Genomic DNA, 144,179 nt, shown 5'->3' with positions numbered 1-144,179 from the left:
TCGTAATAAACGGTATGTGGCGGATTTACGTACATAATAATATTAAATGCTCTGAAACCAGGTTGGAAAGCATGGTCTGACTGTAGTCTTTTTTTTCCTCACAAAAATCTTAATACATTCTCCAGAATATGTTACATCTTCATCCCATAAGTATTGAAGGCAGTACGATGTTACAGTTATCTTAAGACATATAGCCAGTATGCAGAACTGAGGTATATAGACAAATTAACTCACCCAAACTAGGCCTATCTGAAATATGATAATTATCAATGAAATCGCCAGGTAGCCTATTGTTCTGGCAAAGATGTGTCCGTAGCAGATTGCTAAACTGTATTTTATATGGATAATATAAACATAGGCTACTCTGTTTTTGTCAGGCAAAACCGGAGAAAATGAAACCGGTGCTTTCTGGTCACTAATCTGGATATGTGCGCCGCCATTGCGCAAATGCTGATGACTGGTAATTGGTCAACAATCAGGACGTTGAACTTTTCAGTTCTGAAGCACAAATAATATGTTTTTGAGAGAAGAATTTGGTGTAATGCCGTAGGCCTATGTTAGTAACCAGATCGAATAGGCAAAGTATACCTATTTAGCCTATTAAAATATGTATGAAAATTATGTATTTTTCCCATTCAGTTTCACACTCGTGACCCCCCCCCCCCCAAAGCCTTCTCGCGACCGACTCCCACTTTGAGAACCACTAGCTCACCCGACCTGTGTTGACTCCAATCAGAGGACCGAGTACGTTTCACTAGCCAATCTGTTGCATGCTTTTTTGCAAGCTACTGTCTCTGGCTGCGTGGAGAGTAATCCTTGGAGATTGTGCCACAAAATAACTGGCCAGATAATTTCAAGTCATCAGTCTCAAGTCTAGTCTCAAGTCATCAAATGTGTGAAAAGTCATACATCCACACCTCTGTCAACTAGATATATATAAAAAGTATTTGTTATTTTAATTTGTTCCAACTCTAATATGAATCTACCTACGGGACTTGGCAGGTGGACGCAATGGCAGGCAATAGAATCCCATAGAGAATGTGCGTTGTAATTAAAAGTGCGCAAGAATCACAAGCCGTGATACACTTTTGAGGTTTAGAATATAAAATATCATCATGGAGTTGTACAATTAATGTATTTCCTCAGCTTCAACTCTGCCTTGGTCAGCATCCCGGAGTCGCCTCTTCACTGTTGACGTTGAGACTGGTGTTTTGCGGGTACTATTTAATGAAGCTGCCAGTTGAGGACCTGTGAGGCGTCTGTTTCTCAAACTAGACACTCTAATGTATTTGTCCTCTTACTCAGTTGTGCACCGGAGCCTCCCACTCCTCTTTCTATTCTGGTTAGAGCCAGTTTGCGCTGTTCTGTGAAGGGAGTAGTACACAGCGTTGTACGAGATCATCAGTTTCTTGGCAATTTCTCGCATGGAATAGCCTTCATTTCTCAGAACAAGAATAGACTGACGAGTTTCAGAAGAAAGTTCTTTGTTTCTGGCAATTTTGATCCTGTAATCAAGCCCACAATTGCTGATGCTCCAGATACTCAACTAGTCTCAAGAAGGCCAGTTTTATTGCTTCTTTAATCAGCACAACAGTTTTCAGCTGTGCTAACATAATTGCAAAAGGGTTTTCTAATGATCAATTAGCCTTTTAAAATGATAAACTTTGATTAGCAAACACAACGTGCCATTGGAAGACTGGACTGGTGGTTGCACTTATCAAGAGAACATCCCTGGTCATCACTTTTGCCTCTGATCTGGTGGACTCACTGTGCGCCTATGTAGATATTCCATTAAAAATCAGCTCTTTCCAGCTACAATAGCCATTTACAACATTAACAATGTCTGCACTGTATTTCTGATCAATTTGATGTTCTTTTAATGGACAAATTTTTTTTTTTTCTTTAAAACACAAGGACATTTCTAAGTGACCCCAAACTTTTGAACGGTAGTATAAATAGTAAAGTACAGATACCCCCCAAAACGACATAAGTAGTACTTTACAGTATTTTTACTTAAGTACTTTACACCACTGCCACACGGTTGGGTGCATTGTCGTGAGTGTGACCAGGGCCAGCTGGGACTGCCTCGTGGGGGAATTCAGGCATATGTGAAGGCTACCTGTCTCCTGCATAACTTCATTAGGATGGACAGGAGGGGACCTGTAGCTCACTGCCGTGTGCCAGAGGAGAGGTATGCTGCTCTGCAGGATGTTGCCAGGATAGGGGCCAGCACTGCAGCACGGGAGGCAATCCGTGTGCGGGAGACCTTCCCCTCCTACTTCTTTAAAGAGGGTGCTGTTCCCTGGCAACACCTTGTGCCATAGACTACACTATGCACCCACATTGCAATAAGAGTATTCTTCCATTTACTTAGCTATGTCAACTGCAGTTATTCAATTCCCAGTTTCTCTCCCGTTGATTTCTACTTCTCAGTTGAGGGTGCCGTTCAGGTAAGGGTGATATCTGCACAAAAACAAAACAGACTTTAAGTGTCAGTCACCCATACTGGAAACAAATTAGGACACTTAAGACACCCTACAACCCACACCTACACACTTGTGTATCAATCTGATTGATGTATTGTGTTGTGCAGTAAGCAGGCTCAGGAGTCCAACTGTCTCCTTCCACCTTCAAAGAATAGGCAAGAGGACCAACCATGGAGAATAGTAAGACACTCCATAATTTATGTAACTACACTATATTGTTTGTCCTCGTGTGTCTGTGCATGTTTTTCAGTATAAAGTACTCTGCAGCCACTCAGTGTGGACAATGTGGACACCAGGTGAGGCCACACACATAGATAGATTCCTGTTGAACACTCTTAACTACCTTATTTTCTCAATAACAATCTCCCTCCATCACTTCATCCCTCTCCCCCCTTCTCACTAAATCCTCTAGGTCAGTGGTATTCAATTCTTACCTTCTTATCCTTTGAGGTCTAGAGCCTGCTGCTTTTCTGTTCTACCTGACAATGAATTGCACCCACCTGATGTCCCAGGTCTAAATCAGTCCCTGATTAGAGGGGAACAATGAAAAAAACGCAGTGGAACTGACTTTGAGTTGTGTTTTAGGGCTCTAGGTTATATCAGCTGTGTCGGTGAACCCCCACTCCCGCTTCTGAACTGCCTGACATATAGAGGGCACAGCATGATCAGAGGTGAGAGGTCACTTGGTCAGGTCAACAGGAAGTATTATTGAAGAGATGCTTTACATTGAAATACAGATAGAGATGTAGTAGTAGCAGAGTTAATGATCCAAGGTCAGTTTTGCATTTCCCCTTCTGATGATTATGATGTCTGACATAGTGTTAGAATTAAGAAGACACAAGGCTTAATCATGTCATCTGTCTCTTGTTTGCAGGAAGGTTGTTATTTTTATGTATTTTTTACCCTCTTTTCGTGATATCCAATTGGTAGTTCCAGTCTTGCGTGCATGCGCCCAGCCCGCCACAAGGAGTCGCTAGAGCGCGATGGGACAAGGACATCCCAGCCGGCCAAACCCTCCCCTAACCCGGACGACGCTGGGCCAATTGTGCGTCGCCATTATGGGTCTCCCGGTCGCGGCTGGCTGCGACACAGCCTGGGATCGAACCCAGGTCTGTAGTGACACCTCTAGCACTGCGATGCGTCACTACAGACCCCGTCTGCAGGTATGTTTTGATGCGAGAGAATTTGCCAACCCCCAGTCTGGTCATCGCCACCTCCCCCGCTCTAAGATAACCCTGGGGGACCAAGGCTGGTTAGGAGACACCGCTAAAGACTCTATTATGTAATTGTGATGACCTGAGAGAATATGTAGCACTGTAATTCATGAATCATAATATGCCATTTAGCAGACGCTTTTATCCAAAGCGACTTACAGTCATGTGTGCATACATTTTTACGTATGGGTGGTCCCGGGGATCGAACCCACTACCCTGGCGTTACAAGCGCCATGCTCTACCAGCTGAACTACAGAGGACCACATATGCTGTCTTCCCTGCTCCTCTGTTCTTTCTGTCTTTGACACTCTCACACCTCTCCCTACCTTCTCTTTCTTCTTTTCTGTTTTTATAATGCACACCAGATGGCATTGAAGTACAGATTGAACTTGTATTTATAATATAATATTACAATTGTAATATTTGTAATGCTTGTATTATGTATTAATAACACTTGAACTTCTTTCAATAAAGCTTTTCACATTCTCTACTGGAATTGGTTCACATTCACATTGAAATTAAGTCTCTCATTCGATGAAATGCTACACCTATCCCCCCGCTACTTTATTGGAGAAACGTGTACTTACTATGCCTGTGATATGTGGTTGTCCCACCTAGCTATCTTAAGATGAATGCACTAACTATAAGTAACTCTGGATAAGAGCGTCTGCTAAATGACTAAAATGTAAATCATGTGTTCTAGTCTACTGCAGAGTTACAATGTGTAACCATTGATGTCCCAGGACCATGGATCGGTAAACACTGTTGAAGTGCGTAATTGTAATAAACACATGCAGATGCAGCATCATTCAAAGACTGGAGTTTGATACTCCTGGTATTGGATATGACTGAAAAAGAAGACATTCGTACCTGAACCGCACCTTTATTCGCCGAGGTAAAGTACATGATCAGTGAATATATTGAATGTACAGGCTACAATGTGGGGAACTCTTGCTTGGTAATAACTACATTAATATACGACTTGCATACTTGGCACAATAAAGTTATGTTATATTTTACTCAATCCATAGGCTTCATTAAAGCCATTCAGAGTGTCTTGATGTCAATACAACCGGCTGTGATAGCTGAGGTTCACAGCTAGCCAGGGGTGGAAAAAGTACCCAATTTGTCATACGTGAGTAAAAGTAAAGATGAGTCACCTAGTAAAATACTACTTGAGTAAAAGTCTAAAAGTATTTTTATACTTAAGTATCAAAAGTAAATGTAATTGCTTAAATATACTTATGTTTTAAAAGTAAAAGTATAAATCATTTCAAATTCCCAATATTAAGCAAACCAGACGGCACCATTTTTTTTTTTTTTCAGATAGCCAGGGGCACACTCAGACATAATTTACAAACAAAGCATTTGTGTATAGTGAGTCCACCAGATCAGAGGCAAAAGTGATGACCAGGGATGTTCTCTTGATAAGTGCATGAATTTGACCATTTTCCTGTCCTGCTAGCAATTCAAAATACTTTTGGGTGTCAGGGAAAATGTATGGAGTAAAAAGTACATTATTTTCTTTAGGAATGTAGTGAAATAAAAGTAAAAGTTGTCAAAAATATAAATAGTAAAGTAAAGTACAGATACCCCAAAAAACTACTTAAGTAGTACTTTAAAGTATTTTTACTTAAGTACTTTACACCACTGTAGCTAGCTAGCTAATATTTACATTATAATATTGACATGTAACAGTGTAACAGTCATTTTCTGCAATTTCTTGGGGATTAATGATTAACTGGTGGAAGCAATTAAAACCACTGTTCTGAACTAATATTTATACAAAACATTTTAGGGTTCATACACAGATCGGCTACATAGCTAGCTACACATCCATAGGCATACAGGTATTTTTATCCCCCATTACACAATAAGCAAGAAAATAGTTAGCTAGCTATGTTACTTCAGCTGCATCGCATGGCAAATATCAGCAAGGCAAGTTTACAAAATTGTACATAAAATTTGCAGTAAATGCTTTAGCTAGCTAGCTAGATTATTTACATCAACTGGTTCACAAGATGACAGCCTGGTTTGCTGGTTTTCTCAGGAGACCCTAAAACATGAAATAACACGAATTACATTTTCCTACTGATGTCAAAGCGCCCATAAAGCTAAATAGCTAGCTAGCTGTTTAATTTTAGCCAGTCAGCTAGCTTGCTAAATAGATAATTTCTTAAATTAACTTCATGACAAAAGAATATGCATAATCGTTTGTCTCTACGTTAACTAACATAGTCCTCTCAACTGTACATTTTTTTTGCATGATTCGTTATGATATTATAATTAACCAATAAGGCCCAAGGGGGTGCGGTATATGGCCAATATACCACGGCTAAGGGCTGTTATGCACAACGCAACGCAGAGTTCCTGAATACTGCCCTTAGCCGTGGTATATTGGCAATATACCACAAACCCCTGAGGTACCTTATTGCTATTATAAACTGGTTACCAATGTAATTAGAGCAGTAAAAATAAATGTTTTGTCATACCCGTGGTATACGGTCTGATATACCACAGCTGTCAGCCAATCAGAATTCAGGGCTCGAACCACCCGGTTTATAATTACTTACATTTGCTTCCATCGTAGTATTTTGTCAGCCATCTGCTGAAGAAAGTCTCCAGTGTTGGGTCGCAGAGCGTCAAATTCGTCAGGGGAACCACGCGATATGATTGGTCATCGCCCACCTTTCCCCGCTGGTGATTTGTATAAAGTTGGGAAATGCAGAACTTTTTCATCACCTCCCACACCACGTTCGCACCGCCCAACGGTCCCCCGCCCACTCTGCTTCTTACCGCTTTTCTTTCATTGAAAATGAATGGCGGTGCTGCCCCTAGTGTATGCCGGTAGATGTTTTTTTATTTAATGATATTGTCCTCCCAAGAGTTGCTGAATCTCCTATTTCCTCAGCTAAAATACCTTTCAAATAGAAAATGTCATTTTCTAGAATATGAATCTCTTTTCAAAATCACTGATGTTTGGTCTGCTACCAAATGTTTTGTCACACTAGGCTACTTCCATTAGTTGTGCACATAGTATAATTAAGCAATAAGGCCAGAGGGGGTGTGGTATATGGACAATATACAGTGGGGAGAACAAGTATTTGATACACTGCCGATTTTGCAGGTTTTCCTACTTACAAAGCATGTAGAGGTCTGTAATTTTTATCATAGGTACACTTCAACTGTGAGAGACGGAATCTAAAACAAAAATCCAGAAAATCACATTGTATGATTTTTAAGTAATTAATTTGCTTTTTATTGCATGACATAAGTATTTGATACATCAGAAAAGCAGAACTTAATATTTGGTACAGAAACCTTTGTTTGCAATTACAGAGATCATACGTTTCCTGTAGGTCTTGACCAGGTTTGCACACACTGCAGCAGGGATTTTGGCCCACTCCTCCATACAGACCTTCTCCAGATCCTTCAGGTTTCGGGGCTGTCGCTGGGCAATACGGACTTTCAGCTCCCTCCAAAGATTTTCTATTGGGTTCAGGTCTGGAGACTGGCTAGGCAACTCCAGGACCTTGAGATGCTTCTTACGGAGCCACTCCTTAGTTGCCCTGGCTGTGTGTTTCGGGTCGTTGTCATGCTGGAAGACCCAGCCACAACACATCTTCAATGCTCTTACTGAGAGAAGGAGGTTGTTGGCCAAGATCTCGCGATACATGGCCCCATCCATCCTCCCCTCAATACGGTGCAGTCGTCCTGTCCCCTTTGCAGAAAAGCATCCCCAAAGAATGATGTTTCCACCTCCATCCTTCACGGTTGGGATGGTGTTCTTGGGGTTGTACTCATCCTTCTTCTTCCTCCAAACACGGCGAGTGGAGTTTAGACCAAAAAGCTATATTTTTGTCTCATCAGACCACATGACCTTCTCCCATTCCTCCTCTGGATCATCCAGATGGTCATTGGCAAACTTCAGACGGGCCTGGACATGCGCTGGCTTGAGCAGGGGGGACCTTGCGTGCGCTGCAGGATTTTAATCCATGACGGCGTAGTGTGTTACTAATGGTTTTCTTTGAGACTGTGGTCCCAGCTCTCTTCAGGTCATTGACCAGGTCCTGCCGTGTAGTTCTGGGCTGATCCCTCACCTTCCTCATGATCATTGATGCCCCACGAGGTGAGATCTTGCATGGAGCCCCAGACCGAGGGTGATTGACCGTCATCTTGAACTTCTTCCATTTTCTAATAATTGCGCCAACAGTTGTTGCCTTCTCACCAAGCTGCTTGCCTATTGTCCTGTAGCCCACCCCAGCATTGTGCAGGTCTACCATTTTATCCCTGATGTCCTTACACAGCTCTCTGGTCTTGGCCATTGTGGAGAGGTTGGAGTCTGTTTGATTGAGTGTGTGGACAGGTGTCTTTTATACAGGTAACGAGTTCAAACAGGTGCAGTTAATACAGGTAATGAGTGGAGAACAGGAGGGCTTCTTAAAGAAAAACTAACAGGTCTGTGAGAGCCGGAATTCTTACTGGTTGGTAGGTGATCAAATACTTATGTCATGCAATAAAATGCAAATTAATTACTTAAAAATCATACAATGTGATTTTCTGCATTTTTGTTTTAGATTCCATCTATCACAGTTGAAGTGTACCTATGATAAAAATTACAGACCTCTACATGCTTTGTAAGTAGGAAAACCTGCAAAATCGGCAGTGTATCAAATACTTGTTCTCACCACTGTACCACCGCTAAGGGCTGTTCATAAGCACAAGTTATAGGCCTACTCAGGCTGGTTATAGGCAGACTATCACGGTCCTATTTAAAAAGGACTGAAGACAGAAACAGATCATTTTGTTTCCATTTCAACATAATTATTAGAGAAACCAAAGTGCTGTAACATATATAAATTAAATCAAATAGCCTAGTATACACACCAAAACTTTTTCAAATGTTCAAATCAAAAGGCTATTGCACAGAAAAACGTGGACAGTCGGGTGCATGGCAAATTCAGAACCGCTGGACAGCAACATAATAAACTAAAGCACTGATCATTGGGAATGAGATCAGAATGATGCTAAGGCTTGATCCATTAATTAAATAATTAAATAGGTAGCCTAGCCTATAAAACTAAAACAATCAATTTTCTTAAATCAAAAGGCCTGATTAACATGACATTTATAACGCAGCCACATCCCAAACTCCGGTGTCGATGTGGTGAGATATATAGATTTGTTGGATACCAATAAGGGGATACCAGAGGCTCAGTAAGCCACACCCCTGTGGGCAGAGGCATGTTGCACTGGGACACGTTTTAATACAGAGAAAAGCCTCTCATTTTACTATGGGTCCGCCGTGGTTTTGTGTAGCCTAGTTATGCTACTATATTTGAGACCAGTGTATTGCAGTTCATTTAATCTTTGACTTAATAAGTTAAATATCTTTGAGTAGTAAACTGGGAAACAACAAGGAGTCCCGGACAGTTCACAATAGAACATACCGGAGGGGGGCATCGTTAACTAGGCTACCAAAATTATTGGGATCATCTGGTTACCACCAGTGTTTGGAATACATTGAGCTAGTTGATAAAACAGACCATGGGACGCTTTTTCACAGATGTATTAAAAATTGTTTTCAAAGATGTAGCCTACGATGCAATACTCGTGATTATTTTAAGGAGAACTTAGCCTACATTTGAACACCAACCGGAGAAGCTTCGCTATTCGACATCTTCCCATTCAAGTAGCCTAGTTTTGTTGTTTGGCTACTTGAAGAGAACTAGGGTCTGTCACTCGCAGCCCACCTCTTCCAATGCATTGTGGAAAAGTGTTCATCGAATTCTACTAGATGAATAGCCGAAATGAGTATAACACCCTGTTATTTAAACCATACAATTTTTTAGGAAAATTAATATACTATAAAACATATTTTTGCATACTGAGAATGCGTCATGCGTGATTGCGTTGTTTCCCACTATTCGTTGATTTCGGTAGCACATCCCACATCTAATTGATCAGCTGTTCTCAAAGCCAAAATGAGTATGACATCCGGGCACTTAGAGTATACTCGATTTTCTAAATGTTGCATTATGGTGTTTTCTAATAGAGTTGATCAGGCTGTTGATTGTGGCCTGTGGAACGTTGTCCCACTCCTCTTCAATGGCTGTGCGAAGTTGCTGGATATTGGCAGGAACTGGAACACACTGTCATACACGTCGATCCAGAGCATCCCAAACATGCTCAATGGGTGACATGTCTGGTTAGTTTGCAGGCCATGGAAGAACTGGGACATTTTCAGCTTCCAGGAATTGTGTACAGATCCTTGTAACATGGGGCAGAGCATTATCATGCTGAAACATGAGGTGATGGCCGCAGATGAATGGCACGACAATGTGCCTCAGGATTTCGTCACGGTATCTCTGTGCATTCAAAATGCCATCGATAAAATGCACTTGAGTTCGTTTTCCATAGCTTATGCCTGCCAATACCATAACCCCACCGCCACCATGGGGCACTCTGTTTACAACGTTGACATTAGCAAACCGCTCGCCCACACGACGTCTGTGGTGAGTGATTTTGAAGGAGTCAGGCGCAGGAGGATAAATCACAGAATAAATGGTTTATTCCGTAACACAGTGGTACACAGCAATGCGTAAAACACTCCAGTGCGGAAATACGGCACACTGGAAAACAACAAGGCACACGGGAGAATATCCCGGCGATACACAATACAAAAGAGCTCCACCGAGCTATATTAACCTCCACAATAAACAATCACACACAAAGACAAGGGGGCAGAGGGAACACTTATACAGGTACTGATGATGGGATATGAACCAGGTGTGTGAAATAAACAAGACAAAATAAATGGAATGATGAGATGAGGAGCGGCAGTGGCTAGAAGGCCGGTGACGACGAATGCCGAAGCCTGCCCGAACAAGGAGAGGAGGCAGCGTTGGAGGAAGTCGTGATAACGTCGTACGTGGTCTGCAGTTGTGAGGCTGGTTGGACGTACTGCAAAAATGCTTGAAAACGACGCTGGAGGCAGCTTATGCTAGAGAAATTAACATTACATTATCTGGCAACAGCTCTGGTGGACATTCCTCCAGTCAGCATGCCAATTGCTCGCTCCCTCAAAACTTGAGACATCTGTGGCATTGTGTTGTGTGACAAAACTACACATTTTAGAGTGGCCTTTTATTGTCCCCAGCACAAGGTGCACCTGTGTAAGGATCATGCTGTTTAATCAGATTCTTGATATGCCACACCTGTCAGGTGGATGGATTATCTTGGCAAATGAGAAATGCTCACTAACAGGGATGTAAACAAATTTGTGTACAAAATTTGCGAGAAAGATGCTTTTTGTGTTTATGGAACATTTCTGGGATCTTTTATTTCAGCTCATGAAACATGGGACCAACACTTTACATGTTGCATTTAGATTTTTGTTCAGTATATTAAACTTTATTTTTCGCATACTCAAGCAGCCTACTATTTAGGACGCAAGTAGCCTATGGGTATTCGGACACTGCCAGTATTTCCCATGACTGTTGGAATGGAGTTAAATCATAGCATTTTAGTGATCTTATAAACGTTGTCTACCTTACAGCTACGCATTCACTGCGTTATGTGTACACTGCGACCTCCGGAATACCAGACTTCCCAGAGTTTGTGACTGTTGGGTTGGTGAATGGAGAGCCCGTGTCATATTATGACAGCGTCAGCCGCAGAGAAACTCCCAGACAGGAGTGGATAAAAGAAGCAGTTGGCCCTGATTACTGGAATAGAAACACTCAGTCCTCCATTGGTGCCGAGCAGACCTTCAAAGCCAACATTGATATTGCCAAGCATCGCTTCAATCATACTGGAGGTGAGTGATGCACTATCCTTAATAAGTTATATTTCAAATATGCAAAGAGTAAACATCTTTTGTAAATGGCCAATTCAGCCAGTCATTCCAGGGTAATTTTCTTCATGATGATGATGGTGATGTTGATGATGATGGATGATGTGTGTTTGGTCTTCTCTGCTCTAATTGTGTGTGGATCTGGCGCCAACGAAAATGGCGGCCTCGCGACTAGCTCTTAGGAAACTTTGCAGTATTTTGTTTTTTTATGTATTATTTTTTACATTATTTGCTCAGAAAGTGTTTTGTATCATTACATACAGCCGGAGAAAACTATTGGATATCAGAGCGCCGGTAACACACCAGCATTACGACCAGGATTACGACTTTCCCGAAGCAGATCCTTTGTTTGCCCTCCCCAGGGCAATTGAACTGATTCCAGCGGCTGACCCAAAACATTGCAGGCGGAGGAGAGGCACTCGGAGCGGCCTGCTGGTTCGACTTAGGAGGCGCGCACACCACCCACCGCTTCCAAGTATACTACTCGCTAATGTTCAATCTCTGGTTAACAAGGTCGAAGAACTTAGAGCAAGGATTTCTTTCCAGAGAGACATCAAGGCCTGTAACATACTTTGTTTCCACAGAAACATGGCTCTCTTGGATATTCTGTCGGAATCGGTCCAGCCAGAGGTGTTCTCAGTTCATCACGCAGACAGGAATAAATATCTCTCCGGGAAGCAGAAGGACGGAGGTGTGTGTTTCATGATTAACGACTCATGGTGTAATTGTAGTAACATACAGGAACTCGAGTCCTTTTGGTCACCCGACCTAGGATATCTCACAATAAAATATCAACATATCGACTGTTGTACTCGCGCTGCCAAAATCCTCGAAGATTGCTATTCGAACTTCCGGGATGGTTATAAGGCCCTCCCCCGCCCTCCTTTCGGCAAATCTGACCACGACTCCATTTTGCTTCTCCCTTCCTATAGGCAGAAACTCAAACAGGAAATACCCGTGCTAAGGACTATTCAACGCTGGTCTGACCAATCCGAATCCACGCTTCAAGATTGTTTTGATCACGCGACTGGGATATGTTCTGGGTAGCTTCCGAAAATAATTTAGATGTATACACTGAAACGGTGACTGAGTTTATCAGGAAGTGTATAGGTGATGTTGTGCCCACTGTGACTATTAAAACCTACCCTAACCAGAAACCGTGGATAGATGGCAGCATTCGCGCCAAATCTGAAAGCGCGAACCACCCCATTCAACCATGGCAAGGTGACTGGGAATATGGCAGAATACAAACAGTGTCGCTACTCACTCCGCAAGGCAATTAAACTGGCTAAACATCAGTATAGCGACAAAGTGGAGTTGCAATTCAACGGCTCAGACACGAGACGTATGTGGCAGGGTCTACAGACAATCACGGACTACAAAAGGAAAACCAGCCACGTCGCCGACACCGACGTCTCGCTTCCAGACAAGCTAAACACCTTCTTTGCCCGCTTTGAGGGTAACACAGTGCCACTGACGAGGCCCACTACTAAGGACTGTGGCCTCTCCTTCTCTGTGGCCGACGTGATTAAGACATTTAAGCATGTTAACCCCCGCATGGCTGCCGGCCCAGACGGCATCCCTAGCCGCGTTCTCAGAGCATGCACAGACCAGCTGGCTGGTGTGTTTATGGACATATTCAATCTCTCCCTTTCCCAGTCTGCTGTTCCCACATGCTTCAAGATGGCCACCATTGTTCCTGTACCCAAGAAGGCAAAGGTAACTGAACTAAATGACTATCGCCCTGTAGCACTCACCTCTGTCATCATGAAGTGCTTTGAGAGACTAGTCAAGGATCATATCACCTCTACTTTACCTGTCACCCTAGTCCCACTTCAATTTGCTTACCGCCCCAATAGATCCACAGACGATGCAATCGCCATCACACTGCACACTGCCCTATCCCATCTGGACAAGAGGAATACCTATGTAAGAATGATGTTCATTGACTATAGCTCAGCATTCAACACCATAGAACCCTCCAAGCTCATCATTAAGCTCGAGGCCCTGGGTCTGAACCCCTGCCTTGTGCAACTGAGTCCTGGACTTCCTGACGGGCCGCCCCAGGTGGTGAAGGTAGGAAACAACATCTCCACTTCACTGATCCTCAACACTGGGGCCCCACAAGGGTGCGTGCTCAGCCCCCTCCTGTACTCCCTGTTCACTCATGACTGCGTAGCCAAGCACGCCTCAACTTAATCATCAAGTTTGCAGACGACACAACAGTAGTAGGCTTGATTACCAACATTTACGAGACCGCCTACAGGGAGGAGAGGTGAGGGGCTCTGGGAGTGTGGTGCCAGGAAAATAACCTCTCACTCAACGTCAACAAAACAAAGGAGATGATCGTGGACTTCAAGAAACAGCAGAGGGTGCACCCCCTATCCACATTGATGGGACTGCAGTGGAGAAGGTGGAAAGCTTCAAGTTCCTTGGCGTACACATCACAGATAAACTGAAATGGTCCACCCACGCAGACAGTGGGGTGAAGAAGGCGCAACAGAGCCTCTTCAACCTCAGGAGGCTGAAGAAATTCGGCTTGGCACCTAAAACCCTCACAAACTTTTACAGATGAACAATTGAGAGCATCCTCTCGGGGCTGTATCACCACCTGATACGGCAACTGCACCACCCGCAACCGCAGGGCTCTCCAGAGGGTGGTGCGGTCTGCCGAATGCATTACCGGGGGCAAACTACCCGACCTCCAAGACACATACAGCACCCGATGTCACAGGAAGGCCAAAAAGATCATCAAGGACATCAACCACCCGAGCCACTGCCTGTTCACCCCTACCTGGTTAAATAAAGGTGAAATAAAATAAAAAATAAAATATCATCCAGAAGGCGAGGTCAGTACAGGTGCATCAAAGCTGGGACCGAGAGAATGAAAAACAGCTTCTATCTCAAGGCCATCAGACTGTTAAATAGCCATCACTAGCACATTAGAGGCTGCTGCTGCCTATTGAAATCACTGGCCACTTTAAGAAATGGAACACTAGTCACTTTAATAATGTTTACATATCTTGCACAACTCATCTCACATGTATGTACTGCATTCTATTCTATAATATTCTACTGTATCTTAGTCCATGCCACTCTGTCATTGCTTATCCATATATACATTTACATTTACATTTACGTCATTTAGCAGACGCTCTTATCCAGAGCGACTTACAAATTGGTGCATTCACCTTATAGCCAGTGGGATAACCACTTTACAATGTTTATTTTTTATTTTTATTTTTATTTATTTATTATTTTTTTTTTTTGGGGGGGGGGTTGGGGTAAGGGGGGGTAGAAGGATTACTTTATCCTATCCCAGGTATTCCTTAAAGAGGTGGGGTTTCAAATGTCTCCGGAAGGTGGTGAGTGACTCCGCTGTCCTGGCGTCGTGAGGGAGCTTGTTCCACCATTGGGGTGCCAGAGCAGCGAACAGTTTTGACTGGGCTGAGCGGGAACTATGCTTCCGCAGAGGTAGGGGAGCCAGCAGGCCAGAGGTGGATGAATGCAATGCCCTCGTTTGGATGTAGGGACTGCTCAGAGCCTGAAGGTACGGAGGTGCCGTTCCCCTCACAGCTCTGTAGGCAAGCACCATGGTCTTGTAGCAGATGCGAGCTTCAACTGGAAGCCAGTGGAGTGTGCGGAGGAGCGGAGTGACGTGAGAGAACTTGGGAAGGTTGAACACCAGACGGGCTGCAGCATTCTGGATGAGTTGTAGGGGTTTAATGGCACAGGCAGGGAGCCCAGCCAACAGCGAGTTGCAGTAATCCAGACGGGAGATGACAAGTGCCTGGATTAGGACCTGTGCCGCTTCCTGTGTAAGGCAGGGTCGTACTCTCCGAATGTTGTAGAGCATGAACCTACAGGATCGGGTCACCGCCTTGATGTTAGCGGAGAACGACAGGGTGTTGCCAAGGCTCTTCGCACTCTGGGAGGAGGACACAACGGAGTTGTCAACCGTGATGGCGAGATCATGGAACAGGCAGTCCCTTCCCGGGAGGAAGAGCAGCTCCGTCTTGCCAAGGTTCAGCTTGAGGTGGTGATCCGTCATCCATACTGATATGTTTGCCAGACATGCAGAGATGCGATTCGCCACCTGGTTATCAGAAGGGGGAAAGGAGAAGATTAGTTGTGTGTCGTCAGCGTAGCAATGATAGGAGAGGCCATGTGAGGATATGACAGAGCCAAGTGACTTGGTGTATAGCGAGAATAGGAGAGGGCCTAGAACTGAGCCCTGGGGGACACCAGTGGTGAGAGCACGTGGTGCGGAGACAGCTTCTCGCCACGCCACTTGGTAGGAGCGACCGGTCAGGTAGGACGATATCCAAGAGTGAGCCGCGCCGGAGATGCCCAGCTCGGAGAGGGTGGAGAGGAGGATCTGATGGTTCACAGTATCAAAGGCAGCAGACAGGTCTAGAAGGACAAGAGCAGAGGAGAGAGAGTTAGCTTTAGCAGTGCGGAGAGCCTCCGTGACACAGAGAAGAGCAGTCTCAGTTGAATGACCAGTCTTGAAACCTGACTGGTTTGGATCAAGAAGGTCATTCTGAGAAAGATAGCAAGAGAGTTGGCTAAAGACGGCACGCTCAATAGTTTTGGAGAGAAAAGAAAGAAGGGATACTGGTCTGTAGTTGTTGACATCAGAGGGATCGAGTGTTGGTTTTTTTGAGAAGGGGTGCAACTCTCGCTCTCTTGAAGACGGAAGGGACATAGCCAGCGGTCAAGGATGAGTTGATCAGCGAGGTGAGGTAAGGGAGAAGGTCACCGGAGATGGTCTGGAGAAGAGAGGAGGGGATAGGGTCAAGCGGGCAGGTTGTTGGGTGGCCTGCCATCACAAGTCGCAAGATTTTATCTGGAGAGAGAGGGAGAAAGAAGTCAAAGCATAGGGTAGGGCAGTGTGAGCAGGACCAGCAGTGTCATTTGACTTTACAAACGAGGATCGGATGTCGTCAACCTTCTTTTCAAAATGGTTGGCGAAGTCATCCACAGAGAGGGAGGAGGGGGGATTCAGCAGGGAGGAGAATGTGGCAAAGAGCTTCCTAGGGTTTGAGGCAGATGCTTGGAATTTAGAGTGGTAGAAAGTGGCCTTAGCAGCAGAAACAGATGAAGAAAATGTAGAGAGGAGGGAGTGAAAAGATGCCAGGTCCGCAGGGAGTCTAGTTTTCTTCCATTTCCGCTCAGCTGCCTGGAGCTCTGTTCTGTGAGCTCGCAATGAGTCATCAAGCCACGGAGCTGGAGGGGAGGACCGAGCCGGCCGGGAGGATAGGGGACATAGAGAGTCAAAGGATGCAGAAAGTGAGGAGAGGAGGGTTGAGGAGGCAGAATCAGGAGATTGGAGGGAGAAGGTTTGAGCAGAGGGAAGAGATGATAGGATGGAAGAGGAGAGAGTAGCGGGAGAGAGAGAGCGAAGGTTGCGACGGCGCATTACCATCTGTGTAGGGGCAGAGTGAGTAGTGTTGGAGGAGAGCGAGAGAGAAAAGGATACAAAGTAGTGGTCAGAGACATGGAGGGAGTTGCAGTGAGATTAGTAGAACAACAGCATCTAGTAAAGATGAGGTCAAGCATATTGCCTGCCTTGTGAGTAGGGGGGGACGGTGAGAGGGTGAGGTCAAAAGAGGAGAGGAGTGGAAAGAAGGAGTCAGAGAGAAATGAGTCAAATGTAGACGTAGCGAGGTTGAAATCCCCCAGAACTGTGAGGGGTGAGCCATCCTCAGGAAAGGAACTTATCAAGGCGTCAAGCTCATTGATGAACTCTCCAAGGGAACCTGGAGGGCGATAGATGACAAGGATATTAAGCTTAAATGGGCTAGTGACTGTGACAGCATGGAATTCAAATGAGGAGATAGACAGATGGGTCAGGGAAAAAATTGAGAATGTCCACTTGGGAGAGATGAAGATTCCTGTGCCACCACCCCGCTGACCAGATGCTCTCGGGGTATGCGAGAACACATGGTCAGACGATGAGAGAGCAGTAGGAGTAGCAGTGTTTTGAAATATATGTATATTTTCTTAAATTCCATTCCTTACTAGTTTTGTGTGTATTGGGTATATGTTGTGAAATTGTTAGATATTACTTGTTAGATATTACTGCACTGTCGGAGCTAGAATTAGTAAGTCGCTCTGGATAAGAGCGTCTGCTAAATGACGTAAACGTAAATGTAGAAGCACAAGCATTTCGCTACACCCGCTATAACATCTGCTAAACACGTGTATGTGACAAATAACATTTGATTTGATTTGATTTGATTTGGTCTCTCCATCTCTCTCTCCTGTTGTTCCTGACTGAACAGAGGATCCTCTCTCACTTCATCTATCTATGACATCATCACTAGTGGACAGTCTTCATTTAGCAACAGTGTTTTATTAATTGACATACCTCACTGAAAACTACAGTATTCTACAACATTCATTTGTTAGAGTAACACTACTGTAATGAACACAATGTGTATCTTCAACACAGTAGATAGAACCAAGCCAACATCAGCTGGTGTAGAATAGATCCACACTCTCTGAGTCTCCTCATCAACTCTCTCTGTCTCTGTGGTGAAGGTGTGACGTCATCATCACACTGTAGAGGTCTGAGCTGATCTCTCTGTTTTATTCCAGTCTGGTTGAACAACTAATACATGATGATGGAGATCCCACTGGCAGATGGAATCTGGAGGACAGATGGAGCGATGCACAGTAGTGATGATCCTCTCTCTCTCTCTTTTTCCCCTCAGGTGTGCACATTGTCCAGAACATGTACGGCTGTGAGTGGGATGATGAGACTGGAGTCACAGAGGGGTTTGATCAGTTTGGATATGATGGAGAGGATTTCATAGCATTTGACCTGAAAACATTGACATGGATCGCTACAATGCCACAGGCACTTGTCACCAAACACAAGTGGGACAGTGACAAGGCTTTCAATGAGCAGAACAAACACTACTTAATGCAGACCTGCATTGAGTGGCTGAAGAAGTATCTGGACTATGGGAAGAGCACTCTGAAGAGGACAGGTACAGAGACACTTGATATGACATAGCTCTACTTACACAGCAATGATGTGATATTTCATTATCAGAAACCATTTCACAATGTGTTGTATTGACCTCACATTAACTTGAGATTCATGTACAATATGATTATAATGAAAAGCATTTGTCATTTAACTCTCATGTTCTCTCTTTTTCTGCCACCCGCTCTGTCATTTTCTCTCACATATCTATCTCTGTGTGTCTGTCTATTCCCTCTATTTATTCTCTCCCTCCAGTTCCTCCTTCAGTGTCTCTGCTCCAGAAGACCCCCTCCTCTCCAGTGACCTGCCACGCTACAGGTTTCTACCCCAGTGGAGTCATGGTGTTCTGGCAGAAAGACGGACACGATGAGCATGAAGATGTGGAGCATGAAGAGACTCTCCCCAACGATGATGGAACATTCCAGAAAAGCACCCACCTTACAGTGACGCCTGAGGAGTGGACGAAGAACAAGTATCAGTGTGTGGTTCAAGTCACGGGTATCATGGAGGACTTCATCAAGGTTCTGACTGAGCCTGAGATCAAGACCAACTGGGGAAAGACCAACATCAGTAAGAGGGAGAAATATACACTATACCCAACCCTCCAACTGAATGTGCCCAATATTCCTAATCTTTGTTCACTTATCTATTCAGTAACACTACCTTTCTGACTGCATGTTCTCATTGACCTCATGAACTTTTATTGACATTGGGGATGCTGCTTGGAGTTCATTTGAGATGAAAACGCACTGTTCTGTTGAGTACAGGTGCAATTGACCCAACCCCCATCATTGGAGGGGTGGTAGCTCTCCTATTGGTCATTGTTGTTGCTGGGGATGTCATTTGGAAGAGTATATTATATAAGAGAATATTCCACCAAACCAAGCTATCAGAGTCAATAATAACATCATGTTTATCTCTGTGTTTCAGGCTTCATTCCGGCCAACAGTAAGTGCCTGCCTTTATTCTGCTTCTGACTTCATCACTGAAACTGAAACACAAACGCTTCATCATTAGCTTCTGACTTTGGATTAATTGTGTTGGAATGAATGTATTTTAGAATGTGGTTGTGTCTGTTTTCCTTGTAGCTTCTGATGTTGGTTCCAACTCCTCCCACAACTCTGCTCCAAAGGAATGAGCTTTCTCTCTCACTAATCAAACAGGTGAATATCTCTCTGGGTGTCTGTCTTTGAAACACCAATGTCAACTTTACCACCAATCCTTAATTGACATGAATGCATGTGATGATGTACACAGGTTTCAGTTATTAGTGGATATCTAAAGTTAGGATTTGGAGTCTTCAGTGGAACATGCTGTATTAGTTTGTCATCTTCACTGACCTCTGTCTGTCTGTCTGTCTGTCTCTGTCTGTCTGTCTCTGTCTTTCTCTGTCTTTCTCTGTCTGTCTGTCTGTCTTTCTCTGTGTGTCTGTCTGTGTGTCTGTCTGTCTGTCTGTCTGTCTGTCTTCACAGGAGAGAAGCACAGAAAAGAGAAGAAAGACAGTGAACTCTTCTATTTTGAGTCAAAGTAATGTGCACCCAGCCACAGACACCTTTCTCTAAAGCACTATCTGGTGATATAACTAATAACTGCACAACTAAACTATACAATGACAAAAATTGTGTTTTTTACACTAAATGGGTCTGATAATGGCGATATTGGTGTTTAAACTATACTGAACAAAAATATAAACAACATGCAACAATTTCAAAGATTTTACTGAGTTACAGTTCATATGAGGAAATCAGTCAATTGAAATAAATAAATTAGGCCCTAATCTATGGATTTCACATGACTGGGAATACAGATATGCATCTGTTGGTCACAGATTCCTTTAAAAAATGGGCCTCACAATGGGCCTCAAGATCTCGTCCACGATATCTCTGTGCATTCAAATTACCGTCGATGAAACCGCTCCCCCACACGACGTCATACACGTGGTCTGCGGTTGTGAGGGTGGTTGGACGTACTGCCAAATTTTCTAAAACGACGTTGGAGGCGGCTTATGGTAGAGAAATTAACATTCAATGCTCTGGCAACAGCTCCGGTGGACATTCCTGCAGTCAGCATGCCAATTGCACGCTCTCTCAAAACTTGAGACTGTGGCATTGTGTTGTGTGACAAAACTGCACATTTTAGAGTGGCCTTTTATTGTCCCCAGCACAAGGGGTACCTGTGTAATGATCATGCTGTTTAATCAGCTTCTTTATATGCCACACCTGTCAGGTGGATGGATTATCTTGGCAAAGAAGAAATGCTCACTAACAGGGATATAAACAAATTTGTGTACACTTTGAGAGAAATACGTTTTTTGTGCGTATGGAACATTTTGGGGATCTTTTATTTCAGCTCATGGAACATGGGACCAACACTTTACATGTTGCGTTTAGATTTTTGTTCAGTATAGTTTGAAAAGCAAAAACAAATCTGTCATTTTATATTCATTAAACCTTCCTGAAACCTTTATTTTAGCAATACATGGCATTGAAAAAAAATATTATAATAACATTTGGTCAGGTGCCCAACGTTACAACAGGTGGTGGTGTGTTGGAAACAGTAGCTCAGATAGAGCCTGTCTGCATTCTCGATTTCTGTAACTGTTAGCTTACCTGTGTTATATTGACGTAAGCTCAGAACCACTTGCGTTTCAAACATGGTCCTGTTTTATCCATTTCTGTGCTGATCAATGGACAGTTCATTACCTCTGTCAAAATAATATGTAGCTTAAAGTTGTTTGTATTTGTATTTATTTTTGTAATAAAGATAGTGACGCAACAATACACATTTATAATAGGCTAATATCTAAAAATACATACAGCCAAATTATATATATATATATACACCAGTATACATAATTTTAATAGCAGGACGCTGTGAAGTCCATTATCCCTCTGAAAAGTATGAATTAAGCTGTTTGAGAAGGTTTGAATCCTAAGCAACCAGCTTATACATAGTTTGAAGTACAATACCAGCATAGCTACTGTAGTAGGGTCAAAGCTGTGTGCTGGAAAACCTTGGCAGAGCATGGGTGGAATAGGCATTGTGGTGCTCATGTGAGTTTCCTTTTTTGTTTTGGCTTCAGACCAATGACTACTTCTCACTTAAAACATAGTTTTCGTTTTTTAATTCCCATGGTTTTTACACCAGAAGGTGATTATGCAACATTATTATACAACATTATAGTACAAAATAACACAGCAATACAAGTTAAGTAAAAGTAAACTATGACCAATGGCAACAGAAATAATATAGTACTGAAGAAATGCCTAGTACAACATTACCTGTAAAATAAAAAAGTGAGTTATCACTAAAAATATAATGTACAAACAAATGTATATTAATCAGATATAGTCAACTTTGTAAATACAATTCAGGTATGGCCACAATTGCTCTTGACAAGCTATAGGTTTATGCTGGCTTTTTTGTTAAAGCCCAGTTCTACCACATCTGATTCTACTATTCATGGTCTCGATGAACAGGTGAGGTCTTGATAAACAGCTTAGTAGAATCAGGTTTGGTAGCACTGGGCTTGAATAAAAAAAAAAACATGCATAGATAACCCTGTGGATCGTCAAGTACAATTTTGGCAACTCCTGATACAAAGACTGCTGAGAAACACCTGTAAAATACAAAGTCATTAGACAAGTACAAAACACTCTTAAGAAAAATGAAATAAATATTTACAAATCTGACATCAGAAATACAATGTAAAAATATGGATACATTTAGCCAGAATTGTCTTGTATGGTGATGATTAATCGTTTATGAGTCGTTGTTGAAGATTAGCCTATTGCAGAGATAAAAGGGAGAGTGAAAGTCTGACAGGAGATCCTCTCAGAGCAGAGATAACGCCTTATGCTCAAGGACATAGAAATACAGCAGGTAGAACAGATTGGAATTGGTACTTCAATATGTATGTTCGCTAGAAAAACGAGAAACATACAGAAAATTGTTTATTGTCCTTGCAAAAGTCTAAATTGTACATTTAAAGCTTCCCTGAAATGGGAGCAAGAAAGGAATCTGGGTATGATATTTTTCAATTGGAATGGAGTTCTATTTATTCCACATCTATACTGCTACTACATTTTGCACCCTTCTTTTTCGCGGGCTTCCAAGCAGATACTCATTCATCAACATGGACGTCGGCATGAAGACTGTGTGAGCGCAGTGGTCTACTGCATCGCAGTGCTAGCTGTGCCACTAGAGATCCTGGTTCGAATCCAGACTCTGTCATAGCCTGCTGCGACCGGGAGACCCATGGGGCGGCGCGCAATTGGCCCAGCGTCGTCCAGGGTAGGGGAGGGAATGGCCGGCAGGGATGTAGCTCAGTTGGTAGAGCATGGCGTTTGCAACGCCAAGGTTGTGGGTTCGATTCCCACGGGGGGCCAGTATGAAAAATAAAAAAATAATGTATGCACTCACTAACTGTAAGTCGCTCTGGATAAGAGCGTCTGCTAAATTACTAAAATGTAATGTAAAAATGTGTGGCTTGTTCGGCATTCGTGGATACACTGGTTGGAGAGGCGTGCCAGGGCAGTCGGGAATCATCACAACCTTGGCCTTGTTGACTGACATAGGTGGCTCGGAAAGCGAGAAATGAAGTGGGACGAACTGCTCAGTGTTCTGCGCCATCATACGGCCTGTGCTACTTCTCCCCCTGACATCGTAGTCATCCATCTAGGTGGAAATGACTTGGGATACATCAAGGGGATGGCACTGGTGCGGCAGATGCACGAGGATTTCGAGGTGATTCATCCGAATGTTCCCGGTACAACGGTTGTCTTCTCAGATATCGCGCGGCGGAGGAGCTGGATGTTTAAAGGTGCATAGAGAGGGCCCGGCGCTCTGTCAATCACCTGGTGTACAGGGACATGCACACAATCCGCCACCCTGCCATTAAGCAGTGTGTCCCTGGGCAGTACTGTAGGGATGGAGTGCATCTGACGGATGAGGGCAACGACGTATTCCTTGAGGGTTTGAGAGTTGGTCTCTTCACTGTTCTCTCCCCTGTTGTAGTAGCAAGACACGTGCAGTAGTACACACACCACACTCCCTGTCCATTTGTCACTCAACGATAATCAACGAACTCAAAGGTTCTTTTAATAACCCCCTCAAATCAAAATCGAATCAAATTTTATTGGTCACATACACATATTTAGCAGATAATGTTGTGTCACGGGACTCGCCTGAAGGTACTGTCACGGGACTCGCCTGAAGGTAACCGTACAGGTAAAACAAATAATGGAAGTATGGAGGTAGTTTTTTGCCTACCCAAAAAAAGGGGTTAAATATGTGTAAATATATATATACACTACCAGTCAAAAGTTTGGACACACCTACTCATTCAAGGGGTTTTCTTTATTTTTACAATTTTTTTACATTTTAGAATAATAGTGAAGACATCAAAACTATAAAATAACACATAATCATATAGTAACCAAAAAAGTGTTAAACAAATACAAATATATTTTATATTTGAGATTCTTCAAATAGCCACCCTTTGCCTTGATGACAGCTTTGCACATGAAACTCTTAACCAATACCCTTCCTCTTAAGGATGGTCAATTTAAGCGACACTTCCGTTTGCTTTCTAATGGCACTGGAGGCGGAGAGATGGCCATAAGTGCTCACTCTACCACAGTAGACTTCTCAGGGTATTTGATGACTTTGGTAAGTAATAAAGCATTTGTTTAATGATATCTTACAGTAAACAAAAACCTTTCTCTACATAAAAACACTGAGTATACAAAACATTAAGAACACCTGCTCTTTCCATGACATAGACTGACCAAAAGGGGGGTGAAACTCAGTATTTGGAAGGTGTTCCTAATGTCTGGTATACTCAGTGTATACCCCTTGATTATGGCTTGTGCCTTTATTGTAGTACCGTCACTGTGTTATGAGATCATAACTAGAACAATAAGAAACTATTACTGGATATAGTCAATGGGATAGTTGTTGTTGTCATGAGATACTTTTAAAACATTATGTGGCTGGCCACCCCTTTACAACTCGGAAGGCATGGTTTTGCAGATATTAAAAGTGAACAAGACAGTTTCGGTAAGCGATTGCCCTCAAACAACTTGTTTCAAGGTGAAATCATTGAAGGAGAAAACCTAAAACCTCGGTTTTGAGTTACAGCAGCTGACAATCTGCAGCGGATGTTGTTTATTTAAAAGCAGAATGCACCCATCAACTCAGTGGCCTTGGGGATAGTGTCGGCCGTGAGATTGGAAGGTTGGGTTCAATCCCCAGTTTAGTCATACCAAAGACTCTAAAAAGCGGGACCCAATGCATCTCTGCTTGGCACTCCGCATTAAGCAGATGGATTTGGGGTAAGACATATCAGGTGGTATACTTGTATATCAAATTGTCTCACGCTACTGAAACAGGAGATAGGCTTCTGCTCCATGTGCTGTTATCCAGAGGTAACGTTATTTCCCATACATTTTTCACCAAACCTAAACTTTACTATGGAAATGCAAAGTTCTCTACGTTGTTGACCCCGAATGATGGTGAAACTGAATTCCCGATTGCGAATTGTGCCTTTACACATCACAGATATGTCAAAGAAAACAATGTATATTTGCATTGGAAAATGTGTAGTTTTTGCTCCATTCTATTAACAGTTTATTTGTTACTTTTTAATGGAACTTTTTATGACTAACTATTTTTCTTCTTTCAGGCTGAGTGCATGATGTGAGAGTAGAGCTCTGCCAGTGTGAGCCGGAAGCAGTGTCATTGGTCAGGTACATGCTCTGGCCTTGCACACCCTGCCAGCCTCAGACTGCAGTGGTCTGCTCACTACTCAAGCGGATAACCAGCCTGCAGCTTGAGAGTGCTGTTTCTCTGAGGGCCATAGCCCTGTCATTCAATTTTCCTCTTAGGACAGTATGTAATCACTTTTATAATCTGATTCTATAATGTGTCTACTTTGTCTGCAAAAGTTCATAACCAAATTCCTGTTTTGGTAAAAGGATCTGTCATAGAAACCAAGTGCTACTTGTATGTGAAGATGCATTTGCTGTGTGTTGATGGCCTACTAGATGGAATGCAGTAATGAATCAGAGTGCCTTTAAGTGACTCTGTTTATTAATTTCAGGGAAGAGACTTGTATACTGCCCTGACAAATGAGTCCTATGAGGAGTTCCGACATACTATGTCAGAACTTGACTTGTTGCGCCGTCTGGTCCCAGAAACTGCCAATGGAATCCAGTGCCTGCTCTCTCCCAAGGTTTGTTGTATCTTATTGGCCTATTAAATGTTTTACCTCTACGGGATCGGTGTCCCTTATACGGGACGGTTGAGCTAACGTGCGCTAATGTGATTAGTAAACCTTCCAGGACATAGACATGTCTTACATAGGCAGAAAGCTTAAATTCTTGTTAATCTAACTGCACTGTCCAATTTACAGTAGCTATTACAGTGAAAGAATACCATGCTATTGTTTGAGGAGAGTGCACAACAACAACAAAAATTATCACGGCAACTGGTTTGATACATTCACCTCTGAAGGTAAATAATGTACTTACATTCAGTAATCTTGCTCTGATTTGTCATCCTAAGGGTCCCAGAGATAAAAATGTAGCATAGTTTTGTTTGATAAAATCAATTTTTTTTATATTCAAATGTCGGAACTGGGTTCTACATTTTGAACCCCTGCTGTCTCTGGCTCTACACCCACCCCGCCCAGGCATCTAGATGTGTGAAAGATAAATGAAAGTTAATGTATAAGCTAATGATCGATCATGTATGACATTCCTGGTAGTGTGTAAACTTACATTTTGTATTACCATATACTTTTTGTATGTTCTCTATAGTTATGTACTTGAAAATGTATCAATTGACCAATTCGGCACATTTGGGCAGACTTGATACAAAATAGTCCAGTATTGCAATGCTTCACTGGATCAATCTGAAACTTTGCACACTGCTGCCATCTAGTGGCCAAAATCTAAATGGCGCCTAAACTGCAATATTATATTGTGGCCTTTCTCTTGCATTTCAAAGATGATGGAACAAAAAGAAAAATAGAAAACATTTTTTGTTTGTATTTTCTTTTACCAGATCTAATGTGTTATATTCTCCTACATTAATTTCACATTTCCACAAACTTCAAAGTGTTTCGTTTCAAATGTTTAGCAAGAATATGCATATCCTTGCTTCAGGTCCTGAGCTACAGGCAGTTAGATTTGGGGATGTCATTTTAGGCGAGAATTTAAAAAAGGGTCCGATCCTTAAGAGGTTAATCACCCCCCAAAACAGTTCAAAGCAAAACAAATGATCTATTAGAAACATCTCTGTTACATTTTGTCAAACAATTGTACAGACTAACAGACTTCTAGTCTTTTATTTTAATTGTTAATTGGGATCCCAGATCCAAGTATATTTGACATCTCTTTACAGGACAATGGAACAGTGGTGGTAGCAGCGGATGGGCTTTTTGGTTTGCCTAGGAAAAAGTAGTATAATATATAATATGCCATTTAGCAGACACTTTTATCCAAAGCGACTTACAATCACGCGTGCATACATTTTTGTGTATGGGTGGTCCCGGGGATCGAACCCACTACCTTGGCGTTACAAGCGCCGTGCTCTACCAGCTGAGCTACAGAGGACCACATTTTTGGATCCTGAGGAAAAGTACTTTGCAAACCAAGCTAATGTGGATTGATTTGTTTATAAGCCCATATCACCAACAGAGGTAAAGTGATAACATTATAACTTCCATTGTTACCTTATGCACAACTAGAAGGGAATGTGAATGAAATCTAGAATTATTTGAACTCATGATATCATGGTGGGGTATGGTGGGATCTTCTGTCACGATCGTTGACGAACGAGAAGGACCAAGGCGCAGCGTGAGATGCATTCATGTTTATTTAATTATAGAAATAAACACCACGACAAATTAACGATACGTGACGTCCTACGGTACACACAACAAACCTCACACGGAACAAGATCCCACAACCCACTAGTGCCAAGAGGCTACCTAAGTATGGTCCCCAATCAGAGACAACAAGCTACAGCTGCCTCTGATTGGGAACCACACCGGCCAACATAGATCTACACATACTAGATCTAAACATAGACAATCAACATAGCACAACACAACACAGAAAATACACACCCTGACTCAACAAATACGAGTCCCTAGAGTCAGGGCGTGACAATGCAACCACATGTGCAAGTAATTCACCTTTTTTATTCAAGATCTCGTTTATTTTAACATTTGAATAGCAGTTTTCACCAAAAATATTATTTGACATTAACATTTTGTCCATGACTTTTTAGAGAAACTTTCCTGAATTGAAGCATGTGATCAAATTTGTTGTGCCAGTTTTCCATGGTAATGGACATGACTTACCCTGTCAGGTACTTGAACATGATCATTAATGTTGTCAGTAGGTATTTATTCATATTTTATACGTTTTAACCAAATAACCCTTTTACCATGGTTTGATATGATTTTATATTTCTAGATGAAATTCAACACAAGATATGTCGAAGGTGCTGTGGGGCTGTGGTCGTATCTGAGGCATTTTGGGAAGGTCACCAAAGGGATGACGCCATCCCATCGTATTGACCTCCTGACTGATGCCCTTCTCCACCATGGGAAAAAGATACCCCAGAGGAAACGTTAGTACACTTGGAATTGTTATTCATTTACTTGATGCTGGTTGACTCTAGTGATATTCCTAACATTTCCTGTTTTTTTGTTTTAGTGGACTCTCTGCCACAGAGGCTTTCCTGAGCAACAGAAGTTGCAACAGAGTCAGAAAGGAAAATGGCAGAAATTGGACAGTCTCTAACAGGTAGACCATTGCATCAGTTCTCTAAGCATAGAATGTCAGTATTGATTAGAATTTGTTGTCACATCTGTCAATATTGTTATGTTTTAGGAACAACAAATCAAATCAAATTTTATTGGTCACATACACATGTTTAGCACATGTTATAGCGGGTGTAGTGAAATGCTTGTGCTTCTAGCTTCAACAGTGCAGTAATATCTAACAAGTAATATCTAACAATTTCCCAACATATACCCATAAGCTGGAAAGCTTGCTGAGCACCAGCATGCAGAAGGACAATGTTAATTATTCAGAAGGGCTTTTATTGAAGGCAGTGGCAGAAACTTTGAAGTGGAGGACATCGAGGAAGTGGATGAGGATGAGGACTATGACGATGACGATGATGGTGATTACGACGACAATGATGGTGATGGTGATATTGATGAAGGAATAGATTTAATGAGTCTGAGTGTGGCGGTGGCGGGGGGTTACCTGATCTATTTGTTGTTGTGTGTTTCTTGTTTATTGAACATGTCCATTCTGTTTTAATGTACAGTACCAGTCAAAAGTTTGGACACACCTACTCATTCCAGGATTTTTCTTAATTTTTACTATTTTCTACATTGTAGAATAATAGTGAAGACATCAAAACTATGAAATAACACATATGGAATCATGTAGTAAGCAAAAAAGTGTTAAACAAATCAATATATATTTTATATTTGAGATTATTCAAATAGCCACCCTTTGCCTTGATTACAGCTTTGCACACTCTTTGGCATTCTCTCAACCAGCTTCATGAGGTAGTCACCTGGAATGCATTTCAATTAACAGGTGTGCCTTCTTAAAAGTTAATTTATGGAATTTCTTTCCTTCTTAATGCGTTTGAGCCAATCAGTTGTGTTGTGACAAGGTAGGGGGGGTTTACAGAAGATAGCCCTATTTGATAAAAGACCAAGTCCATATTATGGCAAGAACAGCTTAAATAAGCAAAGACAAACGACAGTCCATCATTACTTTAAGACATGAAGGTCAGTCAATACGGAAAATTTCAAGTTTCTTCAAGTGCAGTCGCAAAAAACATCAAGTGCTATGATGAAACTGGCTCTCATGAGGACCGCCAAAGGAATGGAAGACCCAGAGTTACCTCTGCTGCAGAGGATAAGTTCATTAGAGTTACCAGCCTCAGAACTTTATTTTTTATAAATAGGCCTATAGGCTTTTAGCTAGGGTTGAATAAACTCATCAATAAACTTTGGAAACAGCTTGATTGTACTACTAGAGACTTTTAATGATAAGAATAAGCACATATTTGATTGATCAGCAGGGTTATGTCCACATGCCAAGCCAACAGGCTCTGGGCGAGAGCTTAAAACGCATCAGTTTCACTATCTGAACGCTTGAATCACTACATGGGCTAGTGTTGAATACTCATCATATAGGCAAGACTACACAAATTCATATACAGCATACATAGGCCTACAAGTTGTAGGTCATACGAGTTTTAAGTTTTAGGTCAGAGCGGTGGTGCCGTGAGGTGTTGCCTCACTTGAAGCTAACTGCTGCGTGCCTGAGTGACCTGAGATAGAAGAGAGTTCTGTATGACCATCTGAACTCTGACTCTCCCATCTGCTGCGGATGAAACAGGTTTAAAGGGCTCTCTATTCAATCCACGTCGCTGAAGTTCAGCTTTACAGCGTGACTCAAATTTAAAGGAAATGTTCCCGCTTTCGCCGAGACTGCATTCATGGTAAATGCTGCATATGTCAGCTCAATCTGAAATGACCTATTCATTTCTATCGTCTATGTTTCAGCTGTGATTCTGTCGGCATTTTCTGATTAATCAATTCTTGTTGCTCCATCGGTCTTTCGTTTGAATCACAACTACGTTTTCGTATACAATGTCGGCAACCTTATGATATGTCAATCTATTCAGGATTTACAAATCATCAACGTTTGGTTAAAATTGACCTTTCGGGGGCACCACTGAGCCCCCCCATGTGCACCAGGGTTATGGGGTTGGAAAATTATCCCAGAGATGTATTTGTGCCAAACCCCAAGTCTGAGCTACAACAGACAACAAAGTCAATTTTTGCATACATGACCAGATCTGGTGTCATGCTCGTGGATTGACGGATCGGACCAAGGTGCAGCGTCGTAGGCGAACATATTTCTTTATTCAATGAACACCGACAAAACAACAAAATACACACGAACGTAAAGTTGTGTAGGCTACAAAGCAGCTATACAAAAACAAGACCCCACAACCTAAGGTGGGGAAAAGGCTGCCTAAGTATGATCCCCAATCAGAGACAACGATAGACAGCTGCCTCTGATTGCGAACCATACCCGGCCAACAAAGAAATAGAAAAACTAGAATGCCCACCCAAATCACACCCTGACCGTCGCCGGAAGCTCCGGACTGCGGACCGTCGCTGGAAGCTCTGGACCGCAGACCGTCGCCGGAGACTCCGGACCGCAGACCGTCGCCGGAGACTCCGGACCGCAGACCGTCGCCGGAGACTCCGGACCGCAGACCGTCGCCGGAGACTCCGGACCGCAGACCGTCGCCGGAGACTCTGGACCGCAGACCGTCGCAGGAGGCTCCGGGCCATGGATCTTCACTGGAGGCTTTGTGCCATGGATCATCACAGGAGGCTTCGTGCCATGGATCATCACTGGAGGCTTCGTGCCATGGATCATCACTGGAGGCTTCGTGCCATGGATCATCACTGGAGGCTTCGTGCCATGGATCATCACTGGAGGCTTCGTGCCATGGATCATCACTGGAGGCTTTGGGCCATGGATCATCACTGGAGCCCGGCAAGTGCGGGGCGCTGGCACAGGACGCACTGGGCTATGAAGGCGCACTTTAGCCTGGCAAGTGCGGGGCGCTGGCACAGGACGCACTGGGCTGTGAAGGCGCACTGGCGACACAGTGCGTAGGACCGGCACAGGATATACTGGGGCGTGTAGGCGCACTGGAGGTCTGGAGCGTAGAGCTGGCACAACACGTCCTGGCTGGATGCTCACTTTCGCACGGCAAGTGCGAAGAGCTGGCCACAAGCACACCGGGCTGTGAATGCGCACTGGAGACAGTGCGTATCACCGCATAACAAGGTGCCTGAACGGTCACACGCTCCTTAACGCGAGTGCGGGGAGTTGGCTCTGGTCTGACACCTGGCTCCGTCGACCACCCTGTGTGCCCCCCCCAAAAAATGATTTGGGGCTGCCTCTCGGGCTTCCGTCGTGGTCGTGAACTACGGAGTCGCCGTTGATCCTCCCTCGCTGCCTCCGTCTGCTCCCATGGAAGGCGATCCCTTCCTGCCTGGGTCTTCTCCGCCAATATCTCCTTCCAGGTCCAAAATGTCTTCCCCACCTGTGTCCATGATGTCTGCTCCTCCTGGCCACGGTGCTTGGTCCGTTTGTGGTGGGATCTTCTGTCACGCTCGTGGATTGACGGATCGGACCAAGGTGCAGCGTGGTAGGCGAACATATTTCTTTATTCAATGAACACCGACAAAACAACAAAATACACACAAACGTAAAGTTCTGTAGGCTACAAAGCAGCTATATAAAAACAAGATCCCACAACCTAAGGTGGGGAAAAGGCTGCCTAAGTATGATCCCCAATCAGAGACAACGATAGACAGCTGCCTCTGATTGAGAACCATACCCGGCCAACAAAGAAATAGAAAAACTAGAATGCCCACCCAAATCACACCCTGACCTAACCAAATAGAGATTCAAAGGGATCTCTAAGGTCAGGGCGTGACATCTGGCTTGATAAACACATAGGGTTTTCGGCCGTCAAAAGCTGAATAATAGGTCAAACAAGTATTTAAATGTATGTATAAAATCATAATTGTATCAACATTAGAGCCTCAACAAACAAAAAAATTAACATTATTTAGGCATTATATTATATGTGTGCCCATACAGCCTATACAGGTGCATTATCATAGGCCCTACGTCTATTTCGGATATTGCTTGACAATGATGCACTGAATTCATTGTCATGCAGATGGAGGTGTCATGATTTGTGTTTTAACTTTTGATGATGTTTGCCAAGGACAAATAGGGCTCAAGCAGATGAACACATGTTCTCCACTCGCATAATATGCCTTGATGCAGCAGCGCCATATGATGCAAGTAGCCTTCCACCATAAATGTTAGAACATACACTTATTTGCATGGCTTTAATATAGGCTATGTTGACATATAGACTCAATGTCAAGTTGTAGCCTATTGAGCCCAAGCAGATAGATGCACCTGTCGCATTCTTGCACCTATAATAAACTCCACTATAAAGATGTGCTTATTATCGCATAGGCCTATAGGCTGTTGCATAGTCTATTTAAAGGTAAGACGGCCATATAATAAGATCAACTGTTGTTCCCTGTTATGAGTCGATTAAATATATTGGCCTTAAGTAGACTGCAATTTCTACAAGTAGGCTAATATAATGGACAGTGGACTACCAGTGGTTCAAACTGTTGTGCAGCTGCATGTTGTCACGAATGTTGGTGGAATGCGGTAGGCCAGAGTCAAGCGCAGGACACAGAATGAGATGAAGAACCACTACTGAGTAGTGAAGAAAATACAAGCAAAACCCTCCAAACAACAAAGGAGGAGCAAAACCCGCTCACAGAATGACACTCGTACAATCCAATAAACACGCACACCAAACAGTGGACGTGAACAGGTTAAATAGGAAGACAAACTAACATAATAGGGAACAGGTGTGCAACAACAGACAACAATCAAGTGAACATAGAAACATATAACATAGAGCGGCAGCAGCTAGTACTCCGGTGACGACGAACGCCGAAGCCTGCCCGAGCCAGAAGGAAGGGCAGTCTCGGCAGAATCCGTGACAGTACCCCCACCCTGACGCGCGGCTCCAGCCGTGCGTCGACACCGGCCTCGGGGACGGCCAGGAGGACGCGGCGTGGGGCGAGTGGGATGATTCTGATGGAATTCTCTCAACAAGGAGGGATCGAGGATATCCCTCCTAGGAACCCAGCACCGTTCCTCCGGACTGTACCCCTCCCACTCCACGAGATACTGCAGGCCCCCCTCGACGCCCGCTCGATGTCCGCGTCAACCTCCCACACCACCGGTGCCACCAGACACGACGCCAGAAGTATGGGAGTGGGCTCCACGGAACTCTCCTCCATGTCATACAGTCGGGACAGAGCATCTGCCTTAGCATTCTGGGAGCCCGGCCTGTAAGAAAGGGTGAAAACAAAACGGGTTAGAAACATGGACCACCTTGCCTGGCGAGGGTTTAACCTCTTCGCCGCTCGGAATTGCTCCAGATTGCGGTGGTCAGTCAAAATGAGAAAAGGGTGTTTAGCCCCCTCAAGCCAATGTCTCCACGCTTTCAGGGCTTTGACCACCGCCAACAAATCCCGGTCCCCCACATCATAGTTGCGCTCCGTCGGGCTGAGCTTCTTCGAAAATAAAGCACAGGGGCGGAGCTTGGGTGGCGTGCCCGAGCGCTGAGAAAGTACAGCGCCTATCCCAGCCTCGGATGCGTCCACCTCAACCGTGAAGGCCAAGGAGGGATCCGGATGAGCCAGCACTGGAGCCGAGGTAAACAGGTCCTTCAGGCGACTAAAAGCCCTGTCCGCCTCAGCTGACCACCGCAGACGCACCGGTGAAGACATATGTCTCCATAGCCGCCCTCTCCTCCTGAGACAAAAGATACACGTGACTCCGGGGAAGTGCAGCTCCTACCTGGAGATTTATCGCGCAATCCCCCGGACGATGAGGTGGTAATTTAGTCGCCCTCTTTTTACTGAAGGCGATAGTCAAATCGGCATACTCGGCAGGAATGTGCATCGTGGAAACCTGGTTTGGACTTTCCACCGTAGTTGCCCCCAAGGAAAATCTGTGACACATGTTTTGGATGTTAGACCGATAAATTGTCTTTATCATCCTTTTTGGACGTTGCTTACTGACTGTATATTTCTCTGACTTCCTGTCTGTCATACCATGCAAATTCATCAGGGGAAAGTAGGCCCACGGGAGGCTCGCACTCCCAGCTGTAGCCTAAATGGTACAACATTCAGCCCCTTCAAAACACCCTAATTCATCACACCCCTCACGCAGGTCCACTGATGTCGGAATCAAATCAAATCAAATCAAATCAAATTTAATTGGTCACATGCGCCGAATACAACAGGTGCAGACATTACAGTGAAATGCTTACTTACAGCCCTTAACCAACAGTGCATTTATTTTAAACAAAAAAGTAAGAATAAAACAACAACAAAAAAAGTGTTGAGAAAAAAAGAGCAGAAGTAAAATAAAGTGACAGTAGGGAGGCTATATATACAGGGGGGTACCGTTGCAGAGTCAATGTGCGGGGGCACCGGCTAGTTGAGGTAGTTGAGGTAATATGTACATGTGGGTAGAGTTAAAGTGACTATGCATAAATACTTAACAGAGTAGCAGCAGCGTAAAAAGGATGGGGTGGGGGGGCAGTGCAAATAGTCCGGGTAGCCATGATTAGCTGTTCAGGAGTCTTATGGCTTGGGGGTAGAAGCTGTTGAGAAGTATTTTGGACCTAGACTTGGCACTCCGGTACCGCTTGCCGTGCGGTAGCAGAGAGAACAGTCTATGACTAGGGTGGCTGGAGTCTTTGACAATTTTGAGGGCCTTCCTCTGACACCGCCTGGTATAGAGGTCCTGGATGGCAGGAAGCTTTGCCCCAGTGATGTACTGGGCCGTACGCACTACCCTCTGTAGTGCCTTGCGGTCAGAGGCCAAGCAGTTGCCATACCAGGCGGTGATGCAACCAGTCAGGATGCTCTCGATGGTGCAGCTGTAGAATTTTTTGAGGATCTGAGGACCCATGCCAAATCTTTTTAGTCTCCTGAGGGGGAATAGGCTTTGTCGTGCCCTCTTCACGACTGTCTTGGTGTGTTTGGACCATGATAGTTCGTTGGTGATGTGGACACCAAGGAACTTGAAGCTCTCAACCTGTTCCACTACAGCCCCGTCGATGAGAATGGGGGCGTGCTCAGTCCTCTTTTTTTTCCTGTAGTCCACAATCATCTCCTTTGTCTTGGTCACGTTGAGGGAGAGGTTGTTGTCCTGGCACCACACGGCCAGATCTCTGACCTCCTCCCTATAGGCTGTCTCATCGTTGTCGGTGATCAGGCCTACCACTGTTGTGTCGTCGGCAAACTTAATGATGGTGTTGGAGTCGTGCCTGGCCATGCAGTCATGGGTGAACAGAGAGTACAGGAGGGGACTGAGCACACACCCCTGAGGGGCCCCCGTGTTGAGGATCAGTGTGGCAGATGTGTTGTTACCTACCCTTACCACCTGGGGGCGGCCCGTCAGGAAGTCCAGGATCCAGTTGCAGAGGGAGGTGTTTAGTCCCAGGATCCTTAGCTTAGTGATGAGCTTAGAGGGCACTATGGTGTTGAATGCTGAGCTGTAGTCAATGAATAGCATTCCCACTATTTTCAATTTGTGTTGCAATGGGCAGAGATGTCTTTTACATACAACATGCTGCACCAACACTTTTTATTGCAACTAAATAATTCACACACACTTGCTTATGTGGATGATGTCTCCATAGTCTAGAACCGGAAGGAAAGTTGACTGAATGATCTGCTTCTACTTCTTAGTTAGAGGCATTTTTCCTGCTGCTCCTATGAGCCGTTCTGGCTCACACAAGCCAAGGCTCCTGCAAGGTTCCTTCTTACTTATCTACATGGAGGCATTGGTACCCTGAAGCACACTCCACCACACCCTTTGCTTTATCTGGTGAGAAGTGAAATATTGTCGATCATCATCTACAGCCCATAAATTAACATCCTAAATCATCATTTGAGAAACATGCAGTTTAAAGTCATTTGCCAATGGATTGGGAAAGGAAGATGCTACGTCCATCGCAATAGATGAACACATGATTCATATCTAGTTTTTACATACCGAAATATATTGTGAAATTTTTATTGTTTTCACAACCCTTTAAGTAATGACAATAAGGACAGTGACCGGAGTAAAGGTAGTATGCATGTGTGCTATGACTACTGCTTCCAGAATTTATTCAGCGAAGATGTTTACAAGAAACGTTAACAGTAAATGTCATTCTATCTGGACCAAGGATGACAGGGCTGACAGTTTTAAGCATGTGGCTCAGTTGGTATGAGCAATACGAATACTTATATGTCAAAAACAAAAGAATGGGCAGATTGTTTAAAAATGGTATCTTTATTAACAATATTCTGAATAGGATTTATACATACATTCAATAAAGTGATTGCAGCATTACTGCAAAAAATGAGAAGGCAAGTGACAAGGGGAGAAAGTAGAGAACTTGTCTGTCTGCCCTATATTAACCACCACAATACAGAAATACAAATAGGAAGATTTCTTTTATTTCAAATGTTCATAAAGTTGGGAGATGTCCCATGTCACCAGGTTGTCTGGATATACAGTGGCTTGCGAAAGTATTCACCCCCCTTTGCGTTTTTCCTATTTTGTTGCATTACAACCTGTAATTTAAATAGATTTTTATTTGGATTACATATAATGCACATACACAAAATAGTCCAAATTGGTGCAGTGAAATGAAAAAAATTACTTGTTTCAAAAAATAAAAAATAACAGAAAAGTGGTGCATGCATATGTATTCACCCCCTTTGCTATGAAGCCCCTAAATAAGATCGGGTGCAACCAATTACCTTCAGAAGTCACATAATTAGTTAATAAAAGTCCACCTGTGTGCAATCTAAGTGTCACATGATCTTAGTATATATACATCTGTTCTGAAAGGCCCCAGAGTCTGCAACACCACTAAGCAAGGGGCAACACCAAGCAAGCGGCACCATGATGACCAAGGAGCTCTCCAAACAGGTCAGGGACAAAGTTGTGGAGAAGTACAGATCAGGGTTGGGTTATAAAAAAATATCTGAAACTTTGAACATCTCACGGAGTACCATTAAATCCATTATTAAAAAATTGAAAGAATATGGGACCACAACAAACCTGCCAAGAGAGGGCCGCCCACCAAAACTCACGGACCAGGCAAGGAGGGCATTAATCAGAGAGGCAACAAAGAGACCAAAGATAACCCTGAAGGAGCTGCAAAGCTCCACAGTGGAGATCGGAGTATCTGTCCATAGAACCACTTTAAACCGTGCACTCCACAGAGCTGGGCTTTACGGAAGAGTGGCCAGAAGAAAAGCCATTGCTTAAAGAAAAAAATAAGCAAACACGTTTGGTGTTCGCCAAAAGGCATGTGGGAGACTCCCCAAACGTATTGAAGAAGGTACTCTGGTCAGATGAGACTAAAATTGAGCTTTTTGGTCATCAAGGAAAACGCTATGTCTGGCGCAAACCCAACACCTCTCATCACCCCGAGAACACCATCCATGTTTTTCATCGGCAGGGACTGGGGAACTGGTCAGAATTGAAGGAATGATGGGATGGCGCTAAATACAGGGACATTTTTGAAGGAAACCTGTTTCAGTCTTCCAGAGATTTGAGACTGGGACGGAGGTTCACCTTCCAGCAGGACAATGACCCTAAGCGTACTGCTAAAGCAACACTCGAGTGGTTTAAGGGGAAACATTGAAATGTCTTAGAATGGCCTAGTCAAAGCCAACACTTCAATCCAATTGAGAATCTGTGTTTGACACAAAGATTGCTGTACACCAGCGGAACCCATCCAACTTGAAGTGGCTAGATGTGCCAAGCTTATAGAGACATATCCCAAGAGACTTGGAGCTGTAATTGCTGCATAAGGTGGCTCTACAAAGTATTGACTTTGGGGGGTGAATAGTTATGCACGCTCAAGTTTTCTGTTTTTAAGTCTTATTTCTTGTTTGTTTCACAATAAAAATATTTTGCATCTTCAAAGTGGTAGGCATGTTGTGTAAATCAAATGATACGAACCCCCAAAATCCATTTTAATTCCAGGTTGTAAGGCAACAAAATAGGAAAAATGCCAAGAGGGGTGAATACTTTCGCAAGCCACTGTATAATAGTCTATTCACAGCTCCAAACTGTAGGATATTACATTGTCAATTATATAATTAAATATTTAATTAAGAGCTCCACACCGTAAGATATCATATTTTCAATCAGTTAATTATAATATACTATTAACAGCTACATAATGTTGGATATTACATTTTCAATCATATAATTATAATATTTAATCAGCAACTCCATACTGTATGATATTACTTTGCCAATCATATAAGTATAATAGTCTATTCACAGCTCCAAACTGCATGGTATTAAATGGTCAATCAAATAATTATAACATTATTTTCACTGCTTCATACTGTATGATATTACATTGTCAATCAGATAATTATACTAGCATATTCACAGCTCCATACTGTATGATATCACACATTCAATCAGACAATTATAATAGTATACTAACAGCTCCATACTGTATGATATTACATGGTCAAGCATATAATTACAATATTTCTTTAACAACTCCATACTGTATGACATTACATGTTCAATCAGATAATTATAATAGTCTATTCACAGCTCAAAACTGTGTGGTATTACATGGTCATTCATATAATTATAATAGTATATTTACAGCTCCAAACTGTATGATATTAAATGTCAATCATATAATTATAATATTATTTTCACTGTTCAATACTGAATGATGTTACATGGTCAGTCATATAATTATAATAGTCTATTCACAGCTCCGAACTGTAGGATATTACATGATCAATCATATAATTATAAAATGTAATTAAGAGCTCCAATATGTTTGATGCTACTTTGTCAATCATACATAGTAAAGTTTATAATTATAATATTTAATTAACAGCTCTGTACTGTATGATATTACATGGTCAATCATATAATTATACAATTCTATTAAAAGCTCCATACGGTATGATATTACATTTTCAATCATATAATTATAATAGCATATTCACAGCTCCATACTGTATGATATTACATGGTCAATCATATAATTATGATAGTCTATTCACGTCTCTATACTGCATGATATTACATGATAAATAATATAATTATAACAGACTATCCATAGATCCATACTGAATACCATTACTTGGTCAATCATATAAATACAATAGTATATTCCCTGCTCCATACTGTATGATATTACATGTTCAATCAGATAATTATAATATTATTTTCACTGCTCTATACCGTATCATATTACATTTTCAATCAGAAAATTAAATAGTATATTAACAGCTCCACACTGTATGATATTACATGGTCAATCATATAATTATAATAGTCTATTCACATGTGTATACTGTATGATATTACATTTCAATCAGATAATTATGATAGCATGTTCACAGCTCAATACTGTATGATATTTCATGGTCAATTATATAATTATAATATTATATTATATGCTTCAAACTGTATGATATTACATTTTCAATCAAATAATTATAATAGTATGCTCAAGCTCAATACTGTATGATATTACATACCAATCATATAATTATAATGTTTTTTTCACTGCTCCATACTGTATGATATTACATTTCAAACAGATAATTATGATAGCATATTCACAGCTCCATAGTGTATGATGTTACATGGTCAATAAGATAATTATAATAATATTTTCACAGCTCAATACTGTATCATGTTACATGTTCAATTATATAATTATAATAGTGTCTTCACACCTCCAAAGCTTGTGATATTACATGGTCAATCATATAATTATAATAGTCTCTTCACAGCTCAAAAAATTATGATATTACATGGTCAATCATATAATTATAATAGTATATTCAAGGCTCAATACTGTATGATATTACATGGTCAGTCATATAATTGTAATAGTCTATTTCCCGCTCCATAATGTACGATATTACATTATCAATCAGATAATTATGATAGCGCGTTCACAGCTCCATAATGTATGATATTACATGGTCAATCATATAATTACAATATTATATTAAAAGCTCCATACTCTATGATTTTACATTTTCAATCAGATAATTTCAGTAGCATATTCACATTTCCATACTGTATGACATTACATGGTCAATCATAAAATTATAATATTATTTTCACTGCTCCATACTGTATGATTATGCATTTTCAATCAGATAATTATAATAGTATATTTAATACTCCAAACTGTATGATATTACATTGTCAATCAGATAATTATAATAGTATATTCACAGCTCCATACTGTATAAAATTAATGGTCAATCATATAATTACAATATTTATTTAACAACTCCATACTGTATGACATTACATGTTCAATCAATTTTTTTAATAATAGTCAATTCATAGCTCCATACTGTATGATATAAAATGTTCAATCAAATAACCATAATAGCATGTTACCATCTCCATACTGTATGATATTAAATGTTCAATCATATAATTGTAATCGTCTATTCCCCACTCCATGATGTATGATGTTACATTCTCAATCAGATAATTATGATAGCATGTTCACAACTCCATACTGTATGATATTACATGGCCAATCATATAATTATAATATTATTTTCATTGCACCATACTGTATGATTATTCATTTTCAATCAGATAATTATAATATTATATTCACAGAGCCATACTGTATGATATGAAATGTTCAATCAAATAACCATAATAGCATGTTACCATCTCCATACTGTATGATATTAAATGTTCAATCATATAATTGTAATAGTCTATTCCCCACTCCATGATGTATGATATTACATTCTCAATCATATAATTATAATAGTCAATTCACAGCTCAATACTGTATGATATTACATGGTCAATCATATAATTATGATGTGGTCCTCTGTAGCTCAGCTGGTAGAGCACGGCGCTTGTAACGCCAAGGTAGTGGGTTCGATCCCCGGGACCACCCATACACAAAAATGTATGCACGCATGACTGTAAGTCGCTTTGGATAAAAGTGTCTGCTAAAATGGCTAATTATAATATTCTATTAACAGCTCCATACTGTATGATATTACATGGCCAATCATATAATTATAATATAATATTCAATACTCCAAACTGTATGATATTACATGGTCAACCAGATTATTATAATAGTATATTCACAGATCCATACTGTATGATATTACCTGGCCAATCGCTTAATTATGATATTATTTTCACTGCTCCATACTGTCTGATATTAAATTATTAATCAGACAATTATGATAGCATATACACAGCTCCATACTGTATGATATTACATATCAATCAGATAATGATAATAGTATAATCACAGCTCCACACTGTATGACATTACATGGTCAATCATATAATTATACAATTATTTTCAGTGCTCCATACTGTATGATATTACATTCTCAATCATATAATTATAATTGTCAATTCACAGCTACATACTGTATGATATTACATATTCAATCATATAATCACAATATTTCTTTAACAACTCCATACTGTTAAACATTACATGTTCAATCATATAATTATAACAGTAAATTCACAGCTCCATACTGTATGATTTTACATGGTAAATTAATATAACTATGATTGTCTATTCACTGCTCCATACTGTATGACATTACATGTTCAATCATATAATTATAATAGTCAATTCACATCTCCATACTGTATGATATTACATGGTAATTCATATAATTGTAATAGTCTATTCCCCACTCCATGATGTATGATATTACATTCTCAATCAGATAATTATAATAGTCAATTCACAGCTCCATACTGGATGATATTATATGGTCAATCATATAATTATAATATTCTATTAACAGCTCCATACCGTATGATATTACATGGCCAATCGTATAATTATAATATTATTTTCACTGCACCATACTGAATGATTATTCATTTTCAATCAGATAATTATAATATAATATTCAATACTCCAAACTGTATGATATTACATGGTCAACCAGATAATTATATTAGTATATTCACAGATCCATACTGTATGATATTACATGGCAAATAGCTTAATTATAACATTATTTTCACTGCTCCATACTGTCTGATATTAAATTATCAATCAGACAATTATGATAGCATATTCACAGCTCCATACTGTATGATATTACATTGTCAATCATATAATTATTATTGTCTATTCACAGTTCCAAACTGTATGATATTACATTGTCAATCATATAATTATAATTTTCTATTCACATCTCCAAACTGTAGGATATTACATGGTCAATCATATAATTATAATATATTATTAACAACTCCATACTGTATGACATTACATGTTCAATCATATTATTATAATAGTCAATTCACAGCTCCAAACTGTATGATATTACATGGTCATTCATATAATTATTATTGTCTATTCACAGTTCCAAACTGTATGATATTACATTGTCAAACATATATTTATAATAGTCAATTCACAGCTCCATACTGTATGACATTACATGTTCAATCATATAATTATAATAGTCAATTCACAGCTCCATACTGTATGATATTACACGGTCAATCAGATAATTATAATGATATATTCACATCTCCACACCGTATGACATTACATGGTCAGTCCTATAATTATAATAGTCTATTCACATCTCCAAACTGTAGGATATTACATGGTCAATCATATAATTACAATATTTCTTTAACAGCTCCATACTGTATGATATTACACGGTCATTCATATAATTATGATAGTCTATTCACAGCTCCAAACTGTAGGATATTACATGGTCAATCATATCATTATCATATTCTATTAAAATCTCAATATTGTAAAATTTTACGTTTCCAATCAGATGATTATAATAGCATATTCACAGCTCCATACTGTATGATATTATATGGCCAATCATGTAATTTTAATATTCTTTTCACTGCTCCATACTGTTTGATATTACATTTTCAATCAGATAATTATGATAGCATGTTCACAGCTCCATACTGTATGATATTACATTTTCAATCAGGTAATTATAATAGCAAATTCACAGCTCCATACTGTATGATTATACATGTTCAATTATATACTTACAATAGTGCGTTCACAGCTCCATACTGTATGCTTTTACATGGTCAATCATATAATTACATTAGTCTATTCACAGTTCCAAACTGTAGGATAGTACATGGTCAGTCATATAATTATAATAGTCTATCCATAGCTCCGAACTGAATGCCATTACATGGTCAATCATATAATTAATATATTTAATTAAGAGATCCATACTGTATGATATTACATGGTCAATCATATAACTATACTTGTCTATTCACATCTGTATACTGTATGATATTACATGTTCAATCAGATAATTATAATAGTATACTCACAGCTTCCTACTGTATGATATTACATGGCCAACCATATAATTATAATATTATTTTCACTGCTCCATACAGTATGATTTTACATTTTTAATCAGATAATTATAATATTCTATTAACAGCTCCATACTGTATGATATTACATAGTGAATCATATACTTATAATAGTCTATCCAGGGCTCCATACTGAATGCCATTACATGATCAATCATTTAGTTATAAATGTCAGAAACCATCTCAGGGAAGCTCATCTGCGTGCTCATCGTTCTCACCAGGGTCTTGACCTGACTGCAGTTCAGCGTCGTAACCATCTTCAGTGGGCAAATGCTCACCTTCGATGGCCACTGGCACGCTGGAGAAGTGTGCTCTTCACGGATGAATCCCAGTTTCAAGTGAACTGGGCAGATGGCAGACAGCGTGTATAAGGTTGTGTAGGTGAGCGGTTTGCTGATGTCAACGTTGTGAACAGAGTGCCCCATGGTGGAAGTGGGGTTATGGTATGGACAGGCATAAGCTATGGACAACGAACACAATTGCATTTTATCGATGGCAATTTCAATGCACAGAGATATGGTGACGAGATCGTGAGCCCCATTGTCGTGCCATTCATCCGCCACCATCACCTCATGTTTCAGCATGATAATGCACGGCCCCATTTCGCAAGGAGATGTACACAATTCCTGGAAACTGAAAATGTCCCAGTTCTTCCATGGACTGCATACTCACCAGTTATGTCACCCCGACAGCATGTTCCAGTTCCCGCCAATATCCAGCAACTTCGCGCACAGCCATTGAAGAGGATGGGACAACATTCCACAGGCCACAATCAGCAGCCTCATCAACTCTATGTGAAGGAGATGTGTCGCGTTGTATGAGGCAAACGGTGGTCACACCAGATACCGGCTAGTTTTCTGATCCATGCCCCTACTTTTTTTTAAGGTATCTGTGACCAACCGATGCATATTTGCAACTCAGTAAAATCTTTGAAATTGTTGCATGTTGAATTCATAGTTTTGCTCAGTGTAGTTAGTAATTTCGAAGCCTTAGTCATAGTACTGACATGTATTATGGTATTACAGTACTGTATTGGCCATTGGAATCTTGTTACAGCAGTGTGAACCCCCACATCAAAAAGACCCCAACAACTTCATTTTGGATACTGTATAGGGGATCCATTTCTTTCTTGTTTTGACCTTTCTGGAATACTTGGTTATTGTATTGTATTGATGTTGTATTACTGCACTGTAGGAGCTAGAAACTCAAGCATTTCGCTGAACCTGCTGTAACATCTGCTAATCTGTGTACCCAACCAATAAATGTTGATTTGATTTGTTATATACAGTACATCTCTGATCTTGTCAATATCAGATTTTTTTTTTTTTTACTGTGAAGTAAAATCATAAGTCATCATCACAGTAAGTACGTTTGAGTATATATCATACTTTTTATGTTTTTACTTTACAGACATACTGTACATTTTCATTATGCAGTTATCACAATCTGTGGTAGACAAACCAGTTTGAATGTCAAATCTATAGGTTTACCAAACATTTAAGTGATCCTCAATTAAGAGCAGTTGGATTAAGTAATATTAAAATGTATTTTTGAAACAACTGCCTTTTTGATGATCTGTTTTGAGTTTTGTACTACAGATGCAGGATCTTAATTTGATCACGCTTTTGCTGCTGAGAATTTTCCTGCACAGCAGGAAATGCACATCTGTAGTGTATTTGAGGTTGAAAAAAAAGATTGTAATTTCCACTTTAAAATTTCAGACTTGATTTGCCCTAACGAAAAATGTATCAACCCATACAAAAATGTACATTAATTATAATCCTCATAATAATGCATATTTCCTGTTGCTGCAGGATTATTTTACTGCTGTAGCAAACTGTCTCACATTAAGATCCCACATAAGAGTTGGGAAAATGTCACCAAAGTTATAAAAAAAAAAACTGTAGTTTGAGCGATCTTCTTCACGGACCTCTGTCTGTCTGTCTGTCTTTACGGGGAGAAGCACAGACAAGAAAAGTAAAATGGTAAACTCTTCTAGAATTTGAGTCAAAGTAATGCAACCAGGCACAAAACACATTTCTCTAAAACAGCACTATCTCGTGATAACGTCTTATAACTAATAACTGCACAACTAAACACTACAATGACAAGAATCTTGCTTTTACAGTAACTGGGTCTGATATTGGGGTTATTGTTATTTAAACTAGTTTGAAATGCAATAAAATATGGGGTTTTACAGAAAAATTATTTGTGTAATTTATTAACTTAAATCTGTTTCTATTGGTTTATTAACATTGTCTTGATGTATTTCTGTTTTTGATTCATTCTGATTTACATACTGTAAATATTATAAATATCAGGATGTGTCTTTTATGTTGCGATGATGTCTCCCACATTTTGAACAGAGATGACCAGTTATGAAAACTATTCTGGAAAATGAGTTTTAACTTTTGCTGAAGTTGTTAGATGTTACAAACTAAGTGCTAAAGCTATGCTGTGCCACACTGTCAACACCCTGGAATAAGGAGTATCACTATTGTCTTAATAATAGACAATATTAATAACTTTGAGCTTTTTTTGAGCTTTAGGATTATATTTCTGCTGTACAGGTATACCAATCAAAAAATGGAAACCTGGAAATTGTTAACATCAATGTAAAACTAGTGATAAAACTATAATGATGCCACCTTTTTAGGCAAAAAATATATTCCTGGGTTTTTGTGACACATACTCCATGGTGTCCAGTAATGCTCTGCTACATCATTGTATAACAGTTTTATTCTTAACAATGCTGTACAAATTATTTTCTCAGATCTTTACATTTTTATAACAGACACATTGGGTTTAGCCTGAGGGCCAGTATATTTGTGCTATCATGCCAAGGAGTTGAAACGAGAGCAGAAACAGACTGGTACCCAGGCAAAATCTTTTGTGCCATTTATTTTTCTATATCATTCTTAGGTAGAGGATTACAATCATACATTTATGTATATGGTTGATTTTCAGAAATAAATGGTTGCTAACTTACTAAATGTGTCTTTGTGCTTCATATTGTTGTCAATGAGCTTTGAGGAGCTTCAATCAGCAGCCAAACAGAACATGCACCCTGGTCACATGATGTAGTGCTGAAGAGACTAAATTCACTAGTGTTTGTTACTGTGTATGGACAGACATTTCAGTCATTTAGCAGACGCTCTTATCCAGAGCGACTTACAGTTAGTGAGGGCATACATTTTCATACTGGCCCCCCGTGGGATACAAACCCAGAACCCTGGCGTTGCAAGCGCCATGCTCTACCAACTAAGCTACAGGGGACATCACACTTAATCAGATACCCTCCCCTTCATTCTCTGGTATGTAGGCTATACTGTAGTCCTCTCTGCTCATCTAGTTTCTTGATCTTTGACCCCTCAGGCCAGTCACCAACAGGGCTGTTAAGACACAGTTACTGTCATCACTAATCAGACGTGTATGAAAAAGAAAACACACAACTACAACCCTCATTATAGTTCAGTCATGGCAACAAACATGGCAGACCAGCCAGACCTAAAGTATGTCATAGACAGGAATTGAATGACCAGTTGCCTACTGGAGAAAGACTAGTGAACTGGTGTAGGCTATGTAAGCATTAGTGAGGCCTATATATCAGTGGTTCTCAAACCTCTTCCCAGGGACCCCAGACATTTCACAATTGTGTTGTAGCCTGAACTAACTCACCTGATTCACCTAGTCAAGGGCTTGATGATTAGTTGGCAATTTGAATTAGGTCTGCTAGCGCTGGAATATTTCAAATACATGGAACGGCTGCCGGCTGGGGGTCCCCGAAGAAAGGTTTGAGAACACCTGCTATATATAACATACAGATATTTGTTATAAATAACTATAAACAAGCTATATTTAAATGTATTCATCAGTATCACCATTAAAACATCTCAAGAATCAATTAAATGTACTTGCACTTTCTATTTCAGCTGATGTTTCTCAGATCTACCTGGTGCCTGATGGCATTGTACTTCTTTCATCTCCTATTGCATCATAATTCCTTCACTGGTGTGTTTTCATTTTACCTGCAGTGTCATTCCCAACAGTTACTCATTATTCCATTATGTTTTCTTTTTTATGTGTGAAATAAACATAACACCATAGCAAACATTTGGTGACTTTATTGGCAAAAAAGAAAGACTTATACAGTATCTATCTAATTAAGTGATCCTATTAAACTTCTGTGATTCAAAATGTAATCTTGCTGAAATATTTTTTATACATCCAATCAACAGATGAAATGAGGCCTTCTCAACCAAAGATGGCCCCTTTTTTCATTCTGCCTGTGTTAGAATGTCATAGACTTTCCCAACTGTTTGCAGAACGCAGAGAAACAAGATGGTAAGAATTATTCCATGACCTGAGACTTTTATCTGATAAATAAGCTATGGCCTGTATGTGTGTGCCAAATGCCAGCTTTCTGTTGACAATAAAGAAGTCTATTTATACCAATCAGATATTTATTTCACCACCCATGGTAATGATAGGATTGGAAGTAGGGTAATCTGATCCTAGATTTGTGTTGAGATTCAACTCCTTCATTGAGCATGACTATGCATAGTCACTTTAACTCTACCCACATGTACATATTACCTCAATTACCTCGACTAACCGGTGCCCCCGCACATAGACTCTGTACCGGTACCCCCTGCATATAGCCTCCCTACCAGTGGCGGCTCCTGAAAAAATTCTCAGGAGGGGCAATTTTTCTGATGATTTAGGTGACCTACACACATTTAAAAAAAGATATGTCCAGCAACAACATGAAGACAGGGGGCAGCATATAAGTCAATACCAGAAGCATTTATTGACTGATCTCAAAAGTGTTGGCTTACCAGGGTTGGTGGAGCCCTCAGTTTCATCTTTGCCTCGCAAAGCTAACTCAAACACTCCGCAAAACTTCACACACTGGATTAGCCGGCTGAGGATGTGGCGGTTCTTGCTAATGTCGTAGTAAATATATTTGTTATAGTGAATATGGAATATGATATGTTGAGTAAAATGTTGTGCTAAGATCTATTTAGGTCAGGAGCTGGTTATAAGTTCTGTTCCTATCCAATAACAATGGACAAAAGGGTCCTATCTTGTCAGCCTTGTCAGCAGGTGGCCAAGGACAACACCCACGCCATAGGCCTCTCAGTTCTTCCAACTCACGAGTTCTTGCTCTGAGGACACACACACACACAAACACACACACACACACACACACATCATCACTGTTAAACACACACACACACACACATCATCACTGTTAAACACACACACACACACACACAAAAATCCCCTCTCTTAGGCTGAACATTTGAAGACAGAGAACCCGACTCAGAGCCAATGCAACAGTGACAGTAGCCTGGAGGTGACCTCGCCCAACTCATCAGGACCAATCAGAAGATCAGAACTACTAGATTGAACCTACTTCATTTATTGCATAAAATGTCTGCACACAATGTTTGGGCTCTCTTCAGATAATAATAATAATAATAATAATAATGCCATTTAGCAGACGCTTTTATCCAAAGCGACTTACAGTCATGCGTGCATACATTTTTGTGTATGGGTGGTCCCGGGATCGAACCCACTACCTTGGCGTTACAAGCACCATGCTCCTACCAGCTGAGCTACAGAAAGTGGATACTCATGGATGCGACATTGCAATTGTAAAATGTCAACACAATTGGAGACACCACGTCATTTTTGGAGACATGTTATTGACAGTAAACTATTGTAGATGCGACTGCTAACTAAATAAAACATTTTAGCTGGCTAGCTAATCATCTTAGCTAAATGTGGGGCAAACAATTCAGTTATTTACCGTTAATTTGAGGGATTGGGGTGAAAGAAATCGAGTTACATAGTGATACTTTACGATATACTGTATTGACAATATCGCAATATTTTAGCGCTAGTTGGCTGTACCTGCACCAAAACACCATTATTGTTCCTTCATAGCTTGTTCTCAATCTTTTCACATTGGGAGCCAATTAGTTTTCAGCACTTTTATTTCCATGACTGATCAAAACTCGTTCTCATGGCTTTCCTGATCCCTCTGCAACAGACATATGGTGCGCAATAAAATCACAGTATCGAATCGCAATACGTATAGAATCATGAGACTCGCAATGCTGATGCATATATCTTATCGTGAGGTTCCTGGCAATTCCCAGCCCAAGTTCATTTGCCACAACAAATCTCTTCGCTAGCAACGCGATGTCTTCTCCAAAACGGCAATGTGTCTCCAGCAATGTTTACTTTTTTGACGTTCTATGGCATCTCCACTTTCCAAGCATATATGACCACATGTAATATTTTGGTAAGTGATGCAAATAGTGAACTATGTAGGGCCAGGATGTAAAATATATGTAGCTGCAGCAATTTCTCTTATCTGATATGGTAAGTAATGGGGCTTAATTTATAGCTCCCTAAGAGTTTGACGAACGGGTCCGTGAACGCGATTCCAGATATATTTACCTCTGAATAAACTGCCTTTATTACACCATATCCACATCCAGTAAACTTGTGATTATCAACACTAACCTCATCGTTGTGGCGTCGGACAGCTAGCCTGTATCCCTCGTCATCCAGTTGAGTGAGTGGCAATGTCTTTTTTCGTTTCAGTACCAATTTTTGGAAAATCCTCGGGTGTAGGACTTTCCGCCTTTAGTAGAAACCTGTTGAATTATTAAATTTGGTCTGGGAGGTCCTAATTGTTTCGTTGCCAATTTATCTTAATTTGTTCGCCGACAAAAAGGAACTTCTTTCAAAGACACAATCGAGTTGGACTGAAGCCTAGCCATTTTGATAGTAGTAGTGAATTGATTGAGGCTGCTACCTGGTCTTTTCTTGATTTACGTTCATTCGTGGTTACGTTATGTATGCGAAAGCGCGTAAGTGCAAGCCCACAGACACCCATAGAGAATGTATTGAAAGCTTTGAAATTTAAAAAAATAGATTTTACATGACAGGCTATGAGAGACTTCTGGGCGATTTTCAACCTGACTGAAATCGCCCAAAAAGCGGCAGGGGCCATTTGAAGCACGACTTTAGCCTGATTTGACATTTAGTGGCTGGCAGATCAGACGTGAACACTGATAACTGCTGTTGCCGTGATATAATTTTTTATAAATTTATTTTAAAAAAATATTTTTTTTATTTTTATTTTTTTTTATAATTGATTAGAAAAAAAATCCCTTCCTTTTCCCGTTTGGCAGTGCGTCGCCCATATCGCCCTATTGAACAAGCCGTCCCTGCTCCCTACTGTTATTTTATTTTACTGCTGCTCTTTAATTGTTTGTAATTTATATTTTTTACTTATCTATTTTTTACTTAACACCTTTTTCTTTTCTTAAAACTGCATTGTTGGTTAAGGGCTTGTAAGTAAGAATTTCACTGTTGTATTCGGCGCATGTGGCAAATACAATTTGATTTGATTTGAGAAGGAGTAGGGGGAAGTTGGCCTAAAACTTGGGTCAGTTTTGCATTTCCCCACTAATGGTTAAGGTTAGGATTGGGGGAGGGGAATCTGATCCTAGCTCTGTACCTAGGGGAAACACACAAAAGTAAAGTGACTCGTCAGGTGATTTATTTGAAACAGTGGTGAGGAGAGTTACAGTCTACCTATAGATGGCACTGTGGCATTGTTCATCCTTCACTGTAGCCGATGTGACGGCTGGTTTCTGACCCTTTTATTATTATTTTCAGGGACTTTCCATTCACAAACGTATTAACTAACTGAACTTGATTTGGTTATTCCCGTAACACACACACCTGAACACACTGCGAGAGTGGGCAAGAATTCCAGAATATGGTTCCATCTGGTAGAGAATGTGTGATTATTGGTGAATAATAAGATGAGACCTGGTTAGTGCTGTAGTTACTTTACAGCATGGTCAAAGAGTTTACATCTATTATCTACTGCCACTGTTTTTCATTTAGCATATACGTATTTACATAGTGAGACAAAAGCCCTTGTTGAATGGCAAGATGGTATGTTCATGACAATAACAAACAAATAAAATGTATCAATGTAAAGCATCAATCTCAGCAGAATTGATATGTAGAACCAAGATGGCTGCATGCTGACGCTCTTACAGGAAAGGGTGTGGGACTTACCTCAACACTGTTTGACTCCTCCCACCTCTGTATGTACAATGTACTTTCCATTCCATTTCTATGCTGTATTATTTTACTGCTGTTTTTCAATGTGAGGATATAAAACTATTTAATATCAAACGGAGCTAGATCCGACACATTGCACCTCCTTCAATGGGTCACATAAGTATGCCAAATAAAGCTCCATAGACCTTAGCCTGAGGCCCTGTCTAGACTTGACAATTCATGCAGCTTTAGTATTCTGATCATAGAGTTCTGATCATGGAATTCCGAACGTGTCATGCTTCTACACCTACATTTAAATGTGTCTACCGTGTCCACAGTGAATCCGGATTCCCTTTTCCCGCACTATATTCAAATGACAGTATGCATTCTACAAATGGTGGAAAAGGCAAAATATGATAATAACACAACAACAACTGATGGTAGTAGCTAACTACTGTAGCTAACTAGCCAGCAAACCTCTGTAGCTAGCCAGCAAGGTAGAAAGCAATGCTAAAGGGATTGCAAATGTGTTAGGATAACTCTAGCCAAACAAAAACGTTTTTTCTTCTTCTAATATTAGCTTGCTGGCCAGCATTTATGAGGCCGGCTAACACGTTCCTTACATGTTAGGAACGTATTTCCTCCAACGTTATAATGAAACAGTGCCTCTCGGTCCCAAAACACACGATTTCTGGAGACTTGTGGGAGGAGTGCTGATCGGTAGACTGACTGCATCCAGACTGAAGAGAAATCTGCACACATTGCATCACTAACCACCTCCTGAGTGGTCAGTCAGATCTGAACACAATCAGACCACAAAGCGACTTTTGTGCATCTAGACCTGTCTTTTCAGTGTGATCTTCGTATTCTGATGGCAGAAGTCGCATGTACATGTCAAGTGTAGACACGACCTAAGATAGCTCTATTGCACCATCCTCCCAAACCACAAGCCCTCTGAGAATACTATAGGAAGAATACATTGTTTCTCCTCTTTCACATCAAAGTAATCCTCCTATTGATTTGAGTCAAGGCCATTGTTACAAACCCCGTGGCTTTAAACGTCTAGGGTGGATGGACATGAGACCCGTAACATAATTCATGCAAATTATAAGCGTGACATGGAACAGTGAGAACAAAAACTACACGACAACCATAAACTACCGTCAAACATAAAAGGTTTATTTTTGAACACACGGTAAAGGTTTGGGAAAAAGGGCTGAGCAGGACCCAAGAAATGAAACAATAGTGTAAAAAAAAACTAAACTGATCTTGCCTGCCTCAAGAACCGCTAAGCTACTGCTAATCATACAAAAATACAGTGGGTGGTCCGCTCAGGTCTAACTAGTGTTTTTAGACAGTTTTCTTCCTACGGGTAATGTACGCCCAAGGGCAACTTGCTTCAATTCCCCTTTTCCCAGAAACACACAAAGTTACCAAACAGAGTAACCAGCAAATGAGTGAGGACACAAAACACAGGACACCACAGTATCCATACTCACATACAGAAATTAGTCTCTCTAAAAACAAACACAACTGACCGGCTTTTAAACAATGGGATGTGTGATTGAAAAACCAGAAACAGGTGGTGCAATGCAGAGGAATGTCCACTGATTGGTCCACCTCAGCAATCAGCAGACACCCCAACGACCACCAATCAGGAACATAAAGGACACCTGTGATTAGGGCAGAAGGAGAGGAAAAACACAGGATACCTGTATCCGTAACAGCCATTGTAAGAACTAAACATTTACATTTTAGTCATTTAGCAGACACTCTTATCCAGAGCGACTTACAGGAGCAATTAGGGTTAAGTGCCTTGCTCAAGGGCACATTGACAGATTTTTCACCTAGTCAGCTCAGGGATTAGAACCAGCGACCTTTCAGTTACTGGCACAACGCTCTTAACCACTAAGCTACCTGCTGCCCTGGCAGACCTCCCTTGCCCTGTATGCAAGACCTCCCTGTATGTAGGCCTACCACAATATGCTTGCAGGTTATCTAGACTGGCTTGTCTTAGATGAGAAAAATATTACTTTATTGTCAATTGTCACAGACTATTTGTATTTTTCCTACATCAGATATGTGCCAAAGAATGACCTGTCAACACTTTGTGGAACATTTCAGAGGTGAGGACCTACAGTATAACTACATGAACCTGGCAAAGATCAAGATATGGCTTCTCATTCACAAGTCTGACCATAATACAGGTCATTCTAAAGAGTGTTAGGACCTCTCAGTGATGTGGTGGCCTCTTACTGAATGTTTTTGCATTAACGCCATATAACTATCATAGACTTGGTATAATTACATTATGACTGTCATCAGACATTTTCTTCTGTTTCAGACCAAATACTGTTCAATGAGTTTGCTTATCTGCTTGTCTCAATCTTCTGTCTGTCTGTATGTCTGTCCTCATTTGCCCCTGCAACATGTGCTGTTTTTTCATGACATATTGATACTGAAACCTACAAACTCATATCCGTGCTGGGGTGATGCTGTTTGGGATGCTGCTCTGTTTAGAACAGAGATAACATAGATATTGACATACATAATAATTAACATGATTGACGTTGGTAATTTATAGGGCTTTAGTTTCTCACTATATTTGAACCTGCATGCACTCTCTGGAGACATTAACTATTTAGAATGGCAACTATGCCCTCAAAGCTAGTGAAAATATCTAGTCCCCCCGCTCCAGGCCCAAGGAGAGCACTGTTTTGGGCCTAATGGTTGATTGACATTGATACAATTTACTTTCAGTTTTGTAAAAAATAAAAAGTCATCCTCTGCTGGTTGGATCCACACGGATTTTAGGCTACTGATATTGAGCTAGCTAAATTCGCATTGGCTCAAAAACGATATACAAGCTAATATACTTTTTTTGGGATCATTTGTGACTGATGCCTCAAGAGGGAAAGATTGGCAGAGAGAACACATTGGGAAATGAAGGGCCAACTTTGAAATGAAATGTTTAATCCTTCTTGTGCTGGGAATAGGCCTTGTAACAACGGTTAATGTTCTAACACCGGTTACACACACACACACACACATACAGAGGAGGGTGGACTCAAACAGTGTTGAGGTAAGCCGAAACCCTTTCCTGTTAGAGCATCAGCATGCAGCCATCTTGTTTCCTTCTATCCTCAATTATAAGATGGCCGACACACTGACGCATCATCTAGTTCAAGTATCACACACACACCCTTTTGTCTCTTTCTGTTTCTTTCTTTCTGTCTCTGTCTCTCTCTTGTTCTGTTCTGCCTCTGTCTCTCTCTCGTTCTGTCTCTGTCTCGCTCTCTTTCTGTCTCTCTCGCTTTCTTTGAACAGGATTCATAATACTCTCAAACATGATGTTCTCTTGTAATATTCCACCAAACCAAGCTATCAGAGTCAATAATAACATCATGTTTATCTCTGTGTTTCAGGCTTCATTCCGGCCAACAGTAAGTGCCTGCCTTTATTCTGCTTCTGACGTGCTTCATCTTGTAGTTGTTCACCATTTATCTTCTGACTTTGGATATATTATGTTGGAAAGAATCCATTTTAGAATGTGGTTGTGTCTGTTTTCCTTGTAGCTTCTGGTTCCAACTCCTCCCACAACTCTGCTCCAAAGGAATGAGTTTTCTCTCTCACTAATCAAACAGGTGAATATCTGTCTGGGTGTCTTTGAAACACCAATGTCAACTTTCTCCCCAATCCCCCATTGATGTGAATGCATGTCATGATGCAAGATATTAGTAGATATCTCAAGTTAGGATTTGGCCCAAGTCTGTTCAGCGGAATATATTGTATTAATTTCAGTCATCTTCTTCACTGACGTCTGTCTGTCTGTCTGTCTGTCTCTCTCGCTCTCTTTCTGTCTGTCTGTCTGTCTTCACAGCAGAGAAGCACATACAAGACAAGAAAGACAGCAAACTCTTTTAGAAGTTTGAGTCAAAGTAATGTGCACCCAGCCACAAAGACACATTTCTCTAAAACAGCACTATCTGGTCATAATTTACTGTAACTAATAACTGGACAACTAAATTCTACAATGACAAAAATATTATCATTTTTTTTACAGTTACTGAGTCTGATATTGGGGTATAGGTATATAAACTAGTTTGAAATGCAAAAACATTTGTTTTTTTACTTAGTTATATGAAAACTATAACGGAAAAATTGTTTTCACTTTTGCTAACCTACAACACTGAAGTTGTTAGATGTTACAAACTAAGTGCTGAAGCTAAGCTGTGCCACACTGTCAACACCCTGGAATAAGGATGTCACGCCCTGGCCCTGGGGACACTTGTATGTTGAGCCAGGGTGTGCGTTTCATTTGTTTATCTAGTAGTTGCATTTCTATGTTGGCCAGATTGGTTCCCAATCAGAGGCAACAGGTGTCAGCTGGTGCTGGTTGTCTCTGATTGGGAACCATATTTATACAGGCTGTTTTCCCACAGTTGTTGTGGGATCTTGTTTCTAGTTGGTTTGTGTTAGACCGTGAACTGTCACGTTGTCGTTTTGTTTATGTTGTCGTAATATCGCTAAATAAAGAGTATGTTTGCCTGCAACGCTGCGCCTTGGTCCTCTGTTCCCGACGAGCGTGACAGAAGATCCCACCAAAACTGGACCAAGCAGCGTGTCCAGGAGCCATCGCCAGGGGAATCGCTAGCAGATCTCCGTGGCAGCCTCGACTGGGTCAAGCCTAGTGAAGAGCAGAGAGGGTGGACTTGGGAACAGTGGAGGAAGAGTGTCACGATCGTCGTACGGAATAGACCAAGGCGCAGCGTGATGAACGAACATGTTTATTTACCTTTAGTGATAAATACTGACAATGAACAAAACAACAAACGACTCGTAACGTCCTAGGTAACATAGACCAACACGGAACAAGAACCCACAAAGGGAAAAACAGACAGTTTAAATATGGCTCCCAATCAGAGACAACCAGCCACAGCTGACACTCGTTGCCTCTGATTGGGAGTCACTCAGGCCAACATAGAAATAAACAAACTAGAACTCCCAACATAGAAATACACCACATAGAAAGAACACACCCTGGCTCAACATATAGAGTCCCAGAGCCAGGGTGTTACAAAGAGTCTCGACTGGGTCAAGCCAAATGAAGAGCAGAATGGCTGGAGTTGGAAGCAGAAGAGCGAGAGTTGGGCGAGAACTATAGAGGCCTGGCCCACGGGGAGGAGAGACCCCCAGAAATGTTTTAGGGGGGGGGCTCACGCCGTGGACGACGGGGCAGCAGGAGGCCGCGATGGAGCGGTCCAGCGGGTGTGCAGAGGAGGCCGCCAGGTTAAGGGGGCCACTGGTCACAGAGGAGAGGGAAAGTGTGGAGGCACGGCGAGAGGTACTGGGGTGTGTTACCAGTCCGGTCCGGCCCGTTCCTGATCCCTGCATAGGGCCAGTGGTGTGTGTCCCCAGTACGGTCCGGCCTGTTCCTGTTCCTGCATCGAGCCTGTGGTGCGCGTCGCCAGCCCGGCCCGGCCTGTTCCTGCTCCCCGCACCGAGCCTATGGTGCGCGTCGCCAGCCCGGCCCGGCCTGTTCCTGCTCCCGTGCCGAGCCTATGGTGCGCGTCGCCAGCCCGGCCCGGCCTGTTCCTGCTTCCGCACCGAGCCTATGGTGCGCGTCGCCAGCCTGGTCCGGCCCGCTCCTGCTCCCCACACCAAGCCAGTGGTGTGCGTCGTCAGTCCGCAGCGCCCGTGCCTGTTCCCCCACACCAAGCCAGTGGTGTGCGTCGCCAGCCTGGTCCGGCCCGCTCCTGCTCCCCACACCAAGCCAGTGGTGTGCGTCGTCAGTCCGGGCACGGCCCGTGCCCTGTTCCCCACACCAAGCCAGTGGTGTGCGTCGCCAGCCCGGTCCGGTCCGCTCCTGCTCCCCACACCAAACCAGTGGTGTGCGTGCGTCAGTCCGGCACGGCCCGTGCCTGTTCCCCACACCAAGCCAGTGGTGTGCGTCGCCAGTCCGGTCCGGCCCGCTCCTGCTCCCCGCACCAAGCCTATGGTACGCGTCGTCAGTCCGGCACGGCCCGTGCCTGTTCCACCGGTGCCTGGTCCGGCACCGGTCAGCTGCTTCACGCCGGAGCTAGAGCAATCCGCTACACCAGTGTGCAGTCCAGCTCCGGTCAGCGGGGCCAGACCGGACCAGGGGTACTTTGGGGGGTTGGAGAGGGAGTGGGGATCAGGCCCGGAGCCGGATCCGCCGCCAAGGCGGAGTGCCCACCTGGTCCCTCCCCTGTGGTATTTAGTTGACGCGGTCGGAGTCCGCGCCTTTAGGGGGGGGTACTGTCACGCCCTGGCCCTGGGGACACTTGTATGTTGAGCCAGGGTGTGCGTTTCATTTGTTTATCTAGTAGTTGCATTTCTATGTTGGCCAGATTGGTTCCCAATCAGAGTCAACGAGTGTCAGCTGGTGCTGGTTGTCTCTGATTGGGAACCATATTTATACAGGCTGTTTTCCCACAGTTGTTGTGGGATCTTGTTTCTAGTTGGTTTGTGTTAGACCGTGAACTGTCACGTTGTCGTTTTGTTTATGTTGTCGTAATATCGCTAAATAAAGAGTATGTTTGCCTGCAACGCTGCGCCTTGGTCCTCTGTTCCCGACGAGCGTGACAAAGGAGTACCACTATTGTCTTAGTAAAGACAATACTAATAACTTCTGAGCTTTAGGATTATGTTTCTGCTACACACGTACACCAATCAAAAAATGGAAACCTGGAAAGTGATTACATCAATGTAAAACTAGTGATAAAACTATAATTATAAACTGGGTGTTTCGAGCCCTGAATGCTGATTGGCTGACAGCCATGGTATATCAGACCATATACCATGGGTATGACAAAACATTTATTTTTACTGCTATAATTAAGTTGGTAACCAGTTTATAATAGCAATAAGGCATCTCGGGGGTTTGTGATGTATGGCCAATATACCACGGCTAAGGTCAGTTCTTAAGCGCGACGTAACGCACAGTGCCTAAGAACAGCCTTTGCCATGGTATATTGGCCATATATCACAAACCATAGGTGTGGCCATCTACCACACCTCCTCGGGCCTTATTGCTTAATGATGCCACACATTTAGCTCAAAAAATATATCCCTGGTTTTTGTGATACATACTCCATGGTGTCCAGTAATGCTCTGCTACATCATATAGTATTGTCACTACAGACCCCCTGGTTCGATTCCAGGCTGTATCACAACCGGCCGTGATTGGGAGTCCCATAGGGCGGTGCACAATTGGCCCAGCGTCGTCCGGGTTTGGCCGGTGTAGGCCGTCATTGTAAATAAGAATTTGTTCTTAACTGACTTGCCTAGTTAAATAAAGGTAAAATAAAAATATAAATAAATAGCCGTTTTATTCTTAACATTGCTGTACAAATTATTTTCTCAGATCTTTACAGTTTTAAAACAGACACATTGGAGGTAGCCTGAGTGCCAGTATGTTTATCTCTCTGATTCAGAGGAGTTGGGTTAAATGCAGAAGACACATTTCGGTTTAAAGCATTCAGTTGTGCAACTGACTAGGTATCCCCCTTTCCCTTTCACTTTCACTTTCTGCTATCATGCCAAGGAGTTGGAAAGAGAGCAGAAACCGACTGGCACTCAGATTATCTTGAAGGAGGTTATTTATTGTATATCTTTTGTGTGATTACATTTCTATATAGAGAATTCTTGGGTGGAGGATTGCAATCATAAATGTGTATATAAGGTTGATTTTTTAAAATAAATTGATATAGTGCTGAAGAGACTAAATTCACTAGTGTTTGCTACTGGGAATGGACAGACGTTATCTGGTACATAGACTATACTGTAGTCCTCTCTCATCTAGTTGCATGACCTTTGACTCCTCAGGCCAGTCACCAGCAGGGCTGTTAAGGCACAGTTACTGGCATCACTAATCAGATGTGTATGAAAAAGAAAACACACAACTACAACCCTCATTATAGTTCAGTCATGGGAAAAAACATGGCAGACCAGCTAGACCTACAGTATGTCATAGACAGGATTTGAATGACCAGTTGCCTACTGGAGAAAGCCTACACCAGTTCACTAGTCTATGTACACATTAGTGAGGCCTCTATATAACATACAGATATTTATTATATATAACTATAAACAAGATAGAATGTTATTTATTCATTAGTATCACCATTAAAACATCTCAATAATCAATGACATTTACTTGCACTTTCTATTTCAACTTATGTTTCTCAGTTCTACCTGGTGCCTGATGACATTGTACTTCTTTCATCTCCTATTGGATCATAATTCCTCCACTGGTGTGTTTTCATGTCATCTATAGCGTCATACCCAGCAGTCCCTTTCTTTTTTATATGTGAAATAACAATCATAACACCATAGCAAAGATTCTAACCCTAAAGGCTCTAATGCCATTCAAATATAGATTAATATGTTTTATATATCCATTCAACAGATAAAATCAGCTACCTTTTCAAAAGGAAATATATTATATTTCATTCTTCCCAAGTCGGAATGTCACAGAATTTACTGACTGTTTGCAGAATGCAGAGAAACAATGTAACAAGAAGGATTTCATGACCTGATACTTTCATCTGATAAACAAGCTATGGCCTCTGCTCTGCCCATCTTACTTCCTGGTGTATGTGCCAAATGCCAGTTCTCTGTTGACAATAACAAGTGACTATGCCAGAGGGAGTTGTAGACGCTTCCTCCAACCACTGATACAGGGTCAGATATTTCTTTCACCACCCATTTTTTATGTTAGGATTGGAGGTAGAGTAATCTGATCCAAGATTTTGTGATGAGAGGCAACTTCTACATTGAGCATGACCGAGACTGAGTAGGGTGAAGTTGCCCTAAGACGCTGATCTTGGGTCAGTTTTGATTTCCCCCACTAATGATTAAGGTTAGGATTGGGGGAGGGGAAGCTGATCCTAGATCTGTTCCTAGGGGAATCTTTACTCCAGAGCGACAAAGACACCCAAAAGTCTAGTGATTTATCAGGTGATTTCTTTGAAACAGTGGTGAGGAGAGTTACAGTCTACCTATAGATGGCACTGTGGCATTGTTCATCCTTCACTGTAGCCTATGTAACTGATGGTTTGTCCATTTTATTGTTCTTTATCAGGGACTTTCCATTCACAAATGTATTAACTAACTGAACTTGATTTGGTTATCCCCTCCACGCACATACCAGAACACACTGTGGGAGTGTTAAACAATTCCAGAACACATTTTCATTGGGGAGAGAAAATGATAAAATATGACCAAAGATGCCTTAGTTGGACCTGTAGTTACTATAGCAATGATCACAGTGTTTTCAACTAGTATCCACTGGCACTGTTTTAGTTATTTCAGTAGCCTAGTCTTTATGAGACAAAAACACTTTTTAAAGGAAAGTAATGTAAGCTAACAAGCAAAGAATGTTTCAACGTAAAGCCTCCCACTCAGCAGTTTGGTTATACAGTGGGGAAAAAAAGTATTTAGTCAGCCACCAATTGTGCAAGTTCTCCCACTTAAAAAGATGAGAGAGGCCTGTAATTTTCATCATAGGTACACGTCAACTATGACAGACAAATTGAGGGAAAAAAATCCAGAAAATCACATTGTAGGATTTTTAATGAATTTATTTGCAAATTATGGTGGAAAATAAGTATTTGGTCACCTAAAAACAAGCAAGATTTCTGGCTCTCACAGACCTGTAACTTCTTCTTTAAGAGGCTCCTCTGTCCTCCACTCGTTACCTGTATTAATGGCACCTGTTTGAACTTGTTATCAGTATAAAAGACACCTGTCCACAACCTCAAACAGTCACACTCCAAACTCCACTATGGCCAAGACCAAAGAGCTGTCAAAGGACACCAGAAACAAAATTGTAGCCCTGCACCAGGCTGGGAAGACTGAATCTGCAATAGGTAAGCAGCTTGGTTTGAAGAAATCAACTGTGGGAGCAATTATTAGGAAATGGAAGACATACAAGACCACTGATAATCTCCCTCGATCTGGGGCTCCACGCAAGATCTCACCCTGTGGGGTCAAAATGATCACAAGAACGGTGAGCAAAAATCCCAGAACCACACGGGGGACCTAGTGAATGACCTGCAGAGAGCTGGGACCAAAGTAACAAAGCCTACCATCAGTAACACACTACACCGCCAGGGACTCAAATCCTGCAGTGCCAGACGTGTCCCCCTGCTTAAGCCAGTACATGTCCAGGCCCATCTGAAGTTTGCTAGAGTGCATTTGGATGATCCAGAAGAGGATTGGGAGAATGTCATATGGTCAGATGAAACCAAAATAGAACTTTTTGGTAAAAACTCAACTCAGTCGTGTTTGGAGGACAAAGAATGCTGAGTTGCATCCAAAGAACACCATACCTACTGTGAAGCATGGGGGTGGAAACATCATGCTTTGGGGCTGTTTTTTCTGCAAAGGGACCAGGACGACTGATCCGTGTAAAGGAAAGAATGAATGGGGCCATGTATCGTGAGATTTTGAGTGAAAACCTCCTTCCATCAGCAAGGGCATTGAAGATGAAACGTGGCTGGGTCTTTCAGCATGACAATGATCCCAAACACACCGCCCGGGCAACGAAGGAGTGGCTTCGTAAGAAGCATTTCCAAGGTCCTGGAGTGGCCTAGCCAGTCTCCAGATCTCAACCCCATAGAAAATCTTTGGAGGGAGTTGAAAGTCTGTGTTGCCCAGCGACAGCCCCAAAACATCACTGCTCTAGAGGAGATCTGCATGGAGGAATGGGCCAAAATACCAGCAACAGTGTGTGAAAACCTTGTGAAGACTTACAGAAAACGTTTGACCTGTGTCATTGCCAACAAAGGGTATATAACAAAGTATTGAGAAACTTTTGTTATTGACCAAATACTTAATTTCCACCATAATTTGCAAATAAATTCATTAAAAATCCTACAATGTGATTTTCTGGAGAAAAAAAATATCATTTTGTCTGTCATAGTTGACGTGTACCTATGATGAAAATTACAGGCCTCTCATCTTTTTAAGTGGGAGAACTTGCACAATTGGTGGCTGACTAAATACTTTTTTTCCCCACTGTATTTAAACCATCCAAGTATACTAGAACTATATAATGCATCAGTGTGTCGGCCATCTCAGGATTGAGGATAGACAGACACAAGATGGCTGCATGCTGACACGCTTACGGGAAAGGGTGTGGGACTTACCTCAACGCTGTTTGACTCCACTTACCACTGTATGTGTGTTTGTGTGTGTGTGTGTGTGTGTGTGTGTGTTTGTGCACGTTTCTTTCCATTGCATTTCTGTGCTGTATTATTTTATTGCTGTGTTTTTCAATGTGATGATATAAAATCATTTCATATCAAATGGAGCTAGAGCCAACACAATGCACCTCCTTCAATGGGTCACATCCAGTATGCCAAATAAAGTTCCATAGACCTTAGCCTGAGTGTCACGGTTTACTATGCCAGAACCCAGAAGCAGACCAGGACAAGGTACGTTGAGAGAAAGGTGAGTGTTTATTTAATAGATTCCGAGTGAGGCTGAATAATCCAGGGAACAGAGCGGGTGGCGTGGATGGGTTGTTGAGGGTGCAGTGGTTGGTCCGGTACTGGCTCGGCAGCCGCCGACCATCAGGCAGAGGTTGGGTGAAGGTTCCGGGTGAGAGACTGCAGACAGAACAAAAACGGAGGTCAGTACACAGCAAGTCACAAAGTGCAAAACAACAAAACTAACACTAATGGCTCAGAGGCTGATACGCTGACAAACATACTGTTCATAGCTAACGATCCGGCAGGAACTGGATGTTCGGCCAGAGCCTAAGAAGGGTGATGATCAGGACCAGGTGTGCAGATTGCTGATGGGATGGTGCGGAAAACAAGAGCGCTCCCCGGAGCGTTCCCGAACCCTCGGGAAACTGGAGATTACGAACAGGAACACTAGTCACCAGACAGGACCCGACTCAGACAGCCGGGATCGTTACAGTACCCCCCTCCGACGAACGCCACCGGGCGGACTCCCCGGAGCGCCAGGATGGAGGCGGTAGAAGTCACTGATGAGGTCCGCATCTAGGACCTGTCGCCGCGGAATCAACTCCTCTCCTCAGGGCCATACCCCCTCCCAGTCCACGAGATACTGGAAACCCCGACCCCGCCGTCTGGAATCCATGATGCGCCGCACCGTGTAGGCAGGACCACCTCCGATCATCCGAGGAGGAGGAGGAGGAGGCGGAGGAGGCAACAGAGGACTGAGGAAGACAGGCTTGAGGCAGGAGACATGAAAGGTGGGATGGACTCTGAGCGTCCTCGGTAGTTTGAGTCGAACTGCCACTGGATTGATCACCTTCTCCACCACAAACGGACCAATGAACTCGGTAACAACTTCCTAGACTCAGTCCGTAACGGAAGATCCCGTGTAGCCAACCAAACCCTATCTCCGATGGTATAGGTGGGAGCGGGGATCCGCGACGATTCGCCTGGAGCTGATACCGGTCCGAAACTCCAAGGAGTGCCTTTCTGGCCCGATGCCAGGTCCGGTGGCAACGAATATGGGCCTGAACCGAAGGCACTGAGAGCTCCTTCTCCTGAGAAGGAAACAGGGGAGGTTGGTAGCCATACAGGCACTGGAAGGGAGACATCCCAGTGGCAGATGTAGGAAGAGTATTGTGGGCATACTCAACCCAAGGCAACTGAGAGACCCAGGAGGTGGGGTTGGAAGAGACCAGACAGCGTAGCGTGGATTCCATCTTCTGGTTGGCTCTCTCCGCCTGACCATTGGATTGGGGTGAAAACCAGATGTGAGACTGACTGTAGCTCCAATGGCCAAACAGAAGGACTTCCAGACAGCAGAGGTAAACTGAGGGCCCACGGTCGGAAAACGATATCACTGGGCAAACCGTGGACCCTGAAAACCTCCCCCTAACCAGGATCTCGGACGTCTCCGAGGCAGAGGGAAGCTTGGCAATTGGCACAAAGTGGGCGAACTTGCTGAATCTGTCCACGATAGTCAGAACGACCGTGTTCCCCTCAGAAGCGGGCAACCCAGTGACGAAGTCCAGGGCCAGATGCGACCATGGTCGCCGGGGAATAGGAAGGGGGTGAAGTAGTCCAGAGCTGGGCCGATTGGTACTCTTATTCTGCGCACACACTGGACAGGCAGCAACAAACCCCGAGTATCCTCGGCCATGGCAGGCCACCAAAAACGTCTGCGAAGAAACGCCATTGTCCGAGCCACGCCAGGGTGACAAGCCATCTTGCTGGCGTGGGACCATTTGAGGACAGCAGGACCGAACCGACTCAGGCACAAACAACCGACCGGGTGGACCGTTACCGGGACCGGGCTGAGTCCGAAGGGCCGCCAGCACCTCCTCCTCAATCTTCCACATAACTGCTCCACGACGCAGTTCCGGGGGAGGATTGTCTCGGTCTTGGACCCACTCTCCTCCGTCTTGGAGAACATCCGGGACAAGGCGTCCGCCTTGCCGTTCTTAGATCCCGGTCGAAGCGTCAGGGCAAACTTGAATCGTCCGAAAAACAACGCCCACCTGGCCTGGCCGGGGAGTTGAGACGTTTAGCCGATTGCACGTAAGCAAGATTCTTGTGGTCAGTCCAGACAATAAACGGTTGCTCCGCCCTCCAACCAGTGGCGCCACTCCTCCAGGGCAAGTTTCACCGCGAGAAGCTCCCGGTTACCCACATCGTAATTCCTCTCCGCAGGCGAAAGGCGACGAGAGTAGTAGGCGCAGGGATGGAGTTTACTGTCCGTGGAGCATCGCTGCGACAGGATGGCGCCAACTCCCACATCAGACGCGTCCACTTCAACGACGAACTGACGGGCCGTGTCCGGTTGAGAGAGAATCGGTGCGTTGGTGAATCGCCTCTTCAAATCCAGAAACGCTCGATCCGCCTCCGGATTCCACTTGAAGGTCCTGATACTGGAAGTCAAGGCAGTTAACGGAGCGGCCACACGGCTGTAATCCCCGGGATGAATCTGCGGTAGAAATTCGCAAACCCCAAAAATCTCTGGAGTTGCAATCTCGTACCGGGCTGGGCCCATTCCAGAACCGCTCTAACCTTCTCCTGGTCCATCCTAATCTCTCCCCTGGAGATGATGTACCCGAGAAAGGATGTCGTGTGGGCGTGAAACTCGCACTTCTCGGCCTTCACGAACAGGCGATTCTCCAACAATCGCTGCAGAACCTGCCGGACATGCTGGACGTGGTCGGGAAGGTTCCGTCGAGAAGATCAGAATGTCATCCAGGTAAACAAACACAAAGAGACCGATCATATCTCTCAGGACGTCGTTCACCATACTCTGGAATACCGCTGGAGCATTGGTCAGTCCAAACGGCATCACCTGATACTCAAGTGACCCATCGGGTGTATTGAAACCCGTCAACCACTCGTCCCCCTCTCTGATCCGGACCAGGTGATACGCATTGCGTAGGTCTAGCTTGGTGAACACCGTAGCACCCTGTAAGGAGTCGAAGGCAGAACTCATCAAGGGCAGGGGATACTTGTTCTTGACCGTGATGTCATTCAACCCCCGATAATCAATACACGGTCGAAGAGAGCCATCCTTCTTACCCACAAAGAAGAATCCTGCCCCCAGGGGTGATGACGAGGGACGAACGAGACCAGCAGCTAAGGACTCCTTGATGTAGGTCTCCAACGCCTCACGTTCAGGTCGGGGAGATACTGTATAACCTTCCCTTGGGGTAGACAGCTCCAGGGACCAGGTTGATGGCACAATCATCATGGTCGGTGGGGAGGGAGTGACAGAGCCTTCTGCTTACTGAAAACTTCCCCAAATCGTGATATGTCTCGGGAACCAGGGACAAATCTGGGGGTTTAGCCTCAATCACCTGACTGGGAACCGAATGGGGGCAGGCAGTCTTGAGACAGTTAGCATGACAATCAAGGCTCCAACTCGTTACCTTGCCCCGTCACCCAATCGAACGTGGGATTGTGTTCCCTTCAGCCAGGGGTATCCAAGGACCAGAGGAACATGGGAAGACGGCAGAATGAAGAATGAAATCATCTCAGAATGATTCCCCGACAACCGCATCTTAACCGGTTCAGTCCTCATCGTGATACGTGCCAGACTACTGCCGTTCAGAGTGGTCGCTTCAATGGCTTCCGGCAATTGCTCCTTGGAAAGCCCCAGCTGTTCCACCAACTCGGCATCAAGAAAGCTTCCATCGGCACCTGAATCGATAAAAGCGTTAAGCGCTAAGCTCTGATTCCTGTTCACAAGGGTAGCCGGGAAACGGGGTCTGACAGAGGTACTGAGAGGTTGGAAACTGGCTCGCTAAAAGTCCTCCCAACTTTAGCGAGCCGGGCAGTTTGAGCGACCGCCGGGAACAAGTGGAGATGTAATGTCCCGAGCTACCACAGTAGAGGCAGCAGTTGGTCTTACGTCTATGTTGACGCTCCTCCTTGGTTAACCCGTGCCGCCCCACTTGCATGGGTTCAGAATCGGAGAGAGAACCTCTCCACTAATCCATTGTGGTGGAGAATGATCGACGTGTTCTGGTCCACCACCCGACCCGACTGGGAACTGAGAAGCTGATCGATTGGACGGACCCCATTGCTTCTCCCTCCTTCGCTCTCGAACTCGATTATCCACCCGAATAGACAAGGCTACCAAGCTGTCCAGGTCACTAGGCTCGGATAGGAGATCAACTCATCCTTGAGCTGCTCCGACAGACCCTGGTAAAAGGCCGCTTGCAGAGACTCCTCGTTCCACCCACTCTCCACAGCCAACGCCTTGAACTCGATCACGAAGTCGGCCACGCTACGAGTTCCTTGGCGAAGCGAAAACAGGCGCCTAGCTGCGTCCCTCCCTCGGACGGAATGGTCGAAGAGCTTCCTCATCTCGGCCGTGAACCCCCTGGTATGAAGCCATGCAGGGATCCTGTCGTTCCCAAACGGCTGACGCCACTCCAGCGCTCGACCACGCAGCAACTCAATCACAAAGGCTATCCTAGCCTTGTCTGTGGCATAAGAGTAGGGCTGTAGATCGAACACTAATCCACACTGCATAAGGAAGGAACGGCATCTTCCCAGCTCCCCCTCATATTTATCCGCGTCGGAACCTTGGGCTCACGGATGGACACAGCTTCAGAAGCGGCAGGCGAGATGGGTGAAACCGGTAGTGGATCCTCCACCGGACACTTACGTTGGTTCTGGACCTCCGTCAGACCGGTAGAAAGGTTCCGAACTGACAACGCGATCTCCTGTAGTACCGTGCTATGATGGCCCAACATCTTCTCCTGCTGGGTAATAGCATGGCGAACAGAGTCCAGGTCCGCTGGGTTCATTACTGGCGGATCGTTCTGTCACGGTTTACTATGCCAGAACCCAGAAGCAGACCAGGACAAGGTACGTTGAGAGAAAGGTGAGTGTTTATTTAATAGATTCCGAGTGAGGCTGAATAATCCAGGGAACAGAGCGGGTGGCGTGGATGGGTTGTTGAGGGTGCAGTGGTTGGTCCGTACTGGCTCGGCAGCCGCCGACCATCAGGCAGAGGTTGGGTGAAGGTTCCGGGTGAGAGACTGCAGACAGAACAAAAACGGAGGTCAGTACACAGCAAGTCACAAAGTGCAAAACAACAAAACTAACACTAATGGCTCAGAGGCTGATACGCTGACAAACATACTGTTCATAGCTAACGATCCGGCAGGAACTGGATGTTCGGCCAGAGCCTAAGAAGGGTGATGATCAGGACCAGGTGTGCAGATTGCTGATGGGATGCAGGTGCGGAAAACAAGAGCGCTCCCCGGAGCGTTCCCGAACCCTCGGGAAACTGGAGATTACGAACAGGAACACTAGTCACCAGACAGGACCCGACTCAGACAGCCGGGATCGTTACACTGAGATAGCTCTATTGAGTCATCCTCCCAAACCACAAGCCCTCTGAGAATACAATAGGAAGACTACATTGTTTCTCCTCTTTCACATCAAAGCATGTTATTGATTTGAATCAAGACCATTGTTAGAACTAAACCTACATCAGCAGATTGTTGCAAGACCTCCCTGTATGTAGGCCTACCACAATATGCTTGTAGTATCTAGACTGGCTTGTCTTAAAATGATTTATTGTCCATTTTTGTAAATTGTCACAGAGACACTGAGATCTTCCTTTTTCCTTTATCCCAATACATCTGACATACTGTTTGCCAAAGAAGGTGTAGTGTCTTAGAGTCTAGGATATGCTGACCGTTGCAGAAAGTGTGTTAGAGGAAACTTGGCTCTAAGATTTTGCTGATGTGGCAAAATGGTGTAACAGATGAACTGTATTCTACTCTGCTGAAAACATCTGGAAATCATTACTAAAGTTCATGGAAAGATGATATGGGGAGAGAGGTAGAAAAGGCCAGGGATTGGTTTTTAGAATCACACCATATTACGTCATAAATGAGATAAAACCATGTCTTGAACAATAGAAGAGGGAAATAGCGAATTACAGAATTTGGCTGTTGCTGTCCCCAGATATCTGCAGGTATCTGTAAAATTCCGATGCTGAATACCCTTTGTTATAATAAACCTTTATAAACAGAGTACAGTGTCGGCGGATTCCTTATCATCACAGCATGGACCAGCAAAGGTGTGTCTTTTAGACACTACAAAGGACCTGTCAAATTTCAGAGGTGGGGAATTACATCTACAAGAACCTGTCAAAGATCAAGCTGTCTTCCCATTTATAAGTCTGGTCATAAATAATATAGGGTCATTTTAACAAAGGGCTAGGACTTCTCACTGAGTCAATTAGGTGGGCTCTTACTGTATGTTTCTGCATTAACACCATGTGCATCTTGGCATAATTTTAACTGTCATCCAATATTTTGTCTTTCAGAATACAGTTTTCAGTTAGTTAGCTTGTCTGACATTCAGGACTTCGTATTGCTTCTCAATCTCATGGGTGTCTGTCTGTCTGTCTGTCTGTCTGTCTGTCTGTCTGTCTTCATTTGCCCTTGCAACAAATAAATGCCATGTTTTCATGACACATTGATACTGAAACCTACAAACTCATACCAGTGTTAGGGTGATGCTGTTTGGGACGCTGCTCTGTTTAGATCTCCCTCACTAACTTTAAGCATCAGTTGTCAGAGCACCTTACCGATCACTGCACCTGTACACAGCCCATCTGAAATTAGCCCACCCAACTACCTCATCCCTATATTGTTATTTATTTTGCTCTTTTGCACCCCAGTATCTCTATTTGCACATAATCTCTCGCACATCTAGCATTCCAGTGTTAATACTAATTGTAATTATTTTGCACTATAGCCTATTTATTGCCTTACCTCCATAACTTGCTACATTTGCACACACTGTATATATATTTTCTGTTGTATTTTTTTGACTTTATGTTTTTTTACCCCATATGTAACTCTGTGTTGTTGTTTTTATCGCACTGCTTTGCTTTATCTTGGCCAGGTCGCAGTTGTAAATGAGAACTTGTTCTCAACTGGCTTACCTGGTTAAATAAAGGTGAAATTATTTTTTTATTTTATTTTTAAATACATGATCTCAGTGTAACAGAGAGATACAGCACTAACAGAACAGAGATGAAGAAGAGCCTCAAGCTCTAGTGCTGATGACTAACTGACCATGAGAACTGATCTGCATCACTCTCTAGAGACTCCATTTCAAGGGGCATGTGAGGTCATGTTAAAAGTTGACATAAATCTTTGATGTCCTATATGCACTGGAATATCGATGATTGCATAATTTAAGTCAAATTATTAATTAAAGTATACTGTGTAATCAAAAAGATCTGCTATGAGAAATGAATGTTTAATATATAGTCAATGAAAAAGAAGAAAGAAAAAATGTGGACGTTTTTCATTCATAGACCTTTAGTTTCTCACTATATTTGAACCTGAACAAACTCTCTGGAGGCATACATTATCTTGAGCTGCAATAAACCATCAAAGTTAGTAGTGAAAATATCTAGACCCCCAGTCCCAAGCCCAATGAGAGCACTATTTTGGTCCTAATGGTTGACTGACAACACACACCTTACTTTCAGTTTCGTAAGTGAACCTTTGCTGCTTAGTTCCAACCGGATTCTAATGATGCTTGAGCTGGCTAAATTATCATTGGCTCAAAAAACGATATACAAGCGCGTTATAAATTGGTGCGAAATAATCGTCACCACAATTGTGTCTTACCGCTGAAGTGAGTGGCGGTGTCAGAGAGAACCTTCATATAAAGATACAGTTATTGGAGACAAAATATACTTCGGAATTGATTAACGTCAACATGAAGGGTTGTATCTTGCTGGCGCTGGGAATTCTTCATACAGCATCTGCTGGTCAGTATACATTTATTTTAGATTTTACAAAAATATATATTTTTCCGTTTATGTAGGTAATGTATTTAAGGCCTAGCGTTATGCTTAAATTCATTATACGGGATTTTGGCAATGAAGTCCTTTATCTACTTCCTCAGAGCCAGATGAACTCGTAGATATCATTTTTATGTCTGCATGCAGTTTGAAGGAAGTTGCTAACTAGCGCGTTAGCCCAATGACTGGAAGTCTATGGCAACAGATAGTCATTGCGCTAACGCTAGTTAGCATTGGCTCGCAAAACTACCTCTAACTTCATTCGTACTGGATGTAGAGACATACTACAGCCTAGGTCTATGTTCTTTATTCCGAGAAAAAAGGATTATTAATGGATTTATGCAATATGGTCATTATAAATTATATATATATACATGTATATTTCTTTAGGAGTTTTGGAATATTCAAAATCGCTGTTGGGTCTGCCACCAAAATACTTTTTGTTTCACTATGTGCATTTTTGTTGAATAGTGTTGAATTTAGTTGTGCATAGCTATATGTTTTTGTAGTCATACTATAATGCACTGGAAAGTAACGTTGCACGCCTGAAGATGTGCTGTCCATTAAGTTACAAGACTCTCCCTGTCCTGTCTAGTAATACCTCGATGTAACAGTTCCACACCTAACTGATCAGATGATAAGTGGGTTGGTAATAGAGAAAGTGTTCACTTGAATGAAATCACGTTTTATATTAAGTCGTAATAAGCATATGAGGGGTACATCATGGCTTGGGAACGTGTACTATAATTCCAATCTTTTTAAGTTACAGTATGTTCCGTTTAAGTTCCAATCTTTTTGTGATGAAGGTGAAGATGCAGGATATTATGAATATACATCAATTTGGCCTGTAAGGAAAAAAAGTTTGGCATGTTATTTTGCAGTATCATCCTCAAGGTGGCAGTATAATACCAAAAACAAAGTTACTCTACTCTGTTATAGAAGTAACCATCCCTTTGCCTATCAATACAAATTGTATTTGTCACATGCGCAGAATACAACAGGTGTAGACTTTACCGTGAAATGCTTACTTACGAGCCCTTTCCCAACGATGCAGAGTTAGATTAAAATTAAAATAAGACAAGTTAGGTAAGAACATATTAAATAATAACACAAGAGGAATAAAATACACAAGAATAAGTCTATATACAGAGAGTACCAGTACCATATCAATGTACAGAGAGGTACGAGGTACTTGAGGAAGATATGTAGATGAAGGCAGGGTAAAGTGACCAGGCATCAGGATAGATAGTAGAGTAAGAAAAAAGAAAAGAGTAGCAGCGGCATATATGATGAGCATGAAAGTTTGTGTTTTAGTTTTATATTGTAGTTTATTTGAAAACTTTTCAAATACTCAAGGTAGTCAAATATAGTTTATTTAGTTTAAACTAAAAGGCAACTATTTTCTTTGATATTCAAATATGGGTCTCAAAAAAACAAATCATATTTGATAGTATTTTGAATACCTCTCAGAAAACCTTTTGAATATATGCAAGTTCTTTGAAAACCAAAACATATATTTATTTGATGGCTGACAAATATTTGATGAAGAACCAAAAAACTACAACAGTTAGTTGAATTAGTCAAAATATATCATCATAAGCACATGGTTTCGAGGGCTCTTGTATATGGATTTTAATATAGCCTATAGCCTATAATTAAATACATGAGGGACATGGAATCACCTCAACATTAGAGTAGGCCACTTTTACAGCTTCAAAATGACTAACTAATATATTTTCATAATGAGTGAGACATAAGGTTATACAGTAACAGTTGACATCAAGTTCTTATACATGTGTAGTAACTTTGATTAATAGCAACATTGTTGTTAGATAGGACTTTGGAAATTGCTTTATAATTGCATAATAATGGAGTTATTACATAAGTGGAATAAGGAACAGTCACTATTCCTCTTGTGTACAGAACTTACAAACACTCTCAGCTCATTGCTATGCAATTAAAATGCAATTACCAAAGTATTATTTAACAACATGCTAATAAAATGTTGCTCCAAATGTAATTTAGTGTTATTGCACAGACATAAGAATGTTCAGCGTTACTGAGAATGCTAACAGTAACAAAATATTGCTATTAGGCTAAGTGTCGAAAGGAAACTAAATATCCAAAAACAGCTTTCTTGAATCAGCTACAGCCAAGGTAGGTGAAAAATCATGTTAGTATGTGTTTTGAGTAACTATCACTTTAAAGATGGTATAGTGTGTGTTTGAACCAAGAACACTTGCCCTCAGATGGACATAGATGTTTGAAGTTGTTTTTGCTAAGTATCCAACTTGCTGTTTGCAATGTTTGCACATGGCTTTGAATTACTCGGCAGTATTTTCAGGTATCATTAAATTAATTGCAGCTTTCAACATTTTCAGTGGCATGTTGAAAGAGTCATACAGTAGTTGAGTGTTACAACTTATTTATACTTATCTGTACAAAATATAATGGGTTAATTGGTTTGACTTGATTATGTACATCTGGGGCAATGGACATTCAAGAGGATGGACATTTACAAAATGTTCAGATAGAAATGTAGATCAATTATGACTGTCAGATAGAGTGGAATAGTATAGGAGATTGTGTGTGGTCTATTCATTATATTTCTATCTTTAACATGCAGTTTCAGATACAGTCATTAGTTGAAGAGATTCCCTAAAAACCTGCCACTTTGAGAACTTAAACAGCAGGTTAGGATAATTAATGTAGCAGGTTAGGAGAATTAGGTAAAGGTTAGGAAAAGGGTTAGGGAAAATGCTCTCCTAACCTGTTACGAAAAGTCACTTGTATCAAAGTGGCGTGTTTTTAGGGAGTCCTATTAGTTGAAGGCAGCCAATCCAATAGTTTCAGAAAATAAGGATCTGTATTCAATCTGTATAGTTGCTTTCTGAGATCTGTATTCAAATACTTTTCAAAAGTAGTCATTTTTGGGGGTCTGTATTCAAATAGTTCCTCCGGATTTGTTTTAGCTTTCCACAAAGCATGGTTAAAACCATAGTGATCCCTGGTCTGGTATGTGTGTGTGGCATCAGTATGTGTCTGTGTGTGTGTTTTGTGTGGGTGTATGTAGTGTATGTGTGTGTGGGTTTGTGTGAGAGTGTAAGTGAGTGGGTGGGTAGAGTCTTGTGAGTGTGCATATAGTCAGTGCAAAATAGGGTCAATGCAGATAGTCCGGGTAAGCATTTTATTAACTATTTAGCAGTCTTATGGCTTGGGGATAGAAGCTCTCTCGACCTGTTGGTCAGAGACTCGATGCTCCAGTTCCGCTTGCCGGACTGTAGCAGAGAGATCAGTCTAAGGCTTCGGTGGCTGAAGTCTTTTCGGGCCTTCCGCTGACATCGCCTGATATAGAGGTCCTGGATGGCAGGGAGCTTGGCCCCAGTGATGTACTGATGACCAGCCTTTCAAAGCACTTCATAATTACAGATGTGAGTGCTACAGGACCATAGTCATTTAGGCAGGTTACCTTGGAGTTCTTGGGAACAGGGACAATGGTGGTCAGCTTGAAACATGTTGGGATTACAGACTGGGACAAGGAGAGGTTGAAAATGATTGTGAAGACAATTGCCAGCTGGTCTGCGCATGCTCTGAGAATGTGCCCTGGTATTCGGTCTGGCCTAGCGGCCTTGCGAGTGTTAACCTGTTTAAAAGTCTTAATCACATTGGCCTATAGCTTGCTCAGTGACAACACTGGGGTGCTACTGACATATTCAGAAAAGAGGCTAAACAGTCCATTCTGGCACCTTCGAGAAACAGAATTGACCGTTTACCTTCCTCTCTGAATATGATGTCAGCATCACCCCACAGTACCGTGAACATTGACAGGTTTTGCCCCTGGACTAGAAAAATCAAGAAAATGTAAATATGTGTTTTTGCAGTTTTCTCCCCTTAATTAAATATAATCCGCATATAGACTGTCATAAAAGTATATTTTGATGGCATATTACATTTAGCTGAGTCTGCTCTAAATCCAATAGTATAAATCACTTTGTAGTTCCTATCAGGGGATGAATACAGTATAAGGTCAAATGTAAAGGTGCTAAAAAGTAGTGTAATCTTATCTATCAGTGATAGTGATCTTGGGCTTGAGTTATTATCAGTGTACTTCTCTGACACATTCATTCCAAACATGAACACACACATTTGGAAGGGATACTATGTTTTCAGTATTCACTTGTATATATCATAGGTTCATTAATCCACAGAAATATCTGCCTGGGAATATTGCTGATGTTTAGCGTCTCCATCTACGTATCCCACTATGATTCCAGATAACGCTCCTGATAGAACATCAGTAATTTTTTTGTTCTCCATGTCTGATACACAAAATGACAAGTACAGTATATGTAATGACTGATCTATTTTTCTCTGCTCTTTTCCACAGCCTCCCACTCTCTGAAATACTTCTACACAGCAGCCTCAGGTGATATTGACTTCCCAGAGTTCACTGCGGTGGGTCTGGTAGACAATGGCCAGTTCATGTACTTTGACAGCAACACCCAGACTGCAGTCCCCAAGACTGAGTGGATGAAGAGAGAGGGAGCAGACTACTGGGACAGACAGACTCAGGGCCTGATTGGCGCCCATCAACTCTTCAAAAACAACATTCAAGTAGCAAAGGATCGCTTCAACCAGTCTAAGTCCACAGGTACATGTGCACACAGACAGTCAGACAAACGGTCAATGCTCTTTTTCACACAATGATTTATTGTGATGTACACACAGTCTATATATTTAAAAGAACCCTTGTTGACAAGATGTTCTGCTCTATAATGATTGAGTTAAACCAAAACGAACGCATAGCTTACACACTTATAATAATAATATGCCATTTAGCAGACGCTTTTACCCAAAGCGACTTACAGTCATGCGTGCATACATTTTTGTGTATGGGTGGTCCCGGGGATCGAACCCACTACCTTGGCGTTACACGCGCCGTGCGCTACCAGCTGAGCTACAGAGGACCACTTAAAAATAAAGTGTGAAGTGTTTTATTTAGGCATTCACACAGTAGCAGATATGTACTATATTACTGTAACATAAAGGTAGTGAGTGAGCTCCGCCAGTCCACCAGTCTATACTCCACCAGGACTGTATGTAGACTGCAGATCAGATAGTTCACAGACATTACTGTGCTTCACAAACACAGAAAACAAGCTGGACTGCCGCCCAACAGGCCAGCTCACACTTCACTCTGCTTGTGTGTGTGCGTGTGTTTATGCATGCGTGCATACGTGTGTGTGTGTATGTTATCCACATGGCCCAGCAGTGTGCTCCCCCTCTGGCCCCCACAGTAGATCTATAGTCTCCTCAGCCTCCCTGAGTGTCTCTCTGATCTGATGGGACAGTAGAGAGAAGCAGAGGAGCAGAACACGATGTTGATGATGGTGATGATGATGATGATGTGGGTTTGGTCTTCTCTGCTCTAATGGACCAAAGCTCCCAGTGACTCCCTGTGGGTTCTGCTGCTGGAGCTGATCAGGCCTCTCAGGGGAACTCTCTACTAGGGCTGACCCCATTTAGTCGACTGGTCGATTATTTGGTCGCTAGACTGTTGGTCGGCCGTGATTTCTTTAGTGAAGCAGTAGCAAATTGTTTGTTTTTTACACGGTGGACACGCCACCTGTCTGATTGGCTCCTGTCTCAGTAGACTAATCCATTGGGGGATGGCACAGTCCATCAAAGACATGCTACTGAAATTGTATATGTTTCTATTATCTAAGAATAATAGTGCAACACTAATAAAAATTATATTATTTTATAACAAATGCGCTTTCTCACGCGTTGGATAGTGGTCGCTGTCCGCGGTTCTGAAACATAATCTACAATGCACTGTTGAATGGCAGCCTTTCCCTATATGTTGCTATGTGCATAATAGCGAAGTTAACCAGCATATTGGTGTTGAGAACAATGCGGCGGAGGCAGCAGAGAAGTAAGGAGATGAGAAAACAGCCCTTGCCTTAATTGTCCAGAACAAAGTGAGTAGCCGGCCGCGACCGGGAGACCCATGGGGCGGCGCACAATTGGCTCAGCGTCGTCCAGGGTAGGGGAGGGAATGACCGGCAGGGATGTAGCTCAATTGGTAGAGCATGGCGTTTGCAATGCCAGGGTTGTGGGTTCGTTTCCCATGGGGGGCCAGTATAAAAAAAATTATGTATGTACTCACTAACTGTAAGTCGCTCTGGATAAGAGCGTCTGCTAAATTACTAAAATGTAAAAATGAGAGAGGAAACCCCAACTTAATTAGGTCTATAATCAACAGCCTAACTGTTAAAGGTTCCTGGCTTTATAATGCATCAATATATCTATAGAAATAAGACAGTTCCTGCTTTTGTTGCCTGTTTGAGTGTTTGTTTAATAGCTTACTGATTCCAAGCCTCGCGCAACTGCAACATGTCGGATAAAGCAATTTCACAAATTCGGCTGTTTTTAATATTTGCTATGCTGTAATAAAGGCTTTACAATTTTTATTGTTAGACCAGACTCTGGTATTACTTATAATGTATTTAGTGTTGTTTACACTGTTCCAAACGGGCAGAAATATGATATTGTAATCTAACAGCACCTGTTTGTCACACAATATGTACGCAGCTCTCGCTCCTATACACTCCTTGTTCTTGATCTCCTTCTTATTGGTATTATTAAAGTTATTATTATGATCATTATTATAATAATAAATAATGTCATTATCATTAGGAGGCGTCGTATAGTAGTAGCCTTGTATAACCAGCATTGAGCTGTAGGCCTAAGAGCACGTCCTGTTTATTCTTAATACCGTAACTTACTTAGGCCTATATTTCAATATCTAGGCTACTGTATCAATCAATCAATCAGTCGTTCATGTCATCACACAGACGAGTCATTCATACTTTGAAATGCAATCAAGCGTTTTAGTTTTCAAACGAAATAACAAAGGGAGCCTTGAATAATTAGCCTAAACAATAAATAAACTGCAATCCATGAATGCATGCAGCTGTTTTTAGTCTTTGCTATTGTAGTGGCGATTCCATATGAACAGCCACTGGCACAGGAGAGCGCTGTCCATAACACGTCCACAAGAATTAGCTTTCCCAAACGTTACTCTTTTTGGGTGAAGTTCCCATTTATTGCGCATATAAAATAGAAATAGCTCCAATACACATAATCCTATAGAAAAGGTGCAGAGAGATGCATTCTATAAGCTGTATCTGTGATACAGTAAGAACTGTATGCCCTCTCCTCTTACCTGTGCTAACCCTTCCTGGTCACCTGTGCTAACCCTTCCTGGTCACCTGTGCTAACCCTTCCTGGTCACCTGTGCTAACCCTTCCTGGTCACCTGTGCTAGCGATATACACACACACTAGGGGTGGGCGATATGAACAAAAATTCATATCACAATATTTTCCACTGTCCAGACGATAACGATATAATATCACGATATACTGTAAAAGAAAAATGTTTTAACATTTTATGAGCCCTTAAGTAATAAATGACTAAATATTGCTTTTAACCTTATAGAAACATAAAGGGGGCATTGCACATTTTTTACATTATTATTTGTTTTACTTCTGTGGTAAACCTGTGCAAACATAAACAAAGGTATATGAGTTAAATAAATATGCAGTAACATTTTATAAAAATATATTTAAAGTAGTCAGGATGAAAACTTTGTCCTGCCAAATATAAGAACTGCAGTCTTTTTTCAGCATAACACTGGTCATTATCAATTCAAGTTGTAAACCTTTTCAAATTAACTTCAAGCATTAACCAGACAGTCTGTATGTTTCTCAGTTCAGCATGTAACAATTCACTGCCTCCCTCTTCACAAGTTCCGTGCCAGGAACACCAGTCTATTGACAGTTTCTGGCTTCAAAGTTGCCCTGTGGCATGTGGCCACATTGCCCCCAGTGCTAAATGCTCTCTCAGAGGGCGAACTTGTGGCAGGGATGCATAAGTATTTCTTTGTCAGACAACTCAATTGTGGGAAGTTGGAGGCTTGAACTCGCCACCACTCCAAAGGATCAGCCTCACTATCTGCTGCCATCATCAGGGTGTAGCTGTCCAGCTCTTGCTCGGTGACCTGTCTCTGGGTTCTTAAGGCAGGTGCACTACTGGTTTTCTTAAAGAAGCTCCCAAGGCTCTTCTTGGACTTCGTTGCTGATTGTGGAGCAGTGGCAGCTTCTTTCTCTCTCTCACTCTGGTCCTCTTCAAAAGAGAAGTCTCCCACGGCTGTGTTCCCTACCAGGAGGGCTTCTGTCTCGGAGGCAGCTCTCACCTTCACATCCACCAGCTTCTCAGTGGTCATGTAGGTGGTCTTGAACCTTGGGTCCAGAAAGGTAGCCATGGTGAGCAGCTCATCTGTTTCAGGGTCGGTGTATTTGTCATTCAGGTAATTGAGGACCCTCATCTTAATCTCTCCGGTCAGTTTGGCTTCGCCCTCATTTGATTTCAGAACCTCCGTCTTGAACAAATGGAGGACCGGCTTCAGATAGGACACACTCACGTATGTCTCTCCTGTCAGGGCATCTGTGAAATCCTGGAGGAGCTTAAGTGCTGCCGTGATAGATTCAAAGACCTCAATGTCTTGCCAGGAGGGTGCAAGGTGACGTGTTTTTTTGTCTGCTGCCAGGACTTGTGTGATGGCCTTTTCCTGCTCCAGGACTCTTTCCATCATCTGCAGTCGAGATCCCCACCTTGTCAGGGATTCCGTGATGAGCTTGTGGAGGGGCAGGCTCAGTTTATCCTGTGCACTTGTCAGGGCCTTCTGCTTCTTCCAACTATAGGAAAATGTGCTGACCACTTTCTTGCACACTCCTGTGGCCCGGGAAACTCGAGGTTCGTTTTGGACACTCCTCTCTGCAAAATAAAAAGGTGAAAAATAATTACATATGAATCACAATTATTCAATAGAAATAACATAGCATCTGCTGTAATTACAACAATTTACAGCATGGACACTGGACATGATTACACATGTAATCCATCTATAGATTTACAAACAACTGTTGTGATTAAGAGAGCTATGTTGCTTTAGAAAACGGGATCATTTATTGGGTAGGCTATTATTGAAAGAGAGAGGATAGATTCATATATTGAAACCATAGGCTAATGTATCAATTATAAATAAAAGCAATGTAATCCATGTAATGTTTGGATATTGCACACATTTACAAATTACAAATATTCTAGATTTGCATAGCTGTATATATCCGGCTTAACGTATAAGAAGGATCAGGCAGTGTAGTCAGCTCTAACTTTAAACAGAGGAGATGAGGAATACAATAGTTATTCTGCATTTTATGTTGTTGTTTTTAAGTGAAGTTATTTTTCTACCTAGCTCTGTGTTTTGGACGTTGAAACTTACCAATAGCAATGTGTAGCCTGTGTCGAAACACCCTTGTCTTGTCCATTTGTTCAGCTCCAATGCTTTGATCATGTTCGATCCGCTGTCGGTAGTCATACATACTTGACGCGACTCTTTCAAGCCCCAGGATGAAAGTGCCTCCCTCAGCCCAGATGCAATTATTTCTCCGGTGTGGTCGTCTGGGAAATAAGAGATCTGAAGGCATTTGCTTTGCAGCTTCCAGTTGTCGTCAATGAAATGAATCGTGAGGCTAATGTCTGGCTCTGTGGTCCGGCTTGACCATAAGTCGGCAGTGGTAGAGAAGAATGCAGCGTTACGGATTTCGTTGGCAACTCTGTCCCGACATTCTGTGTAGAGTTCTGGCAGACATGTTTTGCTGAAGTATTTACGGCTCGGGATCTCGTATCCTGGGTCTAGAGTTCGAATCAACTTTCTGAAACCGTCTTTCTCCACAGTTTGAATTGGTTCCATGTCTTTCGCTATGTGATACGTAATTGCACTCGTTATCTCATTCCACTTCTTGCTCATCTTGTCATAGGGAGTACCACTAACGAATGATGCATTGAGTGACAGCTGAGTGCGGGTCTGGCTTGAAGATGTCTTGGGACTTGCTCTGCTGCTCCGGGAGTTTGTTGCGTTCTGGTAGATTCTTCATATTCGCGCACGTGCAGGGTTTTCAGGTGGTGAAAAAGATGGCTGGTGTTTCCACCTTTGGCACAATGCGTCTCCACAACCTACACAGTACTGTTTTCCTTTGGCTAGCACAATGCGTCTCCACAACCTACACAGTACTGTTTGCCTTTGGCTAGCACAATGCGTCTCCACAACCTACACAGTACTGTTTGCCTTTGGCTAGCACAATGCGTCTCCACAAGCCTACACAGTACTGTTTGCCTTTGGCTAGCACAATGCGTCTCCACAACCTACACAGTACTGTTTGCCTTTGGCTGGCACAATGCGTCTCCACAACCTACACAGTACTGTTTGCCTTTGGCTAGCACAATGCGTCTCCACAACCTACACAGTACTGTTTGCCTTTGGCTAGCACAATGCGTCTCCACAACCTACACAGTACTGTTTGCCTTTGGCTAGCACAATGCGTCTCCACAACCTACACAGTACTGTTTGCCTTTGGCTAGCACAATGCGTCTCCCACAACCTACACAGTACTGTTTGCCTTTGCTAGCACAATGCGTCTCCACAACCTACACAGTACTGTTTGCCTTTGGCTAGCACAATGCGTCTCCACAACCTACACAGTACTGTTTGCCTTTGGCTAGCACAATGCGTCTCCACAACCTACACAGTACTGTTTGCCTTTGGCTAGCACAATGCGTCTCCACAACCTACACAGTACTGTTTGCCTTTGGCTAGCACAATGCGTCTCCACAACCTACACAGTACTGTTTGCCTTTGGCTAGCACAATGCGTCTCCACAACCTACACAGTACTGTTTGCCTTTGGCTAGCACAATGCGTCTCCACAACCTACACAGTACTGTTTGCCTTTGGCTAGCACAATGCGTCTCCACAACCTACACAGTACTGTTTGCCTTTGGCTAGCACAATGCGTCTCCACAACCTACACAGTACTGTTTGCCTTTGGCTAGCACAATGCGTCTCACAACCTACACAGTACTGTTTGCCTTTGGCTAGCACAATGCGTCAACACAACCTACACAGTACTGTTTGCCTTTGGCTAGCACAATGCGTCTCCACAACCTACACAGTACTGTTTGCCTTTGGCTAGCACAATGCGTCTCCACAACCTACACAGTACTGTTTGCCTTTGGCTAGCACAATGCGTCAACACAACCTACACAGTACTGTTTGCCTTTGGCTAGCACAATGCGTCTCCACAACCTACACAGTACTGTTTGCCTTTAGCTAGCACAATGCGTCTCCACAACCTACACAGTACTGTTTGCCTTTGGCTAGCACAATGCGTCTCCACAACCTACACAGTACTGTTTGCCTTTGGCTAGCACAATGCGTCTCCACAACCTACACAGTACTGTTTGCCTTTGGCTAGCACAATGCGTCTCCACAACCTACACAGTACTGTTTGCCTTTGGCTAGCACAATGCGTCAACACAAATTACACAGTACTGTTTGTTGGTCGAGGTTGGATATCTTAAAGCCAAACCAGTTCCAAACGACAGAGGAGGCCCCCTTTTTTTCGAACCAATTCTTCCTCGTCCTATAACGCGTGTAACTTCCATGCTTCTAGTTTTTTTCTTTGCTAAAAAAAGGCTATGTTTCTAGTAAAGTAAACAAATTGAACTAGCCCAATAGGCTGTATCACTCGACAGACATTTTGAACGAAAAAACCCCAGCCTTATTTCATACATTAATTTATAATGATATGCACAATATGGCAAAATCCATATCATGGCACAACGTCATACCGGTATTCACATTCATACCGGTATACCGCCCACCCCTAACACACACACACTTGACCACAGTGACCCATGACCCCAACATATAGTGCCCTCTAGTGTACAAAACAAGTTAAAATGACCCTTGACAGACAACATACACACAACACATAAACAGGCTATAACGGCTCCTACACACCCGCCCCTAATTGTTCTCTGACTTAGGCAAGAAAGAATTATACAAATGCAAAAAAAGGAGCCAACAATGTATGTGTGTATGTGTCTTCTTGGAGGGATGATCTTTAGGGCCAGAGGTTGCTAGCTCTTAGCCCCAGCTCAGCCTATAACAAGGTGAGTTCTGTAGTAGCTTGACGGGTCGTCCAAGGCAGGATCCTGTAGCACCCAGTGTGCCGTTCCTGCCTGTGTCTCGTGTAAATGGGGTGGGCAGTAACAGCAGGGCAGCCAATCTGTCCTGGGTTGTCACCACCTTCTCCTAAGGGACGGCCAGACCCACACCAATCGGGTCCCAGCGGTGTGAGGTCCATCTCCAACACTGTCGTCATCAGCAGGGGCGATGGCCTGTGGAGCATCGCTGCCAATCAGCAACTCCACGCCGGCCCCAATATGACCCTGCTGTACATAGTCAGACAGACCGTGTTTCACACAGTCCACAATTTGAGTCTTTTTTCATTATTTCCATATATATATATACATCTGTCAATTTCTTAAATGTTCTGTGAATATCTTCAGTAAACATTTTATCAGAGCAGTTGTTCTGGGAGAGAACGTTGTTCTCCTCTTCCTTTACAATCCATCTTCATGTCACGCAGCCCATTCACCAGAATGTTTATTCAATAACAGGACGCCACTCTGCCTTTTCTCCAATGCTAAGATAATACAGAGGTCAATACTCTGTTCTAATGTTTAAAATGAAGCATCAACATATTGGATAGCATTTCCCTATGAAACACAGACTCCAATTCCTATTCCACAATGCTACAATTTACAAAACAGTGTTCAACTTGCATCGAACGGCACAAGAGTGAAGGGCACATACAAATGTCCTTTGATGATCAATGGCGCGGGAGATTCTGCTCCTGGATTCTTCTCGTTTCGTGGGGAAATGTTTGCCACAATCTTTGTTCGTTGTCATGGGCATAGCATGAGTGATTCCAATAATCCGACATGCTGCATGCAAAGATCCATTAGTCCAATTTCCAACGAGAGTTAAGTTCTTACTTTTGTAGTGGCGATTCCATATGAACAGCCACTGGCACAGGAGAGCGCTGTCCATAACACGTCCACAAGAATCAGCTTTCCCAAACATTACTCTTTTTGGGTGAAGTTCCCATTCATAGGGCTGACCCCATTTAGTCGACTGGTCGATTGTTTGGTCGATAGGCTGTTGGTCGACCGAGATTTCTTTAGTGGAGCAGTAGCAAATTGTTTGTTTTTTCACGGTGCACACACCACCTGTCTGATTGGCTCCTGTCTCAGTAGACTAATCCATTGGGGGATGGCACAGTCCATCAAAGACATGCTACTGAAATTGTATGTGTTTCTATTATCTAAGAATAATGGTGCAACACTAATAAATATAGTATTGTTTTATATAGTATTGTTTTATAACAAATGCGCTTTCTCCTGCATTGGATAGCGGTCGCTGTCCACAGTTCTGAAACGTAATCTTCAGTGCACCGTTGAATTGGCGCCTTTCCCTATATGTTGCTATGTGCATAATAGTGAAGTTAACCAGCATATTGGTGTTGAGAACAATGTGGTGGAGGCAGCAGAGAAATAAGGAGATCTGGGGATCACACACACGTATAGCTCCAGTAGGCTGACATTATTGAGAGATAATCTTCCTCATGTTAGTCTCTCCATCTCTCTCTCCTGTTGTTCCTGACTGAACAGAGGATCCTCTCTCACTTCCTCTATTTATCTCTGACATCATCACTAGAGGAGAGTCTTCATTTATCAACAGTGTTTAATTAATTGACACACCTCACTGAAAACTACAGTCTTCTACCACATTCATTTGTTAGAATAACACTACTGTACTGAACACAATGTGTATCTTCAACACAGTAGATAGAACCAAGCCAACATCAGCTGGTGTAGAATAGATCCACTCTCTGAGTCTCCTCATCAACTCTCTCTGTCTCTGTGGTGAAGGTGTGACATCATCATCACTCTGTAGAGGTCTGAGCTGATCTCTCTGTTTTATTCCAGTCTGGTTGAACAACTAATACATGATGATAGAGATCCCACTGGCAGACGGAATCTGGAGGACAGATGGAGCCGCTGATTTACTGTGTTGGTGTGTGTGTGTGTGTGTGTGTGTGTGTGTGTGTGTGTGTGTGTGTGTGTGTGTGTGTGTGTGTGTGTGCGTGTGTGTGTGAATGCGTGTGTGTGTGTTATCCACAGGGCCCAGCTGTGTGCTCCCCCTACAGTGGTTCCTCATTTAAAAGATGCATCATACTGCAACACAGCTTGCAGGATGCTGGGGTATGGTACAGCATTTTACAGTGCATGACGTCATAGTATTTTACTGTCGGCCATTGTTGCCGTTAATGCTTGTTGAAACCACCAGCGGGCATCTTTGAGGGCGTCTTTATGATGCTTGCTTACTTTCCCAAATAATCCTACAGAGGTCCATGCAGGCCAGACGTTTTGATTTCTATACCCTATCTGAAAGACCATAACAACATAATGAATTTCCTTGACATGAAGCAACCATAGCCTCAGCTACTATAGCACAGAGAAATACATCTTAAAACATGCTATTCTGTTCTTTTGAAATAAACTGTCTTAGTATCATGTTTTGTCTTTTATGATATTTATCTTAATGTAGGCCTATTGCTAGAGTGTAAAATACACATATTTGGATCAATTCAGGGACAGGTGGGTTCAAGGTTTTTATTGAAATGACATGGAGCTGTAGGACTAAGAGTCCTGTTTACTGCAGCTGTCTTAACCGAACGTACGTATTGGCCTAAAGGCCTACTTCAATATATATCAATCAATCATTCATGCATTTGTGCATGTCATCACCCCAGACAGCACACATACATCTCGCCGACATCTGCCCGATGTATACATGATACATCGGGCCAATGTCGTATAGAGTTTGCACATTGGCAAGATGTCGCAGAGATCGCATTTGCCCTTCAGCCGCTGTTTGGATGATGCATGTCAAAGCTGCTGAATTATACTGGCAATAATAAAAAAACATTATGAAATACATTTTAGTAATTTAACCAACAGTAGTGAGTGCATACATTTTCATACTTGTCCCCCATGGGAATCGAACACACAACCCTGGCGTTGCAAGCACCATGCTCTACCAACTGAGCTACATGGGACTATACCAGACATTTAGTGATTTTGTTTGTTGGTAAAATGAAGAGAGAAGATTCAAGTTAATGTCCAGTTCATTAGGATATTGCCATACCATCAAGTTCTTAAAAGAACTCCAGCACAGAGAAGAGAAATAAATAAACTGCAACATGTCAGCTAAAGCAATTGAATTTAGGAATTAATGGCTGTACTAAAGACTTTAAAACCTTTTTTTGTTAGAACAGACTACATGGGATTGATTACAATTTGTTTGTAAATGATTATTGTATTTGTTGTGTTTACACTGTTCGAAATGGTCAGGAAAAAGATGGATCACATACTGTAGTAAGCAGGCAGAGCTAGCTCCTCCTACCCTCCTTCATCTCCTTCTTCATGTCATTATCATTAGTAGGCAAACATCCATTAAACATCCATTAATACAATTAAAGTCCCTACAAATAAAAAATAAACTTGGCAAGAGTCTATTGTCCTGCTAATAGTCCATCATGGGTGGATGGATTGTTGCCTCTGCCTGTTGGAGGTGGAGTCCCAGAGCCACAGGTGAGCCTGGCATGGATTGTGACTATCTCGTTCCTCGTCCCCTTCAACGCGTCATTCTCCGCCTGACTCTCCACCAATGCCACCTGGCTCTGGACCAATGCATCAGCTGTCGCCCGTACATTATGAATTACAAGTGACTCCTTCACACAAATGCTGCGTACAGAAACACATTTTAAGAATCTAGCAAAACTCAACTCTTTCTTGGGAACCATGCGTTTTTTCGGTGCGGCCCGTTGTCCGGCCCATTGTCAACTGATCTCCACATATGGAGTGCACAGGTATCTGTTTTATTACACAGTATGCCTACACATTGATAGGCTATGTATTTATGTATGTATGGATGTATTTATTTATTTTTTAAGAAAATGCACTGAAACCAAAATACCTTTAGGTTTGGTGATCCTCTCAGCTCCGGCTCATTTTCAAGTCCTCTGGTGGTTACAGTCCTAACCCTGGAACGGGTAGCACCATAGAAAGAAGCTGGCTTGCTGAAAACTATGTCCATTCTGTCTGTTCTCTTTAGTCGCAATGAAACAATTCTGAGATAAACAGATCATTTTTGAATGGAGTACTGGAAAGGTGTGACTCCAGGTTACAATAGGCCATCAGTATACAGCAGACCTCCCACTGTCCCTCACTTTGATTATGCAGTAGAACATACTGCAGCACCATCACCAGGATCTCTATTCAGTTAAGTGAGCGGATTAGGGCTTTCAGGAGGAACGGAAAATCTACTGGAGATATTTCAAAAATACTATTCGACTTGGGGATTACGGTCACGGACAGTGCTATTCGCAAACACTCTGGTCAGATGCCTGTGTTACACAGTCCAGTTACAGCTTCTTCTGACAAAGTAGAAAGGGAAAAATACGTCTTTTTTTGAGTGTCCGCGCGGGACAGAGGAAGAGCAATTCTTACACTATTGTTCTAAATTCAATCACTCTCTTCTTCTTCATCCTCATCATTCAGTTCTTTCAAATTCAATTGTAATACATTTTGTCACTCCCGTTCAACAACTCCAAATCGCTTTTGCATGTGCTCCAAAGGGAGAACTTCAAATAACATGATATACGTTAATTAAATAATCGAAAGGAAAAATGTGATTATTTATTAGCCTAGTGGATATAAGTATTTTAGGCATATCATGTGAATTAGGCCTCATGTAAAATCATTGTCAAAAGCGCAAGAGATACTGTTGCATGACAAACAGGTGCTGTTAGATTACAATATAATGTATCTGCCAGTTTGGAACAGTGTAAACAATACTAAATAAAGTAGAAGTAATACCAGAGAGTCTGTTCTAATGGAAAATAACATCGTAAAGACTTTAATACAGCATAGCAAGGTTTAAAAACAGCCGGATTTGTGGAATTGCTTTATCCGACATGTTGCAGTTGCATGAGTTGTCAGAGCACCTTACCTATCACTGCACCTGTACACAGCCCATCTGAAATTAGCCCACCCAACTACCTCATCCCTATATTGTTATTTATTTTGCTCTTTTGCACCCCAGTATCTCTATTTGCACATCATCTCTTGCATATCTAGCATTCCAGTGTTAATACTATTGTAATTATTCTGCACTATAGCCTATTTATTGCCTTACCTCCATAACTTGCTACATTTGCACACACTGTATATATATTTTCTGTTGTATTTCTGACTTTGTTTTTTTTTACCCCATATGTAACTCTGTGTTGTTTTTATTGCACTACTTTGCTTTATCTTGGCCAGGTCGCAGTTGTAAATGAGAACCTGTTCTCAACTGGCTTACCTGGTTAAATAAAGGTGAAATAAAAAATGAGGCTTAGTGATCACAGAATCAGTAGGATATTAAACAAACACTCAAATAGGCAGCAGAGGCAGGAACAGAAGCATAGGGCTGAGTGACTCACTCATTCCTGGCTTTCGTTCAAAATAAGTTATTTTATAATGCAGAGTTAAAGACACATTCTTTCTGATTGTCTTTAGCATGCAGTCTCTCTCCTCTCGCTACAGCTCATTTCCTTTCAATCATTATGTGGTATACCCTATGAGTACACCAGGGCACAAAGGCACAGATACAGACTCTTACAGAATATAGCAGTAATGACTGTATAGATTGCATACGCCACCTGCAGAGTATTACACCACACAGTAAACTCAGAGGGGCAACATGCAATAGACAATAGTAGTAACTAACTATGAAGAACAATATACACGTCACACAACTCACTTTGGGCACGCACTCCATCCCACAAGTCCAGAGATATGAGTGAGTGGAGTTGTTGATGGGCAGAGACAGAGATGTTGCTCTCAGCCACTGCTTGTGGGAGACTGCAAGTGTTGTGTGACCCGCAGCGTCAAGAGGATAGGCAGATGTCCAGTCCCCGAGTAACCTCCCTAGCAACCTATCAGGGCACAGGTCATTCAGGTCAGAGAGAGTTTGAGAGGCAGGTTTATGGTGCCATCTAGACTGTCAGGCTCTGGTGGTGGGGGATAGGGAGTGGAGTGTGCAGCTCAAGGTTGTGAGGTGCTGATAACCGTCACTGGCGGGAATTTGTAACAGATAATCTTCCCCTCATGTTAGCCTCTCCATCTCTCTCTCCTGTTGTTCCTGACTGAACAGAGGATCCTCTCTCACTTCCTCTATTTATCTCTGACATCATCACTAGAGGACAGTCTTCATTTATCAACAGTGTTTTATTAATTGACACACCTCACTGAAAACTACAGTATTCTACCACATCCATTTGTTAGAGTAACACTACTGTACTGAACACAATGTGTATCTTCAACACAGTAGATAGAACCAAGCCAACATCAGCTGGTGTAGAATAGATCCACACTCTCTGAGTCTCCTCATCAACTCTCTCTGTCTCTGTGGTGAAGGTGTGACGTCATCATCACACTGTAGAGGTCTGAGCTGATCTCTCTGTTTTATTCCAGTCTGGTTGAACAACTAATACATGATGATGGAGATCCCACTGGCAGACTGAAACAGATAGAGTTCATCATTCTCTCTCTTTCTCTTTCTCTCAGGTGTGCACGTTTTTCAGCAGATGTACGGCTGTGAGTGGGATGATGACACTGGAGTCACAGAGGGGTTTCGGCAGTATGGATATGATGGAGAGGATTTCATAGCATTTGACCTGAAGACATTGACATGGATCGCTCCAACATCACAGGCACTTATCACCAAACACAAGTGGGACAGTAACAAGGCTTTAAATGAGCAGAGAAAACACTACCTCACCCAGGAGTGCATTGAGTGGCTGAAGAAGTATCTGGACTATGGGAAGAGCACTCTGAAGAGGACAGGTACATAGACACTCTATATGACGTAGTAGATCCATTAAAACAGCAGTGATGATGTGATATTGCACTAAGGGATATCAAGGAATGTAGCTCAGTTGGTAGAGCATGGCGTTTGCAACGCTAGGGTTGTGGGTTTGATTCCCACGGGGGGTCAGTATGAAAAAAAAAGAATAATAATGTATGCACTCACTAACTGTAAGTCGCTCTGGATAAGAGCGTCTGCTAAATGACTAAAATGTAAATGTAAATTTTACAATGCGTTGTATTGAAGTCACATGACATTGTTATTTTTCTCTCTTCTATCATGCTCTGTCATTTTCTCTCCCAACTCTTTCTCTGTGTCTGTCTATTCCTACAATATGCACTCTCTCTTTCCCTCCCATCCCCTTCTATTTACTTCTCAACCTCCTCTCAACCCCCACCCTCTCTCCCTCCAGTCCCTCCCTCAGTGTCTCTGCTCCAGAAGACCCCCTCCTCTCCAGTGACCTGCCACGCTACAGGTTTCTACCCCAGTGGAGTCATGGTGTTCTGGCAGAAAGACGGACAAGATCACCATGAAGATGTGGAGTACGGAGAGACTCTCCCCAACGATGACGGAACCTTCCAGAAAAGCACCCACCTCACCGTGACGCCTGAGGAGAGGAAGAACAACAAGTATCAGTGTGTGGTTCAAGTCACTGGTATCAAGGACGACGTTATCAAGGTTCTGCCAGGTAAGAGGGAGAGATTAAAATATACCCAACCCTCCTACTGAATGTGCCCAATTTCTAAATTCACTCATCTGCTCAGTAACACTATCTTTCTGGCTGCATATTCCCTTTGACCTCCTGAACTTTTATTGACATTGACAGCGATGATGCTTAGAGTTCATTTTCAATGAAAATGTACCATCTAGCACTATTGCCTGAATGCTCTGTTCTGATGATTACAGATGACCCAACCACCAACTTTGTCCCCATCATTGGAGGGGTGGTAGCTCTCCTCCTGGTCATCGCTGTTGTTGTTGGGGTCGTCATTTGGAAGAAGAAGAGCAAGAAAGGTGAGTGAGGAGAGAAAGACCTCTCTATATTCATATGTAGGCTACACTGTCATCTTAGATATTATCAGCAGTGTTTTAGTTAGTAGTTTAGAAGTAGTAGTCAAGTCATAGTACTGGTTTACAATCATGTGTTGTAGTTAGTGATGGTAGAAGTATGTTTGATTTAATGATTCACATAAATAAAGAGTCATGTTGTCACTTAATGTATATGTGATGTCTGCAGTAGGATATGCAGTAGAAATACAGGATTCAGAATACTCTCAAACTGATGTTCTCTTGTAATATTCCACCAAACCAAGCTTTCAGAGTCAATAACAACATCACTTTCATCTCTGTGTTTCAGGCTTTGTTCAGACCAGCAGTAAGTGCCAACCTTCATGTTGTTCTCCATTCTGAAAAGATGGCAGATTTGTTTTGGTGTTGGACTGTATGATATCCATTTTAGAGTGTGGCGGTGTCTCTTTTCATTGTAGATTCTGGTTCAAACTTAGATGTCAATTGATGTAGCGAGTTAGTTATTATGGAAGGCTGCATTTACTGTGAACCATGCATTAGGAACTTGTGAATTAACCTGAACTCATTGATTATCTTGCAATCAGTCTTTTTTTCTAACATTGGGGTTTCATTTCTGTTTTAGCTTCCGACACTGACTCTGACAACTCTGGGAAAGGTGCCCAGAAGATTTGAGAGACCTCTGCACTTCTGTAACATCAGAGTAAGTCACTTAAGGTGTCCTCATATTAATGAGCAAACTGATACAACCATTACCACACTGGTACACAGTCTTGCTGTCTATACTGTGTTTATGTGCGTGTAACCTCTCTCTCTTCTGTGTTTTAGGAAGGAGCTGAAGAGGACAGCGACGAAATGGAAACAACAAACATTGAACTTCTCAAGAACATAACACACGTATACTTAGACACACATCAGTCTCACACACACCTGTCTCACACACACATACACACACACCACAGGAGGTTGGTGCCACCTTAATTGAGGAGAGCAGGCTTGTGGTAATGGCTTGAGTGGAATGGTACCAAATACATCAAACATATGGTTTCCATGTGTTTAATGCCATTCGATTTTCTCAGTTCCGGCCATTATTATGAGCTGTCCTCCCCTCAGCAGCCTCCTGTGATACACACACTATAAACACAGATCTATATAACAACAACACAATCTGCTGTCAAAAATATTCTTTGGTGATTTTCATTTTAACAGTTTTACTTTAATTTAATCTATGGTTTGGCTTTTTAAAAGTTGTGCTGTAATTTTGTTGAATTATATAATGTAATATTGCCACTGTGTGAGGTTATCTCATTCTTATAGGTATATTAGAATCAATGGAACACCATGAAAGTGTCTTTCTGGAAAGGGTTAGATTGTTGTGAGATGCTAAATTAAGATTTTAACTTAGATTATTCTACAAATAAAACATAAATTAGCTTGATTTTCCCTTAAGTGAAGCCATCAAAATAACCATATTTAAAAGATATTGCTGTAAACTGGAAAAACATAACTATTTTGTTTCAATGTGTAGTGTAGCTGAACATATGTGTAGGTTTTAGTGGTATAACATACAGTAATTGTGTGACATGTTATAACTTTGCTCACACTTTAACTTGTTTAATTATGGCCGTAAACCAGACAAGGCCTATCCACATGTTCCATTTGTAAATTTTTCTCTTTAACCGAAAGTGGCTTTATTGTTCTAGTTTTTTAGCTTTTATGATACGTTTGATTTCTGATATTTTTTGGCTAGTAGTTTCTGTAGAAATAAGTTGGTGATGGGGCAAGTTGAACAATGATTTTATTGGAAGTGTTTGTGCTTTGTACATTATGGATGCTCTGAAAACAGGATAGTAAATGTGATCCATTTAAGAGATACATAATCAACCAGCGAAACGACAAATTAGAGACCAAATTCATGCATTCTGTAATAATGTTCTTACACTTTTCAATAAAGTCCACAAAATTTGAATGAAAGTGTCATACTGGACCTTTTAATAATGTTTGCAGTAAGATATTATGTTCTAAACAGCAAAGGATTTGAAGTGAAACAATATCATTTTGTATATGGACTTATGAAAGGTGATGGGGTGGCAGGTCGGCTAGTGGTGAAGAGTATTGGGCCAGTAGCCGACTAGGTAAAAATCTGTCTGTGCCCTTGAGCAAGGCACTTAACCCTTATTGCTCCTGTAAATTGCTCTGGATTACAGCGTCTGATGACTAAAATGTCAAATGTAAATGTTTGATTAAAATGCTTCTTAAAAAGGGGGATAATCTCTACACTGTTTATTTTGTCATTATCATATGATACAGATTAGGATAAATCACTGCTAGTTTTCATTCTCTTCTAATCAGGGACTGATTCAGACCTGGAAAACCAGGTGAGTGAACTCTGGCCACTGAATCAATGACATTTATTGATCAATAAACAGCCATGCAGAAAAACTGAAGCAGTACATCAGCCTTCTAGGGCTGAAATGAATAGTGCTATAAAAACCTGTTGTACAGAATCCTGCCTGGCAACATGACATCGACGTTGGGTTCATTTTTAAATAGGCTACTGTTGATAATTAAGACTTTTATGGAAGGTGTTATAAGGGATGCAATTATATTTGTATAATAACCAACTGGGACCTATACTATACTCCCTATGTAACTACTGCACACAATATTCATATCCACAGTGACTCATTTATCAAGCTGAGGAAATTAACATAATATGGGAGCACTAGGCTACATCAGTTTGTATGGCAAATTCATTTAAGCGCCTTAGACCATGTCACATTAAAACGTCCTCTGATAGCACAAACATTGTGTTTGTAGAATTTAATTTGTACAATTAACTACAAAACTAGGGTGTAACTTTATTGTATGGTGCCAAAATATACATGGGTCCCGGGTAAACAATTATGCTGTAAACAGTGCTTGACTTGGGCAGGAGCTCACTGGAGCTGAGTACAGGCACCTCAAATGTTCTACTGCTTGAGCTCCTGTTCCTCTTATAGTAAATTATAATTTTATTCAAACATATTTTATTAAAGGGCAACAACATATCTAGAATGTTATTTATTCAAAAGCCTATTATATTGTTACAAAAGTATTGTGGAATTCCTACACCTAAATGTAAACAGTACCTGCACGCAAAATGAGTACTGGCACATATTTCAGTCCAAGTGAAGCACTGGCTGTAAACAACAAAGGGCATAAAGAAATAGCTACTCATTTTGGGTGCTGTACTGTTTACATTTAGATGTAGGAGTTCCACAATATTTTTGTAACAATATAATAGGCTTTGAATAAATAACATTCTATATATTTTGTTGACCTGTATGAAAGATGTTTGAATACAATGCTTATTAAAATAGTGGATAATCTCTGCCCTATTTTGTGCTGGGACCTACAGTATACTCCCCATGTAAGGACTGCACACACTATTCCACTATTCATATCAACAGTGACTCATTTATCAAACAGAGAAACTGAACATTATATGGGAGAAATAGGCTACTTCAGGTTTTATGGCAAATTCATTCCATTGATTTAAAACTTCATTTGATAGCACCAACATTTTGATTGTAACATTTAATTTGTATAATGAACTCCAACACTAAGATGGAAATGTACAAAATGGTGGCAACCAAAAGATACCCGGGCGAACACATCCGACTGGTTTGGGACATGTACTGTATTTGTGTTTCAGGAAACAGTTTGTTAGAGGCAGATACTCTAGATAAAATGATAAGGACTTTACTTCCTCCAACTGTTGGTTATGAGGTTATGTTATTTGACCCTTTTGTATGCAAACATATTTGACTTATCCTCAAGTCACAACGTTGTCATGTCATAATTGATTTAACGTGTATTTTCACAAGTCTCAACAGACTACAGAGAAAATAAAAGTCAAGGTTTGTAGTATTGTATTAAACAATCCTACAAACCTTTTCCAATGACTGGCACTGGGAAATAACTGGTAGATTCTCATATAACAGTGTTCCCCAACTGGCGGCCCATGGGTGATTTTTAAATTTTTGTACATAAAATACTTTAAAAACACCAGCAAATCAGCTCCAAGTGATTTTAATTTGGGAAATCTGTTTCAAAGTATTCCCACGCATAATAGAGAGATATACACTGAGTGTACAAAACATTAGGACCACCTTCCTAATATTGAGTTACACCCCCTTTTGCCATCGGAACAGCCTCAATTCATCATGGATTCTACAAGGAAAGCGTTCCACAGGGATTCTGGCTGATGTTGACTCCAATGCTTCCCACAGTTGTGTCATGTTGGTTGGATGTCCTTTGGGTGGTGGACCATTCTTGATTCACACGGGAAACTGTTGAGTGTGAAAACCCCAGCAGCGCTGCAGTTCTTGACACACTCAAACCAGTGCGCCTGGCACCTACTACCGTACCCCGTTCAAAGGCGTTTAAATCTTTTTCTTGCCCATTCACCCTCTGAATGGCACACACACAATCCATGTTCCAAGGCTTAAAAAGTATTATTTAACCTGTCTCTTCCCATTCAGCTACACTGATTGAAGTGGATTTAACAAGTGATATCAATAAGGGATCATAGCTTTCACCTGGATTCACCTGGTCAGACTAGGTCATGGAAAGAGAAGGTGTTCCTAATGTTTTCTACACTCAGTGTATGTGATCGTATACAAATGTAAGCCAGGTTTGAAATGATTATGTTTTAGTCAAATATATGTTTGTGCTTCTTGCGGTCAATTTGCAGTCTAGAAATTATTTTTTAATTTTGTTTCCGGCCCCCTGACCATCCACTCAAGAAAACATCTAGTTGATAATCCCTGTACATTTGACTTGGACTGGTTACAGTTGCAGCAAATTGTGATTTTTCTTTGGGACATAAACATTGTTTGGCATGTAAGATCTTCAGGTTAAACAATAGAGGCCAGAGTATACAGTTTGAAAACTGTCTTTATTTGGAGCAGTGTTGGGATCAGTTGAGAGAGAACACAGTGTGCCTGTGTGGGTGTGGAAACTGATCTGGGATCAGAACATGCCTTTCCTGTAGCGGTGGATCAGCTCTGAAACATCCTCCTTACACACCTTTATCCAGCCGTCCTCTTGCATGTGGTACACTGGACAAACACACAGATACAGTTACACATACATGCATTTAAAATACATACATTCATTTAAAGGTATTGTTTACATGTTATTTTCCTATGGCTTCAGCATATGACTACTTTCTAATATGGATAAAGCCTTATGAGATAAGATTATAATTTAATATTTAGTTATAACCTCTTACATGGAATTCACACCTGGAATTTACACAACAAACACCTACAGTGTCTTCGGAAAGTATTCAGACCCCTTGACGTTTTCCACATTTTAAAATGAATTCATCTACACACAATACCCCATAATGACAAAGCAAAAACAGGTTTTTAGAAATGCTTGCAAATGTATTAAAAATAAAAAATAGAAATACCTTATTTACATAAGTATTCAGACCCTTTGCTATGAGACTCGAAATTGAGCTCAGGTGCATCCTGTTTTCATTGATCATCCTTGAGATGTTTCTACAACTTGATTGGAGTCCACCTGTAGTTAATTCAATTGATTGGACATATATAAGATCCCAAGGTTGACAGTGCATGCCAGAGCAAAAACCAAGCCATGAGGTCAAAATAAATGTCCGTAGAGCTCCGAGACAGGATTGTGTCGAGGCACAGATCTGGGGAAGGGTACCAAAATATTTCTGCAGCATTGAAGGTCCCCAAGAACACAGTGGCCTCCATCATTCTTAAATGGAAGAAGTTTGGAACCATCAAGACTCTTCCTAGAGTTGGCTGCCCGGCCAAACTGAGCAATCGGGGGAGAATGGCCTTGGTCTGGGAGGTGACCAAGAACCCGATGATCACGCCGACAGAGCTCCAGAGTTCCTCTGTGGAGATGGGAGAACCTTCCAGAAGGACAACCATCTCTGCAGCACTCCACCAATTTTACATTTACATTTTAGTCATTTAGCAGACGCTCTTATCCAGAGCGACTTACAGTTAGTGAATACATATATTATTATTTTTATACTGGCCCCCCGTGGGAATCGAACCCACAACCCTGGCGTTGCAAACGCCATGCTCTATCAACTGAGCTACATCCCTGCCGGCCATTCCCTCCCCTACCCTGGACGACGCTGGGCCAATTGTGCGCCGCCCCATGAGTCTCCCGGTCGCGGCCGGCTGCGACAGAGCCTGGATTCAAACCAGGATCTCTAGTGGCACAGTTAGCACTGCGATGCAGTGCCTTAGACCACTGCGCCACTCAATCAGGCCTTTATGGTAGAGAGGCCAGACAGAAGCCACTCCTCAGTAAAAGGCACATGACAGCCCGCTTGGAGTTTGCCAAAAGGCACCTAAAGACTCTCAGACCATGAGAAACAAGATTCCCTGGTCTGATGAAACCAAGATTGAACTATTTGGCCTGAATGCCAAGCGTCACATCTGGAGGAAACCTGGCACCATCCATACGGTGAAGCATGGTGGTGGCGGCATCATGCTGTCGGATGTTTTTCAGCGGCAGGGACTGGGAGACTAGTCAGGATCGAGGGAAAGATGAACAGAGCAAAGTACAGAGAGATCCTTGATGAAAACCTGCTCCAGAGTGCTCAGGACCTTAGACTGGGGCGAAGGTTCACCTTCCAACAGGACAACGACCCTAAGCACACAGCCAAGACAATGCAGGAGTGGCTTCGGGACAAGTCTCTGAATGTCCTAGAGTGGCCCAGCCAGAGTCCGGACTTGAACCCGATCAAACATCTCTGGAGAGACCTGAAAATAAATAGATGTGCAGCAACACTCCCCATCTAACCTGACAGAGCTTGAGAGGATCTGCAGAGAAGAATGGGAGAAACTCCCCAAATACAGGTGTGTCAAGTTTGTAGTGTCATACCAAAGAAGACTCGAGGCTGTAATCGCTGCCAAAGGTGCTTCAACAAAGTACTGAGTAAAGGGTCTGAATACTTATGTAAATGTCATATTACCGTTTTTTATTTTTAATACATTTGCAAACATTTCTAAAAACCAGTTTCTGCTTTGTCATTATGGGGTATTTTGTGTAGATTGATGAGGGGAAAAAAAAATACATTTTAGAATAAGGCTGTAACCTAACAAAATGTGGAAAAAGTCAAGAGGTCTGAATACTTTCCGAATGCACTCTATCTATGTTTCTTCACATGGTCTCACATGAACTGCCTTAGTGAAATCATAATCGTTATAGAATGAGTATAGGTTTAGAACAAGGTCACTCACGGTTGACCACCCCTCCAGAGTAGGCGTCTCTGTGTGTGGCGTGTGTGATACCGCGGCGACCCAGCTCGTACGCCTCCTCTACCGTCATGTCCTCACGGTAGCCGCTGTCAACCACCCCGTACGCATAGCTGCTACCACAACCAGTAGAGAACATATGACCAGAGAGACGTGTGGCATTGTCATCCACGTAGTACAAACCAGGACCCTGGACAGCAAGACACAAATATATTGAAACTCATCAACAGACGTGACAATTGGAGGCACTCAAATGGTACTCAAAAATGTTGGGTACCATAAGGATGAAAATGTAGGCTTTCAAATAAACACACACACCACACACATATACCACACACATATACCACACACACACACACACCACACACACACCACACACACACACCGCACACATATACCACACACACACACACCACACACACACACACCACACACACACACACGCACATTCCACTCCTTACTCCCACCCACCCTGTACCTTATTGTCCCAGCCAACGATCATGCTGCCCATGGAGAGGCCCATGCCCCTGTAGCCCAGCATCATGTTACACAGCAGCTTAGAGGCAGCAGACACTGAGATCCTCTGCTTGTTCCTCAGTTTGTACAGCCTGAGACACAAAGAGATGGAGGGTCAGTCACTGTATGAGACAAGGCAGTCAGAGTGCTAACACACTGGTTTATTCCAGATACATGTTAACACCCCAGATACATAAAGGTTCAAGGCATTAATGTGGCTTAGAAGCAGACCAAGAAGACTAAGATAGGGAGAGGGCGAGTCAGCATTATGACAAAACATTAAGTAGATGGTAACCACAAAGTCAATGGTTGATACTGATATGGTTGTGAGGTGATTACTTTATGTCCCATGCATGATGTTATGAGTGTAAGGACATTGATTGGCAAACGTTCTCTTAATCCAACCCTTGCCCATAAGCCTGATTTACACAGACAGGCATTGTTGATTGTGATATTAACACCATGTAACTGTATAGCGGGACTCAATCCCACAGAGACAAGCTCCAACAGACCTGCACTCCTTAGCCAGCAGTCTCTCCCAGTACTGGCAGTCAGCAGCACTGCCGGACATGGTCCCCAGCAGGTAAGGGTTCATCTCTATCACCTTGTTAGCCTCCTTCAACGCTACAGGGAAAGATAAATACATGGCAACAGGGTGGTTAGACAAAGTTGTTAGAGAATGATTGCTTTATGTTTGGTTATAGAGCTCTGGGGAACTGAGATCCATTCTGCATCTGGCGGTGTCTGATGTGTCTACAACTGCTGCTGGAACAGAAATCTAATGGGCCAACTCAAGGCTGATCACATCAACCTTCCAAGGTAAATCACATCAAAATGGATGATCTTACAATCACCACTTGTAGATTTGGTTTAGTACTCACAATACAGTAGGCAGTTATAGTAGTAACAGCAGTATGTAATAGATCCTTTATAGCTCAGTTGGTAGAGCATGGTGCTTGTAACGCAAGAGTAGTGGGTTATATTCCCGGGACCACCCATATGTAAAATGCACGCATGACTGTAAGTTGCTTTGGATAAAAGGGTCTGCTAAATGGCATATATACAGTGGGGAGAACAAGTATTTGATACACTGCCGATTTTGCAGGTTTTCCTACTTACAAAGCATGTAGAGGTCTGTAATTTTTATCATAGGTACACTTCAACTGTGAGAGACGGAATCTACAACAAAAATCCAGAAAATCACATTGTATGATTTTTAAGTAATTAATTTGCATTTTATTGCATGACATAAGTATTTGATCACCTACCAACCAGTAAGAATTCCGGCTCTCACAGACCTGTTAGTTTTTCTTTAAGAAGCCCTATAGAAAGCTAATCCCTATAGAATGTGATGTTTACAAATGTAGCTGCCAGCTGAGGCCCTGGAGTCCACAGCCACAATGACACGGAATTTGAAAGCCAGTGTAGCAGTACCATGGTTCAGATCTATGGACACACCACCTTCACAACCGCATGACCTGAGGAACCCTGAGGGCTAGAGAGAAAGAGAGCCATATAGAGGGGAACTGAGAAATAGATTGATCTCATGTTTGTGCGTGCATGCATAAAAGTGTGGTTGAGGTGAATTGTGCATCTCCATTGAACCATGCTTTAGTAATGTATTGATCACTTCACATAGTAAACATTAGATAGATCATTTAGATCATCATATCATTGTCACAGAAGAAACAGAAACTACATGCAGATTGAAAGTGTAAAATAGATTTTGGCACATACCCAAGATCACTGTCCTCCTTTAATAATCTAATATGTGTAAGCAAATTTTTATTGAATATCATTAATCCATTTTTCTCTCTATATACATTTTTTTTTAAACCTTATTGTCCCAGCCAACAATCATGCTGCCCATGGAGAGGCTCATGCCCCTGGCATTGACTTAACGGGTCAATGCATTAATGTGGCTTAGAAGCAGACCAAGATAGGGAGAACGGCTAGTCTAGATCAGCAATATGGACAAAAAGTTGAGTAGATGGTAACCACAAACTAACTCAAAGACAGACCACATAAACAATATACGGCAGTACAATAATGACAAGATGAACATTCAACTCTTATAAGACATCCACTCCAACAGGGACAGAAAATTCCTGATTTCGTCGCTTGATAAGATGCCCTACTCCTGTTCCAAGAATCTGTCCACAAAGTTCAGAGTGGGACTTATTAAACACTTACATCGAAAAGGGCCATAATGATTCAATCAAATATAAGAAGATTGTAGACTCAGTAGCGGTGCGTGGGTAAAATCACTGAGGAAGCCAAGCCAAGCCAGTAAAAAAAAACATATTACAACCTACACTACATGACCAAAAGTATGTGGACACCTGCTCGTCAAACATCTCATTCCAAAATCATGGCCATTAATAAAACATTTGTTAAATTAAATTACATTAATTAATTAATTAATTAATTAAATTAAAATGTATTAAAAGTTAGTCCCCCCTTTGCTGCTATAACAGCCTCCACTCTTCTGGGAAGGCTTTCCACTAGATGTGTCTCGGAATATTGCTGCGGTGACAAGAGCATTAGTGAGGTCGGGCGCTGATGTTGGGCGATTAGGCCTAGCTCGCAGTCGGCATTCCAATTCATCCCAAAGGTGTTCATTGGGATTGAAGTCAGGGCTCTGTGCAGGCCAGTCAAGTTCTTCCACACCGATCTCCATAAACCATTTCTGTATGGACCTCGCTTTGTGCACAGGGGGCATTGTCATGCTGAAACAGGAAAGGGCCTTCCTCGAACTGTTGCCACAAAATTGGAAGCACAGAATCATCTAGAATGTTATTGTATGCTGTAGCATTAACATTTCCCTTCACTGGAACTAAGGGGCCTAGCCAAAACCATGAAAAACAGCCCCAGACCATTATTCCTCCTCCACCAAACTTTACAGTTGGCACTATATATTCGGGCAGGTAGCGTTCTCCTGGCATCTGCCAATCCCAGATTTGTCTGTCGGACTGCCAGATGGTGAAGCGTGATTCATCACTCTAGAGAACGTGTTTCCACTACTCCAGAGTCCAATGGCGGCAAGCTTTACACCATTCCAGCTACGCTTGGCATTGCGCATGGTGATCTTAGGCTTGTGCGCGGCTGCTCAACCATGGCAACACATTACATGAAACTCCTGACATACAGTTATTGTGCTGACTTTGCTTCCAGGGGCAGTTTGGAACTCGGTAGTGAGTTTTGCAACCAAGGACAGACTATTTTTACGTGCTACGTTCTTCAGCACTCAGTGGTCCTGTTCTGTGAGCTTGTTTGGCCTACCACTTACGGCTGAGCGGTTGTTGCTCCTAGATGTTTCCACTTCACAATCACTTACAGTTGACCGGGGCAGCTCCAGCAGGGCAGAAATTTGACGAACTGAATTGTTGGAAAGGTGGCATCCTAGGACGGTGCCATGTTGAAAGTCACTGAGCTCTTCAGTAAGGCCATTCTACTGCCAATGTTTGTCTATGGAGATTGCATGGCTGTGTGCTCGATTTTATACACCTGTCAGCAACTGAAATAGCCAAATCCACTAATTTGAAGTGGTGTCCACATACTTTTGTATATATAATTGCGTTGTTTGCTCTATAACCCATTATTTCATAAGCCACTGCGATATACAATAAGGCCTTGACAACAAAAAGACAACAGTCACACAGGGTGGAGGAATCGGTGTCCTGCTCTGTACCTGTTATACTGAGCTTCTTTAAGAAACTATTGGACTCAGGTCACTCTGCCTCTACCTTGAAGGTGTATGCCTCAGCCATATCAGCTAACCATTTACGCGTAGATGGAAAATCGACAGGGGCCCACTACCTCATCTGCCAATTCTTACAAGGTGTCTGCCGGCTGCATCCCTGCAGGGCCGTCCACACGGCATCCTGGGATCTGTCACTAGTATTGGAGGCTTTGACGAAACCTACTTTCGAGAATACGGAGGAGCCGGACATAAAATGGTTATCTCTGAAAACGGCTTTCCTCTTAGCTATTTCATCAGCGCTCCACACGCTCTCTATGAGCCCTGTCTGCCTACGATGGAAGGCAGACAACATAGGCGTGACCGTATGGCCCAATCCAGTCAATCAAGCCATCGAACTGGAGTTCTACTGCCCCTCTCCTTTCCAGAATGCTGAGGAGGAGCGAGCAAATCTCCTGTGTCCAGTCCGTTCCCTCAAACACTATACGCAAGCCTCTGAGCACTGTCCAAGCAGAGGCTTTCACACTGGGTTGTGGATGTCATCACTCAGGCCTACAAGGGTGTAGGGCTCAATGTCCCAGAAGGTGTGATATGTCACTCGACCAGAAGTGTCGCTGCATCCTGGGCTGCACTGAGAGGCGTCCCCCTGAATGAGATACAGTGCATTCGGAAAGTATTCAGACTCCTTGACCTTTTCCACATTTTGTTACGTTACAGCCTTATTCTAAAATGTATTAAATTGTTTTTCCCCCTCATCAATCTACACATAATACCCCATCATGACAAAGCAAAAACAGGATTTTATAATTTTTTTGATATTTATAAAATATAAAGTATTCAGACCCTTTACCCAGTACTTTGTTGAAGCACCTTTGGCAGCGATTACAGCCTTGAATCTTCTTTGGTATGACGCTACAAGCTTGGCACACCTGTACTTGGGGAGTTTCTCCCATTCTTCTCTGCAGATCCTCTCAATCTCTGTCAGGTTGGATGGGGAGCGTCGCTGCACGGCTATTTTCAGGTCTCTCAAGAGATGTTCGATCGGGTTAAAGTCTGGGCTCTGGCTGGGCCACTCAAGGACATTCAGAGACTTGTCCCGAAGCCACTCCTGCGTTGTCTTGGCTGTGTGCTTATGGTCGTTTTCCTGTTGGAAGGTGAACCTTCACCCCAGTCTGAGGTCCTGAGCACTCTGGAGCAGGTTTTCATCAAGGATCTCTCTGTACTTTGCTCCATTCATCTTTCTCTCGATCCTAACTGGTCTCCCAGTCCCTGCTGCTGAAAAAACATCCCCACAGCATGATGCTGCCACCATCATGCTTCACTGTAGGGATGGTGCCAGGTTTCCTCCAGGCGTGAGGCTTGGCATTCAGGCCAAAGAGTTCAATCTTGGTTTCATCAGACCAGAGAATCTTGTTTATCATGGTCTGAGAGTCCTTTAGGTGCCTGTTGGAAAACTCCAAGTGGGCTGTCATGTGCCTTTTACTGAGGAGTGGCTTCCGTCTGGCCACTCTACCATAAAGGCCTGATTGGTGGAGTGCTGCAGAAATGGTTGTCCTTCTGGAAGGTTCTCTCATCTCCACAGAGGAACTCCAGAGCTCTGTCAGAGTGACCATCGGGATCTTGGTCATCTCCCTGACCAAGGCCCTTCTTCCTCGATTGCTCAATTTGGCCAGGTGGCCAGCTCTAGGAGGAGTCTTGGTGGTTCCAAACTTCTTCCATTTCAGAATAATGGAGGCCATTGTGTTCTTGGGGAAATGCAATGCTGCAGAAATGTTTTGGTACCCTTCCCCAGATCTGTGCCTCGACACAATCCTGTCTCGGAGCTCTACGGGCAATTCCTTCGACCTTATGGCTTGGTTTTTGCTCTGACATGCACTGTCATCCGTGGGACCTTATATAGACAGGTGTGTGCCTTTCCAAATCATGTCCAATCAATTTAATTTACCACAGGTGGACTCCAATCAAGTTGTAGAAACATCTCAAGGATTATCAATGGAAACAGGATGCTCCTGAGCTCAATTTCGAGTCTCATAGCAAAGGATCTGAATACTTACGTAAATAAGTGTATTTATTTATTTTATTTTTTATAAATTTGCAAAAAAATCTACAAATCTGTGTTCACTTAGTCATTATGGGGTATTGTGTGTAAATTTATGAGATTGTTTTATTTTTTAATCAATTTTAGAATAAGGCTGTAACGTAACAAAATGTGGAAAAAGTCAAGGGGTCAGAATACTTTCCAAATGCACTGTATGTGCAGCTGCTACCTGGTTGTTGCCCTGCACATTCTCAAGATTTTACAAGGACAACATCGCATCCTGCCACATCATGGTCTCTGCCATTCTTCCAGTGGTACTGGTGCATTAATCAGAGGTTCGTAGTGTTAGTAGTGCTATTACCTATGACCTTGTTGGTATGAGTCATCCATACTTTCAACCGTACTGACGGTCTGAAAGGTATGAAGTAGAATGGAAGTTATGAATTGAACTGGAAGACTGTCAGTACTTTCCCGTCACTCTGGATCTTTTGGGAAGAAGATTCTCTGAGACAGTGCGTGGTCTGATGTACGGTTTTATATGAATCGCAGGGGCATGTCCTCCCACGCTGTCACGTTACTGGCGTGACTTTGTTGTTATTATTACTCGACCCGCGCGGAGTGCGAGGGATATAATCCATACTTTCAACCGTATTGACGGTCTTCAATATTCGTAGAACCATAGTTACATTAGTAACTTCCGTTATATCACCTGCAGCATGGTCAAGCAAGTTAATTTTTTCGACAGTTTACTAAACAACTACTGATTTAGAACCATAGCGTTACCATAAGTCAGCACAAAGACAACAGACACTGCCTCCGCTATTCCAGCACCATTTCAACTTAAACATTTAAACATAATCAAATCAACAAGGCTATATATGCTTAGTTTAATACACTGAAAACAAAATTAAAGATACCAAAAACAATTTAGTCAAAAAAATGTTGACTCATTCTACTTGTAGACTAGTTGAATGCCAATGCCATCCTCCTCTCTTTCATGTTGGCAAAACGGTCTAAAACTTCCTCGTATGGGCAACAATGAACCACTAAGCTAGTTAGCTAGCTAGCTAGTTAACGTGAGCCTACTAGGCTACATCTAGGCTACATATTGAACTTCAATTGTCTCAAGCCACAGGCACAACATTTTAATTTATGGTTAGATCAGAATTGCCGTCATAATCATTGGCTGGTACAGAGAATTCAGTTAAAACCACAAGTCCAAATCCCCATTTCCATCCATGGCTTAGGAAGGGGCCGATTTAGCAAACTAGCTACTGCAGGACATCAACACAAGCAGATGAGAAACGGACAAGTGCTTTGATTGGTCAGAAGCCAAATCCGAACTGGCCTCCCTTGGAGGGCATTTTGCTACACCAGGACAACCCACAGTTGAGCTCAGCTCAAGGCTGATTGGCTAATTATTTTATAGTTTTTTTTATCAAGGGAGGCCAAATATTTGTTGCCATCAATCAATAAAATGCTACGGCAGTAACATGTTTTACTCTTTTGGTCCAGACAGCATCAGATACATGGGCTACACATGCTGAGATAGAGGGGTGCTGTTTCCCTTGCTTGGATGATTTATCAGGTTAGATTCAGCCAAGTGCGAAGTGACGGAAATTGACGAAAAAATTATGAAAACAGAGAGAGACGAAAGATAATTTTATAATCGTGTTTTTTTAATTCGTCAAATATTTGGGGAAGACTGGGTTCCCTTTGTAACCATGAATACATGCCACTATGTAGACTAACTCTTAATCAAATTTGAAAGCGAAATACAGCTTGACTTTGCTGTGATGCGTCAAGGAAATATCTTTCTTTACAATGCATACGAAACTGAAAGGGTATTTAAGGTAACTTTTCATTCGCGATCAACAAAGAAACCAAGTGTAGCTTATATGCATAACTGTGCATTCTGAGTATTATTTGACAATAGTCTAGCCACACGTCATACGGATAAACAATTGTAATTTTTTTAACATAATTTATCACAACAACATACAGTAAACCGTTTGGCCAATTGCAGAGCATCATTTGTTGTCGTCATCAGTAAATATGAAGATTTACCTGTAGAGGTTTCGCGTGCTTAAGGAGTCCCTCACAAGGAGTCACAGGGAGAGTTCTAAATGAGCTCTATTACATTTGAAATATCTAAATCCCCCTGGAAAGTAATAGCATATTCTTAATTGGTGAACCATGGCAACAACATAAAAACATATAAACAAATGAAGATGATGTGAGCTGAAACTGTGCTAAAAGGAAAAGCTAGAAATATGGAGGGAAAACTCAAACACATGTTCATGAAAAATAATGTAGCCTTTTTATTCAATCAATCACTTTCCAATATTTCACCCACTGCATAGACACAGCATTAGCCTAGGCCTACTATGCCTGTTCAAAATGTATCACTGACTACAGTTCATTCAACTAACATCTTTACGTCACAAGGTTTTATGGCTTTGCATTGTAGTGTCACCTAGTAGTCAAATATTGTAATTATTAGGTGTATTGTATTAATTGCTTTTATGCCTGAATATTGTGATAAGCCTCTGTGTGACTGTATCTTTGTGATTTCTCAGGTTCAGGCAGTATCCATCTGCTGGACTGTCTCCTGCACTACCACCAGCTCCAGAGGGACTATTTTCTCTGTCAAAATAGATGTTGTACCTTGGTGATACTTGTATCTCCTCTGCCTGAGCGAGAGAAGAGAGAGAGAGGGAATGAGAGAGATAGAGAGGGAATGAGAGAGAAATTAACCACTGTTCTGTCAAACAACAATAGTTTTTGCAAATATGCTATCTAAACTAATACTTGAAGCAGAAGTTGAGGATGGTGACACCATTTACCTCTTGTCTTTGTACTCTGACTCCTGGTATGGCCTGATGTAGTCCACCCCCTGTTTAGTGATGACACAGATATCTATGTTGTTGCCTGAGCCCAGGTCACTCATGATGCCAGAATGGATGGCATCCCGGACCAACTCCTTAGCCTCCTCCATCTAGTAGGACACGGGGGGGTGAGTGAAGGGACTGGGATGGGGGAGGTAGGACTACAATACATCCAGCTTAATGTAAACAAATCTAATGCATTCTTTATGGCGAGTCCAATGACTTAACTCTTGACACTTCAACATATGCGAAGGCATATGAACTAAATGTATGACAACTCCTCGCCTGCCTAAGGAAAAGTCACTCACCTCCATATTAGGTTTGAACCTATCCTCCAGAATCCCCAGAGCGGCTAAGTCACCAGATCCTATACAGAGGTCGAAGTCAAACACAAACAGGAATCAATAACACGTAATGATTTATAGATTATTCATGACTAGTTGATTATTCAACTAATAATGGCCCACACAATAACAGTGTATGGGTGTATGCTTATGTTTGCTTGACACAGTAGCAGTCCCTCACCCATTGCAAGGTATGGCACATTGTCTATGCTCCCATAGGGCCCCACTTTGTAGAGATGATTGCCGGTGCAGTCCACCCCTCCTAGGATTAGACTGGCCCCTATCTGGCCCCGGTACCTAAAGATACACATATGAGATACATTATGAACAAACAAGAATTACTATTTTGAGTCAAATTTATCTGGCATGAAAGGTGGTTACATTGGAGCGGCTATAGTGGTGGATGAGGTGAGTTAATTCAACAGAATGTAATGTTTAAATGGGCAATCTGTGATTGCTACATATATTTTTTTTACTATTAATGATACAGTATATACCCATTGATTCTTGAAGAATGTAACTTATAAATGCCTCATGAGCTTAGTTCAACTGTTGTACCCCTATCAGAACCCAAAATATAAAAATGTTTTACTCCAATGTTTGTAATCAATGTAATTGTAAACAAACACTGTATAGCCTCAAAACATGGGCCTAGATTCAATCAGTTCAGCTTTAACCCGCGATAACCGACAACTGCATTGCTTTTGTTTAGGCGATGCATAGCATATCATTTATTTTGTTTAAGCGATGTCAGAGGTGTAACTGCGTTGGAGCTGTAAAATCCAGAAGCGGCTCCCGGCGTTATACTGTATCTAACGCAGACATTGCCATAGGATGCATAGCCGCATTAGTAGAAATACCATGCAGCCGTGTTACAAGTTCTACAGCTGCACCATCGAGAGCATCCTGACTGGTTGCATCACTGCCTGGTATGGCAACTGCTCGGTCTCCGACCGCAAGGCACTACAGAGGGTAGTGCGTACGGCCCAGTACATCACTGGGGCCAAGCTTCCTGCCATCCAGGACCTCTATTCCAGGCGGTGTCAGAGGAAGGCCCTAAAAATTGTCAAAGACTCTAGCCACCCTAGTCATAGACTGTTCTCTCTGCTACCGCACGGCAAGCGGTACCAGAGCGCCAAGTCTAGGTCCAAAAGGCTTCTTAACAGCTTCTACCCCCAAGCCATAAGACTCCTGAACAGCTAATCAAATGGATACTATTTGCATTGTCACACCCACCCACCCCCTCTTTTATGCTGCTGCTACTCTCTGTTTATTATCTATGTATAGTCACTTTAACTCTACCTACATGTACATATTACCTCAATTACCTCGACTAACCTGTGCCCCCGCACATTGACTCTGTACCGGTACCCCCTGTATATAGCCTCCCTACTGTTATTTTTTTTTTACTTCTGCTCTTTAATTATTTTTAATTATTTTAATTTTTTTTACTTATCTATTTTTTACTTAACACTTATTTTTCTTCAAACTGCATTGTTGGTTAAGGGCTTGTAAGTAAGCATTTCACTGTAAGGTCTACACCTGTTGTATTCGGCGCATGTGACAAATACAATTTGATTTGATTTGATGTTTGAATGCTGTAATGTGTGATGTAATCTATTCTACACCTTGATTAGGCTGATAGAAATCATTTTTTTTGTTTAATGATTTTCAATTTGAGTGCCATTATTTCTATTGAGCCTACACGTTCTATTTCTGAACTTCTAACAGGAGTGATAGGGCCTACGGGTGTGGCCACTCAGCGATTTTGACAGCTCCAACGCAGTTACATCTCCAACATCACCTAAATAAAAATAACGATATGCTATTCGATTGTCGGTTATGGCGGGTTAACACTGAACCCATTGAATCTAGGCCCTGGTAAAAAAATAAAAAAAAACTTTTCACCTCACAGATGGTCAGTCCTTGCATCCATAGCTCTGTTGATGAATTTAAGAGTGGTTACGTTTCTCCAGACCCATCCCTCAACTGTTTACCAAAACAGTGGCAGGGTTGCCCACTTTGTTGTTGTTTGAACAGCAGATTGCTCCTTAAATGCTCTAATGAAGTGTAATGTTGAAGGCTCTAATGGAGAGTGGTAAAGACACACACACACACACACACCTGAACACACACATACCTGAATAGCATGTCCTGCAGAATATTCACTGCCATCACGACACGTGGGTTCCTGCCGCTGTTCATAGAAAATATGGTGAGGTTGGAGGACAGCAGGTCGGTAGTCTTCTCTGTATCCGCTGCAGTTCCTGCACCACAGCAGCTGAGAGAGGGAGTAGGCAGGAGAGAGGACAGAAAATGGATGCAGGTATGAATATCTCAAATATAAGTGACAGTTTGTGTTCTGGGAAAAGCCCCCATTTTTGTACTTCTCATTCACTTGTTTCTTACAACCAATTGTGTTCCACAAATAAGCCACACCACACTACCCATTACAGGTGTAGGCCTACTCACTACATATTGGGGGAGATGTAGTGGATCTTAGCACACATCTTATCAGCCACCACTTCACCGGAGGTGGCCCGTGTGTCTGCTCCCAGTACCACTCCATCCTGCACAAATGATCAGCATACACATAAATATATTGAACAAAAATATAAAAGCAACATGCAACCATTTCAAAGATTTTACTGAGTTACAGTTCATATAAGGAAATCAGTCAATTTAAGTAAATTCATTAGGCCCTGATCTTTGGATTTCACATGACTGGGAATACAAATATGCATTTGTTGGTCACAGATACCTTTAAAAAAAAAGGTAGGGGCGTGGATTAGAAAACCAGTCAGTATCTGGTGTGACCACCATTTGCCTCATGCACCGCGACACATCTCCTTCGCATAGAGTTGATCAGGCTGTTGATTGTGGCCAGTGGAATGTTGTCCCACTCCTCTTTAATGGCTGTGCGAAGTTGCTGGATATTGGCGGGAACTGATACACGCTGTCATACATGTCGATCCAGAGCGTCCCAAACATGCTCAATGGGTTACATGTCTGGTGGGAATGCAGGCTATGGAAGAACTGTGACATTTTCAGCTTCCAGGAATTGTGTACAGATCGTTGCGACATGGGACTGTACATTAACCGGATCACGTCACGGTATCTCTGTGCATTCAAATTGCCATAGATAAAATGCAATTTTGTTCATTGTCCTTAGCTTATGCCTGCCCATACCATAACCCCACCGCCACCATGGGGCACTCTGTTCACAACGTTGAAATCAGCAAGTAGTTTGCCCACATGCCGCCATACACGTGGTCTGCGGATGTGAGACCGGTTGGACGTACTGCCAAATTCTCTAAATGACGTTGGAGGCGGCTTACAGTAGAGAAATGAAACTTGAGACATCTGTGGCATTGTGTTGTGTGACAAAACTGCACATTTTAGAGTGGCCTTTTATTGTCCCCAGCACAAGGTGCACCTGTGTAATGATCATGCTGTTTAATCAGCTTCTTGATATGTAACAACTGTCAGGTGTATGGATTATCTTGGCAAAGGAGAAATGCTCACTAACTGGGATGCAAACAAATTTGTGCACAAAATTTGAGAGAAATAAGCTTTTTGCACATATGGACATTTCTTGGATCTTTTATTTCAGTTCATGAAACATGGAACCAACACTTTACATGTGGAATTTATATTTTTGTTCAGTGTAATTAGAATACACTTCGCCCATTATTGCAGTCACAATACAGATATGAATAATACAAATTTTATAAAAATTAAAGCAGAATACATTAAATGAGACCATTATGCAACAGAGTTGGTTAGATGCCTGGCTGCCCATCATCAATGTGAATCATTTTTACCTTACACACAACTCCAGCTATGGTGGTCCCAGTCTTCATCGGCTTAGGTGCGTTGGTATGTCCTCCCTGAAGCAGACCCTCCAAAGCAACATTTCTAAGTGATAAAGCCAAGATAAAGTTGACTGATCATACACTGAAATACAATGTCAATACCAACAGCATCACTACCTAATGAACAGATAAATAAAAAATGCAATCAGCTGAAGAACACATATTACTTTTATTTGAATGAAGGTAGCCTATTTAAAATAATGTAATTTTATTGAAAAAAAAACACATATATTTACACTTTCCGAGAGATAATTACTTTCACTTTCGATATAGGCTTGGTATAAATCATGAATAATTACGAAGTTTCACTCTTTACAATAAATAACAACACTATTATTCTGCTAAAAGATTAAAGGGAAATCATACCTGGAGACGTTGTCAAAATTAAATCCCGATGCAGGTGTTTCGAGAACATTTGATAACGCCATACCTGGGGACGGTTATTTTGGACTCGTGAGATTTTGACTTCCCAGCGATTCTGCATTTCAATTCGCTTGAGGTCGCTATTTTCTTGATCTTATGTATGTGACTGAGGGACGCAGTTTTATCTCTCTTTTTCATCCGTGTTCTGACAATAATGGAAAGACGTTTTATGGACTCTCAAATCAAAGGAGTTAGTACAGGCGTAAGTAATTTGTAATTTGTTATTCATATTTTGTACCCGATAATGTTACAAAAACAATTCTAAATTGAAGCTGCGATAGACAATGCATTTTGCGACCAATTTACCTGTATTTACCCAGAGGATTTTTATTCTAGACTACCTTGATGTTAATTTATCTCAAAAGCCTAGAGCTGAAATTCAGGGAAACGTTTAGGCATTTAACTTGATATTAATACGAACAAAGTGCTGAATTTACTTTCGTTTTCGAGACATTCATATGCAACTCAAGCTCAGGGTACGATACACTTTAGCACTGATCTAAGATCAGTTTAGCCTCCCCAAATCCCAACCATATCCGTAAGGAGGAAAAACGGACCTCAGATAATATATAATAAATATGTAATAAATGCATTATAATACAAACATATTATATCAGCTATATATTATATTGTTTGTTCTATCCCCATCTAAATGATGATACATGTATTGATTGGTTTTGATGCTCTGCATGTTATCTCCTACAGACCACCATCTTGGCGGTGACATTCAATGGAGGGGTTATCATCGGCTCAGATTCCAGGGCGTCCATTGGAGGGTGAGTAGCTTCAACACCTATTAACACCTGGAATCATGTTAATCATATTGCCCCTCCTTCCCTATAGACATGTCTTTATGATAGCTCTACTGTAAAATATAAGTCTATTACACACAGCATATTAAATAAATCAGCCATATAGCAATATATACATTGGAATGTGTCACCAGGAGTCTATCTAATGTGTCTCTGTCTCCACTTCACCCACAGGTACTACGTGTCCTCTAAGACCATCAACAAGCTGATCCAGGTTCATGACAGGATATTCTGCTGCATCGCTGGCTCCCTGGCAGACGCTCAGGCCGTCACCAAGGCTGCCAAGTTCCAGATCTCCTTCCACAGGTATAGACCACCCTATCCCTTTCCCTGTCTCTGTCCCTGGCCCTGGCTGGTTCAACATAGCTCATGATGGTTGATATCAAACTAATGAAGCTTGATTGATGTGTGATTGATTTGTATTATTATTAGCAATAGGGAGACCTCAATTTTAGAGGTGGTCTTAGTAGTAATGTGCAGCCTACTGAACTACAATAGACATAGAAACAAACTGTGGAATAATCCTGAATTATAACAACCATGTCTTCTCTGTGCCTGCGCTGTGTGTTAAGTATCCAGATGGAGTCACCTCCTCTGGTGAAGGCAGCAGCGTCCGTGTTGAGGGAGCTGTGCTACAACAACAAGGAGGAGCTGCAGGCCGGCTTCATCACTGCAGGCTGGGACAGGAAGAAAGGGCCACAGGTGAAGCCCTGGGGCATAACAAACAGTCAAACAGACATATAGAATAGAACACAATAGAGTAGAACACACACACGATTTCTAACTGTTATCTTACCTGTAGGTTTACACAGTGGCCCTGGGTGGTATGTTACTCAGTCAGCCGTTCACCATCGGAGGGTCAGGGAGCACGTACATTTACGGTTACGCCGACGCCAAATACAAACCTGACATGAGCAAAGAGGAGTGCCTGCAGTTTGCTACAAATGGTAAAAGTGGATTTTTCCTGTAGAATCTCATAGGCTTCATTGTTTTATCCGAATGCCACTGTTTATAAGACACAGGATATAAGACGTCAGATATTAAATAATGAATGTACATTTTTTATTGAATACATCTTCCAGTGGAGAGTGATTGTAGGATGGGTTTGCTATGGGATTGTTGGCACTGGAACACAAAAGAGCTGTTTCCCGAAAATATGAACAGATATGGTCTCATGCCCATCTCTGCCTGCCATCTGACCTATTTTCCTCTCTTTCCTCTCTCCCCCTTCTTTTTCTCCTGTTCACCCCACCTAGCTCTTGCCCTAGCTATGGGCAGAGACAATGTCAGCGGGGGTGTGGCACACCTGGTAGTGATCACCGAGGAGGGGGTGGAGCATGTTGTAATCCCTGGAGACAAGCTTCCCAAATTCCACGACGAGTAGTGACACTTCAATCAGCCAATCACTCAGCTGTGACACTGTGAGATGAATTTGGAACCTTCACCCAACCATTTACTGTGGTTCATACTGTACATGTGGAATTTGGTGTTCATAGGCTTAACTATTCACATACGTTTTGGGACTGCGGTTAGAAATGAGCATTCATGATTTCAAAGAGTCCAATGTGAGAATCTTCTCTGCTCCTGCCAATGTGTTTCCTAATCCACACTGTGTTCACTATGTTTCTGTGCGTTATATTTTTTTAACCTAATGACCTCTGTGTATGGAATCAATAAAATCTAAGGAAAAAATATGTTTACACTGCGTGTAAGTGTGTTTGATTATATATACAGTATGTCAATCTGACAGTCCCCACTATAATTGAGTAGGCTATCTCTGAGGGAATATGCCCAATTTACGTTGAGGTATCTTTCTGCGTATCTACACCTATGTTGAAGTCGGAAGTTTATATACACCTTATGCAAATACATTTAAACTCAGTTTTTCACAATTCCTGACATTTAATCCTCGTAAAAATTCCCTGTTTTAGGTCAGTTAGGATCACCACTTTATTTTAAGAATGTGAAATGTCTGAATAATAGTAGAGAGAATTATTTATTTCAGCTTTTATTTATTTCATCACATTCCCAGTGGGTCAGAAGTTTACATACACTCAATTAGTATTTGGTAGCATTGCCTTTAAATTGTTTAACTTGGGTCAAACGTTTCGGGTAGCCTTCCACAAGCTTCCCACAATAAGTTGGGTGAATTTTGGCCCATTCCTCCTGACAGAGCTAGTGTAACTGAGTCAGGTTTGTATGCCTCCTTGCTCGCACACGCTTTTTTCAGTTCTGCCCACAAATGTTCTATAGGATTGAGGTCAGGGCTTTGTGATGGCCACTCCAATACCTTGACTTTGTTGTCCTTAAGCCATTGTGCCACAACTTTGGAAGTATTAATAATAATAATAATATGCCATTTAGCAGACGCTTTAATCCAAAGCGATTTACAGTCATGTGCGCATACATTTTTACGTATGGGTGGTCCCGGGGATCGAACCCACTACCCTGGCGTTACAAGCGCCATGCTCTACCAATTGAGCTACAGAGGTATTCTTGGGGTCATTGTCCATTTGGAAGACCCATTTGTGACCAAGCTTTAACTTCCTGACTGATGTCTTGAGATGTTGCTTGAATATATCCACATAATTTTCCTTCCTCATGATGCCATCTATTTTGTGAAGTGCACCAGTCCCTCCTGCAGCAAAGCACCCCCACAGCATGATGCAGCCACCCCGTGCTTCATGGTTGGGATGGTGTTCTTCGGCTTGCAAGCCACCCCCCTTTTCCTCCAAACATAACGATGGTCATTATGGCCAAACAGTTCTATTTTTGTTTCATCAGACCAGAGGACATTTCTCAAAAAAGTACGATCTTTGTCAGTTGCAAACTGTATTCTGTCTTTTTTTATGGTGGTTTTGGAGCAGTGGCTTCTTCCTTGCTGAGCGGCCTTTCAGGTTATGTCGATATATGACTTGTTTTACTGTGGATATAGATACTTTTGTACCTGTTTCCTCCAGCATCTTCTCAAGGTCCTTTGCTGTTGTTCTGGGATTGATTTGCACTTTTCGCACCAAAGTACGTTAATCTTTAGGAGACAGAACGCGTCTCCTTCCTGAGCAGAATGACGGCTGCGTGGTCCCATGGTGTTTATACTTGCGTACTATTGTTTGTACAGATGAACGTGGTACCTTCAGGCATTTGGAAATTGCTTCCAAGGATTAACCAGACTTGTGGAGGTCTAAATTTTTTTTCTTCTGAGGTCTTGGCTGATTTATTTTGATTTCCCCATGATGTCAAGCAAAGAGGCACTGAGTTTGAAGGTAGGCCTTGAAATACATCCACAGGTATACCTCCGATTGACTCAAATTATGTAAATTAGCCTATCAGAAGCTTCTAAAGCCATGACATCATTTTCTGGAATTTTCCAAGCTGTTTAAAGGCACATTCAACTTAGTGTATGTAAACTTCTGACCCACTGGAATTGTGATACAGTGAATTATAAGTGAAATAATCTGTCTGTAAACAATTGTTGGAAAAATTACTTGTGTCATGCACAAAGTAGATGTCCTAGCCGACTTGCCAAAACTATAGTTTGTTAACAATAAATGTTTAACCTCTCACCATTACCAATAACAGGCGAGGTTAGCATTTTTGGGGGAGGGGGGTATTTATGCCTCTGTAACTTTCTCACTCATCATTATTCAGGATTATCCATAATCATGGTACCATCCACATTGAGGTAGAAGTGTTTAGAAACATATTCTATTTTTATTTACAGTAAAAGTGACTCCAAAATGACACAATACATTATTTACCATTCATTTCTATTGGGCACAAAATAATCAGAAACACATCCAAAACAAATAGCAAATGCATTCAACAAATTTGTAGTCACAAGCTTGATGTAGTTATTGAGTGCTATAAATATGGGACCAAATACTTAACTTTTTACTACTTTAATACACATAAGTTAACTTGCACCAATACTAATGTTCCCCTAAAATGGGGGACTATGTACAAAAACCTCTGTAATTTCTAAACGGTTCATCCGATATGGATGAAAATACCATCAAATTAAAGTTGACAAACTGCACTTTAACCTCGTAGTCGTTTCCAAAGAGTTGCGAGTAGAGAGCCAAAACAACAACACAAATGTCACTGTCCCAATACTTTTGGAGCTCACAGTATGTTTCAGCCTCTCACTGGCCGTTCGGTGACTGACAATGTAACTTTCATTTTCAGTTTATTCCGGGAAATGGTGGACTAGACAGAAAGGTATGACGGCTCTTTTCTGAAATATCTTTTAAGAGTTGATTCTTAAAACAAAATTCTAGTTTAATAGCAAATGTTCGCGTATGTCCTAAATGAGGCATCGTTTGGTGTTAAATTGCATGTTTTATTTGTATCATTTCGCGTTGAATCAATAGTCTTCTCACGTGTGCACTGAACAGGTATCAACGCGACCAGCCACTTCTCTTTCGTGCGCAAAACGAAAGTGCTTCAAGATGTTAGACGAATCACCAGAGCCAGGGTGGCTATCTGAAGAAGTAAAAACTGGGGTGAGTATAATTTGATGACATGTATGGAGGTGGAATTCATATTAGCCTAGAGAAGTATTCTCATTGTAAAATGTTGGGGTGTGCATTGTGTTTTTATTTGTTTTATTTTTTATTAATGTAGAAACAGATTTTATTGCCTTTTCCAAATGGTCAGTCTCAAAGTGAATTTAGCTGTGTAGAGTCATTCAATTGAGTCATTTAATTATGCCCTCAAGCCAGTTTGGAAAGCACTTAATCTAAATTGTGTCTGTGCTTTTCTTTCAGACCACCATCATTGCTATTGAGTTTGATGGAGGGGTTGTGCTGGGCTCTGACTCTCGAGTGTCTGCTGGGTAAGTGGCTGTTCCAAGTCTTTGAGAGCCAATTATTTACTATGAACATTCAAAACGTTATGGTCTTCCCTCAACCCTCCGTTTTTCCTCCATCCATCCTCCCTCTTCTCTCTATCCCTCATAGGGAGACTGTGGTGAACCGGGTGATGAACAAGCTCTCTCTCCTCCATGACAAGATCTACTGCGCCCTATCAGGCTCGGCTGCAGACGCCCAGACCATCGCTGAGATGGTTAACTACCAGCTGGATGTGCACAGGTATTACACGTATTACCCATTGCATGGCTATTTATTGTGGTCGACAATAGCTATAGTGCTATGTACTGTATAATAAATTTGGTTGAATTAAATGTATGGAAAAGGTTTATAGGCGTACAGCGTAGTGTGCATTTTGTCATGTTCTCGTGGGGGTTTGCTTATATAGATATTGTTAATGAGAATTATGCTATTGAGCTTTGGCTTTTGTGACTTGTGACTTCTTTAACTCAGCATTGAGGTTGGAGAGGATCCTCAAGTTCGTTCAGCTGCCACTCTGGTGAAAAACATCTCGTACAAGTACAAAGAAGAGCTGTCAGCACATCTCATTGTTGCTGGGTGGGACAAGAGAGGAGGGGGACAGGTCAGTTATTACATAGAAATGCCACATCTATAAACACTAGTCCAATCTGTATTAATGTATTTATTGTGTCTCTTTCAGAAAATGTTCTTACATCTGGAACATATTAACTGATCCCTGAAGCTCAGAAGACGTCATTTTGAATTCAATTGACAATTTTGTAATAGTTTTGAGTGTATGCACTAATTAACTTTTAGTACAATTAGTACAGAATCAAACTCATAGTTGCATCAAACTCACAGTTGTTCACGCATTCCCCACTCATTGACCCCTCCCAGGTGTATGTGACCCTGAATGGCCTGTTGTCCAGACAACCCTTTGCGGTCGGCGGCTCCGGAAGCTCCTACGTCTATGGGTTTGTTGATGCAGAGTACCGGAAGGCCATGAGCAAAGAGGACTGCCAACAGTTTGTTGTCAACAGTGAGTGACAGTGCACTTTTAAAATACAGATATGTGTTGATATATGACCTAAACAGCATGAATTAGACGCTATTATGATGTTGTGTCATTAGCCAATAATATACTCTCTCTCTCTCGCTCTCTTTCTTAATCTTTCCTCTCTCTCAGCACTTTCATTGGCTATGAGTCGAGATGGTTCCAGCGGAGGTGTGGCCTACCTTGTCACTATCGATAAAAAGGGTGCAGAGGAGAAATGCATTCTGGGCAATGAGTTGCCCACTTTTTATGATCAGTGAAAACTGGGTTGTGAAAACAGTAACACTCAAGTTGTTGTAGTTATGAAACAGTGAGTGGACATATGGCCACCTTACGAATAAACAGTACTATTACATCTACACAGGATATAGCATGTTTGGATAGGGGTATGAATCATGCTGGCACAATGTTCATTATTCTCATCCCCACATCACTACACATACTATTTCAAAACTATTCATAATTGTTATGCCCTCTGTTGAAGACTGATTTTATTTTTGGTAGCCGGGGACCTCATGATGGACTGTGTCTTTGGGTGATTCACAAGTCAATAAACCATCTCTCAATTAAACTTTCCTTGGATATTTCTCTGTATGTTTTTTTCAACCCCAAAACAACTATTCAAGAAGTGTTCTGCCACCATCAAAAGTTATGGTAATGTTTGGTATTAGGATTATTTCTAACCGTATATAAGCCATGCACTGGTGAGGCCATGGGAATATTCGTAGCAAATTGTATTCAGTTTAGGTGATCATGAATCATCAGTTACCAAGTGGATATGAAGCCAGCAGGTTTAATTTATCAACACATTGTTGTCTTTTGTGTTAATTAAAAGTGGACATTTATAGGCTAGCCTATGACAGACCTACATTAGCCTACTTAGGTTATCCTAGTTAGTGGTCAAGGTCAAATAATAGACAATATATCAGCTATATATATATGGGTTTAATGAGGTCACAGACATGGCCACGTATATCTATGGACTGTGGGAACTGTTACCTACCTGCCCTCCAAGACACCTACAGCACCCGATGTCACAGGAAGGCCAAAAAGATAATCAAGGATATCAACAACCCGAGCCACTGCCTGTTCACCCCGCTATCATCCAGAAGGCGAGGTCAGTATAGGTGCATTAAAGCTGGGACCGAGAGAATGAAAACCAGCTTCTATCTCAAGACAATCAGACTGTTAAATAGCCATCACTAGCACATTAGAGGCTGCTGCTGCCTATTGAAATCACTGGCCACTTTATGAAATGGAACACTAGTCACTTTAATAATGTTTACATATCTTGCACTCCTCATCTCATATGTATATACTGTATTCTATTCTATAATATTCTACTGTTTCTTAGTCCATGCCGCTCTGTCATTGCTTGTCCATATATGTATATATTCTTAAATTCCATTCTTTACTAGATTTATGTGTATTGGGTATATGTTGTGAAATTGTTAGATATTACTTGTTAGATATTACTGCACTGTCGGAGCTAGAAGCACAAGCATTTCGCTACACCCGCAATAACATCTGCTAAACACGTGTATGTGACAAATAAAAACTCAAAAAGGCGCCAAAGCGGGGAGCGCGCAAGAGACCACATGTACACTCTTAGAAAAAAGGGTTCCAAATGGGTTCTTCGGTTGTCCCCATAGGATAACCCTTTTTGGTTCCAGGTAGAACCTTTTTTGGTCCCAGGTAGAACTCTTTTGGGTTCCATGTAGAACCCTCTGTGGAAAGGAATCTACATGGAACCCCAAATGGTTTTACCTGGTACCAAAAATTGTTCTTCAAAGGGTTCTCCTATGGGGAAAGCCCTTTTAGGTTCTAGATCACAGTTTTTTTTTAAGAGTGTAGGATAAACATGTCACCATAAACCAATAGGCTAAGTGCGCGAGCATTATTGTCTGGTATTTATTATGTCACAGAATACAAGCTAAATGGAAAGTGCATAATATTGTGGAGAAGAATTCCCCCTCTGGTTAGGGCATATGGGAAATTGAAACTGAAACTAAAACGTAGCCTTTGAAAACAAATGAAAAAAGTCAATTCAGTGGAAAGGATCTACACGAATTCGGGGACTTGCCATCTCTCACCTTTTAATTCATAGGTTATAGATTAAAACGCATTTTAGACGATAAGAAGTATGCTTAGAATGTGCGCGTTCGCTATGGCTTTAGGTATATGCATTGACATAACCACATTTTGCGCACCGGGTTTTGGCGCATCTATTTTCGAAACTGGACCAAGCACTTTTAATTATTTCGGAAATCTGGAGCGTCTATGGGTTGTAGCGGGGATTCGATTAGTTCTGTTACTCGGGTTATCGCTACTCACACTAGGATCGATAAAACCCGTATTCAAGCGCTGGTTAGCGGTGCACTGTTTCCTTGCCCCGGTCTATGAGACTGTGCGACTGATGCTGTATGGAGGTTCACCGGAGAGCGCGTATGGATCGTTGGGGGGTCCAAGTTTGTGGCTATTGTGTACGGCGGCAGTAGCTGCAGCAGCCTTATTTTGGGAGACCACCTTCCCTGACAGCAATGGAGAAAGTAACGGGAAACAGAAGAAGCAGAAGGCACGAGTGCTGTTCATGAGAGTCCTCATCTTCTACAGACCTGACACCCTCCTTTTGATTGGGGCGTTTATATTCCTGTCACTGGCTGTCCTCTGTAAGTATTTAATTGTTGTTTTGACAAAATTACTGAGTATTATGTGATGATGAAGACGATGATTATTGTGAGTATGATGATGATGAAGATTACAATGATAATGATGATGATGATGGTGGTGGTGGTGTGTGTTTTCAGGTGAAATGTTCATCCCATACTACACGGGAAAAGTGATTGACATCTTGGGTACCCAGTACAAGTGGAATAACTTTCTCACAGCTATCATCCTCATGGGGCTTTACTCTTTGGGAAGGTAAGCAGATTCAACAGAGAGCTTCTTATCTGTTTTTCACCACTACGGTCTTCATCAATTTCGCACATTACATATTGTAGTTTGTATAATATATGTATGTAAAGGTTATTGAATACACTGATTTCGCTGCTGCAAGTGAACATTATTTCAACACTGCTGTAGCTTATGGTGTCTGTTTGTTGCAGCTCTTTCAGTGCAGGCTGTCGTGGAGGCCTCTTCATGTGTGCCATCAACAGCTTCACCTCTCGAATGAAAGTAGAGCTGTTTGGGGCCCTGGTGAAGCAGGACATTGGCTTCTTTGAGACCATCAAGACAGGTAGAGACACGTTTATGATTATCCCAAACAAGAACTAATGATCCGTATGCAATCTGTTGTATTTCTGGAATGTATGGGACCCTTGTTTGTTCATGAAATTACTGTAACTTAAATGCACTTTCTATTTAACTTCCTTTGTCGTCCAATGGACTGTACTCTGATGAGTGGCTGAATATCTCTTGAAGACCCCACCAGTTTGTTCTTCTATGCGCCTTAGTTATTCGACAAAGTTGCAACTTTCACCTCTGAACTCTCGTAGGTGACATCACGTCCCGGCTGTCCACAGACACAACTCTGATGGCCCGGGCGGTGGCCCTAAATGTCAACGTCCTACTGAGGACCCTCATTAAGACCGTGGGTATGCTGTCGCTCATGATGAGCCTATCCTGGAAGCTCACTCTGCTCATGCTGATGGAGACGCCCATCACCGGCCTGCTGCAAAGCATCCATGACAACTATTATCTGGTATGGTAGACTCTATCTAGAACCTAAAAGGGTTATTCGGCTGTCCCCATAGGATAACCATTTGAAGAGCCCTTTTTAGTTCCATTTAGAACCCTTTTGATTCCAGGTAGAACCCTTTTGGGTTCCATATAGAACCCTTTCTACTGAGGTTCTACCTGGAACCCAAAAGGGTTCTACCTGGAACTGAAAAGGGTTATTCTATGGGGACAGCAGAAGAACCCTTTAGGAACCCTTTTTTCTAAGAGTTGTTTGTGCCCAGATCAGAAGGTCCTGCAATGATATGTTGGTCCCTGCAATGATTCGCTGAAATGATCTAATGCAGAAGGCCCTGACATTTTTGGTGTGAATATACAGTACATAAGATGGTGAATACTAAATGTACTGGGTAACCTTGTAAAATAGAGTCTAGTAAATGTTATTGTGGATTGACTGTTCCTCAGAGGCTCTCTAAGGAGGTGCAGGACTCCATGGCCAGGGCGAACGAGGCAGCGGGGGAAACAGTTGCGGGAATCCGGACCGTACGAAGCTTCAAAACTGAGCAGCGTGAGGCTGGTCGCTATAACGACAGGTTGATGGACACCCACAATCTCAAGACCAGGCGGGACACCGTCAGGGCAGTCTACCTGCTCCTGAGAAGAGTGAGTATGCAGGGATCACTCACTGTCCCCCTTATGCTCAGAAGATTTAAATGCTTCTTATTTGATTGGGAATAAGGCAAACTGCCGGTCACCAGTTCTTGTGATTGTCAGTGCATGTACTCATCACATTCTGTGTGTTTGTGTGTTACAGCTAACAGCGCTGGTAATGCAGGTGGTCATGCTGTACTATGGCAGACTGTTTATCCAGCGAGGTCAGATGAGCACCGGGAACCTGGTCTCTTTCATTCTCTACCAGTCTGACATGGCAGACAATATCAGGGTACGGTAATGCTACTTTATCATTGTCTCAGCCCCATCATTCACAGCAAGGCAAATGTCTTATCAACAACCTTTAATGTTCCATTGACGATTAAGAGGTGAATAAATATTACAAGTTTAATGGCAATGCATGTATTACTAAGTACATAATGTAAAAGTTGCTATAGTGACGAGAAAGATCAATGTTAGGGAATACAAAATACATATTTTTAATAGTGTAGAAACGGTTAGTCCAAAGACTAACATATATTGAGTTACGATGACACAATTCTGAATAATAAATCTGCCCTCTGCCCTCTCAGACTTTGATTTACATTTTTGGCGACATGCTGAATTCGGTGGGGGCAGCTGGTAAGGTGTTTGAGTACCTGGACAGAGAGCCCCAGGTCAGCACCAAGGGGACCCTCCAACCAGAGACCTTGACTGGACACATCCACTTCAACAACCTCTCCTTCTCCTATCCTACCCGCCAGGAACGTAAAGTACTGCAGGTAAAGCTCACCTGGGAGGAGGGTAAAACATAAGGCAACCTTACCGGGCAGTTTCGTCATCACCACATTTTTGCCTTTCCTTGTGCCATTGCTGAGGTAGTGTGTCATTGGCTTTCTGCTTGTGTTAGGGCTTCTCTCTGGAGCTGAGGCCGGGTCAGCTGACTGCTCTGGTGGGGCCGTCAGGAGGGGGGAAGAGCACCTGTGTCAGTCTGCTGGAGAGGTTCTACCAGCCTCAGCAGGGAGAGATCCTATTGGACGGACTGCCACTGCAGAGCTACCAGCACCACTACCTACACAGGAAGGTAATATAGACAGCAAACAGCACCACTACCAACACACTGTCACGGTCGTTAATGGATGAAGCGGACCAAGGCGCAGCGTGATAAGCGTACATACTTTATTAGTTACACGAACAAAAACAACAAATGAACGATACGTGAAGTCCTAGGTTATACACCACAAACCTTACGGAACAAGATCCCACACACTAACATGCCAACAGGCTGCCTAAGTATGGTCCCCAATCAGAGACAACGAGCTACAGCTGTCTCTGATTGGGAACCACCCTGGCCAACATAGAAACTAAACGATCTAGAACCAAACATAGAAAAACTAAACATAAAACATCCACACCCTGGCTCAACAATAAGAGTCCCCAGAGCCAGGGCGTGACAGTACCCAAAGGCGCGGACTGCGACCGCGCCACACCAACTCACAACCGGGTAGGGGCCGGGTGGGCATTCCGCCTGGGAGGCGGATCCGGCCGGGCGTGACCACCACTCTCTCTACCCCCCCCCGTTCGCCCCTGGTCTGGTCTGCGCCCGCTGGCCGGAGCTGGACTGAACACGGTGGAACAGGCACGGGCCGTGCCGGACTGACGACGCGCACCACTGGCTTGGTGCGGGGAGCAGGTACAGACCGGATCGGGCTGGCGACGCGCACCACTGGCTTGGTGCGGGGAGCAGGAACAGGCCGGACCGTGCTGGCGATGCGCACCACAGGCTTGGTGCGGGGAGCAGGAACAGGCCGGACCCGGCTGGCGACGCGCACCACAGGCTTGGTGCGAGGGACAGGAACAGGCCGGACCGGGCTGGCGACGCGCACCACAGGATTGGTGCGGGGAGTAGGGACAGGCCGGACCGGGCTGGCGACGCGCACCACAGGCTTGGTGCGGGGAGCAGGAACAGGCCGGACCGGGCTGGCGACGCGCACCACAGGCTTGGTGCAGGGAGCAGGAACAGGCCGGACCGGGCTGGCGACGTGCACCACAGGCTTGGTGCGGGAGCAGGAACAGGCCGGACCGGGCTGGCGACAACGCGCACCACAGGCTTGGTGCGAGGGACAGGAACAGGTCGGACCGGGCTGGCGACGCGCACCACAGGCTTGGTGCGGGAGCAGGAACAAGCCGGACCGGGCTGGCGACGCGCACCACAGGCTTGGTACGAGGGACAGGAACAGGCCGGACCGGGCTGGCGACGTGCACCACAGCCTTGGTGGGAGGGAAAGGAACAGGCCGGACCGGGCTGGCGACGCGCATCACAGGCTTGGTGTGGGGAGCAGGAACAGGCCGGACCGGGCTGGCGACGCGCACCACAGGCTTGGTGCGAGGGACAGGAACAGGCCGGACCGTACTGGGAACACACACCACTGGCCTTGTGCGGGGATCAGGAACGGGCCGGACCGGACTGGTGACACACACCACTTGCTTGGTGCGAGGAGCGGGACTGGGTTTCCTTATAAACCTCCGCTCCCTCTGCTGCCTAACCAGTACCTCTCGCCGTGCCTCTACACTCTCCTTCTCCCTCATTCTGTGGTCCTCTGTAGCTCAGCTGGTAGAGCACGGCGCTTGTAACGCTAAGGTAGTGGGTTCGATCCCTGGGACCACCCATACACAAAAAAAAAAAAATGTATGCACGCATGACTGTAAGTCGCTTTGGATAAAAGCGTCTGCTAAATGGCATATTATTATTATTATGACCAATGGCCCCCGTAACCTGGTGGCCTCCTCTCCTAGTCCGCAGATTCGCCCTGTAGCTGCATCCAGCAGCCCCGTCATCCACGCCGTGTGCCCCCCCCAAAAAATATCTTGGGGTTGCCTCTCGCGTGTCCGTCGTCGGCACGGTTGGCGCCGTTTCTCCTCTCCTGCCTGGTCATTTACCTTTGCCCATGGCCCTCTGCCCGCGAATATCTCCTCCCATGACCACCATTCGCCCACCTGAGACATCGCCCTCTTCTCCTCCTGGGCACGCTGCTTGGTCCTCTTGTGGTGGGATCTTCTGTCACGGTCGTTAATGGATGAAGCGGACCAAGGCGCAGCGTGATAAGCGTACATACTTTATTAGTACTTACACGAACAAAAACAACAAATGAACGATACGTGAAGTCCTAGGTTATACACCACAAACCTTACGGAACAAGATCCCACACACTAACATGCCAACAGGCTGCCTAAATATGTTCCCCAATCAGAGACAACGAGCTACAGCTGTCTCTGATTGGGAACCACCCTGGCCAACATAGAAACTAAACGATCTAGAACCAAACATAGAAAAACTAAACATAGAACATCCACACCCTGGCTCAACAATTAAGAGTCCCCAGAGCCAGGGCGTGACACACACCTGCACCACAACGTCAGCTCCGTGCTTCTACATCTGCATTGCTTGCTGTTTGGGGTTCTAGGCTGGGTTTCTGTATAGCACTTTGTGACATCTGCTGATGTAAAAAGGGCTTTATATATAACATTTGATTGCTTGATTGATAAGACTATATCTACACATATATTGCCACTTTTACATCTCTAGAGAAAGTCTTTATGGCTACCAACAGTATAAGAATTTTCGCAGGAGAAAAAACATTGCATTGGTTTTGATTGGCTGATTGGGGATTGGTTTTGCCCTACCAGGTGGCCATGGTGGGCCAGGAACCTGTTCTGTTCTCTGGGTCCATAAAGGACAACATTGCCTATGGTCTGGCAGACTGCTCTCTGGAGAGGGTACAGGAAGCTGCTCGCAGAGCCAATGCCCACAGCTTCATCAGCCAACTGGAGAAAGGTTACGACACAGGTACACTGACCCATCATCAATGACAAATAGGAATATTATATATATCACTGCTGGATGACCACAGGGAGAGACTCGATAAATGTACTGTCTGTCTGTCAATCTATTAGATGTAGGAGAGCGGGGTGGTCAGCTGTCCGGCGGTCAGAAGCAACGTATCGCCATCGCCAGAGCTCTGATCAGAGAGCCACAGGTCCTCATCCTGGACGAGGTCACCAGCGCACTGGACACTGAGAGCGAACACATGGTACGGCCTCCCTCCTCACATTAACCATATAGCTTTAGCCTTCCATCGTTCATACTCTCAATATGGTTAGTGCTAGTGGTCTCACTTATGTACTAAGTAACAATAGTTAGCATTGACATTCTTAATAGGGTTAGAGCTAGCTAGTGGTTTCACTCAGATGTTCCCTCTGTCTCAGGTCCAGGAGGCCCTGGCTAGCTGCCCCTCCCAGACCCTGCTGGTGATTGCTCATAGGCTGAAGACCATTGAGAGGGCGGATCAGATCATTCTGATTGACCAGGGGACCGTCCTGGAGCAGGGCACTCACCAGGAGTTGATGGACAGGAAGGGGAGCTACTACAAACTAAGAGAGAGACTGTTCACGGAAGACAACACACCACATTGACCAAAGCAATGCTACTGTTTGAACTATAAATAGTGATGTCATTTTCTCACTCCCACTCTGACCAATACTCACAACCTCCTAATATACTGTAAATTGCAAATGTATGTAAATATTGAATATCGTTATAGATCGTCTTTTTCATAAGAGATGGACACTTCTGTTGGTGATATTTTGTTATCTTGTATGAGTTGTTTTGATTTGATTGTCTCGTTCTTCCCTTCCCTTTATTTTATTTTGTATAAAAAAGAAAAGGAAACGTTAGATTAAGAAATAGAAGGGTAGTGACCCTCGTTATAAAAACATGATGTTCTGGAGCAAAGGTCTATTATATTGCCTATCCAAGAGAAGAAATCATCTATTAAAGATTTTAATCTCTCACTAAACCACCTGTAATTTAATCTGATGCTTGTTTTACATTTCCTGTACACATCCATATCCATTGTTGTGAATGCTTTTGTCTAAGCGTAGTATCAGTGTGACAGACTTGCCGGCAGCCATTTTGTGGCGAAATGTAACCTAAGCATTGGTTTAGAAATAAAATGTTTGCTGGTATTTTTATTGTGCATGAGCTTTTGTCTTCTTTTTGTGGGTTGTCTGATCCACATAAGTGTGTACATGAGCACATTTTATTGTGGTATGGGATGAATGTTTGTTATTTTACCACACAGAGCACAAAGTCTTGGAAAGTCCCTGGAGGCCCGTCTCTTTTTTTTTTCAGATGTTTTTGGCAGTCTGGCTGCACCACGGCTAAAGCCACAACAAGATGTCAGTACTCCACCTCCCCCTACCGGAGTGTAATAACACATAGACCTTATGCGATACCGGCAACCATTTTATGACCAGATCTGTGATTGAACACATCACCATGAAATGGCAGCAGTCGAGTCTCATACCAATATTGAGCATTTCCTTTTGAGAATCCTTAACACTGATCTGGAAAACATTTTGTGCAACACTGTCTTGCAGGTGTTTTCAAGTATTCTCTTAGTCAGTGTCTTTGCATTGTCAGTTATACATATACAGTATCCTCTCCTCTCCTGCCCCTTTAGGTTGGTGAATTATTAACAATCCATCTACCCACTGCCTACAGATACCAAAAAGGAGGGAGAGCACAAAGGGGAAATACCAGCGGCCATCTCATCCCAAGACCTTCTAGCATCACAAAATGGCAGACAATAACTTGACTGTATCTGACATGTGTCACGATTGTCGTTAATAGAGGAGGACCAAGGCGCAGCGTGTTGAGCGAACATACTTTAATTAGTTAAAGTGCACACACGATACATAACAACAAAACGACTCGTAACGTCCTAGGTAACAATGACCAACTGGAACAAAACCCCACAAACACCAAGGGAAAACAGACAGTATAAATATGGCTCCCAATCAGAGACAACCAGCCACAGCTGACACTCGTTGCCTCTGATTGGGAGTCACTCAGGCCAACAAAGAAACAGAAGAACTAGAACCCCCAACATAGAAATATAACACAAAGAATGAACACACCCTGGCTCAACATCCCAGAGCCAGGGTGTGACAACATGGGTGAAGTGCCAATTGTGTAACCACTCCATACCGAATCAGTTGGCTTGCAATCACACCACGTTGGCAAGTCCCTTCTGCCTTTGCTTTCTCTTTCACATTAGTACACTTCACCAAGCAAAACCAAGCCAAGCCCTGGGTCTTGTGACTGCTATTGAGGCTTTGATACGCAATATCGTTGTTCAATAAGGACACCTTATGTGGTTGTACACAGACTTGCTCTGGTGTAGTTAACCCGCGATGGACCAAACCAAGATATACAAAACTTTTACAATCAGGTCTATTTACAATATAGATATTTAAAAATGTTTGTACACCAAAAAATAACATTAGCTTTGCAGCTGTAATTAAATAAAGAAAACACATTGAATTATTATTATTATTATTAAATTATTAACATCCCCTCTTGACCTGGCCTACTTGAACTGGTCCTTGTGTGCAATTTGGTGCATAATCTAGGGGAACAACATCACACTACTACATTCACCCCCACTGTTTTACACTAGATTATAAGCACAAAACAAAACACATTACCTCGAAGGTAACAAAGCAAAGAAAGAAAAAAAAACATTTCACACCCACAGGGCGACAGAGGAACCCAGTCTCTTAATTCTAGACCCACAAATGGTCGATCAGCTGGAAAGCTATCCCGTGAAGGATTAGGAAAAATAAGAGGTAGCTAATCCCTTATTCAACCGTATACAAAAAATGCCAAATACATTTTATGCTGAGTTACATGAATTGTCAAAAATATTAGACAAACCCACAAATCACTCTAAGACCCACTTAAATTACCACATACACAAAAAAAGGTAGGCAATATCCTACCGTCACTGAGAAACCAAGAACTGTTTCATTTCCTGTGTAGATATAGTTTGGATTAGCCTATTCACTGGCTTAATAAGTCTACCTAGTCTAGTCCGAACACCCTCACCCAAAAACCTAGCAGGAATGTCACGGACAGCACCAACCGTGCTCAAAGGTCTAACCTCAGGTTGGGGAGTACTACAGATCAGCATATCCGGAGCCAGCACACTTTCAGTTACAGACTCAACACTAGTAGTGTCAGACGACTGATCAGAATCCTGGTAGATTGTCACAGACCATACTGACGAAGCATCTTCAACCAAGTTAACAACATCTGTCACAGCACCATCCCCACTGAATGGAGTTTGCCTATCAGAACTCTTGTAGGCTTTGGGGATCTCTCTTGGTCCACTTCTGCTGAGCACACCTCACTCAAGGGGGACTTCATCACGGTTGTTCCACTTCACTTCCATCAGCTGGGACTTCACCATCCTCTTGGAGTATCCTCCCAGAAGACTCAGGAAGGCTTGCTACCCATTGGAGAGTCCTTGCGTCACTCCCATCCATTTTGCTGGACGCTGCAGACATCTCAGAGATCACGTCACCACTCGATAGAGATCCGTGACCCTCAGGTTCCTCTCAAGAAGGCAAAGGCAGAAAGTTGACTGACATAATCAGGTTCCTATGCAGTTTCTATGCGTCCAGTGGTAGGGTGTTGTATACGATATGTGTTCAGTGAGCTGTTCTTCGCAACAACTATGTACACCGCACTGTCCCAGCAATCAGCCAGTTTCTTCTTGCCCCTCTCTCCCTTGATAGCAAGTAGAACTCTGTCTCCCTTCTCTACCGAATGACCCTTCGACCGTCTGTTGTAGACCTCGGCTTGTCTCTTTTGTTGCTTACTGGCATGCTGCTGGGCCAATGTCATGGATCCTCACCCAGAGACTGGACATACTTATCCACATCTACCGTGTCCCCATCCAACAGCACACTTTCAAACATAACATCTACCGGCAACCTAGGGGTGCGTCCAAACATCAAGAAGAAGGGCGGAAACCCAGTATTCTCGTGAACAGTGCAGTTATAGGAGAATGTCAATGTGTTCAACATCTGAGGCCATTTAGCCTTGGACCTAGCTGGCAGAGCTCTAATCATCCCACCCAGTGTGTGATTCAGACGTTCTGCTTGACCGTTACCCATGGGATGATAAGGTGTGGTGTGGGACTTTCCAACACCAGATAACTGAAGTAATTCTGCAATAAGTGAACTCTCAAAGTTAGCACCCTTGTCAGAATGGATACAATCAGCGAACCCATAAATGCAGAATAAATTATTCCAGAGAACACGAGCAACAGTCTTAGCAGACTGGTTTGGACATGGATATGCACAGGCCAACTTAGTAAAGTGATCAGTCACTACTAACACATCAATAGACTTGTTGTTTGAATCTTCTGCAGTCCAGAAATCAATACACACGAGTTCCAAAGGTGCTGTCACAATGGAGACAAGTGGAGCTCTTGCTTCAGGCTCAGGTGCTTTACTCAACATGCATCTCTTACAGTAGGCCACGTATTCCTTGACATCCTTTTCCATAGAGTCCCAGTAAAACCGCTGTCTCGTAAGCCACAATATGCGCTGCTGACCCTGATGACCAGCATCATCATGAACTCCCTTCAACACAAGGCCTCTCAAAGACACAGGTACGACACACTGGAATATTTTCTTCTTACTCACTGGGTGTTTTGAGACACAATACAGAATCCCTAACCGCGTGGTGAGTTTTCCCCACTGTCTTAGAGTATAAACTGTTTCATTAGCTTCAAGGACTCGCTCTCTCCTAGATGGGTGCCGGCCTCTATCTACAAAGAACATGACTCTGCTGATGACAGGATCCAGTGACTGGTTATCATACAGCTCCTTGTGTGCAAAGACAGGTAAAGGGCTCTGACCCATGGACATCAACTTCTCAAGGTGCTGCACATGTGAAACGGCCCTCACTGTGGCACCATCATTCCATTGGCGGTGAGCATGGAGGACAGCAGACACCTCTTCACTGGAAACCAACCCACTGACATCGTCTCCAGCTCTACTCAACTCACTCCCAGGAGCCATAGACGTTCTACAGCCAGCCTCGGGCTGTTCACAGGAGAGGCGGAACATGTCTTGAACATCATCCACTCTAAGACCTCTGGCTTCCTCCAGCAGGACATCATATGGAATTCTTGTCATTCGGTGCAGAACTGTGGAGCGGACAAATGGCTCTCTGCTTAAAGCGTCAGCAACAACATTCTTGGGACCTGGTATGTATTGGATATCAAAATCAAAAGGTGCCAGCTTAGCAACCCATCTCTGCTCGCATGCATCAAGTCTTGGCTTTGTAAGAATATATTTGAGTGGATTGTTGACGGTCCACACAGTAAACTTATGCCCTCTCAGCCAATGGCTGAATTTATCATGAATGGCCCATTTCATGGCTAGAAATTCCAGCCGGTGAGCAGGATACTTGGATTGTGCATGATTAAGAGATTTACTAGCAAAAGCTATTGGTCTGGCTATGGCCATCCCATCTTGCACTTGGGATAGTACAGCTCCCAAACCACTAGTGGATGCATCCACAGAAAGTAAAAATGGCTGAGAAAATTCTGGATGAGCCAGCAGTGCCTGGTCAACTAGTGCTGATTTCAAAGCTTCAAAAGCGAGTTGACATTCAGCAGTCCAGTCTGCAGCAGTGAGCCTGCGAGAGGGACCAGGCATCCTCCTACCTTTGCCTCTCCTAGGCTTCTTATGACCTGTAGTTAGCTGAAACAATGGCATAGCAACAATGGAACAATTCTCAATGTAGTGCTGATAGTATACTACCATACCAAGGAATGAACAGATTTTGCTAGGAGACGGAGTGACACCATCAGCTTCCATCATCTCACTCTCAGTCACATTCAAAATAGTTTGAACTTTAGCAGGGTCAGTGGCTACACCCTCCTGAGAAATGATGTGGCCCAAAAACTTAACAGACCTCCTCAAAAACTTGCACTTAGACGGAGACAGTTTAAGATTGTGCTCCTGCAACCGCTGAAAAACCATCTCAAGTCGCTGTAGACTCTCTTCCTCCGTCTTAGCAAAAACCATCAGATCATCCAAATAACAAAGGAGACTTAGAAAGTTTTGGTCACCAAAGATGGTCAGCATCATTCTCATAAAAGTAGCTGGGCTGTTGCAGAGGCCCTGAGGTAACCGATTGTACTCGTGCAGACCTAAAGGAGAGGAAAAGGCAGTGTATTTCTTATCCTCTTCATGCAGTGGCACGTTATAATACCCTGACATCAAGTCCATTGTGCTGAAGAAGGCATTACCTCCCAGTGCGGCCAGTACATCAGCCTAATGAGGCAGGGGATGAGCATCCTTTACTGTGCGGGCATTTAACCACCTAAAGTCAGTACATAGGCGCAAGTCCCCATTCTTTTTCCATACCAGCACCAATGGTGAGGCATACTCACTGCTGGATTTTCTGATGATTTAATTTTCCTCCATATCATCCAGTGTTTCCCTGAGTTTTTGGTGATGAGCTGGAGAAAGCCTACGATAAGGTAATCAAAATGGGCGTTCTTCAGTCAGCCGTATGCGATGGCAGAACTCCTTTGCCTCACCACAATCTAGGCTATGTCTAGAGAACACTGTGTCATACTTCCCAATTAAATTGACAAGTTTATCTTTCCAGAACTGTGAAACTGGACACTCCTCAACAGACAGGCCTTGAAGTCCAAGATTGCTCAGTGTACTGTTGCCATTAACTACACTGCCACCAACTGAACTCTTAACTGTCAGACTGCCATGTGAGCTGTCACATTGAACTTTTGCCACGTTCTGGTAAGCTGCTTGCTGCTTGACATCATCAAAATCCTCCAATGCAATGCAAGGGTACACATCCGCCACTTTAGCATTTCGTCTCAGGGTAACTGGCGATGTTGTTGGATTCACAATCTTCACAGGGAGCCATCCATCCCCCCACAGAGGCGTAACTACTCTCCCCACTAACATGTGCCGATTCACCCAACGAGACGTGCTGGGCTCGATAACAACAGTACTGCCCACAGAGAGTTTCGTCTTTGGGGGTAAGCGGCCCCACACCAGATGCTCACTCATGGGTTGGAGCGTTACTGCTCTCTTCAACTTAATGGTGCCCACTTTATCTGGGATGGAGTCTCCTCTCCATCTCTCCAGATTTGACAGGAGACGCAGGAAGTGGCTGTCATCACACTGGCTAGAGGAACCTGGTGTACCCACCACCCGCCAGTAGCTGTCATTTGATTTGAACTGTCTAATCAGAGACTTCAACACATTAGTGCCCACAATGAGTTCATCAACCTGCCCATCTACAATAAGCACTGGGACTACATAGCTGAAGCCATAAAGCAGAATTTTTAAGTCACACATGCCCACTGGGCTAGTTTGCGTCCCACCACAACCCACCAGGATGATGTCTGAAGGAGCTAGAAAGTTCCCTCTACCACTCCTGCCTCCCTCAACCGAGGTACAATATCTGCGCGCAGAGTAGTAGCCATGGACCCACTATCTAACATCCCCTTCAGCTCAACTTTATCCTGTTCTAGCACGGTAGTGTAAAACAAACTGTCATTCTGAGTAATTCTCATTGTGTTCAGAAAAATGACTGTGTTGTTCTTGGGTACTGACTCAAAAAATAAGAATAAACAGATTGGATATCATCATCAGTGGAGGAAAAATAAGACTGCCCCACATTACCCTCCTCAGAATGGAGGCTTTCTAGTTTTCCTGAGACCTGCCAGTCTGTCCACATCCAGGGCTCTGTCGCTGCCCAGCCTCACTACAGTCAAAGCTCATGTGGCCCGGAGAGAAGCACTTGAAGCACAGCTGGTGCATCTGACAGTGAGCTTTGGTCCAGTGATTAGTGCTTCCACAGACAGCGCACTCACGCTGACGTTTGTGGAACTGTTTACGGGGCCCTCTGTTCACAGACTGAGTATTGCTGACCAGAGCCTTCTCTACCAAAACTTTCTCTAATGTCCCACCCTTAGATACAGATGGTGCCTGGTCTGGTTCATGGCCACATTGAGAAAAAGATGACACATTAGGTCTGTTCACAGGACCCACTCCCTCCTGGGGGGAGTCAAAGACGGCAGCCACCTGCTGTGAAAGTTGTGTTCTACATGCTTTATGTTCCCTTAACAGTTCATCCAACCGATCCTGTACCTCACTGGCTGTCCAGTCACGAATGGGTTTGCTCTTGAACACTTGGGCCAACTCTTTATCAGGACAGTTGCGTACAAACATGACTGCCAACTCTGAGCACTGATTGGGTAAGGTCCTGCCCTCACTCACAAGGTACTGTTCAGCTGCCTCTGCAGCTTTGTTAAACCTAATCCAGAAATCTAGTGGACCCTCATTAGCATATGGTTTGATTGAATAGAAATCAGCTAATGGCATACCTGAGCAGACAGTATCCCCAAAGTGTTGCTTGAGAACACTGAACACAGCCTTAACATCTGTGACAACAGGGTTGTTACGCATCTAGACTTTGGTCACATCCCGTGCCCTCCCCATGAGCCTAGACTTCACCTCCCCAACATTCTCAGACCCAGTGTAACCCCTCTTCTCTAGGTAGACTTCCATTACCTCCTCCCACTCCAGGACAGAGTACTTATATGAGCCATCACCCCTAAAGAAAGGTGGAGCACTAACATCTGACTTCACAAACAGATTCAGCTTGGACGCATCAATAAAAGTTGACCCACACTGCTCAGGCAGGGGAAACTGCTGGGGTTGGTGAGGGGGATGGGCAGGAGAAAGACTTGAAACCCCAGGCTGCAGTAAACTCGCTCTGATAGATTCTCCTATCTCTGAACCAATCTGCTTAATAAGGTCACTAAGATGACTCGGAGGCGTCCCATTATTACTGAGGACTGTGGATGATGGTACATCAAAAAACAGAGGTGGGATACCCTGGTCAGGTGGAATAAACAGCCTACCCTTCCCAGTGCTTGCAAACTCAGGACTAGCAAATGCTCTACTCCCAGGAGCTGACTGTACAATTAGTGTAAATGGAAGGACACCCCTCCCTCTACCCACACTAAAATCCCCAGCATAACTCATCTTATGGACTTGAGAGTCTTCCATGGGTCAACAGAGCACTAAAATACAATGTAATTTACTGCATTCAAATACAAATTGTTTTTCAATAAACAAATTCATCCAAAACATCAAAATAAACACAAATACCTGTATCTAATGAATATGCTACATTCACCTTCACTATTTACAGTATATATTCGCTTATAGCAAACCATCAACAAATGTGCATGCGCAGATCGCGCACCTCATCCACATGCACAGCTCCGGCGGTCGGCTTGAGCTGGCCAGTCGGCAGGTCACGGCACCAGTTTGTAGCATGGTTCGTTCTGCGTTGTGTATTTTCAATTAGAACACTGCCAAAACTGGAGGTCTGCTGGTTGGATTATTTTTATTTGCCCTGCACACGAAGAGACAACACACAATATGTTAGCCCTTGGTGCAGTCACAGCTCTCGGGCACCTTGCTAGTTGAAGGTCAGGCAAAAGAGAACCCAGGTGCTGCGTGCACACATTCAGTGCCTAACAGCACACTATACAATACAAGTAAAATGATATACAACATAATTCTGACAAAATAAAAGACATACCTGCACACGAAGAGACAACACACAATATGTTAGCCCTTGGTGCAGTCACGGCTCTCGGGCACCTGCGTGAACACATGGAAACTCACTCAAACACTGTCCCAAGTACTCACAAGTTACAATAGGTACCCTAATTAGCGAGCTCGGTGAAACTTGTTAACATAAATCTTTATATTGTCTACATTGTAACAAAACCTATAGTTGCGTAACAGCACTTTGTGTAACATTACCAGTTTTATATTGACAAATTACGGAGCCAAGGACAACATACCTTGCTAGTTGAAGGTCAGGCAAAAGAGAACAATACGAGGGTACGTAAGTACAGATAACCCGCAATGGACCAAACCAAAATATACAAAACTTTTACAATCAAGTGTATTTACAATATAGATATAAAAAAAAAATTGTACACCAAAAAATAACATTAGCTATGCAGCTGTAATTAAATAAAGAAAACACATTGAATTATTATTATTATTAAATTATTAACATCCCCCCTTGACCTGGCCTACTTGAACTGGTCTTTGTGTGCAACTTGGTGCATAATCTAGGGGAACAACATCACACTACTACACATGCTCCCTCAAAACTTGAGACATCTGTGGCATTGTGTTGTGTGACAAAACTGCACATTTTAGAGTGGCCTAACAGGGATGTAAACTTGAGAGAAGTTTGCATTGTCAGTTAGACATACAGTGTTGTCCCCTCTCCTGTCCCATTAGTTTGGTGACTTATCAACAACAATCCACCTACCAACTGACTATATGGGTACCAACAATGAGGGAGGGAGCAGGGAGGGAGGGAGAGAGGGATGGAGGGGACAAAGGGGAAATACCCTCTCACATACATGAGTTGCATGCCATGAATAGACATACAACATGCATAAGTCCCCTTGCACAAAGGTTTCAAGACAATTCAGACTGACAAAGGTAGAGGCTGAAGACTGTGACTACCATCAGTCCACACTGAAATGCATCACTGCCCTATCTTCAAATAAGATCAGACTATAAGCAGTGTATATAATTTAACCTAATTAAGGCAAGTTTAGAACCTGTATTGCCCTGTTGTGTTGGTTTGTGACCGTTGCTGTCTCTGAAACCTAGAGAGAGGTTCCCTCTCCCACAGCTGCTGTGGAGCTGGTGTAACGGAGGAATAAATGCTCACTCCACAGCAGGCTTGAAATGTCTCGGCTGGGGCCACTCAAGCGGTACATCTTAAGTGATTCAATCTGTTGGTAACATTGTCAAGCAGGGTGGTCACGTGTGTTGTGACGCAGAACCTCCTTGGTTCAAGCCAGCCGTTGGACAGCAGGCAGGGTAACTGTTAGCAGCACACTGACCCCTGTGAAACTGGCACTGCAGCTGATACAGAGAAGATCATTGATACAGTATGCTGCGCTCAAATCTGGCCCTGCAGTCTCTCTTCATGGGCTGCAATCCCCGGCTGATCATGGGATGCTGCATGTTACGCGACTTTACTTTCAGGTGACCCTCTAATCTACATCATAATATTTTGTCTGACAGAGGTTGATCTTATTAGCGAAGGGACAAAATGGACCTCTGAACGCACCAGAGGGTGGTATTGTTATGCAGTGTTTAATGCAAATTGATTTGAGTCAGCTTCCATTTACAGAAGTGTACGCCTCTGGCTGATGTTGAAAATGTTGTATTTGGGTTCAAAAGATATTGTAATAAACTGTTCCTTGTCCCCCATTCACTAAAAGAACAGGACAGTGAAAACAATGTACCCTCTTGTTGACTTATTTTGATCTATTAGGCTTCTTAACCATGTCAGGCTATTTTGGAGTGCAGGCACAGAGGTCAGAACAGTGCCATGCTGCTTTTGGGTGGAGTAGACTGCACCTGCCCACATATCTTCACAGTGGGCCCCTTTGGCTCAGTCAACAAGGCCCCATTCACCACCATGGGTTTGTATTAATCTTCACTATTATTCTTATCAATTTGTATGCTTTCCCTGTGACATTGAGGAGTTGTTAGATACACGAAGATGGTATTGTGTTTTACACAATGTAGTATGTAAACATAATTCCCTCCTCCTCAAATTTCTGTCCTCTGCACTTCCTGTGTCTGAGTTTGAATGAAGACAATTGTAGAGGAAAGAGTGAGGACATCTTGAAAGATGAAAGATAAAGTAACATGTCTGGATATATTAATATGGTTTGTATGATTTTGTTCAGTTCAGGATCTGGTGAACTTGCAGCATTGGCTGTTTTCGAAGACCGTTATAAACCTAATATGACCGTAACTTTACCTATATCTATTCACGGGAGAATAACAATAATAGTAGGCCAACTAACTCCTTTAGTGTCTGTGTTTATTTTGTTAGGAGGAGGAGGAGGAGGAGGAGGAGGAGGAGGAGGAGGAGGAGGAGGACAAGCAGCTCGTGCGGGACACCATAACAGCTGGCATCATGAACCAGCTGTCATCATGAACGACCTGGGTTCTGGAAGTAATGTGGACCTGTGTGTCATCAAACAGGATGAAATAGAGTACATCCAAACTTTTGAGACCTCCAACTAAAGAAGCCAGAGGTGGCCCCCACTACTACTACACTCTTTTCTCACTATTTAAATAAAACATCCATAACTGGTTACCAGCTGCTGTAATTTATTTGGTTTCAACCTACAGTATATAACAGCATAGAGAAACTCCATATAACAATTATCATTGTTGCCTGTAATGTGATGCTGATGCTGATGAATGCTGATGTCAACGTTGTGAACAGAGTGCCCCATGGTGGCAGTGGGGTTTTGGTATGGGCAGGCATAAACTATGGACAACAAATACAATTTCATTTTATCGATGGCAATTTGAATGCACAGAGATACCGTGATGAGATCCTGAGGCCCTAGTAACTAACTATACTGAACAACCCGTGCAGTATAGAGTGTATACCAGTATTTCTTAAATGATTAACAACATTGGTGTATTTCAGGCATACCATTTTTGTTAATGCAGTAATGGTAATAGTGGCTACACAGTATGGGACAACTGCCTGGAGAAAGTGTTTTGACTTTGGCTACATAAAACACATTCATTTGAAAATAGTAGTAAGCCACTGAACCAACATGGGAACAACAACCCTGTATGACAACATATGACATCATACAAAAGTACATTTCTGGTTGGTTAGAAAATGTGATCCTTTACCTGAGTTATGCAGTCAATGTTTACCAGAAAGATAAAGATCATTGGACTGATTAATCTGTGATTGGTTTATAGTTGTTTTGCCAGTCACACCTTGCCTGACAGGTTCTTCTATAACTGCCATATAGGCAAGTCCCATTTTGGATGCTGTGCAACTTCCAACCCTCAAACAACCTTTGTCCTTTATTGTGTTTTATTCTATACATGTTGACTAGGCATATCCCTGCCATAATTGATAAGGGATAGGGAAGGGAATTATTATTATGGCATAGGCTGTTGTTCTTTATGGTGCTACTATTAGGTTTTACCTCCACATATTTATAATAATAAAAACAAAACATTCACTTGCACTCTCCCCTCCATCACTACCACTCACAGAATTTAAAACAATTAAAATGTGTTGTTTAAGAAAACGTTATGCCACCATACCCCCCACACAAAAATAATAATAATAATACTTGTAAAGTGCTTATCCCACTGGCTATAAGGTGAATGCACCTATTTGTAAGTCGCTCTGGATAAGAGCGTCTGCTAAATGACGTAAATGTAAATGTAAATGATGTTACAAGTAAATTGTTACAGGTAGGTAACCTGAATGGTAGTGATCTGCCTAGCAACGTCTAGGTATAGGCATAGGCCAGAGCGCACATAGTGCAGCTATGGAATGGGAGTGAATGGGCACTGTCCCGTGGGAGATGTGTAATCCTAGCCAATTTAGTTAGTCTATGATTAACCACCATAGTGCAGCTCTCAAATAAGATATGAAATATAGGCAAGAAAAATGCATTGCATCTATAAAATATGTAGGTTGTAATTCAATCTCTTTCTAATTTGAGATTGACTTTACGCATTATTGGTACGATTTAACAAGAACAAGCCATTTGGAGACCTGTCTCATTCGTACACAAAGCATTACAAAGTACCGTTGCGCGTATGCGCATTTCATGGTGTTAGTAGCCTACCCGTAACATTTCAGTTTCGATTTCAAAGCGGAGGAACTGTGAAACTCAGTAGCTTCAGAATAGTACAAAATGGCTCTTCTTGACGTTTGCGGGATATCAGATTGGGTTAAAGAGGACGGATTCAACGCGGAACGAGCGTCGGTGGATAAAGTCAATCACTTCAATTTCGCTGCTCAGACACCAGAGTTGGCGGTACCCGTTGGAGTTGATGTAAGTAACCCCTGATAATTCGCGTGTGGGGTATCAGCTGTTTCCTATGGTGATGGTTGAGTTTACAAGATAACAGAATTTTGAATAACCAATTGGCTTTACCTGGCAGTTCTTTACATCTGTCAAAGTAATTGGAAGCTGATTTTTCATTCATGTAAAAGTGAATGGCGTGGCAGGGAAGCGAACACCATACACATTGCGCCAATAAGGTTTTCCCACTTGATGGGAGTTGGAACAACATGCCTCAGATAGCAAGGAGCGCTGCAACATTCAACAGTGGTTCTGTGATTGTTATTCACCAGTAGTTCTGTGATTGTAAGCTTCATTAAAGATGTAGGCTTACTGTTTGACTAATGACCATGCATGATAGAATAATGGCAATTGAAAAGGTTAAAAAAAGTTTTAATAAGGCCTAGACCTTCTGCTGGATTAGCTACTTCAATCTGCATATGTGAATCAGCCCTGTGTGCATTAAAATGACAATATCTTGTAGCTTTTGACAAAAAAATCGACTTTGTCAACTGTGTGTTTCCACAGCCAGCAGAGTTTCTTAGGCCTCTGGTTGACAGTGAAGAGGGGGTGAATGGGGTGAAGATCAACCTGGAGCATGGCACAACTACTCTGGCTTTCAAGTTCCAGCATGGGGTGATGGTGGCTGTTGACTCCAGAGCATCTGCAGGATCTTATGTCAGTAAGTGATACATACACATACACATGGGCATGCATACACACACACACACACACACACACACACACACACACACACACACACACACACACACACACACACTCACACTCACACTCACACACACACACACACACTTGGACATAAGTGTTAAAACATTTTAGTTGGATGGAGTGATTGATAGAGGGAGGGGGTAGAACATTCAGTATGAAAGAGAGAAATTGTAAAATACAATAAAGAACAAGTACAGTGAGGGAAAAAAGTATTTGATCCCCTGCTGATTTTGTACGTTTGCCCACTGACAAAGAAATGATCAGTCTATAATTTTAATTGTAGGTTTATTTGAACAGTGAGAGACAGAATAACAACAACAAAAATGTTATAAATTGATTTGCATTTTAATGAGGGAAATAAGTATTTGACCCCCTCTCAATCTGAAAGATTTCTGGCTCCCAGGTGTCTTTTATACAGGTAACGAGCTGAGATTAGGAGTACACTCTTAAACGGAGTGCTCCTAATCTCAGCTTGTTACCTGTATAAAAGACACCTGTCCACAGAAGCAATCAATCAATCAGATTCCAAACTCTCCACCATGGCCAAGACCAAAGAGCTCTCCAAGGATGTCAGGGACAAGATTGTAGACCTACACAAGGCTGGAATGGGCTACAAGACCATCGGCAAGCAGCTTGGTGAGAAGGTGACAACAGTTGGTGCGATTATTCGCAAATGGAAGAAACACAAAAGAACTGTCAGTCTTCCACGGCCTGGGGCTCCATGCAAGATCTCACCTCGTGGAGTTGCAATGATCATGAGAACGGTGAGGACTCAGCCCAGAACTACACGGGAGGATCTTGTCAATGATCTCAAGGCAGCTGGGACCATAGTCACCAAGAAAACAATTGGTAACACACTACGCCGTGAAGGACTGAAATCCTGCAGCGCCCGCAAAGTCCCCCTGCTCAAGAAAGCACATATACAGGGCCGTCTGAAGTTTGCCAATGAACATCTGAATGATTCAGAGGAGAACTGGGTGAAAGTGTTGTGGTCAGATGAGACCAAGATTGAGCTCTTTGGCATCAACTCAACTCTCCGTGTTTGGAGGAGGAGGAATGCTGCCTATGACCCCAAGAACACCATCCCCACTGTCAAACATGGAGGTGGAAACATTATGCTTTGGGGGTGTTTTTCTGCTAAGGGGACAGGACAACTTCACTGCATCAAAGGGATGATGGACGGGGCCATGTACCGTCAAATCTTGGGTGAGAACCTCCTTTCCTCAGCCAGGGCATTGAAAATGGGTAGTGGATGGGTATTCCAGCATGACAATGACCCAAAACACACGGCCAAGGCAACAAAGAGTGGCTCAAGAAGAAGCACATTAAGGTCCTGGAGTGGCCCTAGCCAGTCTCCAGACCTTAATCCCATAGAAAATCTGTGGAGGGGATCTGAAGGTTCGAGTTCCCAAACGCGTCAGCCTCGAAAACCTTAATGTCTTGGAGAAGATCTGCAAGAGGAGTGGAACAAATCCCTCCTGAGATGTGTGCAAACCTGGTGGCCAACTACAAGAAACGTCTGACCTCTGTGATTGCCAACAAGGGTTTTGCCACCAAGTACTAAGTCATGTTTTGCAGAGGGGTCAAATACTTATTTCCCTCATTAAAATGCAAATCAATTTATAACATTTTTGACATGTGTTTTTCTGGATTTGTTTGTTGTTATTCTGTCTCTCACTGTTCAAATAAACCTACCATTAAAATTCTAGACTGATCATGTCTTTGTCAGTGGGCAAATGTACAAAATCAGCAGGGGATCAAATACTTTTTTCCCTCACTGTATGTTTTGTGAATCTACCGTGGCATATGTGTAATGAATAACCCCCCTTTGTGTTTTTAAGGCACTCAGATGTTTAAGAAGGTGATCGAGATAAACCCCTTTCTACTTGGGACAATGTCAGGCAGTGCTGCCGACTGTGTCTATTGGGAGAGAGTCTTGGCCAAGGAATGCAGGTGAGAGAAGATTGTCACATTATAGTAATAGCTTACTCCAAAATCAAAGCTTGTTAGACATTTTTAACGTCAAAACTCAACTGTGCTTTAATATTGAGTCCATGTCCCATGTTTTGTTAATCAAACTATATCCCTCAATCCCAAATTAATGGGAAAGATGGGCACTGTCTAATTTCCTTTTATTTGGTACCTATCTTTTCCATCCTACACTCTTCGAAAAAAGGGTTATTCGGCTGTCCCCATAGGAGAACCTTTTTGGTTCCAGGTAGAACGCTTTTTGTTTCTAGGTAGAACTCTGTGTAAAGCAGGGATGATCAACTAGATTCAGCCGCGGGGCTATTTTTTGTTTTACAGATATAATATTTGAAATAATATTTGAATAAAACCTATTCATTTCAAACCCAGCATTTGCATACGATCACATGTATGATCGTGTG

At 42.6% G+C, this 144,179-nt stretch overlaps 7 protein-coding genes and 1 pseudogene across 7 annotated transcripts in view; 6 read left to right on the top strand and 2 right to left on the bottom strand.

The window, feature by feature from the left end:
• Positions 1 to 20,292, top strand: part of LOC121586457 (class I histocompatibility antigen, F10 alpha chain-like) — a 22,574-nt gene extending 2,282 nt beyond the window's left edge. Inside the window, exons 2-7 of the mRNA XM_041903150.2 lie at positions 11,259 to 11,519; positions 18,275 to 18,553; positions 18,808 to 19,122; positions 19,483 to 19,500; positions 19,641 to 19,715; positions 20,025 to 20,292. Coding sequence (XP_041759084.2) covers positions 11,259 to 11,519; positions 18,275 to 18,553; positions 18,808 to 19,122; positions 19,483 to 19,500; positions 19,641 to 19,690 — 923 coding nt within the window. The 3' untranslated portion in view covers positions 19,691 to 19,715; positions 20,025 to 20,292. The remainder of the gene's footprint in view (positions 1 to 11,258; positions 11,520 to 18,274; positions 18,554 to 18,807; positions 19,123 to 19,482; positions 19,501 to 19,640; positions 19,716 to 20,024) is intronic.
• Positions 20,293 to 70,916: 50,624 nt separating this feature from the next.
• On the top strand, positions 70,917 to 91,961 carry LOC121586458 (BOLA class I histocompatibility antigen, alpha chain BL3-7). The gene is made up of 8 exons (XM_045217770.1): positions 70,917 to 71,090; positions 75,511 to 75,774; positions 89,773 to 90,051; positions 90,486 to 90,761; positions 90,980 to 91,087; positions 91,431 to 91,448; positions 91,725 to 91,802; positions 91,928 to 91,961. The coding sequence occupies exons 1-7, from the start codon at positions 71,039 to 71,041 to the stop codon at positions 91,772 to 91,774; spliced, it is 1,047 nt and encodes a 348-aa protein (XP_045073705.1). The 5' UTR covers positions 70,917 to 71,038; the 3' UTR covers positions 91,775 to 91,802; positions 91,928 to 91,961.
• A 4,061-nt stretch (positions 91,962 to 96,022) lies between these two features.
• LOC123486450 lies at positions 96,023 to 101,118 on the bottom strand (annotated as a pseudogene).
• Positions 101,119 to 106,945: 5,827 nt separating this feature from the next.
• On the bottom strand, positions 106,946 to 112,247 carry LOC123486446 (proteasome subunit beta type-7-like). The gene is made up of 8 exons (XM_045217763.1): positions 112,122 to 112,247; positions 111,705 to 111,798; positions 110,353 to 110,450; positions 110,021 to 110,161; positions 108,062 to 108,177; positions 107,845 to 107,903; positions 107,495 to 107,646; positions 106,946 to 107,341 (listed from the first exon to the last, which is right to left on the bottom strand). Exons 1-8 carry the CDS (start codon positions 112,181 to 112,183, stop codon positions 107,230 to 107,232), a joined length of 834 nt encoding a protein of 277 aa, XP_045073698.1. The 5' UTR covers positions 112,184 to 112,247; the 3' UTR covers positions 106,946 to 107,229.
• LOC123486447 (proteasome subunit beta type-6-B like protein-like) lies at positions 112,244 to 114,690 on the top strand. Its single transcript, XM_045217765.1, has 6 exons — positions 112,244 to 112,380; positions 112,884 to 112,954; positions 113,165 to 113,296; positions 113,563 to 113,692; positions 113,793 to 113,937; positions 114,247 to 114,690. The coding sequence occupies exons 1-6, from the start codon at positions 112,333 to 112,335 to the stop codon at positions 114,372 to 114,374; spliced, it is 654 nt and encodes a 217-aa protein (XP_045073700.1). The 5' UTR covers positions 112,244 to 112,332; the 3' UTR covers positions 114,375 to 114,690.
• Positions 114,691 to 117,127: 2,437 nt separating this feature from the next.
• LOC123486449 (proteasome subunit beta type-9-like) lies at positions 117,128 to 119,449 on the top strand. The gene is made up of 7 exons (XM_045217768.1): positions 117,128 to 117,208; positions 117,385 to 117,492; positions 117,757 to 117,824; positions 117,949 to 118,080; positions 118,312 to 118,441; positions 118,717 to 118,858; positions 119,006 to 119,449. Exons 2-7 carry the CDS (start codon positions 117,439 to 117,441, stop codon positions 119,131 to 119,133), a joined length of 654 nt encoding a protein of 217 aa, XP_045073703.1. The 5' UTR covers positions 117,128 to 117,208; positions 117,385 to 117,438; the 3' UTR covers positions 119,134 to 119,449.
• A 1,468-nt stretch (positions 119,450 to 120,917) lies between these two features.
• LOC123486448 (antigen peptide transporter 2-like) lies at positions 120,918 to 128,203 on the top strand. The gene is made up of 11 exons (XM_045217766.1): positions 120,918 to 121,542; positions 121,681 to 121,795; positions 121,981 to 122,111; positions 122,371 to 122,576; positions 123,017 to 123,214; positions 123,366 to 123,494; positions 123,796 to 123,984; positions 124,113 to 124,286; positions 126,890 to 127,049; positions 127,157 to 127,293; positions 127,469 to 128,203. Exons 1-11 carry the CDS (start codon positions 121,017 to 121,019, stop codon positions 127,673 to 127,675), a joined length of 2,172 nt encoding a protein of 723 aa, XP_045073701.1. The 5' UTR covers positions 120,918 to 121,016; the 3' UTR covers positions 127,676 to 128,203.
• A 12,635-nt stretch (positions 128,204 to 140,838) lies between these two features.
• LOC123486451 (proteasome subunit beta type-8-like) overlaps positions 140,839 to 144,179 on the top strand; it is a gene marked incomplete at its 3' end in the record, with an annotated part of 5,705 nt that continues 2,364 nt past the window's right edge. The window contains exons 1-3 of the mRNA XM_045217769.1: positions 140,839 to 141,051; positions 141,589 to 141,742; positions 143,631 to 143,742. Of these exons, the coding sequence (XP_045073704.1) occupies positions 140,911 to 141,051; positions 141,589 to 141,742; positions 143,631 to 143,742 (407 nt within the window). The remainder of the gene's footprint in view (positions 141,052 to 141,588; positions 141,743 to 143,630; positions 143,743 to 144,179) is intronic.

The sequence above is a fragment of the Coregonus clupeaformis genome, unplaced genomic scaffold (genome assembly GCF_020615455.1).
Source record: "Coregonus clupeaformis isolate EN_2021a unplaced genomic scaffold, ASM2061545v1 scaf1219, whole genome shotgun sequence".
In the NCBI taxonomy this organism is placed as follows: domain Eukaryota; kingdom Metazoa; phylum Chordata; class Actinopteri; order Salmoniformes; family Salmonidae; genus Coregonus; species Coregonus clupeaformis.
Note: the sequence above shows the minus strand (reverse complement) of the source record. Positions and strands in the feature narration are given on the sequence as shown.

Bases quoted from the DNA above. Each gene is read 5' to 3' on its own strand.
- LOC121586458 (XM_045217770.1), top strand. From the start codon at position 71,039: ATGAAGGGTTGTATCTTGCTGGCGCTGGGAATTCTTCATACAGCATCT. The intron at 75,775-89,772 runs GTACATGTGCAC...TCTTTCTCTCAG, and splicing joins CAACCAGTCTAAGTCCACAG to GTGTGCACGTTTTTCAGCAG. The intron at 90,052-90,485 runs GTACATAGACAC...CTCTCCCTCCAG, and splicing joins GAGCACTCTGAAGAGGACAG to TCCCTCCCTCAGTGTCTCTG.
- LOC123486446 (XM_045217763.1), bottom strand. From the start codon at position 112,183: ATGGCGTTATCAAATGTTCTCGAAACACCTGCATCGGGATTTAATTTT. The intron at 110,162-110,352 runs GTGAGTAGGCCT...TCCCTCTCTCAG, and splicing joins TACATCTCCCCCAATATGTA to CTGCTGTGGTGCAGGAACTG. The intron at 107,904-108,061 runs GTGAGGGACTGC...ACCTCTGTATAG, and splicing joins TGTGCCATACCTTGCAATGG to GATCTGGTGACTTAGCCGCT.
- LOC123486447 (XM_045217765.1), top strand. From the start codon at position 112,333: ATGGAAAGACGTTTTATGGACTCTCAAATCAAAGGAGTTAGTACAGGC. The intron at 112,955-113,164 runs GTGAGTAGCTTC...CTTCACCCACAG, and splicing joins TCCAGGGCGTCCATTGGAGG to GTACTACGTGTCCTCTAAGA. The intron at 113,938-114,246 runs GTAAAAGTGGAT...CACCCCACCTAG, and splicing joins CCTGCAGTTTGCTACAAATG to CTCTTGCCCTAGCTATGGGC.
- LOC123486449 (XM_045217768.1), top strand. From the start codon at position 117,439: ATGTTAGACGAATCACCAGAGCCAGGGTGGCTATCTGAAGAAGTAAAA. The intron at 118,442-118,716 runs GTCAGTTATTAC...GACCCCTCCCAG, and splicing joins ACAAGAGAGGAGGGGGACAG to GTGTATGTGACCCTGAATGG. The intron at 118,859-119,005 runs GTGAGTGACAGT...CCTCTCTCTCAG, and splicing joins CCAACAGTTTGTTGTCAACA to CACTTTCATTGGCTATGAGT.
- LOC123486448 (XM_045217766.1), top strand. From the start codon at position 121,017: ATGCTTAGAATGTGCGCGTTCGCTATGGCTTTAGGTATATGCATTGAC. The intron at 121,796-121,980 runs GTAAGCAGATTC...TGTTTGTTGCAG, and splicing joins GGGCTTTACTCTTTGGGAAG to CTCTTTCAGTGCAGGCTGTC. The intron at 127,294-127,468 runs GTACGGCCTCCC...CCTCTGTCTCAG, and splicing joins ACACTGAGAGCGAACACATG to GTCCAGGAGGCCCTGGCTAG.